The 121,896-nt window shown below is 43.0% G+C and overlaps 2 protein-coding genes across 2 annotated transcripts; one reads left to right on the plus strand and one right to left on the minus strand.

Moving 5' to 3' along the window:
* Positions 1–77,877: 77,877 nt before the first annotated feature.
* Positions 77,878–81,717, minus strand: gba3 (glucosidase, beta, acid 3). The gene is made up of 5 exons (XM_083992823.1): positions 81,606–81,717; positions 80,835–81,059; positions 79,907–80,706; positions 79,286–79,409; positions 77,878–78,106 (listed from the first exon to the last, which is right to left on the minus strand). Exons 1-5 carry the CDS (start codon positions 81,658–81,660, stop codon positions 77,904–77,906), a joined length of 1,407 nt encoding a protein of 468 aa, XP_083848949.1. The 5' UTR covers positions 81,661–81,717; the 3' UTR covers positions 77,878–77,903.
* A 1,587-nt stretch (positions 81,718–83,304) lies between these two features.
* Positions 83,305–117,042, plus strand: adgra3 (adhesion G protein-coupled receptor A3). Its single transcript, XM_083993474.1, has 19 exons — positions 83,305–84,339; positions 92,228–92,299; positions 97,680–97,751; positions 103,100–103,171; positions 103,263–103,334; positions 103,602–103,762; positions 104,378–104,591; positions 105,000–105,164; positions 105,727–105,928; positions 106,061–106,210; positions 106,737–106,895; positions 106,992–107,141; positions 109,091–109,298; positions 109,477–109,685; positions 110,833–110,957; positions 111,306–111,429; positions 112,031–112,176; positions 114,421–114,516; positions 115,220–117,042. Exons 1-19 carry the CDS (start codon positions 84,128–84,130, stop codon positions 116,736–116,738), a joined length of 4,128 nt encoding a protein of 1,375 aa, XP_083849600.1. The 5' UTR covers positions 83,305–84,127; the 3' UTR covers positions 116,739–117,042.
* Positions 117,043–121,896: the final 4,854 nt, after the last annotated feature.

The raw sequence follows: 121,896 nt of genomic DNA on the forward strand, positions 1-121,896 counted from the left end.
AGTTTTGTTTTTATCCACAGATTAAATTAGCAAAATAAAACACTTTAATTTGTTTCATCCTTTATGCTAAGCTAATCATCTCTTGGCTCCAACTCCATGCGTAACAGACGGGTACCATGTGAAGCCTGGTATCTGGTGAGTTTAGAGTTAATAACTGAACTCAATATGGCACAAATGTACTGTGTGGTGGCTCAGGGGTGTGTGTGTTTGAGTCTGTGTCTTACTTTCTCTCCTCATAGTGTTATCTCTCTACTGCTGTAACAGTGTGAGATGTTCAAAAACACTAATGGGCAACTCATGCCAACCACATTTCACAGCTGATTCCCCCCCCCCCCCCCTCTGCAACATACTGAGCGAAGCAGTTGTCAAGGTGCAGCAACTGTGACGTTCTGATCTGGAAAGTGCATGTACAAGTGCGTCAGAGTTGAGAAATGGCACAAAAAGCAAAACTGCCTGCATCAGGATACATGACTACCCACAATGATGTGCTGTGATGATGCTGGTGTGTGGGTTTACATACAACACAATAGAGTGCTCTGATGGGCGTCTTATGCTGCCAGCGTGCATCGCCCTAGTCATCTGTGATGATGTATCTTTCTGACATGTGGATGAAGTAAACCGAAAGTAACTGTAAATATACTGCACAGTTGCAGCCGTTGACGCAAATGGCTTTTGCATTTGCAAAAAAAAAAAAAAAAAAAAAATAGAAGTGAGATCATCAATTATCCCTGGGTCATGGGGTCAGAGCAGCCTCGAGGCACTGTACTTTCCTCTGGAGAGATGCCTTCAATTGGTGTTTTAAAGCTCTCAGGCAGCAAACAGACCACAATCTTCTCTGGGCGGAGAACATGTTCAACGCATTCTGTGATTTTTTTTTCTTCTTAAAAGGACAAAAAACGAGGAGTGTGGCACATGTCTGATGGACAGATGAGTTACTGTAGATTTCTCTTCACTGACCTCACATTTTTTATTTCATCGAAACCAACACTTTCTGAGTCATAAATTGCAAATGATGCTTGAATGGCATGCAGTGGCGTTTCTAGCACAAACATTTTCCAACTGTGCAGTTCTTTAGGCTTCATACATGTGCCCTGCCCTTCACCCTTCCCTTCACTCACCTTCTGCCTCTATTGTTTACTAGTTGCTATTCGCTTGCAATTAAATATTGATAGAGGTCAGTAGCAGAGAAAAGTCACCCCATCTCAATTTTTAATGTATAATATAGTACTGCAAATGGTGTTCCCTCTACTTTAATGCTTTCGAAGGCAAATACGTCCCTACACCGGCCCCATTGGTTCAAGATCCAGTTTATAAATGTGTTCCCCTCAGGTCCACTGAAAGCCACGCCGCAGCTTCATATGTAGTGAACCATGCCACAAGTGAATTAGAAATAGACTCAAACCCCCTTCAAAAATCGAAGAGAGTCAACATATTTCCTCTGTGCATCCTAAGTGGCCTTTTGGAGAAAGTAATAACCTTGAATAATCTTTAAAAAGAATGAGGGTTAAAAAAAAACTGGAGTGTGGCTCAGAAAGTCAGGTTGTGTTGGTGAAGTAGCTACTAAGTGTCAAAGAAGCCATGAGTGAGATATTGAGTCCATCTCATTTATGTTTAATACACACATGGATGAGGAGTCAAATTGGAGATGTGGGGGTCAGTTTAGGCAGGTCACTGAGCATTGGAGGCTGAAAGAAAAAACCATGAAAAGAGAGACAGAGCGTGTGCATGTTTACTATACGTGTGCATGCATGTGTGAGTAAACAGGTTTGTGGGTTCATCTGCTCTCCTCTCAAGTGCATTTTTCTTTACAATCCTCTGTCCATGTGCACCAATGTTGGCCAAATAACCAAAATATGTCTTTTTTTTCCTTCAAGATCATGTGACAGTGGTCCAGTGCATCTGTGAAGGGTCTATATCTCTGTGTTTATTCATTTATTTCTTGCCGCTTCTCTCTCTCTATCCTCGGGCATGGCCTCGTTTATTTTGCTGCCCCCTTGGTGAGGCAGCAATGGCTCCTTGAGGGTGTCGGTCGCCAGCACTTTAACAGATGAGTGTATCTGGAATGAGCTGTGGAGCCAGGGCTGCTCCTGTGGCTTAACCATTTTAATTCACCAGTGCCTCCTCCTCGCACATATGGCGACACGTGCAAACACACATGCTCCAACATTCTAACATTTTAAAGGTACTCAACCCAGACAATCATTTTTTTTAGTCTGATTATATTCAGAATTGACGCATTTTTACGTGCCAGTACTTTTAAGAATTATTTTAATGTATTATCTACACATGAGAATTATAGTATAGTTAAGGTTGGGAAAGATTATGCTTATGGTATTTAACCGAAAGTTAATGTATAGTTAAGTTTAGGAAACAAAAACACACCCAGCTGCTTGATTTAAGACCATAGTAATTTTTAAGGAGCTATTTTTAGGTTTCGCTGTTGCAAGTTTAACATGATCAGTTTTTAATTTCCAGCAAGTAGGTTCAACATCAAACTTCACTTTAAGTGATAGTCTCCTTTAAGCCTGCACAATATCAGCAAAATGTCCGATGGGCGATGACACTGTTCAGTATTGCAATGGCGATATGACTTGCCATAAATAAGCAAATATTCATGTGTGCATATTAACCATTCAGTTTCTGTCTCTCTCCGAAAATGACTCAATAAGCTGTAGTACATACACCAGGCCTGTAGTGGCGCTGTAACACTGCCACACTAATACACCAAAAACAGAGAAGACGAGTGGAAAGCTTGCACCGTACGCTTTAAACAAACTCCAAACATAATAAGTTGACTTAACACGAGAAGTCGTGCCAGAACAATGCTGATCGAAATCCGATGTTGTTGTTGTTACGTCACATCAAGCGGTGTAGCTTAGGTTACAGGTATGAGGTGTATGAGTGTGAAGGAACGGCGCCTGTAAATTCAACTTAGTTATCGCATTTCAGACAACTTTTTGCAATGTGTTAATCATGCATATTGCTATCGCTATGATGATGAAAATAAGATTAAAGGAATAGTTCAACATTTTGGCAAATTGGCCCATTGCCATAATCGCTATAGTCATAGCAGTAGGTTTGTTACCTTTATTTGTCCTTGTAAGCTATTTTTACAACGACGGTGTGCAGCCGCGAGCTGCTCAGAGCTACGCTACGGAGGCTAGTGGGATTTCTTGGTTTCCCTCATCAAATACACAATCCAACAACTCCAAAACGCTCTGGTGGACAAGTTGTGACCTGCACATTCACCACGCTATGAGATAATAACACAACGTTACGAGACGGAGCCATTTTTTAGGTAAATACAAAGACTACTTGATGAAAAACTGTCCCTGAAGGCAACGCTCATCAGCGGTTTTGCATGAATTTCCCTCTAAAACAACTCTGTCTGGTAACGTTCTGTTATTATCTCATAGCATGGTGAATGTGCAGCTCACAACTTGTCCACGACAGCGTTTTGGAGTTGTTGGATTGTGTATTTGATGAGTTTGATGAGGGAAACCAAGAAATCCCATGAGCCTCCGTAGCGTAGCTCTGAGCAGCTCGCGGCTCTGCTCCGCCGTTCTAAAAATAGCTTGCGCCGACAATTAAAAGTAACAAATCTGCTGTTATGACCATAGCGATTATGGCAATGGGCCAATTTGCCAAAATGTTGAACTATCCCTTTAATCGGCCAGCCCTAATCTCCATCATTGAAAAGTAGCACCAATATTAACTATTGTCTTTTCTTTGCTGAAGATGCTCACCAGCTAGCCCGTCTCATCACTTCCTGATCTCTGTAGCCTTCAGTCTGCCCTGCATGAAGATGTAGCATTACTCAGATAGTGAATTTTAACCTTGTCTTGGAAACACATCAAGCACCGTAGCACCACCTGATCGAAGTAACCATGTTTGTCGGCAGAGAAAACTAACAAACAAATATCCCCTTCATGGTCTGGCAGCTATCCTTTGTTAATGTTAAAGAAAGATTGTGTTTGTGGTTAATAAAAAGGGGAATGATTATTTCAGCCCAGTGGAGGTGCACAGGCTCTAATCACCATCCCCTTACAATCAGTCCACTTAGTACTCTCTGCGTTCACCATGAACATTGGTATTGGATGCAAATCATGGACTACAGAATTGTCCAGTGTGAATGTAATTCCTCGGGTGCTGGCCTGAGACATTCAGCATACAAACCTGGATGAATACAGCACACCCAGAGACACCCAGTCCATTACCCTCTGTGTCTCTCCCTGCGTGAACTTGGTCTTACCTTTTGAAAGCCTCTCCATGGCAGGAAGAGTATCAATGTGAAAAGATCATCAAGGGGACCACGGTCTCCTGTGGCTTTCTGAAGGCAATTCCACCACTGCTTATTTTAGACACAGCTTGCCTCTACAGCACTAGGCCGGGTCACTTTACATGCAGGACCAAGCCATGAAACTCTATCCAGCACTCATGAAATAAGAATGCAGTTAAGTGAATTGACGGTCTCTTGCTTCTTTTGCCTGAAAGTGGCCTTTCTGAGGGTTAGTGATTCTGCCCTCGGAGAAAGCACTTGACATGGCGCACTGTAGTGTTAAACACAACAGCGTCATTGGGAGTCCTTATACAGTACAAGGGTCATAACACAGCACCAGTGCAATATGAGCGTTTATTCTTGGATCATGCATGCTTCAATACAACACAGAGGTTTTTTCTTACAAACCTGCAGAGGCAGAGCAACATCTAGGAAATAGATGGTGTAACTTCCTCCACCATGTCTTCTGTTTTGTTGTCTCTAATGACAGAAGAGCAAGTGTTTCAGTGCACTTAGAGCATTAGATTTAGAGTCGGAGACGCGGGGCATGGAGCAAGGTAATGCCAACTGATCGTTAAAATGGCTTATTTTGTATCATGGTTAAGAAGTTACTTAATCTGTTAAATTGACACTTGATGAGCTCTCTCCTAATCTGCTGCTAAATGCTTCATTAACCGGGAAAGACGGCACAATGCAAAACAAGCTGATGAGCATTGCCAATGAAGTGAGAGAATCTGTTTTTGTTGTTTTCCTACAAAAACAACATAATGTGATAAAAGGTTTAAGCCAATGGAACAAACCCCTGGATTTGGAACTGCAGGGAAATCATGTAATGCTCTAAGATTTGAGTCTGTGTGTTGTGAATTAAACAAAGGGCCGCAATGAAAGATGACAAGAAAATGAAGAAAGAACAACTGGAATAGTTAGACACTCCCCATTTCAACCATCTCTCGTGAGAAAATAGAATAGGAAAAAACAACCTCTATTTCTATCTATTGGACCAGCCAAAGGCACATCAACTATTTTCTCTCCTCTCTCCCCATTGTCACTGAAAGCAATCATTTTAGAATTGATTTTCATGGCTCAGAGAGAAATAATGGGAATTCTTTCTAATGTAGAAATGTATGTGTTCCTTTTGGTTAACCAGAATGGACCATATTTCAAGCTTGTCAGTTAGAGGAGTAAAAATACCTCTCATCTTTAGCTCAACTTTTTCTCTCCTCTTATTCCCACTGTCTAAAGTGACAACTCATCATCTCTAAAAATCAATCATATAATTCTATATTCTTCAGGCTTCTGAAGTGATGGAAGAAGTTTGGGTCTTTCTAACACTCTTCGGGTCTACATTTGTCTATGTTTTGAGGAGATAAAATGGCATGCCAGTCGGCAAATCATTCTTCATGGTGTCGACAGGGAGTGGGGAATGACAATTGCCTTAACATGCCCCAGTTAGCACTCTCTGTACATTTTCATTCATCCCCGCTCTCTCTCTCTCTCACCGTCTTGTTGCTATGGGGCTAAAAGGAAATCTACATGTCCATCCATGGCACCCACTGACACCCCACTGTCCAACTTGAAAAGCTCACTTCCACATGTCCTGTTCCATTCTCCAGGGTTTTTGTACCAGCCTCTTTCACCCACTATGGCTCATGAAGACAGTCGGTCCAAAAGCAGCAGCTCCTCTCCCTTGGATGAGCCCAAATCCATTTACCAAGGGTTTATCCATCAGCAGCTGTCGAGTGTGTAACACCCTGCCCAGGTGCCATTACTGTACCATTACATACCAGATTCCCCCAGTTTATTACCACTATAGGAGCGTGTCAGCTATTATTAATGATAGCTCAACCCCTGCCGATGAAAGAGACTATTGATTGACAGAGGAGGTGAGGAGGTTGGGGATTGCCCAGACATTACCTGTATGTTTTTTTTTCTGTATTTTAAGATACTGTAGCTCTTCAGCAGCATTCTGCAAACTGGGACAAAGTGTACTCTATAATGTACAAAGTTGCTGCTATTTCAAAAGTAGATTTGCTGCTGAGATTCAGGTCAGCAAAAGCTAACTCACTGCTCCTTGCATCTCGGAAAAATAAGACTTTATAGATGTGGAAACAGATTGGAAAAGCCATTCTAGTGGAACTGTAAAAGTGGTGACTTTGATCAGATATGTACATAGACACTGAGCAAGCAGCCGGTCATTTAATCTGTTGCCGTGACAGTACGCAATCAACTGCTAATGGTCATTTTAAAGGGTCATTCTAGCGATTTAGTATTGACCTTCCATAAAGTTGGCAGATTTACAAGAGACAGATTTTAAAAACAATTGCCGGAGGCCAAGCTGCTGAGGCTGAACTATCCCAACTTTTTTTTTTTTATCTCAGCTGTGGGCCAAGCCACAAAACACTATCACCCACATTTGCCATTGTGCAAATCACCAGTGCACTTTCTGCCAATCTCTCGATGTCATCAAGGTGATCTGATATCATCAGATCTTTTTTTAACATTTACTGTTGTGTACATGTTTATGCTAATGCTACATTTTGATCATTGTCAATCTAAAACCAAAGAGGGAGATAACGAGTGTTTGAAATGACACCGAGCTGCTATGACACTTGCACAATAAACAACCAAGATGTCAAAAGCAATTAGTGTTGGATATGATGTGAGAGGAGGGGAAAAACTCATCCCAACTCATAAGCCTTTTCATCAGTGCCATGCTTTGTTAAATTATCATCAGACAGTGTCAGGAGCAATCTGCAAGTGGCCACTCCCGAATCCTGATGGGGGAAAAAGGTCTATTGCTCCTCATGTTGACCAACGGAATATCAATGAGTGCTTAACTACCCAAAGTGGATGAAAGAGAGAAAGTGAGTGAATGAGGCACAGAGATGAGCAAAGCAAATACCCAGGAGGTTTCTATAGAGCGTTTGCATTTCCTTTTTCCTGACTGAGGAGAGAGATGACTGAAAAAGTAAACAGACTTTGTCTCGCAGCAGGAAGAGAAGTTTAGTGACAACCCCGGCCTTTATCTGACAAGCAGCGCGTGAAAAAAATCCTTTTCGATAAGGAATAGAGGTAGTTATTAAATTGTAAAAGTGGGAGAAAAGCATTGCGCTGAGGACAGCAAAGAGGGAAAAGTACCATTTCTCCATTAAAAGGACACAAGAGATGGAGAATGTGCCGTTTCTATTCCTGTTGTCTCCATTTTCCCTGTTTGGTGTTGTGGAGGATCAATGATAGTGCACAGCGTAACCTGGCAAGGTTATTTCCTCAGTATTACTGTCTTATCAAACTGAGTGAAAACTTGTTGGTTCTGTCTGCAAGCTCAGCCAAGCGCTGGGCTCACGAATGCTGACGACTGTGATTACTCGTCTGTCGAGAGGTCATCTCGCAACACAGGGAACATTTGGTCCTTGAATAGAAGACATCTTTTGCAGGCCAAATTGTCGCCAGCGACAAACAGAGGAGAAAAACAGAAATATTACTCTGTCATACCACTGCCATTAAATTTCTTTTCAGAGGTTTTTTTTAAACAGCAGCATAGACATGAACAGAACAGATTAGTGAGCAACCCACTTAGCTATTTTCACAGTCAAAAGTAACTGTGCATTCAATTTAAAAACTGAAACTTGCCTGTTGACAGTTTTTTAAGAAAAGTTTTTAAGTGACATAAACAAATCCATCCAGTTAAAAGGAGAGTCAGAGATAGAAATGGGACTTTTATCAAATTAGAATCTAGGGAACTATAAACCCCAAGGATTTTAAATGGAGCTTTGATAACACAATAGATGGAAAATGATGCTTTACCTTTTTCATGAGGGCTATTGGATCATATGGATACAAATAAATTATATACTGGGCTAAAATTAATTAAACATATAGTGCGACATACATGAGTGGAGAAATGGGCACTTAATGTATGGACATATAAATTATCATATGGTTTGCATTCGAATTACTGAAGATGGAAAGGTCCACACTGTTTGAGTATGTGTGTATATATGCATTTGTTTAATGCATAAGAATGTGTGCACATTGGTGTGTGCCATCAGGGTAAGCATGGTGAAAAGTGCTTGCTCAGTTGAAGCCATCAATTAGAATGATATTTAAGTTCATCTCCTTATATTTGATCACAGAACAGCGTTTTGTGCTACAAAGGATTTCACGGCTCTGTGCATTCATCAGTTTATTGTTGCAGCAGGTTCCTGGTTTACATGCAGTTGGACCCTTCTCTTTTTGAGGGTTTGCACATGAGCACAGAGGATAATACTGAGGATCTTTGTTGGGTCACTAGCTGCAGCCACTGTGCTTATCTAACTTCTTTGACTCAGCTCCTACTGTTCTGAAATAATCTCATCTCAGCTCTGTTTGCCTATCTGCAAAAGTCACTGCACGCCACTGATGTATAAATTCTATATACAACATGGATACATTCATTGAATTGTGAGACAATACCTTTCTGAACAAGTTTGTCAGTCTTCTGTGAGTTGCATCCTTTAACCCTGTCCTCTGGAAATGGTGTTTATATGCTACAAATGTGCTTTGCCCAATAGATTTTGAGAGGAAATGTAATTGCAGCCTAAATTATATCCTCTGGCAATGTTTTTTCCTGGTGTCAGTTGTGTTGAGTCCCGTGTGTGGTTAGGCTGAGGCAACAAAAGCAAAGATCGTGGTCTCGGTTAAACGTTAAATACACTAAATACCTCCTGTCTCATGCTTTAATACACCGTGGACTTCTTTTTATTAAACCCAGCGTGCCCTTTTCTTTAACCTTAACCTGTGATGTTACTGTCTAAACCAGCCATAAAAGACTTTAATAATCTGTCATCATTCAAGTGGATATTGTACTCGAGGACTGGATACTGTGGGAAAACACTAGAGAAAATGTTTTGCAGTTACGTTCAGTCTTGGCTGATACCTTATGTTATACTATACTGTGGATTTAAAGGGATAGTTCACCCAAAATTCACATTTCACTCATTATTTACTCGCCCTCATGTCGACTAAGAGCTGTGAGAATTTTCAGAGTCCTCCGTTCCTTCTCTGAGTTACGGGGGGGTCCACGCAGCAGTATTTGTCCATATAATGGTTGTCAATGGATACCAACTTTCTTCGTCCAAAAAGACACACCAAAAAACATCCAAATCCCTCCATACTGCTCATCTGTAATGTCCCTCTTGTATTGAAGCCCGGACATGAGAAATTGTTCTGCCGGTCAGTGCAAATCACGCGAGATTTGCACCGACACAGGAAGAGCAGTGAACCGAGACACTGGGAGCTTCCGCTACAAACAAGCTTAAAATATAGACTTATTTAATTTTTTTCAGAACAATTTCTCATGTCTCACAGCTCTTAGTCGACATGAGGGTTAGTAGATAATGAGTGAAATTTGAATTTTGGGTGAACTATCCCTTTAAGGAAACATCAATAACCTGTTGGAGACAACATTGACATATTGTATGAACACATCTCCATGTGAATTGTGTCAATAAGCTGCATCATGTGACCTGTACAGACAAAGTGCATGAAGGTGCACACAGCTACATGTGTCCATACTATTATGTACATGCTAAGTATAGCCTATATGCATTATGTAGGGACTTGATCCTTTTTGTCTTAACTGACAGACACAGAGGCTATGAGGAGTAGGACATTTTATATGTATGTATATATATATATATATATATATATATATATATATATATATATATATATATATATATATATATATATATATATATATATATATATATATATATATATATATATGACTGTACCCACTGGTTTACAAGAGCTAATGTAATAGAATGAGCAAGTACAAAGATAAATGTCTGCACTGCATCAATCTCCGTTCGAGTGACGTGCAGGCCAAGTACAAGATCTCAGTTCTTTAAAAAGCATTGCTCTTCGATTATTGAAAATGAATGCAGCAGTGAATGCCAAGAGGTGCCGGGGGTTTGGCTGCTGTGCTGACATGGAGTGCTACTATCGCTCTCCACTGGGGTTGTGTTGGGGCTTCCTGTAGTATTACTTAAACATACATCTCTGCCCTGACAGGCTTTTTGTTGTGCCAAGGCCTCCTTGCGGGAATATGCCTGTAGCCTGATCTGAATTTCAAATCGGAATCAATTATTCATTTATGACTAATGCTGACTAATTGTGGCCTTTTTTCTCCTTCATAGTAGAAACGTGTAAAAGGATGAGAAAAGAATCAGCATTGGATTTCTGTAAGCACAAAGGCACCGCCACTGACTTTAGCTGCTGTCTCTCTGTGCGTTGTTTGTCTCGGCTCGACCTGCATTACTGATTCGCCTCATCATGGAGTAGGTCTCGTGTTGTGGTGCTTTGTTCCTGACAGCCAGCCTTCATTTGAATCTAACTCTCATGTTCATCAGCTGATCTCAAGTCCTGACATTTTCCTCAGAAAGTAGAACAGATGTTTTACTAATGGCCTGTCATTCAGCAGTTGGCTTTTAAGACATCAGCTTCCCATTGAGGTAAATGCCACCCATTGTGCTCGGCTTTTTTTCGAAGGTTTCCTGTCTCTCTCTCAAACACACACACACATCCCATTGCACTGTAAACTATATGAAAGTCAAAGACATTGTGTAGCTGATCCAATTCATACTGGTAGCCATTTTGAGATTCACTTGTTCATCAGACAGGAGCACATTAGTTTCATATTTGCTAATTCTGGATATGACCATAATGGCTTCTTCAAGGTGTTTTCATATAAATAGATTCAGTCAGTATTTTTGTTTGTGGCGATTAAGTTTCTAAATGTGCCAGTGATTCAAAAACTTCAAGCTGTTGAGTGGAGTCATTTCAAGTGTGTGTGTGTGTGTGTGTGTCATTTAAAATGCTGGAGTCACATTTGAACTGCATGACAGATGTTTGAACGGCATGCTCCTGCCCGAATGGAGAGATTAAAGCAGTTGTGTTTGGAGGAGTGCCATTCAAGACCCAGTTGGGATGCATTAACTGGAGTTAATCTGTAAAAGTATGTGAAATGAATACAACTGGATGCAATGAGTTGATATCCAAGTGTTCCAATAATTAAACTTTTGACTGCCTCCACATTAGTAGTCCTCTGTCACACACCTATGGAATCATTTCAAACAAATCCCACAGCAGGGCGAGGCATCAAATCAACAGCTTGTGATTGCACAAGGTGGGACAAGTGATGAACCGAGCCTCCTCTACTACTGATATTTGTTCTTTATGTGTTTACTTAATTTCTTACCTTTCAGGAAGCTGTAAGTATGTTGACAGCGTCGGTAAACAGATGGCAGGAGGAGATACGGAGAGACGTTCCAACACGTTGGGATGGGGGACTGGGAATCGGGGGCCGTGTTGGTGAGGGGGCACAGGTGTTGTGCAGAGGGAATAGAGGGCGAGGCTCTGTGGAGCGCAGCCATTACTTCATAGCTAATGAGGAACGAGGTGGCCATCTCCCTGTGGCATGTGTGCCCCGTGTGGATGGAAGCGTGGGCCGTGTAAGGTAATGGCAGAGCAGGGCCGTGGCCTTAGGCAGTCCCGTCGTGCTCTTGTGGTCACAGCCCAAGAAGCAAGCATATCGGAGAGAAACATAAAAAGGGAGCAAGTTCCTGTCTGCAACAATGAACGACCTTTTTCTTTGATGTGCTCTGTAGAAATGGATGACTTAGTAACTGGGTACAGTCCTCAGCTGACAACTTGAGCCTGCCCTTCAGAATGTACTGGTCAAAGAATGTGGACATAGGCTACTATTTCCACCTACCTTTTTTTATTTGCATTTTCAAAAATTGCGAATAAATACTTGGATGGAAATGCCGGAAATTCGGAATAAGCCAGTAAATGGGCATAAAAGTTTTTACGCTTTGGGGGGGGGGGGGGATTTGTCAGCGTATCGATAAAAGGAAAATGCGACTTTTTGTTATGGAAACAGATTATGCAAATTGAGCCAGAGTTTGTGGGTGAAGTGCTGCTGGACTTCACCCAGCGACGTTCAAACAAATGGACAACAACGCGGTGTCCCAGCTCTTGTCTCTGCACACCGCAACACGAACACACTCCGTAACCCATAATCTTTTGTTCATGACGGTTAAGACTACACAAACACACACGCCGTAACATCGTATATGTTATGTAACGTTATCCACCGCTCCATTTATTGATTTTTCGCCGGCTTCATTGTAAACAGATGCACATGGGCGAGAGGAGCATAACCAAAACAGCAGTTCCCTACTGTCTTTCTGTGTAAATATCTCATGTTACAACATGAAAACCTGCGGCTTACATTCAAGTACTATTATAGTAGTAAATTGTCCATGATGTTGAGTGTCAGCTGTCGGCTGAGTGTCAACTGTTGTCATGGATACATTCACGCTCTCTTATGGCGTAATCTTACGGCGCACTCCTCCTCTCCTAATAATCACATAACAATAACGAATGGAAACGGGCATAAATTCGCATTTGTTCTTTGCGCATTTTCACAAAATTTGCTCTTAGATTTGATACATTTGGATGGAAACCCAGTTACATTCTGCATGTCTGAAGGTATACGGAATGTGTGTGTGTGTTTGTGTGTGTGTGTGGTTGCATGCAGCCTGCGTGCGTCAAACAGCTCTATTTGAGGTGGCAGGCACAGGTGCGCTAACGGCATGGCAGGCTCCAGCAGGTTATTGGCCGACAGATGGAGCGGAAGGCGGGGTGTGCTGGGGGTACAGGGGCGACGTTAGGCTGGAGGGGGTGGGGGTTGGAGGAGTTGGAGGAGAGGAGAGGAGAGGAGAGGAGGGGGGCGCGGCCACTGTTGGGTGGGGATCTGCCAGGAGTGGCAACTGGCACCGTCTGCATACAGTCTGCACGACCCGAGCTTTGTCACATCCAATAAAAACCTGCTCTGGCTGTCAGAGACGGGAAACAAACAAAGCTAAATACATTTCCACTGATTGAAGAGTACCTGATTAACAGGTTCAGACTCTGGAGTTTTACTATTTTATGAGTCGTATGTCTAATTTATTCTGCTGAAATAAAAAAAAAGCTATAAAATTGTGGGTAAAAATCTGCGATATGATATGAAAGATGTGTTAAAGACGGACGGAGGCAGACTTTTAGCTTAGTAATTACCAGTGGCTTCACTGACAGTGTTATGCATGGGTAGCAATGTTAGCACCCCGGGTTGACAATTAATCACACCTTTACCAATCATTGCAGTGTCAGCTGGGTGAGTCACAAAATTCTGCAATCTGACAGTATTGTACCTTCAAATGAAATAAAAAAATATGATCATTAATATTAATACAGGAAATAGTAGGAATAGGGTGTGGGAAAACAGGGATGTCGGAGGTTGGACAAATCAGCTCTTATCGAGTTTAATACTATGGCCCCTCTGTAGGGCTCATATTTTCCATTAATCTGCACCGCATGAATACTAATAGCCTCGGTGGCTTAATGGCCCTGCCCAAATCCCTGTATTTGATTTCCACTTCTCAAAGTGACCTTTTCCCCATGCTAATGGGCTTACCTGTGCTAGATCATGTTGGAGCATGAGAAGGGATGGGTCGACTTTACCGATTCAGCTCATTCCGTTTAAAGAAGACATCCACATTTTTTCGCCTGACAGTCAGGTGATCAGACAGACAAACACATACACACACGGACACGCAAAAACCCAAGGTTTGACACTGAGTCACCCAGAGCTCCACCTTTTCATCTCATTTAGCAGTATATTATGAAAAGCCAGGAAGCAGCCAAGTCATAATGACCTGCTATATTCCATTTCTGGCAAGCTGGCCAGGAAAGACATTGGGTAGCTTTCATTCCCTTAGTTGGAAATTATCACCTTGTCAGGAAAGGTTTCAGTTCATTTCAAGTTTGAGGTTTGCAAGCAAAACAAATATTTCAAAAAAGACCTATAATTAATCCTTAATTGTTTTTTAGCCCAGGAACGATTTTAATTTTCAGAAAGGTTTGGTCATGATAATAACATAATAAATCCTCTTTTCTTGTTACATTTTTTTTTGTTTACCAGCTTTTCTTTATGGTCCCTTTGCAGACTGCACAAGACAAGATTTTTATCTGATGATATATGTTGGCTCAGGGCTTCCCACTGCCAGCTCTGATGGACACTGTTTATCGTTTTGGGTTTAATAAATAGCTCACGTTGTGTCCTACTTTATTTCTTGTTGTGTTTGTGTTGTGCCACTGATATAGCTGTGTTCTTTGCATATTCAGTTAGTTGATTTATCTGTGTAACATGCAAACAGACACGCCACGCCTTACAAGGTTATGCGCAAACAAGCTCTAGATGCACTTTACCAAGCTAATTAATTCTTCTCTTCCCATTTTCCTCTAACCAGAGCTACTACATGCTATACATTGAATTAGCAGCTTGCACTTTTGACCCACATTATAACTGATACAGTAGCTACCGTCCTTTGTCAATACAAGATCATGAGGAGCATTGATATTGTGTGTTGCAAAATTATAGATACACTGAGCTATCATTCACTCAGCAATTATGAAATATTTATTGATTGATGAAATCAATGTATATTATTAAAATGTTGATATTAGACCTCATTCATATTGCTCATTGTGGTACAAAATAACCATATATACAGTAAGTCAGTCACTGTATCCTCTTAGCCTGAGAAACAATAAAACTGCCTCCCGGTCAATACTGATGTGGGATGGATGGGATTATCCCCAGATGAGGGTTGGCAGTTAGTGGTTGGAAGGAGGACAGAGAGGGGGGGGGGGGGGGGGGGTTGGGGGACCCTGAGATGAAGCAAACAGAGCTCTCGGGGTCCTGATAAGATTGGACAGGTCAGCTCCAGTTGGGTGCTGGGGTGAAAGCCCAGGGGAAGAGGCCTGTCCACCATTGATGGGTGTTTGTTCAGAGTTTTAACATGGACTTTAGTGAACACTGACGGAAACGGCTACACACACACAGGCACACAGACACGCACTCAGGTGTCTCAGCGGAATTGAGCACCAAACAAAGAGCTGAACCGGTGCGAGCCTTTTAAAGAGGCAGCAGACGGAAATTTAGATGTCATTATATTCAGTTTTGACAAGAATATACCTTTTAAGTTTTACATAAAAGTAACTCGACACAAGTGAGACTGATGTTTCCCCCTGCATCAAAGTCTCTAGTTCGCCCTTGTCAGTCTTTTGCCACAGTGTTGCCAAAGAGACAAGATACATGTCGCCCTTAATTTCAGTTCTGAGTGTTTTAAGATGATAATAGAACTCAAAAATTCAAAGAGGAGCTTCTCAAGTCTGAAGTATTTCTTTTCAAGAATTGTTTCTAACGGCAGTCATATCCCAGTCACCCCCTCCCTTTGATAAATATAAGTTCTGGCCTGATAATTTGTCAGAAATCCCCAAAGTCCAACCAATGCTTGAATGATTCCCAACAATTTTTGACCATTTTCCCTCCATCCAACCTACTTTGACCCTGTTCACCTGTCTTGGAGCTGTGGGACTTGAAGACATCTGCCATCAGGAACCTAGTCTTGGTCCCCCCCTCCCGTTTCCCGTTGTCACATTGCAGAGCTGTGCAGGTGTCAGGACCCCAGGGCTCTGTCAGTGACAGAGCTATGCGAGCCCCTGCAGTCCCCATAGGCTTCAATGCGGGTGACAGGGGTCAAAAATCTCCCAGTGTACCACTATCCTCCTCTCTAAATGGATCGCCTTTAGGGTCTCTCAAGGGATCCTTCATTTCCTTGCCTGGTAATAGAATGTAAGTAGGAAGGTGGATGGATGGGCTACGCCATTGTCAGGATGGGATGTGGCGTATTTATGATGCTAGTAGAAAATCACGGCCCTTTACAATCCAGCTATCATCTCAAGATCCCTGCATTTATGTGTAGGATGCAATGGGATGTAAAGATATATGACCCAGTCAAACAGATTTGCTCATTCAATATTAAAGCATTTTTCTCCGTTATTGTGCCTTGTACAAATCAGATGATATCCAAGTCCTTACAGAGGTACAGTAGTGTCCTATAGGAATGAGCTTGTGTGTGTTCTTGTGCATATCTGTGATTTTCTGTATTTAAATCCAGCATCAAAACCTCAGTGCAGACTCCATGGATTTTGCCACTGTTATCGTGTCCTATACACTTTTATTTTGAGAGAGAGATTTACTCCCAAGGCAACACAGAATCCAGAATCACTTCTGTCACAATTTCTCTGTCTCCTTTAAAGCGGTTTTGAGTCTTTACCTCATTTGATGCTGGCCCAGGTGCTACAACAGGAACATCATGTGGCTTTTATTATTGCCAACAGAAAGCTAACATTTGTTGTTGATATCCTGGAGACAAATCTGAGATGAGAGATGAACAATATCTTGTGGGGGGGGACTCTGCACGGCAAGAGTATTGTGACCGGGGGATGGTGATGACAGTGGACAGTGAGGTAGCATTGTGTGTGGTTATGCTTGTATGTTTACTATCAGCTGACCACTGTTGGTTAAGTCCACTCAGTTTGAAGACTTACAATCTGTCACCTTTGACAGCAGCCAGCATCATGGCTGTACAGTAGGTTTGTATGGGTGTAGTTTAGTTAAAAGTGCACCCTGTTGCATGCACCAAATAGTGATATCACTCATCTTTGAGTACATCAGAACGGGAGCGTACCTATGTTCCCCAGGTCCTATGTTCCCAGTTTTTCTAAAAAAGGGTCCTATCTTCCCCGCTGTTGCTGGTCGATGGACTCTCTCTACTTATCTGGACTCTCTATCTATCTGGCCTGTCTAACCTCTACCTGGTCTTTTTTACTAAACTTAACCAACTCCTTTCTACATTGCCTAAACCTAACCAATGGGACAATTACAGTTCTCGCTCAAAGTCACAACTCAACTCTCATTCAGAAATAGGCAAAAATCTGCAAAGTCACAACTGCACTTCCAGGTATGGGACCAAAAATTGCATGTTCCCCAGGGCCTTTTGGAAAAAAGTGGGGAACATAGGACCCTTTTTCTGAAAAAGGGTTCCATGTTCCCCGGTCCCATACAAAGTGGGGAACATAGGACCTGGGGAACATAGGGATGATCCCCATCAGAACATTAGTGCGTCTTCTGGAGGATCAGCAACACTGAGCCTTTCAGAGACTGTTATACCAGTCTTAAAATTTTCTTAAAAGTCTGATTCATTCAAAGTTGTGTATTTTTTAAGGTATGGTTCCATATTATAAAGGTTGGCTGGTTGCCAAGTTGAATCTTTGTTCAATTTGTTTTCATAATCATTATTTTTTTCATTTGAGCATGGGGCAGACAGGGTAGCCTAATTAACAAGTCTGGCTTATCTTCTCGGTAGACCCATTTCAAGGAGATTGTATTTGTGTTTTGTGCAGATTGTATACAGGACAAAGTAGACAAGCTAACGGGAAAATTAGCATACTGATGCCTGTGTCTGTCTCTGTCTCCCAGGTGACCCTTGCCTCCCAGGTCACAGCAGTCTCTTGAGTTTCAGGAAACTCAAGGGAGCTTCCTTTAGGAGTAAAGCAGTAATCTTGGTAATGAGGAAGGATCCACATATGATGTGACGTTTGCATGTTTTTTGTTGAATATCGTGATGATTTGCGTGAGTTGTGGATCTGTCAAGCTGGTGTATCACTTTAAGGATCAGGCGTCTACATGACAACAGTCTTGTAATGCTATGCAATTGGCAAAAGAAGCTGTCAAGAGGACAATTCTGTCTCACCTTGTCACCAGACGTCAGATCAGCCCAGGACTACATCTATTGTGAAGGCTCAGCCTCAGGCACAGAGCAGGGTCACTGCCCCCTCTAACCTGACCAGCAGAGCCCTCAGGCCTACACCCATCATCATCTTCATCAACTCGTCTTGCTGATTTTCTCCCCATCTTTCTCTTTTTGTCTCTTCCTCCTCTCACTGCATTTCTCAATCTATCTGTCCTTCCTTCTGCATACCCTACTTTTTCTTCTCTTTCATGTTGCCCCCCCAACACACACCCACCTCTCACTCGCACTTTCTCCCCTCCAAGGCCAGTCTTCATCACAGCCCCTTTCACAACCCACTCATCCATAGGCCCCATCCATCACCATCATGCAGAAAGGAGAGAGAGAGAGAGAGAGAGAGAGAGAGAGAGAGAGAGAGAGGGAGGGGAGCAGACATATGAGCAAAGACAAGAGAAAAGGAGAAAAAGAGACACACAAGAATCCACAAAGGCGAGAAGTCAGTTGTTAGCATCAGACAGAACGACGCTCTGAGTGGGGGAATAAATGGAGATGCACGGGAGGAGATGACAGAGAGGGGATGTGAAACTGGGACACCAGGTGAAAAGGGTATAGAGAGGCAAAGACGCACTTTTGCTAAGGTAAAAATAAAAATCGGAGGAATGCCGATTAGAATTTGTTGTTTTAAAACGGTCATCTCTGTTGCATAAGGTTCCAAGTTTGTAAAATGAATAAATGGTTTGAGCAGATCGGGAAAAAACCCACCACCTATACTGTGAAAGATTTTGACTTCTATATTTTTGCTTTGTCTCCTTGTTTGTGCCCGAGGCTGTGACCTTTTGACAGGGTGCTCGCTCTTTTGTCGAACGCGCCATAGGCAAGGCTAGCAAGAGCCAGCCCCGACACCATGAGTGATAAAGACGTTACACTCACTGGCAGACATTTTTTGAAAGCGATACGATTATTTTAAAGCACTCCTACCTTGAGAGACAAAAATGCAACAAAGTTGGTCGATGGGCAAGAAAGAACGGGGGGAAAAAAAATGTCTGGGAAGGAAGAGCTGCTGGGTTGAAGTGGAATCAAAGCCCACCAATGGGTCCCAGCACCGTCCTGCAGCTACGCCCGGAGGCCCAGCTGACAGTGTCTATATCCGTCAGTCAGAAAATAATGGGCTTTAGAAATCGACCCCTGCGCCTCGAAACCTCGATCAGCAGAAATGGAATTCATACAATCTGACAAAAATTGATCAGTAATAGAGTAGTCAGCCTTGATTTGAATTTGAATCTGAGCGTAGTTGGTGCTGCATGTTACACCCCTCGTCATGCATTGGTGCTTTGTTGTAATATTTTCCGTGTAACATGCATATTACAGGTCTCGGTGTGTATGTTAGGGAGGAATTATTCTACCTTATGATATGGCTTAAATCTTCATGCCAGGACCCATATGTTCAAATCATGGTGTCATAAAAATATGTCAATAATGCAAAGCAGTCTTGATGACGTGATGAATTACAGCGTAGCCGGTGTGTGAATTAAAAATGCCATATGCCTTTTAATGTGTGGCGCTCTCTCTCTATGTTGTGTATCTCTTTTTTCATTTTTTTTTTTTTTGGTGTGTGTCTTTCTGTTTTCAATCTCTTCTTCTTTTCAGCACCACAAATATAATTAATGGCAGAGCGCAAGGAAGCATGTTACTGGTTTATGGATTTTTGATGGTAATCTTCTGGATTAATTATGTGATATATGTGCCTTGTTAAGGTAATCGGGCTCGGGTAAATACAATGCATGAACTTTGATAGCGAACTGGCAGGCGTTTCTCCCCTGCCTCCCTAAATCAATTTGCGCCGTTCCCCGAGTCATTCCTGCATCGCTTCACACAGAGATACTGCCAGGTATGAAGGTTGCACGTTTACTGAAATGGCCAAAAGAGGGTCAAATGATTACAGTGATTACAATGATAATAGCATGGTGAAAACCGTGCAATCACTCATCAGCTGTATTATAATAGACACCTCGCACACCAGTATGTTTAGATGCATTTATACTGTAAACTCACAGTTTCATCAACATGGAAATTGGATCCAGGGGTGGGATAGATATCATGCACGTGTGGAACAGCCAATTCATTTGGATGAAAATGGGCTGGAGTGTGTGTGCGTGTGTGTATTTGTGTGTGTGTGTGTGTGTGTGTACATGCATGCATATTTGCATATGTGTATGTAAGCTCACAGATGAGTACACAAATGGCATCTGTGTGTTTCTGCCTGTGAGGTAAGCTGATATGTAATGGGAGGCGAGCAAGCTGGCAGGGATAGTAAAGAATGCATGGGGACCGTGGACACCCACCCAGCAACCGGCAGACAGTCAATCTTCCTCGCCGCATCACTGAAAATGCCACTCAGCTACCAAGGTTGTTTAGCAAGTAAACAAGCCTCTGGCCACCATGCATCCAAAGGCGTATATTTCCCAAGGAATAATGGCCAGGCAGAGGGGGAGAAGGTGAATCGGGCTCCGCCAGCATCCTGACGGTCTCCCACATAGCTAGCTGATAGGTTTCGCCCATCTTTTTCACACATTTCTCACACCTACACACACACACACACAGACACCGACTCATCTCCACACACAGGTCATGGTGAGGAGGAAAAGCAGGGAGATATTTTTTGATTCCTCCCTTCCTCCAGGGTCCCTGTTGACAGCTTTGATTTGAGTGCTGTGGTGGCAAAGGTACTCCCAGGGCCTCATCTGTACTAGTAAATCTCCAAACCTCACGTGTATGTATGTGTGTGCATGTGTGTGTGTGAGTAGCATTTAACTGTGTGACTGAACATGTGTGTTTATGGTTTTGCGTCTCAGTTGTCTGGCAGCTTTTGGTCTGAATAGTCTTTGTCTGCCTCCTCCTGATATGATCTCGAAGAATAAAATGAGAAACTCATCAGTGACTCTGCATCTGCGTTTTATGGGATGCAGTCACATGTTCACACATATGCAGATTTCTCAGCATTTGCACAGACCTCGTGATAAAAAATGATTTACTCCTTTCCTTTTAACCAAATTAAGCAAGGACAAAAGTGACACAGTTACACATCCTGATCTAATAGCAACACGGTGACGTAGATACACAAAATGGATTGAACTGACAAAATCTATTTAGGCCAAAACAAGCCGGTGCTGATGACTGAACATGGCTGCACAGTCTTTCTCAGCTGGTTACGACAAGCCCATAAATAAATCCTGGTAGAGTTACAACCAACATGGACATTTATAAATGGAGCCATGTTGTTTTGTTTTGTTTAAATATAATCTCCTTTGATTTGACTTAAATGTAGTGCTTTAATAAAGAGATAATATTTTACACTGTATTTTTAAGTGTCTCAATGGGATGGCTGTATTTTATTTTTAAAAAGTAGTTCCATCTCATTTTAAGTAACACATTAGATTTTTGTTATTTGCTGCAGTTTTCTTTAACTCCAATAACCTTAACACACTGCAGTTTGACTGTAAACACAACAACTTCACATGCAAGAAGCAAACTTTTCGTGCAAGAATGTTCCTAAACCCACAACCCGAGCAGAACAGGCAGGTCATTTTCTCTGTTGCATGCTTTTTTCTGCAGTGTTCCCTGCCAGACAGCAACATTGTTAGCAATGAACCATGTTTCTCTCCCTTGTTCTTTCTCTCTCTCTTTGGTCTGGTAGTCAGTTATTGGGACTTCTGGGGTTGAAAACGGTCTCTGCCCAGACACACATACACACACACACAAACACGCACACACATACTAGAAGTATCCACTGCCCCAGCGGAGCTCAAGGCCATTCACACAGCCACTGGGCGTGCTAGAGACTCCGATATGGCCTAGTGGTGCGAGCCACACGTGGCTTGCACCATTGTCCCATATTAATACACTATCGACCCACCCAGACATGCTTTGTCAATGGAAGGTGCCGCCACACCACATTTTCTTTGGGCCGTATTGACGCGGGGGCACCAGAGGAAGGCAGTAATGGATACATGGTCCGCAATAAGAACCTCAGCCAAGCTTGGGGAGCAGACGAAGAGGGTATTTTTTGTTTTTTTTTCACATCCCATAATCTTCGAGCTGCTCAAGGGTACTATAGAAAGCATCCGTGCAGTCCTGTTTCTCAGGCCAGAAGACACAGCCTGGGATTCCACAGAGGTTTAGGGTTGCTATCTCAGTTTCTGGGCATGATGGATTATTTCTTGTGTCTCCTCCTCCTGTCGCCAGCCATGCATCTCCGCCGCCATAGCGATTTGGCAAATATGAATGTATATGTTTATATTTATGGGTTCAGATATAAAAAATGAATAGGGGTGAGAGGAGGTTTATCTCAGCACTTTGCCGTCCCCCGACGCCTCCTCTATCTGTAAATATCTCTAGGCAGCCATGTCAGGGATTTATGTGAAGGTGACAATGCCAGAACTGGCCGTCCAACTGTTTCACTCAGCTCCATATTAGAGTTGAGTGGAAATAAATGAGACAGATAACGCACAAATTCTGAAAAGAATGCAGAAGAGGAGGACATATGCATAAACCATTTCATCCTGATTTATGCAAATCAAATATTATATCAAATCTATGATGTATTATCATCACAACTGTCAGAGATTCACCATTAAAACTCCACTGGATTTAAAGATAATGTAGAAGTGAAAGTGATTGACTTAATAATAACAAGTTTTTGACTTACTTGTTGTAAAGTGTTTTTCACTACACCCACATCTTGCATGTACTGTGTTTACAACGTAAAAGCAGAGAAATTCATTCATCATGAATTATTAATTATGATATTATCCCCATCCATTACATGCAGCATCTGCAGTTCTTGATTCTAGGATTAGTAGTGGCTAGTCAACGTCAAATCAACCACTAATGTGTGAATGTGGTATGAATGAATAATGGTTTCTGTATAGCGCTTTGGGTGCCATGAAAAAGGGCTACAGTATATAAATCCAAGCCATTATTTTGACTAAATTCTATCAGCACTATGAAGCCTTTTAGCCTTTAGCCTTTTAGTCTTATTGTTTCACTTTTGCAGGAGCCTTTGTACACAAACTTGTCAGCACCACATGTAGACAGACAGGGTAGCAAGACAGAAGACATTTGGGTAACACTTTATTTGACGCCTATCTCTATAACGCATTATAACCATACTTATAATGAGTTATAATGCAGTTATAGCACTGTATAGTTATAAACACTCATAAATGATCATAATGCTTTATAACAATAATCATAACACACTATAAAGCATTTTATCATGACTTATAAGGTCTGGTATTATAATACGTTATAATTGTTAGTAACTCGCTGACAATGTCCACATCGATAATGCATTATACATATAGTTATAATGTGTTATAATTGTCATATAAACGTGTATAACTATCATTATAAACACTCATAAATTATCATAAGACTTTATAACAATAAGCATAACACATTATAGAGCATTTATTTTATAATGCCTTATAAGGTCAGTATGCATTATGTAATTTAGTAATTATTATTACTGCATTATAACTCATTATAAGCATGGTTATAATGGGTTATAGAGATAGGCGTCAAATAAAGTGTTACCGAAATTTGTTAAGACCCAAACAGAGGAATGATTATGTAATTTAGGATTATGTAATTTAGAAATCATTATTACTGCATTATAACTCATTATTCAGGGCTTAATTTGTGCCGGATCCTGCCGGAACAAGATCCGGCACCTCGCCGAGTGGATCCGGGACCTCCTCTGTCAATCAAATAGGCCTACGTGCAGTGGCGGCCTTAGACATCTGGGGGCCCGTTTCAATATTTCATATGAGGCCCTACCCTGTTAAACAAAATTATTTGCCAGCTATGTGCCCATGTGTCGCTGATGCTTTAAACCCTGAAAGGACGCAGTAACGCACTATCCATGCATCCCAGGTACGCACAACACATTAAGTGTTAAAATCACTATCAGGGCAAGAAACCAGGACTTCGCAGAAAAAACGAGGACTGAAGTTGGTTTTCATCAAAAAGCAAAATCATTATGTAGCCTACATTTTCAGACAAACTACAGGCTTTAACAATATTCTGAATTTAAATTGGCAACAAAAGTAATGAGAGCAAAGTGCTCCGCGTTATTTCAGCACCACGGACAAGGAAAGGACGAGACATGCGGACAGACAGACGTCTACAGGCGCTGATCCTGTCGGTGCTGCGGTGCTGGAGCAGCAGACAGACAGCTGTCTCCTTCATTATTACAATCTGTAAATAAGCTGCCAATAATATCACATTTTAGTTGTGCTCTCGCTGTGTTTTATTTCTCTGTTAAGTTAGGACGTACTCATAGATCGCCTGTTTGGAGGCATTTTAACCCGAGGAAAAAAAGGAAAGAGGAGGAAAGTGATTGACAGACGTCAATCATCAGGTTACGCAACTGGGCGCACGTCAGGAGAAAAGCAGGAAAAACAAACACTAAGAGAAAAGGAATAATACTGGGAGAAGGAAAACGAGGGTCTATTGATAGTTTGCGGGCCGTTTTCAAAGGTAAGCCTACGTTGTTATTGATATTTCCTGCCGTATTATTAATTAGGAGCGATTAGTGTGCAAAGAGAGAGGCCACTTTGGCATTTCTTATTACAAGTGTAACAAGGACCTGTAAGTACACCAAAATACACTATGTATTTACAATGTAAGTACATGTTATTACATAGCCTACGGTTACATAGGTAATAATTAATTAGGTAGATACACAGGAACAAGGACCCCTTAAAATAAAGTGTTACCTTGCATTTTTATAATCTTTGTTCAAGTCTTTATTTTATATACCAAAGGTTTATTGCATTTTTATAATCTTTGTTCACGTCTTTATTCTATATAAGCAACAGTTTATTGCATTTTTATAATCTTTGTTCACGTCTTTATTCTAGCAACAGTTTATTGCATTTTTATAATCTTTGTTCAATGTAGGTCAGAAGGAGGGTCTATTGCCTTTTGTCTTTATATAAGCACAGTATTGCCTTTTTAGTCTATTGTCTTTTTGTTTTATTCAATAGTTCACACTGAAGATTAAATGCATTTTAACAAAAAACATGGTTGCTCATTTCAACTTCTTCAAAAAATAAGTTATTTTTCCTTAAATAGCCTAATAGCCGGTATTCAGTTATCTATACGAACAATTAAAAGCCGGCCGGGTCAAAACAAACAAACAAACAAACAAAACTCTTCCAACTTTGTGGACTGTCTGTGAAGACTGACGGGAGTGAAGCCGACCTCATCCTCTGCCTGCCGGTGGGACAAATTGCACTGTCGGATCTGGGTCTCCGTGTCCGGAACCCGTTCGGGATGACTTGAATGGTGCTGAAGCGCTATGGCGCAACGGACACAGAGACCCAGGTCGGACAGCGCAGCCAGGGGAACAGCACATGAGGAAGATGATGAACTCAGATAAAAGCCATAGCGACGTGAGCTCTTATACCTCTGAATTTCTTTCAGGTGTGTTAAAAGTCATTTAAGCGCCGTTACGCACGCCGCACGTGTCGCCTCCTTTGCGCTCCTCCCCTCTGTCCCCCCCCCCCTCCGGAACAGCACCCTCTCAGTGTTCCGGGACCTACACATGGACAAATTAAGCACTGAGTATGGTTATAATGCGTTATAGAGGTAGGCGTCAAATAAAGTGTTACCGACATTTGTTAAGACCAAAACAGAGGAAACAAAGGGAAATGAATGCTGGTCACGTGGTCAGAAAAAATGCTTCCAGATAAATGTTCATTTTCCTCTGTTTCTTCAGGAAGAATTAGCCAACTATGATATTCTATTATATATTCAGCACCACAGCCTTCATGAGATGGAAAAGTTGGCTGTTGTCTTCTCTGCTCATTCTTCTAATCCCAAGCGGGATTTTGTTATTGTTGTTGTTTTTCACAGAGTAGCAGTGTGACTCATTTGCTAGTTGCAACCAGCCTGGATGTGGTACGGTGGGCGTTTCTGGAGCATTTCCATTTTTACTTTGGTGACGTCTTCGGTGTCGGGGTTTACCAACCTCAGGTGAAACACAGAAAGAGAAATGAGAACAGCAGCCGAGCAGGTCAACATGCATCTCTGAGAGACATGCACCCATGTTTCCCCACAGTTACAAGTATCAGGAAATTGCTTAATGCATACACAAGCAGAGAGGCTGGACATGTCTGCTCAGCGTATGACAGTCCCTCAGTGTTACACTTTGTCCAGCAGCACGCTGATGAGGAGAGGTCAGCCTACCGGGACAGGACTCTCTAACCAAGTCCAGGTCTTTGGGGATGCGGGGTGATGTCGCACGAGAGCTGACCTTAAAGCTTTAGGTGGCACGCGTTCTTGCCCCTGCTTTTGCTGCTGCTGGATCACTAGATGGATGGATGGGTGAACAGATAGAGGGACACAGCGGAAAGAGCTGACAATTTCATTTCCCATCTGCCACGTTAGTGCAGCATCAGCAAGCGAATCATTCCCTAACCTATTTTGGTCTGTATTCCAACTTTTTTTCCCCCTCCTTTCTGCTGGATATCTCCCATATCAGCATGTTTGAATCAGTGTAAACAGAGGTGAGGTAGGTTTTTGAGACTGGGCAGGTGGCGTTTAGCCCCGATGCAGCATCACCCACCAGACCTTTCTCTTAAGCTGAGAGGCCTGATGAGTCAGCGTGAGGGATGTGAGGCGTTGGAGTGAGAGGTCTGGCTTATCGGGGTGTCAGCCAGCAGCTGGAGCCTCCATGCTGTGAGAGATCCTCACTGGCATCAGGGAAAAGGATTGGCTTCATTATAACAACCTAGGATTGGGTGACATCACTGGTTCAGCTGATAAACCAGCTGAGACCAACTGTGGAGATGTGATAAATATAACAACTCTGGAGTAAAAGGGAACTCTTTAAAGATTGCAGGAGGGGGGTGGAAGGCGTGAAATGTGAAATTTTGTCTTCACCATGCAAAGCAGTCACGAGGAAGCAGGCTATGTGCAGTTTAGTCCAAAAAAGAATGGGGTATTTCTGGTTGTGCACCTATACCAGGAGGACGCAGCTCCTAGCAGAAACCTTCCTTTCTCACAAACCAAAATGAATCCAATCACTTTAATGCAAGAATTTCCGGCACCGAAGCATCATTACCGTAAAGGCAGATTGATACACTGTCCAGGCAAAATGGTGGAGATACAAGGGGAATAAAGTCACACAAACAGACAGCTCATTAATTTCCCCCCCGCCTGTGCTCGGGCCTAGCGACCTGAGTTTTTCACGCGGCGCGAGGAAATTTACTGCTTTGACAGACTAACCAAGCGCGCTCCTCCTAATTTGTATCAGCTCAGATTTGTTTTTGTTTTGGCGTCATCTTTATTTTTTATTGCAAATTACAGAGTGCCCCGAGTAATCTGGTGGGTCCGCTGAATGCTAATGAGCTTCGCATAGGACTTGCTGTTCTGGGAATACGAGTCGGATGTTTATGATTATTGGAACTTTTCCTCTCAGTCAATGTTTTCTTCTCTCTTTTTTTTCTATCTCTCCCCCTCCTCCTCCTCCTCCTCCTCCTCCTCTTCTCTGATGAGCTTCCCGATCATCATAAATCTTGAGCCAGTAGTGTCCCCCGAGCAGAGCTACTCATCTTGTAATCTACTGTACCTCCCATGCAACCAGTTTTTAGTGTAAAAGAGGGGGAATGCTTCTATTGTGAGTGTCAAGGAAAGGTCAGGATATTTTCCGTGGAAACATAAATCTGCCACAGAAATAGCAAAAGGAAATTAAATATATGTTGCTGTACAATAGAGTTGACTGGAGCTAAATAACAATCTACTGTGTTTTTACAGCGCTGCCAGGTTGTAGTGGAAGCTATTGGCAAGCTGTGGGTTGAAACTCCTCTTCATCTCAATGGTGTTTCATAGATGGAACTTTTTCTATGTACCACCTCAAATGTCAAAGCCTTCCCCAGGACAACTCTCCTACATGCACCTATACGCACAGTCACACAGACAGCGCTGGAGCTACTGATATATTTTTTTTAATGTAATTAAATCATTAGACCAGTTTTAAGTGGTGAGGACTAATCAAATGATTCCAAAAACTTGTCAAGGTTATATGGACAGATGCAAGACTAAATTAAATTTCACACTGTGGCTGCTTGAAGGAAGATTGAAAAGCAGTAAATAGAGTTCACCTCACATGCAGCTGCTATAATCTTCTCGGTTAATGCCTGAAAGAAATGTGTCACAGCTCTGTTTGGCTCCTTCTCTAACATTGTTCATCTTTTCTTATATGAAAATTGAATGAATGAGAATGTTTTTTTTCTGTATATAGCATGCAGAGTGTATGTCTTTACCTCTCAGATGATTGGATGTATCCACGATCCAATCCAAGGGGATCCAGGGGAGACCGGGGATGGTTGTAACATTTTTTGTCTCAGCTCATATAACTTGCATAGTGTTCATGTTAGGGCTCTCAAATTTTGACACAGAACACCCTCATTTGTCCACTACAAGTAGCAGTGCCTTGAACTTCTTAAACTGTATCACAGAATTCACTATTTGATGTCAAATGTAAGGAGTGCCAGTGCCACTGTTACAACCTACCCGGGGTAGGTTGTAACACAACCTGGGGTAAATTGTAACAGTGAGATTAAAAACTAAAACTGAGACCAAACCAAAAAATATGGATCTATGTAAGTTTATTGTGCATGTTCCAACACTAAAGCATCTTCCTGTGGTTCAGTATGAACAAAAAAACCCCATCACTGATGGCTACATAAGCAGTGACAGTGGTGTGGATCCTAACATTAGAAAGCGGTCTTTAAGAACATATTCTGATAATACCATTGAAGGGTGTGTATGAATGGAAACCTTCAGCAGGAAGTCAGAAGCAGCTACTGTAATAATCTGGGTAAAATTCCAGGAAAGATGGTGACACTTAATGACACTTAATAAAACAACAAAGATAAAAGGTGTAACAACCATCCCCACCCCTGTCAGTCATTGTTTGACCAGCTGTACCAGCATGGTGGTTTGATATAAACATTGATGAAATGACTCACATTTTACCTAAGAACCTGCTCTTTCATCTTATACAAGTTACCTAATTCAAACGCCAACGGTATCGGCACTAGTCAGAACTTGGATTTGGTCTAAAAGATTAGTTTCTGACCTAAAAAAATGTTTTTGGGCTGTAAAACCTACACACTTCTTCATAGAGCCATTCAAATTCATATGCAATATCAGTGAGGGAGTGATAACACATGATATTGATCACATCACTCTAATGTTATACCTTGTTGATAAAAGTGATGCTGTTACAACCATCCCTTTGTTACAACCATCCCCGGTCTCCCCTAATGCAGATTCTCCTGTAAATGTAAATGTAAAATAAAAAATTCATTTCATAATCTGATCATTATGATTCGATATTGATTAGCTTGAATTTGAGTTGTTTTTACTTTTGTATGAATCGTGCAACCACACCAACAGCAAACAAGGCCAGTGATGTACAAAGGTAATATTAAACATTGCCATATGGTTGATGCAGGTAGCATTTGCTAATGCTAACTTGGTCTCCTTAGTCCAGTCACTTACTGTTAATTAAATGTGGTTCCAACAGCTTACTTGCATATTTGAACACTGCTTGATGGTAACTGAAGTACCTATAAAGTATGTGCAGTAGGTCATGTGGCAAACCAGCTGTGGAGGAGCTCAGGATTCACATCTAGAGAAAGAAAGATTGGTTGGTGACAACTATGTCAGTTTATGGCTGGGATCTCTGATTGTGTATCAGTACGTCAGTGTATGACTAATGTTGTACATTACTTTACATTAATTGGCTGAAGGCTTCTGGTTAATAAGACAAATTAGGTAAGGGATGCTTTTAAATCTAAACATTATGATCATGTTTGCATCAAACATAATATTTAATGGGTGAACTATAACAAAGCTGGTTCTGTAATCTGCCTGTTGGTGACAATGTACAGGTTGTAGCCCTTGGAAACCTGCTTTCACCTGGCAGCCTAATCAGAGCAGATCAGGCCAGATCATAAAACTTAAATAGTCGGGAGCTGATGTGACATTTTTGCAAATTACTAAGTTCGCTTGGCTTCCCCTCCCAGGAATAGCCCTTTTTATGGAGGACATTTTGACATGTCACAGTCATAAAAACACAGCTCTCAGTTAGTTGCTTTAATTTCAGGATACTAGTCTAGTACACGTCGGCTCCCTGTCATGGGACACAAGAATATAACAGAGCCATCGGCTGTGGAAGAGCCTGGTCTATCCAGCATGGGGAAAAGGAGCACACGCAGCATGAGAGCCCAGTTTTCCCACTGGTTTGGAGATTTTCCAAATTGTATCAATCTTCCCACCCCCACACAGCAGTATTGTAAATACAGTACAAAAACTTTGTCTCACCTCCTTGACTTTTTGGATGTTTTTTCCTCTCTTTTTTCCTTTTCTTTACTTTATCCAGAAAGGTATAGGCATGAGACTTAAATTCAAATCCACCCTGCGGCTTGTCATAGCCAATAATACCGTATTTGTTGTGTTCACACAGTGAGAAAAGGCCTCGCTTATCACACATTAGGTGACAGGTGAACGCGAAGCAGGTGACACAGGTTTCAGATTAGTCTGTGAGATTAGCCGTTTCTGAAATGTTAATCTGTGGAAAAACAAACAAAGAGTGGCACAGTTCGTCATGTGGGCGAGGAATCACGCTGCAGGTTGGTTTGAATGAGACACTGAAGCCCTGCTGCTGTTTTACATTACAGGCATGCATGTACGTATGTGTGATTTTTGGGTATGTGTCATTGCACTCGCACACGTCATTAGTATGCATAAGAATGTGACTGATGACTTTCATTAACGGGAGTGAACAAGGATTAGGCCCCCTCCAGTGTTGCCTGCTTTCACCTTTACTTTACTCTAATGATTTTCCCCCGACATCCTTTCCTCAAGGTTGACCCTGTCACTCCACTGGACAACACTTTCTTTCTTTCTTTCTTTCTTTCTTTCTTTCTTTCTTTCTTTCTTTCTTTCTTTCTTTCTTTCTTTCACCTACATAAACACGCAGCTTTCTTAACTCTTGCACATACACCATGCATATACATACAGCACGCACCCAAATAAGGCATAGTGTGCGTGTGCATGTGTGTGCGTGCGTGTGTGTGTTTTGTTAGGTAAATAAAGCCCGGCTCCTTTTATTATCAATGAAGCATAACCAAATCAATTTATAAACAGCCTTATCTGCTCACAGGACCGGCAGTAGCCCAGGAGCGATTAACTCCAACAGCCGTTAACTCTTTGCATACAAAACTACCATCGCTAAGCTATTTAAGCGATAGGGTAAGGTGGGATGGAGTGGAGGGGATGAGGACTGAACTTCATTTGTCCTCTCAAGTCTATGTGCATACGTGTGCATGTGTGTGTGTGCGTGTTTGTGTAAGTGTGTGTGTGATTGTTAAAGGGGAAAACACTGTTCCCTATGACGGCATGTAGGTAAATGCACAGAGGTATATGCAGAGGGGAGAGGAAGAGTGAGCCGGCGTGGGGGAGGGGAGGGGTGAGGGGCGGAGGGGTGAGGGTGGGGGAGTGAATTTCGACATGTCATTTCTGAAATTGAGTTTTGATAACTGACAATTTGTTCAGCTAGTGAAATGTCAAGAGTCCAAAAAGATTGATGAAGTGCATAATAGATGTCTCAGATTGACTCTCCGCTGTGGGCTTGAGTCCCACGCACGTATCAGACCACCGAAACGATACAGAAATGAGATCTCACACACACACGCACGCACATACGTTGACAAAGACACGCACACAAACACGCACACAAACAGATACACACACACTTGACGGCTGGAGAGCACCTCTGATATGGAAAACTGGTCCACGTCAATTTAGCTGGGGTAGATGTGATTTCTGCCTGAACATGGAAGTGTCATTCAAATGATGGTGGCCACTGACTGAGGGCTTGTACATTTATTAGGTAGCTGAGCTGTCGTAATGGTCTGGTGTGGCAATATATGGAATCACATTAAGGTGAGCTGTTTTTTTCAGATTAACACTAATATGGCCTACATAGTGTTGCTGGACGCAAACATTGACTGGCCACTTGGAAACTTGTACCACTGCTATTCTACTATTTTTTTATTCTAGACACTCACTTTACACTGCACAAGTCAGAGCTCTGGGATTATCACAGTTTTTTCAGCCAAAAACAGCCATCAGATGAGTTTTCTGACTGACAGTACACAGACTGTGTGTGTGTAGTGTGTCTGCGTGCTGCATGTGTGACAGCTCAGACAAGACTGATCTCCAGACTTCCAGGAACTCTTTTAGTTGGTCTTATTTCCCCTGCTTTTAGCTGCTGCTTCCAATATGTACATAATGAAGCTGGGACACAGAACTAATGCTATCCACATTATTACGCCAATTTCTTTGCTGTTTCCTGCCTGTTTGCCCACATTTTGTGTCATTCTGCAGCATTTGTGAGTATTCTTGCAACACATTAACCAAAAGTAGGGTACATACAGTCTCTTACTCTGGCAAGAGGGAGTGTATCTCTCATGGCAACATTCTGGATAAATGTAGAAGAGACCAGTGATTGAGCAAAACTGCTAACTTGTTAATCAAAAGTATAAATAAAAAGGATCAAAGTAGTACGGTTCTCAGAGCCAAATTTCTCAATATAGTGTGTTCAGAAAGTCAGAATTGCAGTTGACAGTCTTGGCTTTATTTTGTTGGACTGATGGTGAAGCCATTATGTTTAGAAGTCTCCCATGCAGAATGTGAAGGTAGCTGAAGTTGCATTTTATTGAGCAGATAATGAAATGATTTCCATTTGGCTAAAACGAAGGCACGACAAATCTTTGAATTGAACTTGTGTATCAGCAGATAAACAGACAATGTGAATGGATTCTGTTTTTTTTTTACTGTATATTTTCACTTATTCTAACTCAAAAGTATTTATCGACTGAATGTAGCTTCTATGCAGTGTCAAAAAAATCATTTTTTTCAAGTGGGAGTTGCACCATTGAATGAAGAGAAGAGTGGAGGTCAGAGGGCTACAGCCTGACTCAACCATTAGCCTGAGTGGGATGATGAGCCACTTCTTCATTATTTTGGTGAAATACTTTGGATGGAGAAAGCTTAGCCAACTAAAACAGAGACTTTAACTGAGATCTATTCAGTCAGTTTCATAGTCGTTGTAGATTTTCCTCTTGTTAATTAAGCCTGGGGTTTTAAGAAATGCCAATAAATCTGCTGACTTTTTTCTTTCTTTTTTTGCAGTGCTCAGGATTGTAATATCATTGGCTCTAGTGTAATTTGTTGCCCATGGCCACACATTCTGCACCCAACACCCATTTTTTTTTTTCTGTCGGTGTTTATGATGACAAGCAGACATCATGTTGAAAGCCTCTCGTGCTCATAAACGGATGCATTATATCATGTGTTGGGGGTGCTGGCCTTGTAATGATAAACATAAATTAGACTGCATAGGATGAGCGTCGGCGGTGGAGTGGCTTCCCTGATCTCTCAACACATTTATCCCTTTCATCAGCAGCATATTCCTCGACGATCCACTTCTGATAATTAAGGTAGACACTCAGCGACTCTTAGAGCTTTGTGACATTCGCCTGTAGGTGGACCACATGAATCTAGCGAGGGGGCAGAGATGTGCAGTGGGAGGCTTCCCCGGCGTAAAAGATGAAGCAAGCTGAACATCCCCGAGCTCACGGGGAAAGAGCCAAGACATTTCTCTTCTGTATTTGTCTAGCTCAAGGGTGTGACTCACAAAGGTCACACGTGTCATTAAAATTAAGGCATCAATAGATGAGATATTTTCACAAAGGTGACACGCTCCCATTCCAGCGTAATTAGCCTCATTTTTATAGCGAGCAGGTCACTTAAAAGTCAATTCCAATGATCACGCCAATGAATCTTTACACCAGGTGATATAAACCTGTTATGCTCCGGGTACGAATCCCTTGTGCACAACATGGTCAGCCTCAGCAATAGCTCACTTTAGGAAGAGGTCCAACTTTTGCTGTTATCTTTGGGTGTCCTCTGCGAGTTGTGTGGATGCAGCGCTCCAATAAGCCTTAAGGGATATTGGGAGCCATCCAGAAAATATATCTGACATAACAAAGGCGTTTTGAAGAGCAAAAGCAAACTGCCTTGACGACATTGAAGACATAACTTTATTTAGCGCACTTTTAATTAGTTATCGAGTCATAAAAGATGCACACATTTCCTTAGCTGTCGCAAATGTATCGTGGGACACCTCGTCAGGATTTACCTGCCTCTGCATTTAATGTCCTCATTATTCCTGTAATCAGTTAAGACAAAGTCCTTCAGTCCTTGGCAGAGATGGCAATATATCAGTTAAATGATTTTCATAACAACTTAAATGATAGTGAGGGAACATTCATTTGTTTTGGTGAGGATCCAGTATGGGTGCATCATATGCGCATGTGGGCGCTGCACCAGCTCCCCTGCAGTCATTGTGACTGTTTTTTAAAGTCTGTCATTTCCAAACTAAGTTCTGCTCAGAGCAAGACATCAAAGTTGAATTTTATCTGATTTGCACAGATTAAGCAGTTCAAACTTTGGAGATACAGTGCCAGGCTATTTGATGATCTATGACAGTGGCTCCCAATCTGTTTTGCTTATGACCCCTGAAGGATTAGCTCTATAGTTTTTGGGAAATGTGCTTATTTGTAGTCAGTTCCTAGAGTCTCTGCTTCTTGCCTGGCAACATCACGGACTCCAGGAAGTTTCTGCACCCAGCCAAGAAATCGTCTGGCACACAACACCCCCCCTATAAAACCACAATATGACACTTTAACACTTTGGCTTTCCAACATAAAAATAGGAGATACGGTATTAATTCAGTATCAGATGGTCTGCATATAGTACCTTTATTTCTTTAGTGATGGGAAAATAAATTCACACACACACACACAAAGGCGGAGCTGCCATAAAGTAGCTGGCCTGTCCATCACAGCACCCTGGGACTAGACACATAACATGTGCATGGAGGAGCTGGAGCTCAAACAGCCACCCTGTAATAGGCAGATGATCCACACCTGCACCAGTTAGTCAGCTTTAGGCTTTTTGTTTCTTTTTGGACCAGGCCACGGTAGATTTTCAATTCATTTCATAATTTTATGTACCAGAATTTAGAATTTCTCATTTCCTTCTCTGGTAATCAGGTTTGGGTTCCCAGGTTGAGAACCGCTGAGCTGTGATATTATTTACTGATGTGAATCAAATGAAAATGTTTTCTATGAGGTGCAGTATGAATAGTATTACCAACAACACCTATTCTATTCACATCGGTGATGGTTTAACAAGTATTTCCTTTACTGGATAAAATAGACTACACATTACACAAGTTTTCCCTTTGGTTAGAATTTTTTACAGCAAGCATTGAAGCTCCTTGTAAGGCCTCAGTGTAGCCCCTCGATTTGTTCCACTGTATGCAGAGTGTATCTCCTGCGTAAACACACTATTAGAGTTTAGAGCAGAGGAGCTTGTGCAGCTCCTCTTATCTGCCAAGGATGCCTCTGATGGCTCCTGATTGAAATGCCAGCTCTCAAGTTCTGTGCTCAGCCACACGTGTAAACGCCGCAACAGAATGTAACTTATTCCCTCAAAGCGCTTGTTTTTTCTCTCCCCAGGCAACTAGAGATTAGTTAGTTCAAATTCTGGACGGGTGCTTTTTGAAGAAAGCCGTTTTCGGGAAGATGCGCGTGAAAAATTGGCAAGCAAGCATTAATATGTATAATTAATTTTGTTGTTATCCACATATTTGAGCAACGGAAAGGAGAGGCGCAGACTGAATTCGGAGCCTGTGTTCACAGAAACCCAGGGACAGCATGTGGATCATTTTTAACATTTACATTCCAATTCAATTTGCTCAACTGCAATTATCTGGCTCCCCTTCTTGGTGGAGATTAATTCAGTTTCCTTGTTGTTCATTTCTAAGTTTAATAACATAACCCAAAGGTATTTCATTTTTCAGTGAACACAGAAAATTTCGTGAGCCTTCTCTGCAGTTATTTTAGTCCCCTTGTAGATTTCAAATTTTGCATTCCCCATAAATGAATATATTATAAATACTCCCTCGGAGATTATCAGTGTTTTCACGTCTCGGCCAGCAGCCAGAACTTGACAAGATAATCAGCCTCTGTAAGCAGGAAGAAATGATGTTCTCGCACTTCATCATCTCAGTTCTTTAAGCGCACATGTACACAAACATACGTGCAGCATGACTCCAAACAGAGAAAACACTCAGAAGAGGGGGGAAATCAGACCACAAATTACCAGCAACAAATAGTGCATCTGCTCTGGTCCTTTCAATCAGGATCAATTTGACACCTGCTCGTTGCTCCGCGTTACCACCAGGAATTCTCCGAGATGCACACGGACCGTTTCCAGGTGTCGCCGTTTGTCACATAGGTGGCTGGAAGCGCGTCGGGGTCGCCGGCCCCTTCTCTGCTACCCCCTCATCAGGATAATTAAGCTTTCTCAGCCTGCTGCACACAAATGGGGAATTTCGCCAGCCCCACCAAGTTGTAGAGATAGTCTGCAAATTGCCTCTGATTCGCCACCTGATTGTGCTATGATTATGTTGTCACTGGATGCTGTGATTATGATGGCCCATAATTGCTGGTGTGCATTAGCTGCTGCACAACGCCCACCGATCTCTCCGTCTACCTGTCTATGTATCTATCGACCTCCTCTTTGACAATGAGTCGCTTTTTTTTTTCCTCCTCGGTGTCATCGCTCTGTCTCAGTTTCTTTCTTTTCTTTCTCTAATTCAGACATACACAATTCCAGTTGTTAAACACCACAATGATCTTTGATGCAGGGATGTTGTTTTAATCTGATGCAATTTGGAAATGGCACTTCCCACAGCACTTGAGGTCTACAGCTGATGTCTGTGTCTTTTGCACAGAGCATAAAATGAATGTTTTTACACATTTTCAAAATTTGATGAAACCACTTAACAGTCATTTAAGAATATATTTGTTGATTAGTATTGAGGCTCCAACAACAGCACCTGAGAAAATGGAACTAAAACGCCGCCTCATCCTCTGACACCTGGTTTATTTAATGATTCAGCCGAGGTGTGTGTTGTAGGGATGAGATGGTGATGGGGGTATTGTTTTACAAGATGTACAAACACACTTGTCCAACATGCATGCATACAAAGTGTCTCCTCATGGCACAGGATTCTCATTTTCATGAATGGCGTGAAGTCACCTGCGGCAAGCCAGCAGAATGTGCCACATCTTGGAGCTGGGATGGGAACGCCGTGTGCTCGGGTGGTGAGACAGGGAAGTGTTTATTTGGGCTTGTTGGACTGACGGTGGTGTCCCCTGTCAAAGCCACGCTTCAGCTGTCAGCATCTGAACAAATGGGGACTAATTTGCATCTCATTAATCCCCTCCCATCTCCTCTTGAAGAATTCTACCTCTCTCTCCCCCCCGTCGTCCTCTCCCCCCTCCCCCTCTCCCCTCGTCGTTTAATACCGCGTTTACTGTCTTAAGCCAAGCTCATTAAAGGACCCCACTTTCCTAGAAGTCCAGAATCACTCCAACTGTTCTCTCTGAATGACTGATAGACATGCGTTTTCACTCTTTTCAGGTCTGGAGTGCTTGATTAAAAAGGCATGACTTAGACCCTTGATGAGCATATGGATTAAAAGCGCTCGGTGATTGCCTGGCCATTCCCCCTACTCTAATTGAAAGCCTAATGTGCACCCACCACATATTAATTAAAACCAGAGGTTATAGGCCCTTGGGGCTTCACCATTTAGGTCTCTCATTAAAAATTAATAACCTCAGTTAATTATTATTATCGTGTTGTGAATCACGTCAGCAAATAAATACGACAATGGGGCTGTCTTACTCTGAAGCGCCTCAGTAGAAGGAGTGTTCGGTGGGAGGGGTAACGCACAGACGGAGCCGGGTCTGGACTGACAACGACCAGTGTATCTTACCTTGTTCCTCCACACTGGTCACAATGCATTTGGCTTGTAATCAATGATCAATGACACAAACTACAAGATGAATTGGGAAGGCAATCCGGGGTGGAGTGTAGAAAAGTCGACTTTAATCCACAGTGTCCTGAATCTGGCACTGCTGTGTGCTGGAAAAATGCAGTCATGTAAGAGGTTTTGGAGACAATAGAGGAAAACAACTTTTCAGATACTTGTCCTGCATGCAGAACACGATGCCGAGGTTTTCTGCATCATAGCATCAAGGCCTCATAAAAATACTTACTTACTGTTTTACACTCCTCACTGTTTTGTACTCGGTGTAGCAACAGTGTAAGTATGTTGTGCAAATCACACATTTGGTGTCAGAACATCAGTGAGTAACTACTTCCAGCTTCCACTTGTTTGTATAGACTCATTCAATAGAGTGCATGTAGTAATAAGTGAAAAAAGCCAACATTCATCATGGTCCAGTGTGACATACAGTAGCAGCCATCCCAGAACACAACCGCAACACGACTGCGTCTTTCAGAAGACATGCTCCAAACATCTCAGGGCCGCAACTTAGAGATTCTTCAGTTGCCACGACTGCATTGTAATTCTGAGAACCAGCTGAGTTAGATCGATTTTCCCATATCACTGAGCATTGATATTTTATTAATGTAGACTCTGGATTTATGTTGGACCCAGCCCTCTTTTTTTTTTAATTCTGTGGGAATTGTATTGGATCTTGGTGGAAAAAGTCTCTTTTCACCCCAGTTCTTTTATTCCCTGCCACCTGAGCGTAACCAATGGCAAGGCGCCTAGATGATTTCCATGCATATATATTTGATTAATGACATGCCAGCATTACTGTCAAGTCCAATGCCATTCAGCACTGCCAGCTACAAAAGAGTGCTATCACCTTGTAACAGATAATAGAACAGAGGAAAAGAAGGAAGCTGTTGTGCTTCATATAGCGATTTCTGCATTGTTTTTTTTAGTTGTTAATTTCCCCTTTGAAGTGAGTAATGATCACCGTACTTCACCATATTATTATCATCATACCTGTCAGCCTTTTTGCAGCCTAAGATGTTCAGAGTGAGCAAACACAAAGCATCTGTTTACATTGTTTTTGTCTGGAGATCAAAGACGCTTCTGACTGCAAACAAGTTCAGCAGATGACTCAAGGTGCCAAATGTTTCCTCAACATCAGATGGCTTCTCCTTGCAATCCATATTGCATTCTTGGCCAAACCTCCCAAACACCATCACAAGTATTTCCCCCGAGGGTCCTCCCCTCCCCATTCATAGTCGAGAAACATCCCCCGGCCAAGATGCACCACATGAAGTTAAATGATTTTGAAGAATTCCAATCATAACATCGGAGTTTTGTGCAACGGCAATCCAAGAAACAAGATAGAAGAATGGGCAGGGCCGGGAGGGGCAGGGAAAGGGAGGAAAAAAACCAGGATATGATGGAAGGAATCTAGAAGACGATACAAATGATGGCACAAAGGCGGAGCTGCTGTTGGATTCCTCATAAGAATTATTCAAGTAGAAATGGCACCTGGCCTGGGGGAAATCAGCGCTGCCTTCAGCCGGATTACTCCTGGCACAATCTGGACACAGTCTTGTTTGATGTCCCCCACCCATCCGTCTTGTATGTAGTCTTTTATCTCACTCTAAAGTAATATAGTCTTCACTGCAATTCAATAATGGCCCAGCCGAGCCTGTCAGGCTGCGTTTGCCCGTTATCTCACAAAGGCCTGTCCACTCCAGCAACAAGCCACCCGATATTTGTGTGTGTGTATGTGTGTGTGTGTGTGTGTGTCTCTGTGTGTGTGTAAGTGATTTCATCCCCAAGGGAGGGACTTCATGCTTGTGTGTGTGCGTGTGTGTGTGTGTGTTTGCGTGTATGAAAGCGAGAGAGAGAGAGAGAAAAAGGGAGACGGGAAGAGAGATGCCGAATCAATTGATGTGTGTCTGCACCATGTGGCAGACAGAGGGGGAAGTGGGGAGACAGACGGTCTATTTATCCCTCAGTGTGTTTGTATGTGTGTTTTGACCGGTTATCCTACTTGAGATCTAAATTAAGAAATAGCGCGGTTGATGGGGCAGATGCTGTGGCCGGCACCTGTGTATGTGCATGCGTGTATGTGTGTGTGACTGTGTGTGTGTGTCTGTCAGCTTGTCCCGGCACAAGTGAAGGGTTTTAACTCATTTCCTAATTGGATGAAAGGGGGCAGCTATGGCCCAGTCTGACCCAGCCTGACCTTTGCAGCAGGACAGTGGGAACCACAGTCATTTACCCACAGAGTTACAGCATCACTGATGCGTTCAAGTTCCCGCTGCTGGAATGGGGACAAGAAAGGGTCAGCTGTTTTGCATATACTCCAAATTGGAATGAATGCTGGATAGAAAGTGACTGACTGAGGACTTGAAGGAGCTCGTTGTGCAGACTGATAGGAAAGGATGTGCAGTTACACAAGACAGATGGAGGCGCGGATTGATGGATAAATCATAAACACACCAAATGCACGGATGGCTACATAGTGCTACATCTCTGCATAATGTCCGGGGCTATTTTCAGTTCATGTCGGGCTGTAAATGCATCTGCATAAGCAAGCCGCTTTCATTTACCTCGCAGTCACGGGACATCATGTCCCACAGCTCATTCAGTGCATGCTAATATATGGCTACACAGGCCTCCCCATCATAATCACCCATAACACTAAAATGAGACGCATGACAGTAAATAGCAGTCAAGCCTTACAAAGACTATTTGGCATGGGAATGATTTTTGTTGCTAGCAAACACTTCAGATGCCAATAAATCAGACAGATTTTTTTGATATATTAAGCCGCTTTTTTTATTGTCATGCCTCAGTGCAGTCTGTGCATGCAAATAAAGAGATATATTTACTGTACATATGGACAGGAGGAGAGAGACAGAGTGAGAAAGAGAGGGATGCTGCTCCAGGAGTCAGATTGAAAATTGTGAGTGATTTGTTTTTTCAATCAAAAAAGAGAATTTGATTTAAGAGCTGCAAGTGAGCAAAGCACTTTTTTTTTGCTATGCATAACCAAGCAAGTAACAACTCGATGAACATGAACAGTGTTTCTCAGTCGTGTTCTCTGCAATTTATTATGACTCTATCACGGCATCCTCATGCACACTGCACACCCCGACTACCAGAACCTAACAGCTTTATTTGTCATACGGATGGTCAATTTAGTCCAAGTCTCCCGCTGCCTTAATGTTATCTCCTAAAACATGTCAGCATTATTATACATGCTGAACACGGAGCGGCCATATGTGCACAGTGTGACACGTGTGGCGAGGGTTTGCACCTAGAACACGTCGGTGCTAGCATCTGCATGGAGGAACGCGACGGAAACACCCCGCTGATGCAGGGGGCTCTGAGGGGTCAGATAGACTTAATTGCACTGAGGGAACATGTGTGCTAGTCCAAGCTGGTGGAGCTGCTCCGTGAGGGGGGCCGGCCATCTGCCACCCTATACCTCTAAAGCCTAAGGACCAATGTGGGTTTAGTAAAGGAGACGGCAGCACTGTAAAAGGACACTATTTCAGGACATGGCTGATCCACAGCAGTGCCCACGCAGGCAACGAGGAATATCACTTTCTCGATCCAAGTGAGTTTTACAAACATCCACCTGCATACGTTGTGTACTTAAATATAATTTTAGGCATTTGCCCATTTCATTTTTGTGACTAAGAAAGTCTGTAGGCTTGATTTCTTTGGAAAAGGGCCAATATTACTTTGTCTATCCTCTGGGTCCAATGTTTATTTGGGTCAAAGCTGTTTTTTTATTCATTCTAAACAAACTTTGGGAGTATTAGTCAATGGTTCGGGAGGTTTTGATGCAACTGAAATCATTATTACAGAGGTCTCCCTCCTCCAAAACAAACGGAGCAGGGGATTAAAGCAGGTTAAAACACAGAATAAAGCAGTTTTCATTCCAGGGGGGGCTCCAAGCGACCGTTTGTTCAGCTCGTTTCTCTGATAACTTATGATCCAGAGATTCAGGAAGTTTTTACTGGCAGCCTAATTATCTGCAGTGTCCTCTCCGAGGCAAATGGACCAGATGATTTAAACAGGTCGAAATGCAGAATAAAGGAGTTGAAAATCGGTGTTTGTTGGACACAGGAGGGGCCTGAAGCCCAGTGGCCACAAACACTTGCAAAGTTTGTTTCTCTGATGACATCCGATGATGAAAATCCTTCATCCAGGTAAAAACGACCAAGGTGTAAAAAAAAGTGCAACATAGAATGTTGCTTAAAACTGACAAATGACACACTGACGCATGTACAAATGATGCAACGTCAATGACAGGCAACCACACGTAACTATTACCATGCTTAAAATCACAGATTTTAAAAATAATGCAACACAAAAAAATATCTAACACAGGCATTTGTCATTTTTAGACATAATAAATGTGGAAGCATTGCAGGTTGTTCTGTCTAAATAATCACTTTCTTTATTTGAGATAACTTCTGTTAATAGGGCAACAGGATACTCTTGGTCTCACAAGGGCACAGAAACTAAAATAACCGTCAACAAACTAAAGATAACAGTTCTGGACATGAGCAGACACAGCTATGTGGGCTGATAATAAGAGGTGCAACTTGCCAAGTGCCAATGCCACCATTGCCTGTGAAAGCTCGCATTCTGACTGCTTGTCTTTGTATCTATTTTTACTCTGCACCCTATTCATTAAGGCTGATGACTGATAGGCTACTTTGTTGGCAGCCAGCATCCATAGCGTGATGCAATGACCTTGGGTCTGAACCAGGGAGACTGGCTTCTAAATAAAGAGCAAGTTGCCACTGAGTCAAAGTGTGTGTTCAACAGGCCCCAGAAGCAACAGTATTTAAGCCGCGGTGACACACGGATCAAGCACATGAACACTTTCCAGGTGTTCACGTGGAGGCGATGGCATGCGTGATTGATGCCAGTTAGACCGCTTTGACTTTAAAAACTCACCAAAGTGCTGATGTAGCACTGTTGTTAGTACATACAAACAGTAAAACTGCCACGCAAATGACTCCCTCAGCATCAGCAAGCTCGCTGCATACAGCTAAGCATTTTATAAATGTCTTCACTCAAGTCATTAGAGGAAAAGGAAGCAGGGGTATACATGTTCGACTAATTTTAGACTGTTCCTCCCAGATGACCAAAAACAACATATGTCGTTGTCGTGGCAGGAATTATGACTCTGTCTGTTGTGTCAGAAGCAAAGGAGGAAGTGTTGTCGCATTGTTATATAACCGCAAAGTCTTAAGAGGAAGGTGTATGACATGTTTGGGTGGCTCGAGTTATTATTAGACTGCGCTATGACCATGATTGTTCCCAAATCTTAACCAAGAAGGTGTTTCAGCCCGAACAGTGACCTCCACTTAACTCGGTTGTTTTTGTACCTATAAGCTCAGCCAAATGTTAACCATAGCTGTGGGAGATCAGAAGTAGCTTCTATTCTTGCAACAGTGTTTTATAGCGGTTTTAGACGGCGATGACAAATGATGTTATCTCGCGTCAGATTAGAAAATGCCAGGGGGGGCGGTTCAGATTTCTGTCTTTGAATTTGGAGGATTTGTTGACTAATTCAACAGGCTGGCAACTATTCTTCTTCAGTTGCCATAATATCCCATAATACCATAACCAGGCCATGGTATTTAGAGGGAGGGAAAGCAAACACACACACACATAGAACAAACACACACAGTCAGAAATGTACTTATCTGTGAAATTATACAAATCTATCTTCAATATAGAATTTGGTAACACTTTATTTGATGCCTATCTCTATAATGCATTATAACCATAGTTATAATGAGTTAAAATGCAGTTATAGCACTGTATAACTATAGTTATAAACACTCATAAATGATCATAATGCTTTATAACAATAATCATATATGATTGATTATATATGTGTGTTATAACACACTATAAAGCATTTTATCATGATTTATAAGATCAGATATTATAATACGTTATAAATGTTAGTAACTCGCTGACAATCATTTATGATTGTTTATAACTATAGTTATACAGTGTTATAACTGCATTATAACGCATTATAAGTATGATTATAATGTGAGATAGGCGTCAAATAAAGTGTTACCTAGAAGTCTTTTGGAAAGCAACAGCATCATGCTATAGAGTCTACCTGTTGTTTGGTCCACCTGCCTGGTAATCTACCAGAGAAGTGGTAATAAGTCAGAAATAGGTAATTAGATTTATTAGATTGCATTAGATTTTAAATAAGTGTCTCTCTCCTTCTCCGTCGTACAGTGTTTACACCAGCCACAGTAATCTGGAATACTCTATCTGGTTGTAATCACATCTTGCTTTTAAATCTTCTCAACTCCAATTATACTTTGTCCTGACTTGTCTTTGTGAACTTTCTTTTTTGTGATTTTTATGTCTAGTAATCGGGTACAAAATCCTGCACGACTGCACACAATGGACTCGGAGAGGGAGGGAGTGTTAACCAACGGGACCCTTGGTGTTAATGTCTGTTTTGAACTGGGAGGCCAGACTCAGGAATGAAGGCCTTCACTCATATCACATCACTGCCCTCGCTCTTCTCCATTTCCACTCATATTTCCCTGACGGTCCATAAAGAGACAGCCATTTGAGAGCGTGCATTGATTTCTGGGCATATCTGGTGATAAAATGCGCTTCTCTGCCCGCAGCTCCTTTAACTACCCAATTTGAAGGCCCCTGATTTGGCAGGGCCATGCAGGAACTGTAAATAGAGCTGTGAATCAGAAGGGAGTAGGCAGGAAGTGAGGACAGCGTCTTTATTAAAGACACATAAAGACAGTCAGGGCACAGATCAAGAGGGTTCCCCTTATAGATTCCAAGCTCTGCCTCTGTTGGAGGAAAGATCAAATGTCCACAGGAAGACAAAGACAGGGTAATAGACTTTCATGTAGCACTCATGCACTTACCTTTTTCCAAGAACTGCAAATACTTTGAAGATTTCTTCAATATAAATAAAAGTTTGCCGTTTCTGTTGAAAATTTGCCCTTCATCTTTTGTTTGCTTCGAAGCCCTGCCATGTTGAAGGCAGCCTTATTTTACTCCCTTATTGAGCTGCAGATGAGAAAAAAAAGGGTGTTAGTTGAAAAACACTCTGGAGCCTGCGTCCCTCTCTGGCCATTAATGAAGCATTGTCCCGGTCGCGCCACTTTATCATGATCTATGAATCTCTGATTTTGATGCAATAGAAAACCAATCACTTGCAGCGAGTCTCCAGGCAAAGCATTACTCATCATGTCTTTGACACCACCCTTAGAATTGGGTCATTCTTTTAAATTAAAAGCACTCATTTGTAAATATACACTTGGAGACAAAAAAGACACACTCTGGTCTTATTTTGATGTATGAAAGAGTAAAGCAACAGTGCTCAGGTGAATTAATGCCTGGCCACTACGCCGCTGCACTCGCATACTGCACCTGTGCATTGGAACTGAAAGGTGGATGCAGATGATTGAGCACTTTTGCTTGAATCTGGCATTTGTACATTTGTATTCCTTATTAGGATTATTTCTCTGAGCCACTGCATCCTCTTCACCACGTCAAAACAAACATTAATGGGCGAGTGCTGCCAGTTGCCAATAAGATGCCGATATATCCTCCCTCTTCATTTTTCTTTATCTTATTTTTCATTAAGCCTCTCTTCTCAACATTATGCAGGTACATATCTTTGTTCTCAGCTGGAGAGGCTCAAGTCAAGAAACTTAATCTCTGTTGCTCAATAGAGAGCTTCTGTCATCTTATGGGGTCTGACGGTTATTGAGCACCTGGGGTGTATTCAATAAAACTAAAGTTTGTTCCTGCTTTAGTTCAATAAAGGAGCACTCCGTATCAATTTGTCCGCGAGATGTATGTCTCGCGTAACTGGCGGTGAATTGCCAAATGCTAGGAAGCAAGGATGTCTTATCTTATCTACAAGATAAATGCATTTTTTGTTATATTATTATTATATTATATTTATTTTTTATGCGAAGATGAAGTTGAACTGGAAGAACTTTTACATTAGTTAAATGGTCAGCAAAGATTTGTTGGGGCTGGGTTTTTAGAGAAGAACCCCAGCAGCCCTACAACCCAGACCCTCAACAGTTAACAATGATTTTTACACTGCAAAAACTCAAAATCTTACCAAGAATATTTGTCTTATTTCTAGTCAAAATGTCATTTCTAGTCAAAACAAATCTCATTCTACTTAAAATAAGACTCATCACATAAAAAGTGGCTTGTTTTTAGACACTTTTTACAGCAGATTTTCACTTGAAATAAGTAGAAGAATCTGACAGTGGATCAAGTTTTTCTTTCTTATTACAAGCACAAAAAACTTGCTTTCACTGGCTGATTTTTCTACTTATTTCAAGTGAAAATTAGTTTGAAACAAATGAAAATGATCTAAAAACAAGTTCATTGTTAGGTGATGAATCTTATTTTGAGTGAAAAGAGTTTAGTTTTGACTAGAAATGAGACAAATATTCTTGGAAAGATTTTGAGTTTTTGCAGTGTAAAGGTTGAGTGTTTATCCTGAAGTTTACTTCTGCAGATTCACTGTTACTTGGTGGCTTTTTGTTGTCAACAGCACTCAAAACTCCATCGAAACTCTGTCATCCGAGCTGTCATTTATCTCTCAGTATCTGGTCCAATGCATCTTGACGCCCAGTTCTGCAGCTTATCCATAGTCCCAGACCCAATGAAGGACTAATCTGGTTATTTCTTCCCGATCGATGTGGCTGCCCTCCTTGGCACACCTATCATTACAGCTGTCTCACTGAGAGAGAGGAAAAGCAGCGAAAACCTCGGGAGCAGCGTGCAGGGTCTCCATGCCAGTGAGCTTGGCAAGTGTTTTTAAAGCGGCCACAAGTTCAGTCTCGTCTGAGCTTTTTGTGGCGGCGGGGTGAGCCAACAGTCACCACGCAGTCACAATAAGAAAGCTCTCACACTCAGCTGTGGAAAGGGGAAGGAGAAAAAAAAGGCAATTTCTTTCTTCCCGCAGACAATTTTTTCCACACTGGCCAAGGTACTGCTGAGTCCAATAGGGCTGCTCCTGGATAGCTGCAAGTGAGTGGAACAGTCATATTTGTAGGGCTCATTATTGGCATGGGGTGGCGGGAATGACCGTTGGAGTAGAGATGGGGAAGCAGAGAGAGGACAGCGGAGGCAGACGTGCACGGTTGTACCACCGTACAGTAGCCTATACGAGGGGAGTTGGGGAGTTAGCGGCGGAATGCTAATCGGCCTCTGGGGCGCTGAGCCGCAGCAAATCAACTCCTCAGAGCGGATCACGGCCCGGGCTGACATTAAACCCCCTCCCCCTTCAAACACACATTTTCATCTCACCACTCACAAAGGGGAGAGGAAGTGAGGAAGGATAGAAGGAAGCGGTGAGAGGAGGCGAGTCTCAGAAAATGAGTGTGAGGATCCGAAGAGAGAGTTAAAGGGATAGTTCACCCAAAATTGAAATTTCACTCGTTATCTACTCCCCCTCATGTGGACTAAGGGCTGGGAGAAGTTTCAGAGTCCTCCGTGGCTTCTCTGAGTTACAGGGGGTCTCGGCATAGCAGTGCATGTCCATATAACGGTTGCAAATGGATACCAACTGTCTTTGTAACAAAAAGACACACCAAAAAACATCCAAATACCTCCATGCTGCTCGTATGTAATGTCCGTCTGGTATTGAAGCCCCGAAATGCGAAATTGTCCCGAAAAAAATTAAATAAGTCTATATTTCAAGCTTGTTTGTAGCGGAAGCTTCTCGAAGCTCCTCTTCCCAGTTCGTCAAATTTGGACGAACCAGGGTCTGTCCTCTTCCCAGTTCGTCCAAATTTGACGAACCGGGAAGAGGAGCTTCGAGAAGCTTCCGCTACAAAACAAGCTTGATATGGACATGTTATACGGACATGCACTGCTACGCCGAGACCCCCTGTAACTCAGAGAAGCCACGGAGGACTCTGAAACTTCTCCCAGCCCCCACATGAGGGTGAGTAGATAATGAGTGAAATTTCAATTTTGGGTGAACTATCCCTTTAACAGAGGAAGAATAAGTTAAAAGAGACATGCAGAAAAAAGGCAAACCGGGAGGGATTAAGGAGGGGAAAGTTAGTTGTGAAAAACTTTTTGGACATCTTTCCAATCGCCTATTACAGCCCAATTGACTGTTCACTAAGCCCTGCAACCTTTTGTTACTGTTGCTCCTCCTGCCAAGCCTGTAGGGCCCAGACGCCGTTTACAGTGATACCTGTGGCAGATTTACCACTCTGAATCTTAAAAGATTTTCTTTTAAAACAATGGATCCTTGATATCAGACAAAGATTCACAAGGATTCACGTTTCATTTCAAGCAAACATTGTACTTGTGGGTGTTAGACACCTGGGATTAAAGCTGCATGAACACCTGGGAATGAAGAAACAGCACTGTTCTTGTATCACAGTGTGGAGTTAGTCTTAGTGTTATAATTATGAGAACAGAACAGCAGTCTGCATTTTAACATCCCACTGTTTAGCTGCTCAGCTTACACAGGCAAGAGTTTAGGTTTACTCCTGTATTGATTCCGGACCTATTTGTGCTTGTATGTTTAGTTTTGTGGAGTATTATTCTCACTACAGCATTTAACACCACTTAAACACATGCAGGAGGCTTGATAGGCCTGCTGTGCCAAGTTATGGAGATAATGGTCAATTACCTCATGGGGATTTCTTCATAATTGTTACAAACCTTGTCTGCAATTCCTTTTTTTTCCCTTCAAGACAGAGGAAAATTAGTGAGAGAAAGAGAAGAAAGGACAAAGGAATAAAACCAGTGGGTTAAGGATTAGATCCAAAGTTGGTGGGAACACAAGTGGATTTTCATTTTTAAAATCATTTGAACATCTGAACGTCCCTGTTTCCAAATTGAATCCATTGTTATCTTGATCAAATCAATCGTTTGATGTTAAATCCTCAGCGGGACAACTTTGAATTCTCCGAACGTCCACCATCACTCGTCCTCGTCTCGTAGCTGACGTGTGTGTGTGTGTGTGTGTGTGGGAAGGTGAGGCCTGTCAAAACGCCCACATCCCTGTGACTGAGCTGATTTGGAGATAACATGACGGCTTGATCAATTAGAGTGATTGCAGCGCTTTGTGTTTTTGTTCGCCGCGACCCTGTCCACCTATGAAAGCACCTGGTGTCGGAAGGGTAGGAACGCACACACACATACATACACACACACACATGCACACAGTCGCCAGCAATCAAAGACAATGACACACAAACAAATTACTTTGCTCCGCTCTGTTCTTTTAGGAGACGTGCTTGCATCAGCATGCTGAGCCCACAGCATCCCTCCTCACCTGGGAGCGGTGTCGGACCACTGAGGTGTGGTAAGATACTACACGCTCCGGGGCGCCCATGACCTTTGAGTTATGGCCGTCAGAAACTGCATGTGCGTGTGTGTTTGTGTGGGGGGAGAGGGACAAAGGGGGCAGAAAGACGATGAGAGGAACAGACGGTGTGTGTGTGTGTGTGTGTGTGCTGTTGTGATTCCACTGACAGTGTAATATTGCAAATGACTTTTTCCTCTAACTAGCATGAGAATCAGTTTTTGTTTATAGCTGCTGCTACAGTACGACTGCCCTTATACCTGCGCCGAGGCTCTGTGCCCTTTCCTGAACCATAATCATATTCGTACACCGTGTACCGTTCCCATTTACATCCCGGCCCCTCCGAGGAATACCAATTGCGGTGGTGGCTGAGCATCTCTTTGTTGCGTTCAAGTACTTTAAAAGTGGGGTTACTTTAAGAACCGCGACATAAGGACATCATTATATTCAGCGTTGCAAAAAGTCTCTTATCGGAAATAACATTGTACTTATCATTGTACTCATCAAGTTAATTGCTGTGACCTGGGAACAAGGGAACATTGCAAAAAAAAAAAAATCCAATCACATGATCCTCGTCAGCAGTTTGCCCACTATCACACTGAATTACTTATTTTTCCGCAGTTGTTGGTGTAATGAGGGCGTTGCTGCTGACGTCTCCTCAACACTGGCTTCTAGTTTAAAGACTTATAAAACGCTCAGGGGGGTTAATCTGCTAAACTGTGATGATTCCCCTGTTTTTTTTGTTTTTTTTTCCTGCATTTGAGTTGAATGTGGGGTTGCAACTGAAATGATCCTTTCAGTCCCTCGGCAGAGATGAATCATTGTGAAATAGTTCTGTGTGTTTTCTGTGCATCTTTATCTCGTGCTCCTTTGACACCTGGAATTAAAAAAAAAAATTCAACCTGGAGAAAATCTTTCCAAAGTCTTGTGTTTGTTGTGAGCATACAAACAAGGTAAATACATTTCCTCTCCACAGCGTCATCAGTGTGAGTACTCTACAAACACTTTGATATTTTTCTCCTTTTTGGTATTAAAAGGCTGGATGTTGTAAGGCTCCACAGGCTCCCTGGAAATACTTTATGTTTTGTTACTCCCACGCACACAAGAGCAGCGACCGTCTCCCATAAGATGGAGAGCAATCTGATATCTCAGCAAGCCCGCTTCATTTAAAATATGGTAAAGCTCTCTGCTTTGCTTCTGAGGGATGCTCTCTGTCTCGCGCGTGTGTTTGTGTGTTTGTGTGCACCTCCGACTCAGGGATGATGCATAGACTCTGACACTTTGACAGATGAACAGATTTAGAGTGCTCGCAGGACCCGGCCTGTTCAATATAGGCAGGAGCGAGAGTGTGAGTATGTTAGTGTGTTTGTGTGTGTGTGTGTGTGTGTGACTGCTTGTTTATGTGACCCCGGCTAAGATTTGCTAAATGTACAGTTCATGCCGCTTTTATTTCTGCTCATTGATACATGAAGTTGTGTAATGGGTAGGGATGTATGGTTGTGTCACTAACGTTTACTGCTCTGGCTCAGCTGAAGGAAACGTGTTTGTGGTGAAGCGCGAAGCTGTCTGCAAGCTGCTGGAGCATGTGCAGGTGATAACCCCCCATCATTACAACCATGATGACCAAACTCACACCCAATCATTTCTCTCATCTTCATTTTGGCCTGGCACTAGCCTTGTTTTCTCATCAGATTTCCTGCAGCACTTTTCCACCATAGTCAGATTTACAGGAATTTAGGAACTTTAATTCAAGGAATCCAGAAATCCACATCTCATAATCCCAAATATTCTTCATTCTTCTTGCAGACACAATTTGGAATACCACTGGAAAAACATGAATTAATGACGTATTCTCAGTGGGAAATGCAGATGTATTAAGGTTGTTATCAGTGTGTCAAACCAAAGTCTGAAAAGTCACGTTTTGTCTGACCATGTCTTCGTCAAACTGCAGCCTCAGACTTGCCTGGCTACAGACTCGCAAATCCTACTGAAGGTGACACAATGGGCTCGGCACACACTCATACACACATGCACCAAAAGAATAATAATAAAAAAAATAAATGAAAAAAAAAAAGCTCTTGCATCAGTGAGTCGTCATCCCGACTTTTCTCCCCTGGCTATCGTGCTCCAATCCCCGTGCCCTCATCCGGACACAATGTTCTTCTGTCGAAAACTGCCGAACACAGACAAAACGCTCACTTTGTCTGCCTAAGCAAATAATTACTCCGATTAATTAGCCATGCTGTGGATTGCTGGAGGCAAACACTGGATTTAAAGGAGCTAAAACACAGCAGAAAATAGCTGTAACATCACCACTGGAGGGTGCTGCTCCAGTGACCTTCTCTGACAAGGCCTGTGAAGCTGGATGATGTATAGGATGAGCTGCATTTAGACATGAGGCACTTTACATTCTCTTTCATGCGACTTGTTGCCTGCTCTGCTTCTGAGCAGGGCTCATGTCAGCCATTTGATTTGAATAAATCGGATTACAGCACATACGTATATTATATATTAATTTCTTTCTTTTTTGCTATGCATGTGAAGCACAGTTTAATAGATATTTTCCCTTTTATCCTGTCAGCTGCTACTGGAACCAAGGTTGATCTTGCATCCAGCTGTACAGTACCATCAGCTGTACAGATGTCATTAAAATAAGACGTTGCCTGTCTTATTGAACCTGAACTGAACCTTGTGTCTATCAGCTCATTGCTTTGGTTTTGGAGCCTATAACTTACTTAGTTCAGTCATTCATTCAGCTAAATAAAGCCCTGCAACATAATAGTAAGATACTGTGGACAGCGTTCGCAACTCGTCACTAAATGTAGCTGAGTTTAACAACCAAAGAGATCAAATGAGAGTGAATTGGATGCACCGATTGTGAAATTCTGGGCCAATACGATACCGATGTTTACATTAACAACTTGGCCGATGGCCGATGCTGGTACCAATGTTTTTTTCTCCATTGTTTATTCCTGGAAACCAAGAAATCTTCATTGCTCCCACACAACTGACATTTTTGCTCACTTGACTTTAACAAATTGAACGTGGCTTCTCCTCCGAGGCAGATAAACATCGGCTACTGTCATCAGTATTTTCCGATGGCCAATGTCGGTCAACGAGGTGAAAATCGGCCAATCCTGATGTTGAGGTGATGCATCGGTGCATCCCTCGCAAATACTAAACTTACATTTACCTGTGATTACAAATGAATGCTATGTAAATGTTTAACTTTACCAGCGTCTCTGCCGTATCAACTTCATGGTGATAATAGTGTGTGTCAGTGTTGTTTGTGCAGCTTGTTGCAATGCTGCGAGTGGACAAAAAGATCATCACAAAGATGAAATGTATTGTGTTTTTATGATAGCTACTCCCAGTTTCAGTTGAAATGTATTCAGGATGCATCATCCTGTCCAATGGGACTACTTAGGTTATTTACCCCATAGATTTGTGGCATGAAAAGACACTATTTTCTGGTTTATCTCCACCATTACCATTCCATATCTTCTTTAATTTAACAACTTGCAAGCTGGCCATTTGCAACTACTTTACTATATTATGCATACATCTGCAGGAGATGTGTGTGTAGCATCTGAATCATGAACAGTTGTGTGTACAGTTTTTGTATGCTCACTTGTTCTGTGCGGAAGAAGTTAGGACTCTAATCTCCCCCATTCTTTTTACCTGCCCTTGTGGTTTTTCCGCCGCCGTCTGGCACCATTACCCACTGAGTGACTAATGAGTCTTACAAATGTGTATTATTTGCATCAAAAGACGGGGACAGATTTCAGTGGCGCAACGCACCAATACATTTGCAATGAGAGGCAGTTACAGGTTGGGCCTGTTGATCTGCCAACAGAGAGAATGGGGTGGAGCGGGGGTAGTGAGGAAAGGAAGAAAAGTGATATTTGTTCTGCGCAGCACCAATCATTTATATAAGAAAGTTTTCTCCCCACACTGTGCACTGAATGCTATTGTGTGCATATTGATCTTCTGCCTGCTTTGTTGTAGTCTGTTTACAGAATAGCAGGATATGGATCTGCATGCTCAAAATGTATATTTTGCTGCTTATTCATCTTGCATCTGCTTGCGACTGTATGTACACAACCTTCATTTACATTCACATATTAGCTCAGCGCTCACAGGCACCCCTCCTTCTTTTCTTTCCACTCACATTGTATCCAAGATCACAGGGATCTGGATTCATTCATGATCCAGCGTTCAGTCTTAACATTTACTATCTATATTTTGCATCAACTACTGACCCCAAAAATTGCTGCATTGAGGTGAATTGGGACACTAACAACAGAACCGTCACTACAAAAAGATGATTTTCTTTCAAATGACTTGAGGCAGGATCTTTGAGACTGAAAACAACCACTCCCCCTAGTGGATCTTGTGGAGATATCAGCCTGTTTTACCAGCCTGGGAGGTACAGTAGTTTGTACCCAATGTATGTCCACACATGCTTTACAATATGAAGTGAATGGCTCTTTAATCATCCTAAATGTACACATACATGTGTGCAACAGAGACATGAAGAGGTCAAAGTGTTTCTGTATCTCCTTTGTGCCAACTTTTGTCCCTTAAGCCAGTTTTCACTTGTTGTGTGCCTGTGTGTGCACATACATGGAGCGGGTCGACACTCATTTCAGCACAGAAATTCCCTGCAAATGATATTTTCTACTTATTGTGTGTGAAGAATAGGACGACGGTCCCATTTGAGCAAGTGAGTGCAGTAATTTCATTTCTATTTTCAAATGAGTTTTCTCTTGTTTCATTTTGCATCATTTCTAAGTGCTTTGCTGCTGCTTCATTTTCCTATTATTGTTAACTAATATGGCTTAGTCATTTCCACATGTAATATGTTGCATCTTCTCCGCTCACATTCATTTCGGTACAGTCTCTGATTGACCAGGAGCAATCAAAATTTCATCTGTTTCTTTTATTGAAGTGCTGATAGTTCGGACTTCCAATATACAATACTCCCTGGATAGTTATGGCCTGCCTTTAATATGTCAATTATTTTGATGGTGGACACACATGGCTGGACCCGTCCTCCTGTGGGGTCAAAATATTTGATGAAATCAAATATGTGGGGGTCCAATGGGAACACATCACCTTCTTGGTGCCACACCATGGGTGGTTGGTTAATGTAACCAAATATATTCACTACAGCGAGATGCTTGGCAACACTCGCCATGGTTGTGGCAAAGGTAATTTAGAGCTCTAACAGGTATGACAGAGCAAGGAGTGTATGTGTGTGTATGTGTGTACTGCTACAGGTAAGGTTACTCATATAATGCCATGAGGCAACATCTGGATTTGTATAGGTCACACATTACATAGAATCACAGCACAGCTGTCCATTTCTCCTATCTTGTTTTGGATCTGTGATTAGAAGACAGACAGCCCTGACATGACAGACTGAAATCTAGCTCATGACTGGCTCTCCAGGTTCAGATTGGCCCAGTGGGGCAAAGCAAGGATAGAATTACTCTCTCAGCCCATGTGAAGGGACCTTGTGAAAGTAGATAAGGCCAACCCAACACCAATCCTCGTCCTCTGTCCCTTTCCTTCCCCCCTCCTCTCAATCCATAGATGGAGCGCTTCTTACACCCGCAGGAAGCAGCAGAGGCCGTCTCGATAGCATCCGCCATCTATTTTATTTTTTCTTATTCTTATTTTTCAATTTGGTGGCTGGGGAAAGGTCAGGATTAGTTATCGACGTGGCTGTGTCTAAGCCAGAGACAGAACCACAGCCACTGCCGTGGGTCCCCTAAAGCCATTTTCCTGTGTCCCAGCAGTGGCCTAATCTGTGTGTAAGTGCATGTGCGCATGATTGCGAAAGCACCTGTGTTATATGTGCATTAGCGTGTGCACTCCAAATGTGTAGTTGTGTATATACTTAAGGGAGAATAAATACTTTGTGGCTTTGAGTGTACGTACATTTGCATGTGCGTGCATGTGTATATATTTTGCCCTACATTATGTTTCTTGGAGGATAAGCCCTCACATTGTGCTCGATGTATATGCATGCCCGCACCGAGTTGTATTTGCACAGAAATTGAGGAAAGCCGCCCGGCATCTCACTAAGCATTCCCAATGAATTTCCATTCAAGTGCTCCTCAAATGCTGTTGTGTACAATTTCAATCGGCCTGTCGGCTCACTGGCTGGCTTTAGTCTGTGGCAGAGTCTAGTCCACCATACTGATTGCAATCCCGCCTTCCTGTAGCTTCCTACTTTTCTTCTACCATCTCCCATCCATTCCCAAACCAGCGGTGATTCCCACTGTGAGAGGATGCTGTCTCGCAGTCCCAGACCTGTGAAATGATGATAGAGGACCACGAGCGTCTTAGCCATCAGTCTTTATCGCTCCCTTTAGCCCTCCCCCTCTTCTTCCACCACCACCAACGCCTCCCATATGCTAGACTGAGCTCTGGTTGTGGTCACTGACGGTGACGGATGTTCCCGGTCAGACAGGGCTGGAGGACCCCCCCAAAGTCATCTCAGCCCCGGCCTCAACCTGCTGGCCAGGTCCCCTAGCAAGGCCTCTACAGGTCAGAGGTCACAGACTGATGGAAGGAACGGTTACTCAGAGTCAGACAGGTGGAAGAGGAAGTAAAGTTTACTAAAACCTTCTTCAGTGCTCTCAACAGGCTTTGTTTCCTCTGTGTGCCTCTTCTCTAGCAGAGTTTAAGCTGCTGGAGTGGTGCGATTTGTTTCATGTCATCAATTTATTTTGAGTAGTGCATTGCATTATTTAGATGATGCTTATCGCACCCTCAAAATCACTATCTTGTCGAGACTGGCACAGAATAGCATCCGTATCTCTTGTGCTCATCAAGGCATCTCATTTATTAACCAAAAGGAATTCTGAGGAGAGGGTGATATGCTAGAATGATTAGATGCTCAAAAATTTGATGCTATCTGTCAGCAATTGGTTTTCCTTCATCTCTCTGTAGCTGCTAGATCTTTAAAAGACATTAGCCACATACTGTAAGAAATAAATCAAACGAATGGATTAGCAGAGCTAAATAGTTGTCAGGAGCCTCACAAGGCCTTATGAAGACAGATCTGCCTCTTATAGAGGCAATCAGGTATGGAACTTATCATAACAGAAATTAGGAGTGAGACCCATTTTTTATTCCACAACCCAAGGCTATATTTCCATAAAAACTAATGGCCAGGTATATTATTCAGCTATACTGACTTATGTGCTGGCTCCCCTGTATTTTAAATATACATATAAAGAAATATATATATAATGTTAAAATTGCCAAGATTAATGTGGTGCTGCATTTTGAGATAAGGTGGAGCAGGGTAATATGAACAGTATGTCATTAATGTGCAATGCCCTTCGCACCTCTTGGCACAGGAAAAGAGAGAGCACTGGGAGATGAGAGATGGGAATGGGAGTCTGTGTTTATTCTCTCGTACTAAGAGGAACATCACTCTATGTACAGATATACATTTCAAAACAGCTGCGTTCCCCCTGCCTCTGATCAGCTGTGTGTATCCACCGTGGTCCGTCCCGGGTATACAAGACACGTGTTTCCAATTTAGTGTGTCATCCCCTCACTGAAATGTTAGCCCGCTGCTGTTATGCTCTTATGTAGGGTAATGGTTCAGTTAGGATGACTCACAGCGGCCCTTTGGTTCATCTCAGGACAAGCTACTAACGAGCTGAAGGACTGTTGATTACAAATTTAGACCTTTCACTGCAAGGGACCTTTTACTTTCATAACCCCTGGTGATAACAACACTGTGCTCACTGACTTCAACCTTAATATTATCATCTATTTATTTTTATTTGTGCATGTGCTAGTGTGTGTTTGTGTATTGTTGCAGGACAGTGTGTTTATCAGAATGTTCAAATGCTGAAAACAGTGTATGTTACTATGATATCACAGAAGAAGCATCATGAGCAACATAAGCAGTCCATGCCATTCCACCTGATACCTATAGGGAACCAGTGACAGTCTCATATCAACAGATCCAGACATGGATCTTGCTGGGGCAGAGGTATCTATACTTACTGTTTTGATACATCTTCTTATTGCCAATCTTGGTCAGCTAACCATCTTGACCTGCTCTGTTCCTTCACTTGTGATTTTCTCTTTTCACTTTTGTGGGGGAAAACATGTCAAACAAAATTTTTGTATGTAAGCAATCCAAGCACTTGATTTTAGCTGTATCTGACAGTGGAATACATTTACAGCTCTTCACATTGTGCATAATGACCTCTGGCTGGAAAGAGGGAGAGGTGAACAGTGCACAAACATCCTGATTCATATCGCAGCCTATACATGTAACTCTAGCCCAGGTGTCCTTTTCCTCCATCTGGCCATGCATCTGTAACAGGAAGACAGTTGGACACGCTTCCTCTACATTTCCTAAACCCCATACGCTGCCACTGAACACTGTGATGATTGTTTTTGAGAGTTAAACTGCAAAAGGACAGTTGGCATGTGAAAATGTCATCACTGTAAAACTCTACCCACACGGAAATGGGAATGCGGGGGGAGGAAGAGGGGCTCAGCAAGCCAAAAGGCCATTAAAATCTGCGATCATTTATTTCCACTCCCTCGTCTAATCCATCTCTCGGGGGAATGGTTCTGTCCTTATCCACCCAAGGCTACCAATCTATTCTCCTGTCTGTCTCCATGCATCAGAATGAACCTGTGAAACAGTCAGACATGCTCTCTTTCTTTTTTACACCTTTCTCTTCCTCTGTCTCTCGCTGGTTCGACTCCCCCTCTCTGATTTGTCTGATTTCCCCCCTCTGTCTCTGATTGCCCCCGTTGCCTCTCTGTTCTCAACTTTCCTCTCCCCCAGCGCCTCTTCTTCCCTCCATCGCTTCCTCCTCTCCATTTCACTGTGTCAGAAACGTCTACATGAATCCAATTCAAATCATATCCAGAAAAGAGGGAGCAACAACAAGACTTTGTCAATGGCAATTTAATCCATGGTGAGCAAGGTGTACGTAATGCTGTGCATGTTCCAGGAAGCTGTCTGATTACATTTGGATTTGTGCAGATCTGGTTGCTGCTCACTTGTAGGGAGAGGAAAAATTATACAAAAAGAGACAGCCAACTCGTTTGTCACAATGTACTTTAATTTATCTGAGATTTTTTTTCCGAGTGGAATGTTTATTCAACTTTTGATGGATTTGTTTTGCTTATAAAACAGGTGTACTTGTATGTGTGTGTGTGTGGAGGGGGGAGGGGGATTCCCTCCCTCCCTAACCTTGTATTTTGGGATGATAAGAATGAGGGGTCTGAAGCATGCAGCTCATCATTCACTGCCTCACTAGTCATGAAAAGCCAGAGAATAAAAGTAGTGCCTCAAACCAAGGTCCAATCCCCCATCAGGCCAGATCCCCAAGGTTAGCCACACCATTGCGCTGTCACGTCAAGAAATAAAAAACTCCTGTCCGCCTCCCCACCCGACACAAACGTCTTTCGCTAATGGCCGCCACAAAGTCCCACTAAACATTGAGTGAATATTTATAGACCATTAATAACCTATGTGTAAACCGCTAGTGTCACCATCCGGGTGAAGCAGATGATGGGGAATCATGGTCAGGGCATTAATACTGGCTAAGACTTCCCCAAAGGTAGATAAATGGGCCGCAGTATCTCGGACTCATGCACACATGGGATTGGCTGCCAGGAATCCCAGACGGAGAGGTCCGTGATCTGAGCCCGTCCAAATTTCAGCAACATAATTGGTGTAATCGTGTGATGAATTGCAGCCATTTAGCTTTTTTTTCACTATCTGCAAGCTTCAGCAATTTTCCTTATAAAGGTATATCCCGCCGAGTTCATCAGTGGAGTTGGGAGAAGACGGGGGCGATGTTAAACATGTACAATTGGGCAAGTAATTAGATTAATAAGGGCTAAATGAGTACCAGGCCAGGGACTGAAACCCAAAATCCCTCATCCTTTGAGAGTCTGGAGTGAAACACATTATAGTATCTGTTCAAAGTTTAAATGGAGCCTGAAAAAAGTTTCAACGCTGTGCTTCCTCCGCTCGTTTCTCCCCCCTCCACCCACCCGAAAGCCTTGAATTCCCCCCCTGCTCATCTCTCTGTTCACCAGACTAAGAAGGAGATGTTCAGCAGAAGTAATAATGAAGCAAAACTGGCGACGCTATGTGAGGAGGGGGGGAAGGAATTAGATAAGAAGAGCCCCTCTAGGATTACTTAACTCTATTCAATCTCATGGCTGCACAAGTTTCATGTCAGATTTCCTTTGATTCAGATAGTTACAATATCGTATAGATTCCTTTCGTACCTGAAGCTGGTATTGATTAAAATGCATGGACCCAACTCTGCTGAATTTACAAACTCACTCAACTATGAGAGGGAGAAAGGGAAAACCGAGGGAGGCTCCAGAATATTCCTCTCTGTGCAAAAGGACAAGGTAGTTATGAACAATATGAACAAGACAAAGGGAGCAGCTGGCTCCGAGACACAGCAGTGCTAATGATGCTCAAAGCAATAGTGTTAATATGTGATATAAAATATGTCAACCATGTTCACCAAATATGAATAGCTTGTTAAGACTCTGTGCTTCTCTAATGTCGTACCAAATTAAAGCACAACTGGGGCTGATGGGAAGACAGCCGTCTGGATGATGATGGCTCTCAGTGAAAAGTCAAGGGATCATTGAAGTTATTACACTTCATCCTGAGAGAAGCATGAAATTTGGCGCCAAAATTTCTTACAGCAAACTATCCAATAGCTGTCAGTTCTCTCACAAATAATAATTGTCAGTCTCATGGTCCCACGGAGGAAAATTCAGGGATATCACCCAAGTCATTAAGATTCATTGTAACCAGAACCATAAATGTCGGCACAAAATTTAGCACCAGTCCATTTAGTAGATGTTGAGATTCTTCACAAGATAGATGACTTTGACTTGGTGGTGGTGATGCTATACAAAAAAGTTAAACAATCACTGAAGTCATTGTGATTCTTCCTCTGGGGATTATGAATGTCTGTACAACATTTCATGGCAGTCAGACCAATAACTGTTGATATATTTTAGTTTGGACAAAAGTAGTGGACCAACGTATCGACACTGGCCTCCCCAGAGTAATGTGGCTATCACAGCTAAATGAGGCGTGAGATTTGGGATATCATTTCCATCCTTCACACACTTTGTATTTATTGTTTAGTTTGTTGTTTGGTTTTGTGTGCTGATTTCACTCCATCCCCACTCACAAGATAAAAAATAAAGAATGAAGCTTTGTTCTTTTAAATAAATGTTAATCAAATGCTACCACTCCCATTACGGCTGATGTTCTTCCATCCTCAGGTTTGTCAACATGACTGACAGCAGCTCTTCTGATCAGGCTGATTCAGAAAGCTTGCTACTGAATTAGCTGAACTATCATTATATCACCAAAGGTGGGAGTGTGATGAACCTTTTCACCTCCATTAAACCTGAAAATTGGTTATAGAGCCTTTTATCCTCCAAACATCATAACTTTGCTGGAACTTTTTGTAGCAGAGAAGAGGATTTTTATAACGCTCTATATATTTTATATGGATCACGCATTTTAATTTCAGTTATTTCTACACTCCTGATTTGATGGCGCAAGTAGAAATTGGGGTTATACTGTGGTCACATATATGAGCACAGCATGAATTATCTTTTGAAGATATATATATATATATTTAGTTCCGCCCCCGCTAGAAGGCTGCTTCTGTCCTATAGTGGAGAAAGAGTACAATAGGACAAATAGGGTTTTAGCAGGCTTTAGAAACATGAAAGTATTGTAGGAGGGCCACGGCTCCTTGGGGGTCCCGGATTTCCTTCAGGAATGCAAAACAATATAGCGCAGGCGTGTGTGTGTGTGGAGTGGAATGGAGTGGGGTGGGGTGGAGTTGGGGGGTGCTATCATCAAAGGCGCCTCATACTTCAGCTCGTTTCCCTTCGTTTTCCTTCTTCTTCTTCTCTGACCTGACATGGATTAATTACAGCCCTGTAAAATTTACACCCTGCTGGAACTGTGGCAGAGAATAAAGAATGGTTGAAATGTGAGCCCAGTGACAGGGCGTTAGAACGCTGAATTGCTTTGTGCAGCACGTGCCGCACCTCAATAGCCTTCACAGGGAGCGTGTTTACAAGGCCCCGACTCAGAGGTGAACTCCCAGGCCTTAAAGTGACAAAATGCCCTCGCTTTAGATCAAGACATCCACAATGTTTAATGGACTACACACACAGGATCTGTTTCATTTTTGTCTTTTCACAAGCTGCGACTCGATCATATCAGCCCTTATCTAGAAATTACAGCATGTCTCTCGGCGTGTGTCACTGCTATAATAAAGCACGGCTCCTTTTTGAAATCCAACAGGGGAGCGACATTCCATGTTGTAACAGACCCGGATGAGAGCATGCAAAATCTCTGTGTATAGAACATGCCCTGTGAGGCTTATTGGGGAGGTGGCATTAGCAGACACCTCAGACAGAGCCGGCCCGGCGCTGCCAAGGAGGTGTCAGCAACAACTGGCAAAGCCGGCGCCCTGCCAGCCCGCATGGCCGCCCGGCCTATGAATGGTGCCTTTGTCAAAGGTGGCAGTGAGGACACTTGAGAGGGTCGCAATTAACACCACCTAAAATTAGAACACATGACCCCTGTGCATCTGGCCTAGATAAAAGCTTTCCTCCGCTTTCCTTCTTCTTTTTTTTTATTCTGAATACATTATTGTTTAAGACATTTTTGAAAACCCAATCATTTTGACAGGGTCGTGCACAGAACTGTGTATTGCGGGGGCAACCACATGTCAGAGGCCACAGGGCGAGGGGCCCAGGCGGTCACCGGGTCCACTCAGGTTAACTGGGTGGGAGCTATAGCCAGACAAGGGGAGCCATCTTGGCTCAAAGTGACCAGCCGATCAATGCACTAAAAGGCAGAGCCAAAGGTCAGGCTGCTCAGTGGCAGCTCAGGGATTCAGTGTGACAGCCACCAGCATGGTGGGGAGCCACCACCTTCATGTGACCACACACTATATATTTAGACCACAGCCATGACTGTTAACAGATCACTACACGTGTGTTTTAAAAAAAGGTTCTAAAACGTGTTGGACAAGTGTGCTACCAAACTGGTTTTATGTATTTTCTTTCATGCAATAAGATGCTGATAATATTTGATATTTCAACAAATATATTTTATTTTCAAATAGGACCAACATTGGTGACTAATGGCTTCTCCATCCTGGTATATCTAAATAATAAACTGAGGAAAGTATTACCAGTTGTTCACAGCAAGGATGCGTGAAAGCAACAAATTGACTGTATTCTGTAATGTTCATCTCCCACAAAGGCTCCATTGGCTCAAGGATAGAGCTGTTGATATATTGGTCTGGACACCTGCTTTGAATACCACTTCTGTTGAGTGGCATACTTGGCACAGCGAACCCAAGGCCGCAGCTTTTACAGCGGTCAACCAACAAAGGAACGTCCTGTCCACAAGACCTGAACCATAAGTCTCAGTTGTGTTTGGCATGTTTAGCTTTAATCTCATACGTTGTGAATCATCTTACTGAATCGCCTTCCTATTTCTTCCACCTGGTGCACCACTCAGCCTGAGCATGATGATCTCAAGATTTTCAGTTGTTATTTTAATGTTTGCACTGTTTGCTCTGTTTTCTTACTGTCGTTTTTCCACATCTATTCTATTTTATCACTGATGCTCTCTAAACTCTGTACCCACCTATATGCAGCACTTTGGTCGACTGCTGTCGTTTTAAATGTGCCTTAGAAATAAATCCTGACTTGACTTGACTATTTTCACTTCCACCCACCGTGTCTCTTACATATCCCTGCATTTCCTTTCTCGCCATCATTTCTTCCCTTATATTCCTCCTTTAGCAGACTATAATATCAAACTGTCTCACAAATCCTACTGAATTATAGACTTTCTGAGGGGTGTGTTGGTGTGTTAGGCAGCAAGACGCAGTTATAGCAGGAAATAAACAAGATGCCCACCAAATTGAAAAGAGGGGAGTTCCCCCGCTGTGCATTCAAATTGGTCGGCACAATTTGACAGGCCACTGTCGAGCACGTCTGTGGGATTAGAAGGCCTGGAGATGCAGTTTATTTGTGTCCGCCCGCTCACAGTATATCTTCACTTTTGTGCAGAGCTTATCATCCCCTTCCTCAACTATTGCTGTCATCCTACTCCGCTATTAGTGGCTGCAGAACTTCTGTCAGGAAGCACTGACCCTGAAGTCATTGCTGCTTTTGATGTGATCCTTCTCTGTCATTGTTGGTTCAAACAATCAAAGTTGGGGATATATCCCAGAGATTATCCACACAGCTTGACAGCCACTCGGTTAAGTTGCATAATGTTAAAATGTGTAGTGTGGATCTGTGTTTTAGTTTTCCAGTAACATAATCTTATAAATGCCTTCACCTTGCTTGTATTTTTCTTGGACATGTGTCTCCAGTAATCAGCATTATAATAAGTTTGTTGTTTGTTGTGTATCTTTTCTCCCAAAACCAGTTAATAGTCATGAAAAGCATCAAAAAGCATTACTCTCACACAATCTTCTCCTCCTTCTTCCAGCTGTGAATAGTGCTGCACAAACACACAATCACCCCTCCTCCTCCATGCAGCCTCCGTTTTCCACGGGATCGCTGGACGCCAAACAGGCAAGAAAAATGACCAGCATGCTCTCCTTACTCCCCTGAGAAGTGAGTCCTACACAGAGGGATGTGGCTATTACTTATCATCATCAAAAAGTGCTTGTTTGGTGATAATAAGGGCCTGGGATAGAAATCTCAGCTAAAGGGAGGGAGGGGACTACCTGAAGTAGCAACGGAGGAATCCTTCCTCTGCTTAGCCAAGCATTTTTTTTCATTTTTTTTTTGCCTCTGTAAAACGGTGGGCCTGCTCTAAGACCCAGCTTAGCCCAGAAATAGAGGAAGATAGGAAAAACTGTTATTAGCCATGGTTAGAAGGACGGAATAAGATAAAGAATAACAGACAACAACTTGAAATGTGCTTACTGTGCAAGAGAGAATCGCCAGGGAATATGGAGAGAGGGTATAATAAAGCATTAGGTTGTAGAGCCTTGTTTTTATCTAATATTTGCGTGTCTGCTTTGATAAACAGGAAATATTGCTTATACGTAATATTGCTTCTGACAGAAAAGCTGTCAATTTGTGGAGCGCACCTGAAGGACTTAGAATAAAAGGCTTTTGAGTGAACAAGCTTTATTGTGTATTGTATCCGTGTGTACTCCAGTATTCAACCTGAGGCATGGGCATGGTGCTAATAGCAACACTGAGCCCAAAGGGAAAGTAACAGCACATAAATTTCCATCTACATCTTTTTTCTTTTTTACAGTGGGTCAGGAGGACCGTGCCCCCTGGGGGAAGCAGGAGAGCTCACAATTCAACATGAAACATAACTCATGTCATGCAACGTGGGGAGAAAGTTCATGCAATACATAAATTTGGGGTCATATGTTACAGTTCCAGCAGGGGTCACACTCGATAATGGCCCAATTGCGATGCAGGGGCTAGCGGGCCTTATCTGTAAAAGTTCTCAACAGCCCAGCGCACGGCTCCTGGCCCGCCTCTGCAAGCAGCGCACGTTCCTTGTTTGTTTTATCTATCGCCATTCAGCTATTTGAGTTTGACACTAGGTTCATGACCACTTCAATTCACCTCCTGGTATCTGATGATTCCGTCGCTCACACTCCTCTAATGTATTCTGAAGAGAGAGGAGATACGTGTTGGAGAAAAGGCACACGTCCCATCTGATTACAAGGTCCTCTCTGACGAATCCTGCCGCAATGGACATCTGGACTGTATCAAAAGGTGCTTTCCTTCGCACCAGTGAGATTAATCAGAAGAGGACTTTATTGTTAACACAAACAGTCAAGGCAGAACCCAAATAATTATTCACTGCGGTTATTCACTCTTTAATTTTTTGGCAAACTTCGTCAGCAGTGTCCTTTTTTAGGCTTTTTATAACGTTACGGTAAATTATAGGTGAAGGGGTGGGACTGGGAATTTTTAAAAAAGACAGACTTCCCTTTAAAAAGCTGAATAGAAGAGAGGAAAATCAAGAAGGAAAGAGACTCTTTGGTTTGCGCTGACAGAAATACTTAACCTGCCACAAGCGTTTCTCCATTTTGTGCAAGTTTCTCCAGTGGTCACAAGCAGTAAAGCGATACCTGCGGGACAGAGGGGAGAGAGAGGAAGAAAAATTGAGAGAATGAAATAAATATCTATTTAAAAATAGCCTCTCAGCATGGCAAGGAGAGATTTGAAGATATTATCCTCAAAGGCTGCTGTGAGTGAGGCTGGGAGAAGGGAAGGCTGTCTACAGTGAAATATGAAGGGCACATACGCCCTGACAGCCTATGGCTTTTCCTGATACTGCCAACACCAACCCACTGGAGTGATCCATAGACTCTTTGTGGAGACTTGTGATATAAATGCTGAGGGCTAGATGTTGAAGATCCTCAGCTCGCTGCCGCCCAGCCCTCCCTCGTCATCCGTCGCCATCGCATTGCTCGCCGCATGGGGAGAATTTGTTATGTTCCCTCTCGTACGCCTGCCTCAGAAACATCAGGACGTCGGACAGGGGGCAAGTCGACTGACTTGTCCTTGTCCCTTTTCAATTTGACAAGGCAAGCAGCCTTGGGGACTTTCCAGTCTATTTTCAAATTGACCATTTATAATCAGTTTTCTAAAGGAGAAAGAGAAGGGGTGGAGGAGTCGCGCCGGCCCTGTGTTGCTGTGGAAGGTATAGAGCTGGGGGTTGGGAGATGATAATACAACAGCATGTTGTCAGATGTGTCAGCAGGTAAGATGAATGAAGAATAGGGAGTGGGTGCATAAAAGGGAATGCACGGCAGGGAATTGACCTCTATTCAAAAAAGAAGAGGAGGGAGAAAAAAAGGGAAAGAAATCTATATCTTCAAGCAAATAAACATATACAGCCTCTCTTTGAAATATGCACCACCTCTCCATGAACCCAAATCAGAGGGAAAAGTTGTGCTGGCAGTGGCTAAAACCTTCCAGAGAGAAGAGAGAGACACCCGTTGTCCATTTTTTGACGCCGGTGTGGCTGCATATATCAGCGCCTGCAAGGTCAGGCCGACTCGGGCGTGGCAAGCGTGGCGAGGGCCCCAGCCCGGGAGGCGTTACAGCATTCTGTCACACTGCTTGCTCCACCGCCACCACACGATGACATTTCCACAAGATGGCTCTTCTGAATTATGCGGCCCAGCGGAAGGGTAAGAAGGGAAAGGGGGGAAAAAAAGCTCATTTTCTGGGTGTCTGCATCCGACCTGAAACCACCACTTGTTTTCATCAGCGCCTTTTGCCACTTATGCAAAACGATGTGCAGGGTAATAGGGGAACAATCAAGCTGGCCCACTGCTCCTGTTCTCCATACCACAGCCACTTCTCTCTCTTTGGGGTGGAACGACATGTGTCACCTCCACACTGGCCCCCATCCTCCCTAAATTAATCCCAATTTGGCCATCAAGCGCGGGGCCATCCAAAGGGGCAGGCGGCAAGTAATTGACATTCTCAGGTGCATGAGTTTTGTTTATGTAGTAACGCTGAGCCAAGGCCTTTCACCGTGGATGACAGCGGACCCCGTCTGCATACACCACTTGATTTGGGAGCCCTGCATGAGTGACTGCTCAGCAGCCCGTGGCCCTGTGGCATTTCAGCAGAGGACATTTCAGTAAAGATCGCCTCAGGTGTCAAACGGCTTGGAAGGTGCACACGGCAGCTGGAGGTCGTTTGTCCAAGGCATTGATTCCACCGTGACCCCATCGCTCTCTCTAGCTATTGATCCATCCCCCAAGACCCCTATACATTGCCCATGCCACACTGGGGAATTGGAGCTCAGGCGTCAAAGTGGCCTACCCGTAAAGGAAAGAATGGCAAATTTTCAATAGGACGTCACACATCACTATATGAAATAGGCATTCTGCCGGCCACTTACCTCTGAGGTCATTCCAACGATACGCCGAGTCCATTTTGGTTATTGGGATTCCATGAATGTGGGGAGTGGGGAGTTTATAAACATGAGAGCATGCTGGGTGTAGGGAATGACCGTAAGTCATTACAGATGGGGGTTCTCTGTGTGTGCATGCATGTTCGTGTGTGTGTGTCTGTGTGGAAGTGGGGTTGCTGGCACTCGTACATGGAATACCCTTTCCTAAATGCTTTCCTAGGCAGATCTCCCATGCCTTTTAGCATGTCACCCAGGGCCATGAATCACCATTACGGCACCTACATTTTTACCTGGGCACCTCTGAGGCTTTTTCATTAGGGTAAAAGGGACCCCAGGCAAGCATGGGCAGGGTTGTGGAGGGGGTTGGCTGTGTTTGTGAAAGGGAGGGTCAGGGATTTGGGTTGGGTGGGTTAATTACAATAACAATAGGGGCGGCCAAAAAAAAAAAGGAAGAAAAAAAACCCGCCATGGCAAGGCTGAGCTGCTCTCATTTGTTTCAATAAGGTAAATTGATTCCTATGTCCTCTGGTGCCATTTGCATCGCATCCATTTAGTGCGCACCTCTCGTCCCGCTCTCCTCCCACCCGCCGCCACCTCCTCCTCCCCCTCCATTCACTTCACGTGCAGAGGGCAAGACAACATCAATGAGGACGCATTGATCTTTCCAGACAGCAGACGCATAAGAGCGCTCGGACGTACATCCACACATATTCATACATTCATACATCCACCTGTGCATGGACGTGCATAAAGGTACATGCATGCACATGTGGAACATATGTGTCTACTAATGAAGAGATTCATTCAAGGCTTCCTCGGTTCTCTTCAAACTACGTGATAAATACCTGACAGACTGGTCTGAATCAACGGGAAAGAGTTGAGCTCTTGCCCCTGGCTCATTCCTTTTTTTTTGTTCCATTTGGAATTATGGAAATATTTTATTGAGACGGACTATAAAACAACAATAAGTTAGAAATACAACAGGCCAGGTGGATTTCATTGAAATAACGCTGTAATGATGCAGGTTGAACTGATCAAAGTTAGTGTGGTGTTTGAATCTATAACTAAAGTCTCCCCCACTACGACAGTGAACTTTAGAGCATTTTCTGGACTTTTTGTTTGCTTGATGAGCATCACTTGTTTTTCTTTTGCTGTCCGAGTCTCATTAGTATGACTGGAGCGAAGGCTCTTGTTTGTTTGTTTTTTATTTATTTTTTTATATTTCTACTTCACATTCCCCTCCTGCAACTCATCAATGCCATCTCCGTTCACAGTGCCAACCTGCAAAATCTAACTTAGTTTTCATTGTGATGCAGCCCATGAGGCACCTGATCCATCTCGCCTACGCTGCTGTGCCCAACAGAGATGGACAGAGTAATCGACCCCAGTACTTGAGTAAGAGTACAAATACTACTGGTCAACATTTACTCCATTACAAGTAAAAGTAGCTCAGTCGACATGTTACTCGAGTAAGAGTAAAAAAGTACTTGCTTTTAAAGGTACTTACGTATCCAAAAGTACATGCTTTTAAATGTACTTTAAGTAAGAGTAAGAGTAAATTTCTTATTTTTCACATCAATGAATTACTATAATTTTTTCTAAATGAATTTAAGGACCTTTTAACTCTTGTTTCTGAGAATTAAAGCAGAAGTAAGCGGAATATTTGTGTTAATATAAGTCTTAAATAGTTCTATCTTCCGACAGCAATCACTTCTATAGAGTGTTTGGTCCGAAACACGGGTCTGTCAGTCACTCTGCTCTGCTGTAAGCCGAGGAGAAAACTTTCCTTGTATCCTACAACCTTTATCCAGTGAGGAGAGAGAACGGCATAAAGGGGCGGTCCTCTCTGTGTGTGCAGCCAAGGGATGCACGTGAATGTGGTGACGTAGGGACGAGGGCGGGGACTGCTAACTCCATCTGCTGACAGGAAGTTAGCCAAAACCACCGGATCACTTACTTCTGCTTTAACTCTTTGAAACCACCTGCACTGATGTGCTGCTTTTAGTGGTTAGCGTTTCCTTCTTTGACAAACACAGCTTGTGTTCAATAGTATTTTAGAAAAGAAAAAAAAAGAGCAGACCTGAAAGTAACAAGTACTTTTCAGCCTTCCTAGAAATTAACTCGAGTAAAAGTAAAAATATTTGTCTTGGAAATGTATTCAAGTAAGAGTATAAGTACCAAAGAAATCTAATACTCAAGTGTGAAGTATTTTAATAACTATGTCTCTTTCTGATGTCTTGAGTGTTTGTGATGTGTGAGAGGGTGTATTATGCACATGTGTATGGATGTTTAGAACGCTATGTAAATTGATAATTCTTACCTTGGTTTACTTTACTTTATTAATCCCTCTGAAGGGAAATTGATTGTCACTCTGTACGTACAACATCCAACACACAATACTACAACATGACAAGCATTGACAACTCAGGCAGTACAACAAGTGCAATACAATGCATTACTTAGCATAGCACACAACAGAAAACAACAATAATCAACAACAATGTTCATTAAAAAACTTCACTGCACCAGGTACAAAATACCTCCTGACCTTACTATTGTTCTTATTCACCTGCCCAGGGACTACGGATGAAAAGTAGCTAATAAGCTAAATCCGGTACAAGGCATCTCTTCTCATTTCGAGACTAATGTTATTTTGTACATTGTCCCTGATACAAATAAACTTATTAAACTAAACGGTAACACTTTAGTTTAAGGGGTCCTTGTTCCTGTGTATCTACCTAATTAATTACAGTGTAATTACCTATGTAACCGTATGTAATAACATGTACTTACATTGTAAATACATAGTGTGTTTTGTTACACTTGTAATAAGAAATGCCAAAGTGGCCTCTCTCTTTGCACAAGCATTTCTTATTACAAGTGTAACAAGGACCTGTAAGTACACGAAAACACACTATGTATTTACAATGTAAGTACATGTTATTACATACGGTTACATAGGTAATTACACTGTAATTAATTAGGTAGATACACAGGAACAAGGACCCCTTAAAATAAAGTGTTACCAACTAAACTAAACTAAGTAAAGTACAAATCCTCTGGATATGTACTTAAGTACAGTACTCAAGTAAATTTACTCTGTTACTGTCCACCACTGGTGCCCAATAGCTGCTGTATTGCTCAGAGGCACGGTCAGTGAATGCAGCACTGGCCGATGGCCTCTAACCCAGCCCTAAGTCAGGGTGGTATCCATCTCAACTTCCTCACTACCTGCCTGCCAGCCTGCCTGTCTGCCACAACCCCCCTCCTCCCCCTCTCCCCCCTTCCCTTTGGTACAACACACTGTCTGGTGCTAACACTTACACACTCCCATCATCAGTCACCGTCAGGGCAGATAGCGGCGGCCGTCAGGCAGATGAGTGACGAGTGGGCCTGCTACCTGAGCGCCTGCATGACAATGGGCCTGTGGGCTGAGATAGAGAGACAAAAGCTGCAAGCCCGCCACACACAAGCCTAACACAACACACCAGCTGATCTTTATTGTCTGCCGTACAATTAGCCGTCAGCCAGCGACATGTAAAGATGCGCTACACAATGCTCCCAACCTAGTAACACGTAATTGAATACCGTGCTTAAGTGGATCAACGCGAGTCAGCTCTGGAAAAAAACTTTTCACCTGCCATAATTACAGCAATGTTCTGACACTAGGTTTGATCACACAAGCAGAGAAGTCAAAATACTGTCTGCGTTGATCCAAACCAGTTACAATCAAGCTAATGCACGTCCATATAACAGGGAACAAAAAGAAGCGGCATAATGATTATGCATCTAATCCAGTCATTATTGCAGTTTCAGCATAACAGCGTTCAACACCTCCTTCAAGATGACAACACTCCAGAAGGCTTACTCCCCAGTTAATACCATAACTTAAAATATATATTACAGAGCTGCTAAAGTTATCACAACCACCTCCTTGAATCAGCAATAAGCAAATCCCATTAAATCCCCTTTAATTGGGCCTCATTCAGGCAAATCCTGACTGCTTGTGAACAATATAAAAATATAGATTCTAATGACTTCAGGGAGGTGGAAAGACTTTGCATGTTAGACTCATCAATAGCTTTTTCCTCTATTTCCTGACACACTCGTGCATGCTGCAAATGTGGGATGGTTACAGGCCAGGAGAGTGCACTCGCCTCCTGAAGCTCCATTTGCAGGTTTACACAAGCAGACATTGTTCCCAGGCTTGCTTGCATTTGACTCCCCGGAACACACAGGCGCAGTCGCTCAGACGTACGCTCCCGAGTAGCTATGCCACAAGATTTATAACAGTAAAAGTCTCCCCAAAAGACATTGAAACGCACCAACCATTTCACGAGCAGCCTTGAACTCTGGCTGATCTGCTATTTGTTACCTCGAGCACTTGGCAAAACAAAAACGGCTATAGCCCAAACACTTGAAAGGGTTTATTGCTCATGTTGCCCACAAGTTCAGTGCTGTCTGGCTGAAACAAACCCTCGCAGTTAAGCTTGCTAGACAACAAACCGAGAATACCTTGATCCAATTAGAAACACAGGCTTATTTGCTCAAGTATAAATACTTAAATTGGTAACACCAGCAGGTAATTATTAAAGTCCCCCAAGCTGCCCCCTGCAGAATGCTTGTGTTGCATCTAGAAAAAGAGTGAGCACAACAATTGAGTTACAGGTTTGGGCACCAAAGGATGCTGATTATGGTAATCCAACAATGCCAAAGCTCTATTGTATGTCACAGACTTTTGTTACAAACTCATGACCTTATTAACCTTCCTAATCCTCAACTGGGTACTCATGATAAGGGGCTTACAAGCACACAAGCATGCACATGCACCCAAACACACTCACTTTGATGCCTGGCAAACACTTTGGAAGCCATATCCACCTGATTTATCCTGCACACCTGAGGTTCTGTGCATAATATCAGCACAGGCCCTTGAGTCATCCGACACAATTAAACGCTCTCCCTTAGATCAACAGCGAAAAGAAAGAAAGTGGATGGCGGCGTTTGGAGCAGAGGGCCCTCCCAGTGTGGGCACATGAGAAAGCAGGTCTGATTGGTATTAAGTGGTGAGATTAAAAAGCCATCTCATAGGTCAGGTCAGCTGGTGTTCATTTGAATGCATTACCAGGGTCCGAGGCCAGATAATTCTCTCATTAGCGCCACTCAAACCCTGAGTGACAACACGGGTGAGAAGGGAGCATGTCGTACAACACTTAGAGTTAATTAGTCCGCGCGCACTGTTGCTCTGCGCCCCATGCGTCCGCTCTCTCCTCTTCCTCTTGAAATGGCTTGAACTTAAAGCGGCTGCAGTTAATCAAAGATGAGCTGTGGGGTTTTCCAAAGGAATCACTTGTTTCAGGAAATACCTGAAATACCTTCTTTCTTTTTTTTTCAAAGTCCAAAAAAAAAAGGTGCTCTTTCATAACGTGCTGTTAATGATGTGGGATTCTCTTTCACTGCACTACCATTTGTTCGTTTTCTTATTTTGACCACTTGAGCCTTATTTTTTATTGATTTGCCCATCTGTTTTTTTTTTCAATACTTGTACAAACCAGAGTAGAGATCCGGGAACATATCGAGAGAGCTTCAGTTAAGTTTGAATGGGGAAAGAAACGTGAGCAGTCAGACTGTAAACAAGATGAGATGTTATCTAATCCAGGATTATCCAAAGTAGAAGTAAACTAATTTGGTAAACACACTCTCCCCGTATCACAGCTGCAAATGTCTTTAGCTTGTGTTAGCTAAACTGTCGAAGCGGCAAATCACAGCAGAGGTTGTGGAGCAGTTCAATGTGTGATTAAGAACCAATTCACCTCTCAAATGGATGATCCACTTCAGTCCAAAATCAGTGTGGCAGTCAGACATGACAGGAAGTGATGTCGAAAAACGGACAACAAGGCTGAAAAAGTTATTCACCTAGTTGTCTGTTTTGTTGCTGTGCAAGGTTGTTGCTTATGATTAGGTGATATTTAGGAAATAATCCCTCATTGCATGAAAACTGTTGATGCATAAGTATGCTGTTTTTGTAAAGTGCGATGGATCTTTACAGCAGGTGGTTTGGCTCAACACCATTTCGGTAACCCAGGTCTTAATAGTTTTGTGTTTCCAGCGCCGTCACAGTACGCACATAACTGGAATAGTGCCTGAAATCTGTGATTGAAGGAGGACATTGAAGGCCAAGGGAAATGTGGAATGAAGCCTCTGCAGCAAGTTGCCCCCTGTATTTCTTTCATTATTTTCAGACAGATAAGACCCACAGGTAACCCATTTTCTCTCTCTAAAGTTTCAGAGGAGATTTAGAGAAGATGGATTTTTCCATTCTTTCTTTGTTGATGACATTGTGTTTGCATATTGGGAGCATAAGGTTATATCCACATCATTAGTCTCTCTGCTTGGATCCAGGCCTGATAACTACACCGCCATCGCAGTTATATTCACTCCGGTTCTAAAGGTTCCATAAATTGTCTCTCTCCCTTTCTCGCTTATGTTCACTCACACTCCTACCACGGTTCCCATGAGACACCGCGCTTGGCTCATTGGCCACCACACACACGCACACGGAGGGGGGTTCTCTCTCACCACCACCGCTGGGCTTACCCACCACCCACCACACCAGCACACAGAGCCTGAATACCAATCTCTGCGTGTGCCCCCTCCCCATCCCCGCCCCCAACCGAGCGCACAGGGTTAGCTGAATATTCTAGGAGCTTTCAATTTTTCAGACGGGTCTGCGAACTCCCTCCCATCACGTGGCGCCATCACACTCAAGGGAGTTAGATTTTCAACAGTCGTTAGCAGGGTCATCTGCAGTCCCTCAGGGAGGGACTTAAAATAAAAGATTTGAATTGCCTTTCTCTCTTTTTTATTCTCTTTTCGTCTCCCCGCTTTAGTTCTCTGTGTGGGTCTGTCATAATTCCACTTCCTGTCTTCCAGGCCTAGCAGTATTCATCCCTCTCAATCTCGTCTCCGCCGCCAAATTCATCAATCAAAGACGAGGTCTTCCAAAGTGCTTTTTATAACTCTGATGTCACGCTTCTTATGCCACTGTCAAAAGTGGTGACAGAGCTTCAAACCGCTGGTTGTGCCACGGTAAGGCGTTTATCCACTTGTATAACGCACTGTAGTGCTCATACAGGATCAAATATGGGATGTGAGGAAAATGGCTTCCAGCTGAAAGAGAAAGAGAAGGAGGGGGTTGTGAGGAAGACGGAGGGGGAAAAATGAGAAAACATTTCTTCTTCTAACTCTTTTGCACTAATATGAATTCCCAGTGAAATGTCTCTCGAAGTAGGTCAATGGGATTTAGAAAGTTTGTGGTGTTTTTTTTTCTCTCTCCCTCTCTCTCTCTCTCTCCTCATACTCTCTTGTCAATGGAAAATGAGCAATGCGATTAGGAGAGGGGAAGATGATGAGTTAGAGAGAGTGAGTAAAAAAGAGCGAGCCAAAGAAAGGGAACGACAGAAGACAGGCTGATGGTGGTTTGGGCCTCTCGCGGGTCCCTCACCAGCTGACTGAGAGACCCAGACAAAGAGCCAGAGTGAGAGGAAGGGGAAGAGAAAGATTTGTATCTGCGCTCTAGAGGCAGGGAGTGGCTGATGTCTCTTCATCTTGATATTGAAGCAACAATCTAATTATACTATTTCTCCAGGGAATATGCATGTGAGGGTAATCAGTAGATAGAAAAAGGTAATTATTTGCCACAAGTCGTACCCTTTGCACCTGTAAGCACTGCGCCGATACCCGAGATTGTGATTTCCCTATAATTCAGGATGAAGATAGTTTATTAGCAGCTAAATTATTTAGTTAATTTATATTAAGTAAATGAATTTCCTAGTTATTGAATATTTCATAGTGGCTGTCAAAATATAATGAGTTAAGTTTGGTCAAATACAAATGGGCCCCTCTTGGTAATTTGCCACAATGTTCCTCGGGGTAAATCTCCGCCAGTGAATGTGATTGAATGTTACAATTAAACGTACTAATTCATTGTCAAAAGCAACTTATCTATACACATGATATATTTGGCGCTTAATTGGAAAGCACATTTAGAAATGGTTTCTTCTATGACTTTCTACATCACAGCCCAATCAGAATAAATTCTGCCCGCTGTAATGAATTGCAGTTGAATATTCGTAGTTGGGCTATTAAAGAGACTGCAAGAGTGAATTATTTAAATGCTAATTAATGTTTTAAGCTTTCCAACCTGCAATAGGCACATATTATTCCTCGGTTCCCCACAAATGGCTAATTTCAACATTCCCTAAGTGCAGAGTAACTTCTTGCTCATATTTCATTCAATCAATTCAGCAGCAGTGGTGCTTCTTTCACCCATGCAGCTACCTCGAGCCAGTGTTAGAGGAAGATGGAATCCATCAATACTGGGAGACAGTTGGTGGAATTACTAATCAACTCTTAGCTGGGAATTCAGTTGCCCATAGGCAGCACTGATGAATCATGGGAAACATGCTTTCAAACCAGCTTCAGTTCAGATTTTTTGCCACAGGTAAAGCAGTTTTTGCTTTCCATGAACAACATGCTTGATTTGAATGCCTTTTCCTTTTTTGCACACATCTCTGACAAGTTGCATGTTACATCTCTTACTATTGACTGGAATTGAATTGTGTTTTTCACTCAGTCGCTGTGATTCTGCAGAGATTTAAAGACCACCGGCGCTCTCTGACAAAGCCACAGATATTAGATGAACTTCATTAGCGTCGAAATAGTGCGAGATGTGGTTCAACTTTGTGTTCAAAGGAGCCGGCAAAGAAGTTCTAATGTGAGCGGCGGTGGCATTATTCATGCTTTCACAATAGCTTGTTATTCATCATAAGACAAAGGAGAATCTCACTCGGCTTGACATAGATGGAGGAGGGCCACAAGGGTATTATTCACATCTGTTGAAAACAGTATGCACAGCCAACTGGATGTCACGATACACCATGCTTATTAATGCATACAAAGTCTCCCAACACAGAATATAAATCACATTTTCCTTCACATCAGAGCATAAATATTAATTGTGTTAAATCTATGATGTATTGTGGTTAGGGAGTCGCTTTAGTTGTTTATTGTTACACCAACAGTATGCATTTTATTAATCAAAGCAGCACATCATGTAAAGTGCAGTACAGTGTATAAAGTGAGCTGTTGGATTCAAAAAGTGTGGTTCCATCTGATACCACAAGGTGGCACTGTAGGCTCACAAACCTGTCCTCAGCCCCTGGCTCACATTCTGTTAACTGATATTGAATTAATTTCATTAAACGTGATGCCATTAGAAAGTATGATATTGTAGTTGACAGTTTCTATCAGTCACATGCACACGCTAATTCTAAGGCCTGATGATCTATAGCATCTACAGCTCTATAGGCTGAGTGCATCATGCAGAATTCAGTATAAATAATCGTGCACGAACGCACGCAATCAGCAGAAGACCTCTAGGAGACTTTTCGTCTTGTTCCCTCTCCTCTCTCTTAAAGTGGAGAGTTTGCACAGCTGTCCGGGGGAACACAAATGGCATTCCACTCTCTTCCTGTGGCAGGACATCTGTTGCTTTCAGCTGGCATCCCTTCTGAGTCTACTGAAGTGTGCCTCATGCAGCCTGGCAGCATTATAATAACTCAGCTGACTATTGCATTTCATCTAATGATGGGTCCTTACTGGTGTGACAGGTGAGCTGTTTTGTGCTCAAATGACAAAAAAATAAAGGCTGACCAAATGTTCCGTGATACTGTGATGTGATTTGATTTTCCGCGGTCTATCAAACAACTGAATCGATGCTAAACAAACCACAGCATTTTACTTAACCTTATGTGACACTCTTTGATCAGAACCTTAATCCCAAATAAAGAGGAGCTGCCTTAACCCTTAAGCCTGCATCACTACATCTGCAAACTTCCAGTCAACCTGAAAGCTCCAGCGTGCTCATGCTACCATGCACAGCTGCAGATATACAGCCGCCGCTCACTGCAGGAGGGAAGATGAGATCTTTGATAGCCTGCCAGAACATGTAGCTTAGGTGTAGATGCAAACCTTTATGGAGTCGTGTGACAATGCTATGATACACAATGCCACAGGCGTCAAAATAACTATTTAGCACTGACAAACAGTGTTTTTTTGCATGCTTCTTCTGCAGCCCAGTCTTCCAGCTGCCTCGGTCCTCTGCCCTCTCTCCATAAAGCTCCTTGTGCACATTGCCAGGGAATTGGACAGAATATAATACTAACTTACATTGCAGTGAATCACCTGCCCATGTTCTTACATCCTCTGCTGAAGTCAGATTTGCTATAAAGACCTTCCACTAAGCTTGGTGGTTTGACTGCTCCCTGACCATTTTCTGAAATGAAAAGTGCTGAAAAGGCCATGATTGTGCTCTAAATTTTGGATGTAAAAGTGAATAGGAGCAGGTGCTTGGCTGGTTAGTTGAGCTGCACTGACTCATCTAATTTATATGAACAAGTGTGAAAGAAAGCAGCAATGCAGAACGTGCTGGTTTATCGTGAATGTATTTTTTGTTTAAAGGCAGTAAAACTTTTTTTTTTACTCTTCAGTCATTATGCATCAGCTGCTTTCTTGTGCTTCATGATCATCTTTGCGTACTCCTGTCCACTCAGGTACATGGTTCGAGTCAGGTTTGCATCAGAGAAGTCCACGTGAAACAATCCAAAACGAACACTGAATCCATCGGCCCATTCGAAGTTGTCCAACAGTGACCATGCAAAATATCCGCGGACATTGGCCCCATCTTCTTCAATGGCTGTACAACAACACAAAGTTACAACATGATGAGATACTGTCATCTTGTGCATGAAATAGAAAAAGAAGCAAGAACCCTATTTCTAAAACCCACGCCACGCTTTGATGGCGATAAATATCTAACTTAACCATGACTGCTAACATAACAAGTGACAAGATCAGCATCATAAAGTAGGCCTATTCTAAAAACATATCCACTGAGAGCACCATGGTAACTCATGCATTAACCCTCTCTATGACTTTAATGGATAAAGGCGGCATCTTCTAACATTTCCTTTGGCAATTAAAATATTATTTTTTCTTCTTCTTTAGCATGTTAACACATCACATTTAGAAAAGTACAGGTTCAAGTAATACATTATTAGTAATAAATAAAATAATTGGTCAAATTCTGCTGCAAACTGGGCTGGCCCACTTTAACCCTGTCATCACCTTTCCATATCCCTGGTAATAAAAAACACAGACTGGCCAGATGGTGGCGCCAAAATAAACAACTTTACATTTGGGGCAACTCCTCAATAGGAAGGCTTAACATTAAAGCCAATATTCATTTATGATATTGTTCATTACATGTAAATCATTGCAGTTTCCCCTTTTTTGAATTTAAAGCAGTACATGCATACAAAATTCAAAATTCTGATTGGTGTCCATAGTCCACCAGTAATGTTTCTGTCATAGGTAAGTGAGACTAAACTGAATATTTTTTAACATTAAAGTGAAGATGGTGTGGAAGTTTTCTAATCTACTCATTCAAGTGTATTGTTATGAAGTCTGGGTTTTGTACATCATAAAATATCAGAGTATATTGGTGCACTGGACTCAGCCTCAGGCTGTCTTGGAAAGTGAAGTAAAATGGAAAAGTGCTTGAAGCAACAGAAACCAGTATTTGCATATCATATTTGTGAGAGGCTGCTGGACCATCCAAATTGCCCCCTGATTGCAAGAGGGCTGATGATGTCTCAAAGCACCTTTGGTCCTGCTAAATACTTGTATTACAGGAGCAATTTGTCAGCCAGTATTGGCATTAGTAGATACTAGACTGACACTAAAATGTAACAGAGAATCTCTCCAAAATGCAGAATTAAAATAATTTCCCCCCGGCCTTAGCTCTACTAGTGTGTGCTAATGGGTATTTGCTTATTTCATTGCATTTCTCCAGTAGAGAATTACCAGCCTTTACCTTTAGCCACCTCAAGGATGGTGTCTTTGTAAAACTCTCTGCGCTGAGCATCATCAATCTGCAGCGGCCCAATCTGAGAGAAGCCATTCTCTGTGATGTAGATTGCTGGGTTGTTGAAAGTGTCCTGGAAAGTCATGGGGCAAATATTATTGTCAAACAAGGCATCACAGCTGTCAGACATTCCAGGGAGAGACAGATTGGTCTACAGTGTGCCGTTTAGCTGCATTTCAACGGTGCCAAGCTCAAACTAATGGCCTGTGACAAGTCACAACAGCAGGAAATTGCTCGTTTGCAAACACTTTTCAGCAAAGTAACTGTTTCATTCAATGTGACAGCACTAATGAAGCATCAGTGTGTTTCTGGAGGTGTTAAAAGGAGATTACTGCATACAAAATCAATAGTAAGACACTAAACAAATGTCAGAGTGTTCTCCTCGTTTGGTTAAAGGCGATTTGTCTTCTCGGTCAATTCAGTTTGATGCTAAAAGAGAAAAGAAAAATGACTTCACATTTCAACTGCATGAACGTACAGTCAAACTATAGGATGTGTTTAAGCCTTGTTTGAGGGACTTTTTAGTGACGTTAACTGGCTCTGAGATAAATGTTTTAGTAGAAGTTTCACCTTAATGTATTTAAGAAGTTTCCTCAAGCCGCAGGGGACTACAGCCAGCCAAGACACCCCACAGATGGGCCAGGAAGGATCCAAAACTTCCTCCACATCTCGGTCGGTCTTCATACACATCTGTCCACATCCTCCTCCGGGCTTGACTTTGCGGGATGTGTAATAGTTCAATGCAAAGAAGTCAGCTGTGCCCAAAATGGCAGGTTCATCCTTTGAGAACCTCGGCAGTCTTGAGCTGCCGGTACATCCCAGCTTTTTGCTTTGGGCTTCGATAGCGGATCTCATTATTTCTGGATAATCTCCAGTGACAAACACAGGCCAGGCAAACCACCCAAGAGTAAATGCGAGGTCACGCTCCGCAGCAGCAATGTCCTCCTTGCAATCTGGCCTCAACGGCTCGAACCAATCACTGTTGAGGGCCAGGGACACCGCACCCTTTTGATATGACCTGAAGACAGAGTCGTAGCTGTGCCAGGCCATGGCGTGGCCACGCAGCATATTATGGCCTACCTGGTAAGCAGTGATCCCCGGTTCTTTCAACCCCGGAGCGTGGATGCCATCCTCGTGGCCCAGTTTGGCGCACACTTGCGGCTCGTTGATAGTGATCCAAAGTTTGACCCGGTCTCCAAATGTTTGGAAACAACATTTGGCATAGCTGTCAAAGTGGGTCGCCAAAGCTGGTGATTTCCAGCCACCCTGGTCTTGGAGAGCTTGTGGCAAGTCAAAATGGTAAAGTGTGACCATAGGTGTAACATTGCATGCCAGCAAGTCATCAATCACCTTGTTGTAGTACTGTACACCTGTTGAACAGTTAGGCAGCACTGTTGTTAATTGGTGATGTGGTAAAACAACACAGGAATTGTCTAACAAGCTTGTTTTATTGTGTTATTCTGGATCCAGCATGGCTCTGACAGGAATATGGAAATACCTTTTTGATTGACATGACGTGTGGTCCCATCAGGCAGGAGGCGGGCCCAGGAGAGAGACAGGCGATAGTGCGTTAGTCCAAGCCGCTGGATACACTCCAGGTCTTTGTCCCACAGCTCGTAGCTGTTACAGGCTACATCTCCGTTCTGCTCCTTAAACACTCTGCCTTTCTCATGACAAAACGTGTCCCAGATACTCGGTCCCTTGCCATCTGCCTGCCAGCCACCTCAACACACACACACACACACAAAAGTTGTTTCATTTCATAAAAGAAGGGATGGTGTTGACTTAAAGAAAATCACTGTAATGTTTCTGCTGGGACTTTTATTAATTTGAGTCTCCTGAAGGCTCATACTCCAATAATCTAATATTACATTCAATGTTTTACTTTATCTTTTTTGTGTCTTGTCTTACAGTAGCCTATGGTGACTTGTTCAACTTGTGCAGACTTAAAGTTATAACAATATAGTAATAATGGTCTGTTGGCCTGTTAGTTAAAACTGACATTCAGGCTATGCAGGGTCTAGTTTGAGAAAATCACTGCTTTGTGTCTGAGTCTTTGTTTGAACTATCTAGCTACATGGAGTGGGCACAACACCATGTGCAGTTTAGTGCCATGTAATATCAGTACAACCACAGCTGATGTTATCTCCAGATTGCATGGACAATGCAATGGCTATTGGCAAAAACACTCATGACAAATGGAAAACAGTTCTGAAACGAGTAATTGATCACAAAATCACTCATTCTTCAACACAAGTCATTATCTTACCTTCTATTTGATAGGCTGCGGTTCCTGCTCCCCACGCAAAGTCGCATGGGAACATGTTTTCGCAGAACTTACGTCTAAACACGTTTTTGTATCTGAATAAAACCTTGTTCCAAAAAAGTCATACATTTAGTTTCAACTGCTCCTCCTCACGCATGGATATCCTACAACTACAACCAGGAACCAAAGAGGAACTACTCCGAGATGTGACGTTTACGTACACGAATGCCACCTCAGAAATAGTAATACCGTTGCTAACGGAGACGCATTAATGCAATATTTGTGTGATTGCTAGATATTCAGTGTAGCCATACATGCTAAGGATGAATAATAATCAGTTGCAATCGCTTGAATTACAGGGCTCAGTCCCTTGACTGTCTTTGAAAGTTATGACTACGACTCTACCGTGGAGCACTTGAAAGCAACACATTAACAATCCTGCGTGATGACGTCTCCGTGAGTTTGTGGACGTCAAATTTTTTCCCCAATCTGTACAACTTTTTTCTCAAATCTGCATTTCATAGAAAGCTCGCGCCACCGCTGATTAGGGCCAAATCTTTTTGAGTGACTTGGGCTATTTGTTAGTGGAATAGCCTATGTGAAAATAAAAACTGTTTCAAATGAATACAGCTTAACCACTTATAACAAGTAGGCCTAGGCCAAGCCTTGTGAATTTCAGCCAGGTGTTCTCAAAATGTAGCATAAACACAGGGAGTACATATGCTGACAGCTGGAAATGTATACAATAACTAAGTTCAGTGAATTCAGACTAATATTCCTAAATTTCACCTGTGAATGATTTCTAATACAGTAGCTTTGGCCTTCAGCATAGCTATGCCCCCCTGGATTCACTGTGAGAGGAAGATCTCTGAATATCACAGTAGCTGCTTACTGCATTACAACAATGTAACATCCTGGGAGGACAAAAGAGGTTAAAGGTTGATCGTCAATGAACGTCAAGCCTCACAGATCCTGAAAGCAAATAAAGACTAGTGGGGGTGAAAGCATTTAGCCCAAAGGCATAACTTCCCTGGCCTGTGATCACTTCAAAGCCATTCTTAGGTCCAGTTTTCTATAGAATGAAGTGACTCACTCAACCTGATCATAACACAGAAAATGGAGTGGAAGAGTAAACAAATTTTCCTCATGTGGAAAGAGAATTTTTGCTCCTCAGGTTTGCTCCTCTTGTGACCTCATTCTTCATGGCTATTGTATTGTAAACTCATTTAACCTTGTTTAGGAGCAACCAAACAGAAAAGACAAGAGGCGGAAGAATTCCTACACTGTAGTACAAATAGTCTATCTAATACAAATAGGTAACGCCTATTGTTTATTTCAATGAAAGCCCTGTTTGTACAAAGGACTATTCTTCACATAAAATAGCATTATTCTGGACATTATTATAGGCTATAGCCTATCTCACTGTGAAATAACGGTAGTGGAGTGAAACAGACTATTTTGCTTCCAAAACTCAATAAAAATCAGAGTTACCACAAATTGAAAGTAGGGCCTGCTAAAGTTTTAAAATATAGACAACTAAATACAAACCTGCAGTATGTGTCCTAACAGCTTCCACCACTGCAGCCTGGAGACTATTGCAACTCAACGGATGGCAATGCCGCTGCTCGTGGTTTTTATTCTGAAATCCAGACCGGAAGTGGTTTGAATTCCTGTAGACTTGACAATAGTGGAGCCCGGGGCAGGACCATGGGAAGAGGACTTCTCAATGGACACAGAACTAGTTTTGAAAACTTTCCAAAGACACCGGGGAACTAAAAGAGAAACAACAACGACTTGGGATACTTTTCTTTGAGTGGTGTCGAGTTTTTCACGTTGCTTTTTCCGGCATTTTTTTTACAGCACACTTTGAGCTGTAGAGGTGTTTTTGTACTTTGGTATTTTTTTCGAGTTATTTCCTGTTGCTGCCTAGAAAAACAGGGAATGGGAAGTTTACTGGCTCGCGTTTGTTTCAGTACATAGTCCAGTCCAGTGGTTGGAATTGAAAGTATGTGTTGTGATAAAAAGCTTGGTCGCGTCCCCCGAAGTGAATGCTGATAACCTGGGATGACTGCAGCCGCCTCCCGTGGAAAAGACAACACTGGGACTCGGACCCACGCTATGGCCAACAAAGAAAACCTCTCAACAACCGGGCAAGTGGTTTAATAACGAGCGAAATTACTCAGCATTTTACATTTTGGTGGATTAGAAGGAGTTGGAGGAAGTGAACACCACGCCACAATGGGAAGGGAATTATAAATGAGTCGTTTGGCAAACAAAGGAGGATACCTCTGTGGGACTGAATGCCGCCGAGCGAAGGGAAAGCCCTGCGAGAAATGGAGGAGGAAGGCTCACTGGAACCAAACAAGATACTGGCAAAGGTCGCATTTTTGTCTGGCTTTCGGGTCCCATTTTTATAACACAGCTACTTAGCCTAAGTATCAGCCACGTATCTGTTGAAAAAAAGAAAAGAAAAAAATCTTCCCCCTTTACCCATGCTGCGAGGGTTTTTTAGTGGCGTGTGAAAAATGAGGGTGGATGTGTTGCAGTTGCTTGTGGTTTTGCTGCCGAGTGTCGGGCTCGGCGGTGGCTCGGTGCTGGTGGGATCATCTGATTGCAAATCATATGATGAACGCTCGAAAAGCGCCGGGAAGTCGGCCGACAAGAAAGTGGTGTGCAGCAACATGGAGCTCCATCAGGTGTTACCCCCGGACTCCTTCCCCAACAGGACAGTCACACTGTGAGTAGCCCACACACACACACACACACACACACACACACACACACACACACACACACACACACACACACACACACACACACACAGGCGCCTTTTACATTATTTTCATACGACACATCCTATCACACAAAACTTCCACCACTATTTCAACCTTTGTGTTGATAGCAGAATGTGAACTACATCCCCCAGACTCCCCCTTGTCTCTACTTCTAAATAGTTTATCAGGAGACCCAACAAGGACTTTACCTAAAGCATCTTTTATCTCGTGTTTAATTCTTCTAAATACACAGCTTACCTTGATTATTGACTGAATGAATGTGAGCTTCACTTCCACGCATACTTTTAGTGGAAAATTCCCCTATCAGAAAATATTCCCAAAGATAAATATGGCATGACAAGTGCCAGTGGCACACCAGACAGAGCTATATTAGTGCGTGCTCCATGTCAGCCATGCATCATGCTTTCACAGCTGCATACTGTAATAGTGTACATGTAAACCCCATGTAACACTAACTGCCTGTCTTCCTGCAGTGTTGTGATTCATAACACAGGAAGACGCCTCTCTTACCGTATCTCCAAGGCAATATAATGGATGTAAGGGCTCATTGCCTGTGATGCTTCTTTCTTTCTTTTTTTTTTTCCTGGCTGCAATGCACACCATCTGATGGAGTTGCATCCAGTTTCGGTAGCAACGTTATTGACAACACACTTGAGTGAGCCTCTCCAGCTGCCAGCCAGGAGTATTAATACAGTTGTAAGTCGGTGTGTGGCCACATCCACAACCCAAAAGAAGGAAAACACACACGCATGCAGACGCAAGTGGTTGAGCAGATTTAGATTTCTCTCGCAAACCTTTTTGTGAACTCATGAATTGGGGCAATTAAATGTTAATCTACATGGCTGACACTTCCCTATTGTTGTGTTAAGATACTTTCAAGTCGTACCTCATGTAAATTTAAGAGTTGTTTTTGGATCTTGCGCTCAACACAAGACAAAACCCCTTTTTATGAGGACAAAACTAGTTAAAAAGTCAGAAATTCAAAGCTGCGTGTTCAGAGCACTTGTGCTTTGTGGTGGTGTTGAGTGATGGAGGAAATATGAGAATACTAGGGCAGGGTGCAGGAGTAGAAAGCAAATAATAGACAGGGAGGGAAAGAAAAGGAGAGGATTTGCTGGTAAGTTACAAGTGATAAGACCACTGCAGTGAGTTTGCATGTTTGAACCTGTTTACCACAAACCACAGGTACATTACTTAGAAGCAAACTTTTGTGGATGTAATATTTTTAAAATCTTCTTTCCAGTCATGTGGTAATATCAGTAGAGTGTGAAAGTAACAGAGATTTGAAACTAGCTTGAGTCAGGTTATCCTTAAGTCCGCAGTTATGTTTATGTATTCTATATTGAGGGAATTTTAGACACAAACATGTTGAACATGTCGCTGCAAGGATGGCTTGAGCCTTGAGTTTGTATTTTATCAATTACTGACACAAAAACCTCCAAATGGGTCAGCGTGGTGAAGCCGAACACCTGGCAACCACTCCATGAGTGTTGAAGCCTAAGAGACCTGTCAGTAAAACAAACTATATGCCTCTTAGAGCTTGAACATCCCATCAATTTCCTCTTTGCTGACCTCCACATTGTTTTTGTACGCAGGAGGACTGACCTGTACTTACCTCTTAAGACACTGCTTGTATTCAGGATCTGACACACATAAATCTAAGTCACTGGCAGATTTGAAGACATCTATAGAGTCGACCGCATTAACACAAAATAAAAGAATGTGAACCGTGTTGAATTACTTGGCTCTAGCTAATATCATGTCTCTGAATTAATAATCATCCAGCACTGAAGTAATGAGCTGGTGAGAGGTTCTACTTTGTAAAAACACATGAAACATTCAAATTTGAATTTCATTTTTTTCAGTAATGCTTTTTTTTCTCCCACTCTGATCTCTAATACAACCGTCCTCTTTATGGTATTAATAATCTGTCCTCTTAGATGTCTCTAGAATTTGAAATATGCTGATCTCTTTTAGTTATGGTCTAGTTGGCGTTCGGGATGTCTGTATGTTTTCAGTGAGCCTGGAGTCAGTCATGTCGCTCCGACAGTGATGGATTGGAGGTTGAGCCGTGTTCCTCATGATTTAGCATTGAGCTTAAGCTCTGTAATGTGGAGGATAGTCTCCGAAGAAGAAGAAGAAAGATGTAATTAGAGAGCACAGTCGGCAAACAGTGCGACTACAGGGAATTCCTTCCAGTCTCTGCTTTGGCATTTCTGGACACTTGTTTCTCATCTGTTGCTGGAAAACAACAAAACCATCTCCTTAAAGGGGAAGTTTCTTCAAAATTCAGTGTAGACAAGAGTAGCAGTCTAACAACTTACGGTATGTCCACTGTGAGATTTGTAGGTGTTGATTTATGACCTGTAAACGCAGCAAGCCCCCTCAGAAGGTGTGGTGGTCCTACTTTATGGCTCTCTCACTGCCTTGTTGTGGGGTTGACCATCGCTGGACAGAGCCGCTCTGCACTGCACGGAACTTTATATGGAATGAAATGTGATCTAGCATCTAAATGTTTGTGGATGTTTATTGCTTAATAACTAGTCCTCTGGCTTCCTGTGGTAATGTTCACAGAATATGTTAAACACGCAGACTTCTCCTTTAAGACTCTAAAACATGACAAAATGACTCAGTGGAAGTCTCCCTGGGCTTTTTTTCAGGTTAATGTTATTTCACTTCTTTCAATATGCAAGTTTTCCAATTTGTGTGTTGACACGCCTTGTTGTGTCTGCTAATTATAAGGCCTTGCCAGAAACAGCGGTGGAAGCTAGGTGTGATTAGAGACCTATTCCATTTATCATACCCCCCCCCCCCCCCTTTTTTTTTTTTGTACTTCAGATTTCCCCCGTTTCCTCTTCAGGGGTCGACTAACAAATTAAAAATTTAACCCAGGCTTTTCAGAGAACACCGAGCACACTTGTTTGAGCATTTCCTCAACTGCTGCGGTGAACTCATTGAACGAGAGGGGTAATTGGTTTGACTGCATGCCAGAATTTTTTTTTTTTTTACCCCAGATACTGTCACATGATGGCTTTCAGTGTTGCCTTATCTTTTATTTTAACCATGCTCCATATGCAGTTTCCCACTTAAGAAGACCATTATTATACCAAATGTGAGTGACTGCTGGTGCTAGATTAGAAGTTTGAATGCGTGTAGTTATTCGGCGTAGGTCTGTCCTGAATGCTTCTCTGTAGAGAAAAACATGAGTGATGCATTCCCTGCATTTGTGCTCTCCAAATGATACCACATGCCTAAGTAATCCGAGAGGAAATGACACAAATGTGTTTACAGCTGGCCTATCCTCCCATGTCAGTGAAGGCCCCCTGAAATACAAGGGGGTTGAATTTAACTCCCTACTCCACCGACGGATAAATCAGGTTGGTTGAGTCGACATTTTGCATTTATTCCCGTGCACCTGTTTAAGTTTCATCCGACATCCCCACACGGATGGGGAAAACTGCCTATTTTTATGCGTTCTGTGCTCAGCGGGCTCATATTTCTTCACAGGGCTTGTTTAGTGTAATCAGGCCTCCATTCACAGGAGCACCTGGGTTGGACAGTGCAAATAAGCACACCTGGTTTTTGAGCTGCACAGCGCAGCGTCAGGATTAATGTCAGGAAGAAAGCAGGGATTTCCTCCCTTGCTGCGGGAAAAGCGTGCTGAGTTTGATGACACGTCAGAGCGCAGTAAAACGTCTTGTTTTACAGCAGCGCGAACTGGGAGTTAGAGTTACATCCTCGCGCCGGCTTCCCTGAGACCTCAACCGTCTCGGAGTTGTGGAGCAGTCGAAAGTTTGCATTAAAACAGACGCACCGCCGGTCCCTCTTGTCAATCGCTGCGTGTGTTTACCCAGCATTTAAAAAAAGTTACCACACCATGCTGGGGGCCTTTGAAGTGCTTGTGTAACTGAAACACAGGTGCCTGCTGTCATGCGTGTCCTGAGAGGATTTGTTTTGCCAGTGGTCCAAAGAGGTGCTCCTGTGTTTTTGTTTTTTTTCATAGTAGGATTGCGGTGTTTGCCGAAGAAAGCAAACTCCCAAAAGCAAAGCACTGACAGCTGCACATTTAGTCAGTTCACAGCCTTTAATTTTGCAGGTCTGTTGAGCTTTGACTTTGCCAGGTTGCACAAAGTCTCAGTTAATACCAGACAAGCAATTCACTTGAGTCCGTAGACATGAGCTCATGCTGTTGTGATACCTTCTGGTCTATGTTGATTTTATGACTTGTCTCTTTTTATCCGAGGGGTTTGCATGGTGGGAGCCGTCGTCCATCCGGCCAGAGAGCTATAAGGTGAATACCTCACTCTAATGGCTTGGCCCGTCGGATGGTGAAAGAGGATATTGCAAAGCCTGTGACTTGTATGACCCCTTTTAGTTTCCCCAAATGCAAGTGAATTCCTTTAAAGGACTTCACATTACCTCAGTGACATATAAAACAAAAAGTCCTTGCAAAAGCTTTTTCCTATCCCTTGGTGCTCATTCTTGTATATAGATTCAAATACTGCAGACAAATCTTCATACTACTCATTTGTGGCACACAAAAGCACCAGATAACTGCAAGAATCACCTTGGCAAGTTGCAACCCCCTCCGCCACTGACTCATTTCCCCTTCCCACCTGAGCCGAGGCCCACTTTTCCATCCACTGTAGTCGGAGGAAGCCACAGAAGGGATTTTATGAGCTCCACTGCAGCCTGAAACCTATTTGAAAACCTGTTGAAGAGTTACAGCTCTCCGCTCCTGGGAGTTCTTTGTCTGAAAGCCTCCTGAGCGTAAAGAAAGTGTTGAGAGAGCACCATTTAGCTTTGTTCTTAAAATGTCTCTGTGCCCGAGTGTGTAGTGGCTGGTGGTGTTTTTATTTTTTTATTTTTTTGGGGGCCCTCTTTGGATAATGCGCCCGCAGCCAGAGGCGTATGCTTTCAAAGGTGTATTTTCTTAAGCGAAAAAGAACTCCGGACTACCTTCAGCAGTGTCATGTTTACTCAGTTTGAAGGCATATTGAAAAATCTAGGCCAGTGCATTTTATATTACTCAGTGTAGAAATTCCGGTTTCAGAGACAGCTCTTCCATAAATGTCATCGAGATTTATAGCATCTGTATCAGGAGACAGGATGTGAGATTCAGTCGTATCCCCCTGCAGCTTGTTCTTGGCCTGAACTCAAGCAGGTCTTATCTATGCATCAAGATAAGGGGAGTCTCCCCCCTCCTGCATCGTTTGAGGCCTTGCCCAAAGAAATTCCACAGCCGATTCCCCAGTCTGGAGACCTCAGGCCGCCATCCAGAGACAGACGCTAAGGAAGCAGACGGGCTAGCTCCAGACGTCCTGAGGGCAGCAGACATGCTGGTGGTTATACGGCCATGATCTCCATGCAGATTTGCGGTTTGCTTTACGTGAATTGGTTGCATAGAAAGCTGTGGTATTGCTTCGTCAACGATGCAAGAGTGTAAAGAAGACGTTTTTTGCAGCCGTAGCAGTTTCCAACTCGCCGAGGTCAGACTGCTGTCACGAGCGAGAGGAGGGGAGGATGAGGGTGGTGAAATAGGGCACAGCATGCAAAGAAGGGAGGACACGGAAAGAGGGCAAGATAAGGGCTTCACAGATTCATTTTAACAACCTGTTGAGTCACGAGGCTAGAAATGTGAATTTAATGCAGCCAGATCTGAGTGATTCTTAAGACATGTTGTTTAAAATTCATTATTTACCCTGTAAACCCAATTATACAACTTTCCATGATGATGAAAGGCCGGCCTCTGCGCTTCGCTGCAGCCTCAAATAACCTGGTGTCAATAATGATGAGCACGTACTTGTGACCACTCCACGTCTTTGCTATTACATTTTTTTCCTATTAGGCAGATGTTGTTAAGACTTTCCATACTTTGATGTCACGACATTACATAACGTAGCTGTGAGCCTGCCCCCTCTGTGCCCCCGTCAAATGGCTCACTCCCTGTGCTGCAAGGAAAGCTTGTTATCAGTCAGATATAAGTGTTGCCTCTTTATCTGCATTTGAATGTAAAAAAAAAGAAGTCACTGCCTTAATTTCAACCATGTCAGCTCCAACATATTAGGACCTACCTCAGATTGGTACATTGTGCCACATAAGGTGTTTTTGTCCATCCCTTATGTTCTGTTGATTGTTGACCACATTCCTGAATTCACAGAGCCCTCATGGTAAATGCATCCATTCGGTATGCCAGATATTCTGCAGTATAAATGAGACTATCGTGACCACGCTCTTGGAACGCATAACATTTCTGCCTATATCATCAGTGATGGAGTTTGCAGCCTCGCACATCGCTGCTGCATTTTAACATCTGCCGCTTCAGCATCCAGAAGGCTGCAAAACACCCAACGTGGACGCAGGAACTTTTTGTTTGTGTGCGCTCTCTCTCTCTCTCTTTCTCTCTCCTCTTCTTCGTCTCTCGCTGAGCGGCAGCGAGCCAAGCAGCAAATCTCCAATGAATCTCTTCTGTCCAACCCTGTAATAAAACAACCCCTCAACACCCCATAATGACTCCAATCTGGCCTTAGATTGTGGGTGCCACTAGCATGTATGTCACCCGCCACATCCCCTCCCTGCTGGCCAGAAACATGCTCAACCACAACTCCCTGCTTGGGTTTTTTTTTTATTTTTTAACAGCACTATTGATTTCCCAGATCCTTTGAGAGCAGTTTAGGAGCGAAGTCTTGAACTCTAAGGGACATGGGCACACAAAGTGGAGCTTTACTGTGCAGTTTTGTATGCAGTTGAATCAGCTTGTGCTATGCACCAGGAATAAACTGGATCATAAAATCTGCTTTATAACCCATGGAGGAAGCAATCAAGAATTCACACATGGACTTGAAGGTTTTCTCAGCTCTCTTTTATTTCTGCGGTGATAAAGTTTAAAATGATGACACATTTTCTCATCTAACATTATGTGTACTTGTTTGTATTGAGAGGCATTGTACATCGGGTTATTTTCTTAGTATTTGGAGATGTTTTCTCACAATGTGCGAATTTGTTGCCTCATATTATACAGCTGTAAATGTGATGCATAACTTATCCTTCAACAAAACACCCAGAGAAGGCTCCTTTTAGTTATGTAACTGTGATCAAAGATTTGGTTGGAGTGATTTGATGCCGGTCCGTGGCCCCGTGACCTTGCGTTTGATCAAACGCTTGGATTTCTCATTATTAAAATAATGTGACGGCCATGAGAAATAATCTCGAGTGAGTCACTGCTGCTCCAGATCAAAATACGATGTGTGTTTAGCTGTTGAAGTCGGAGAGGCTTCATAACACTTTATCTCATTTTGGCTACCTGTCTCAAGAGTGCTCAGATGATAGCCATTTTAACATGAAAGAAAAAGCCTGGCCGCGTTTCAAGTTGTTTTTCTTCTGATCTTTTCCTGGCAGCAGCGTAGCATTCTGTGACTGGGGGCTTAAGTGTGGCTGGAGGACAAAGAGTGAGACTTAATAGTGTTATCTGTCAACAAGTAGCAGTGTGGCACCATTTCACTTGTTGCTGGAAAAGACACTAGATCCTTTTGAATCCACCTTCACGATTTAATTAACGCACATTCCTCGCTGATGTTTTCAACACTGTGGCTTGTATTTTTATTTTTTTTTCTATCATAAAAGTCTTGTTTATTCAGACATTTAACGTGGGACTCTATTGAATTTGTCATGGTGTGAAAAGCTACCGGAAAATATTAAATACTTAACGTGAAAACTGTTGAGCAGTTGCACACTGTACAAACATTAATAAAACAATTCAATTTTTGATACAAAATACCTTGTCCTTTTTTATTGTTGCTTGGTATTTACTTTTTTTTTCTCTCTCCACAGAATTTTAAACAACAATAAGATTCAAGAGCTCATAAATGGATCCTTCTTTGGATTGTTTACATTGGAAAAATTGTAAGTATTTGTCGTCTCTTCCTCGTGAGTATAAATGCAATCATGCCTGAACCTTCTATTTGCACATTCTAAAGGGATAGTTCAACATTTTGGCAAATTGGTCTGCGAGCTGCTCAGTTGTGACCTGCACATTCACCACGCTATGAGATAATAACGGAACGTTACGAGGGAAACCAAGAAATCCCATTAGCCTCCATAGCGTAGCTCTGACCAGCTCGCGGCTCTGCTCCGCCATTCTAAAAATAGCTTGCACCGACAAATAAAGGTAACGAACCTACTGCTGTGACAAAAGGGATTATGGCAATGGGCCAATTTGCCAAAATGTTGAACTATCCCTTTAAAGTAAATTTTGGTATTTTGTGGTTGAAATCAGCACTTGGATCAGAATTTACACCTAAATAAAAGAAACCATCAGATCTTTAAAAAGTCTTCCATCTTGGAAAGTCGATGTATAGGTTTGTAAGTAGTCATGAAAAATCACCAATGGGCTTTATGTCCCAGTCAAATACCTTCACTATATTTCACGTTATATTCCCCAGTGCATTAGCATGAGCCATCCATCACTCTACAAGTGAAGCTTTGGCTTGTGGAGCAGGAGGTTTGTAAAACACACTTTGGCTTAGTGCCAATGGAACATCCAGGTCACAGAAAATGAGAAGGCATCCACGCAGCACTTAGCCTCAGTCAAGAATATCAGTCCACGGTGGAGGACTGGAGATCGTACTAGAAAAGGCTAATTATAGGCACGGCCCCCGGGCTTGGTCGGTGTCTGCCTGGTGACATGCTCTCGACGTACAGCTGCTTGGGTATTCTGGGGATGGAGCCCACTTTTCTCTCGCTGAGTGTAAAACATAAGACAACCTGATTGCTTCTCCAGGGTTTCAGCAGTGCTGGTATTTAAAGTGTGGAAAGTCTCTGCACTCTGTCAGCAGAAACTGCGAAGAAGGAATTAAGTTCTACAGAGCGAAGACATTTATTGGTGTGTGTGCGCACATATGTTCTCTGGGGTTCCTTAAACAATGGAGAGATGCTGATCGTGCCATGTGACTCTGCCTTTTGGAGATGAGATTGTCATCACCCGTGTTTCCTTCCTGCAGAGAGTTCAGGAAAATGGCCTTGGGCCTGCACATATGGGCCACGGGTGATTTATCACTCTGGAATGGCTTCATGCAGATAAAATAACCAGACCATTAATGGCTGTGCTTTTACCCAAGGCTACAATAACACATGACTGCATTGATATGGAATTCTAAGGGCATGTTTCCCCTGTCATTCTTCTCGGTCTGGGGGAAAAGACCAGAAATCGAGGCAGCGTGTGAGGCCATAATGGCTACATGTTGTTGAGCCTTGTGGTGTGAGTTCTGCAAGAAGATTTAGGCTCAAATGTTGATAACTGATCAGAAATGCCCACCGAATGTATTGATTATTACACATTCCGCAATATATGTTTTTAGCAAACCGCCCCTGACTTGCACTCTTAAGTCAGTTTCGGCCTACAGCTTTGTTAGACTTGCGTGATAAACGCAGCATGTGACTCTCCAGCTTTTACATGCTTGTAAAGTTAGATTTTGCACACCACTCGTATAAAGCTCTTGCTGTATTTACTCCTTTTTTTCTTACTCTGTTCATAACTTGTTGTGTGAAATTCTCCTGCATGACTTTTCTTGAGTTGACTCCCACATTGATGAGACTAGATAGGGCTGGATTGTTTATGGGCTTGCAAGAAAAGTCCCTGTGGGCTCAGATGTTAGTTTTTAGAGCTGAGGCCTACAGGATAAAGAAAAAAACACCCTGTCTGTGTGCTGAATGTGTTAAAAGAGAGCTTTGATCCTTCTCTACCAAGAAAAGCCTTGAAGGCATTCATGTGCCTTTTCTGTGAATGGCCAGTTGATTTGGCTGTAAACTCTGTTCTGCCTGTTGTTGCATCAATCCACGGGCAAGTTTACCTCCAAAAGCAGCTCCCATTGTGCCTCGCGCAGACCCCGCCCCGCTCCCATCCACCACTGAAGCGAGGTTGCTAGATGGCTTGCTTGCTTTTGTCATTGTAATGAGGCCAAGCCAAGGCCAGAGGTGTCAACAGTACCCTTCCCACACACACACACACACACACATATACATTCTGCATGCTGAATCCTCTCCCTCTCTGAAATGTTCCTCTTCCCTCCCTCTCACCTTCAGTCACACACACTCCCCTTCTTTTCTCCTCAAACTCTGGAAAAGGAAAAAAAAAATGCTGCATGAGTCTGTTTGAATGCACCGAGGCTCTCCATCTTCAACCCCCCCTTCCCTCGGCCTTCACAGCTTTGCTTTTTTTTTTTTTTTTTACCTCACCCACAAAGAAACTCTGCCTCATTTGGCCTGCCTATATGCAGCCGTGAAGACTGAGACAGCAGCTGGCTGTGAGCGCCAGAAAAGGGGGGTAGAGAATCGATTACGCCTATCTGGCACTCTGCGTGAAATGGCAAAGTAACTGTGGAGACCGCTGTGTTTTGTTTGGGGCAAAAGGTGTCCCTGCTTGGAAATAAGCCACACAGAATCCCCCATTATCACTCTCCTCATAGAAATGGGAGCCAAGCTAGGCGGCGGTCAACATGCTAATTCCTTGCTAAATCCGCTGCTGTGGAGGAATGCTCATTGTGGCGAGCGGCGCGCGGATAATGGCTCCAGTGTGTGGTGTTTTCTGAAGAACTGATTGTTGTCTATTCATGAATGGCACAATGCACGTGGAAGTAAGGTGTGTAAGCAAGTTATTCACAAATATAAAGCAAGTTTTAAGTGGACATCGCTATAGTGCTCCGACCTATGGGAGGCTTCACTTTACTTAACCAGTGGGATTAAAGGGACAATCTTGTTTTTACAAATGAGAAGTTGAAATCATGACTGTCCTATAGAGCAAAGGTGTATAACCTGGTCAGTAAGTTCTGTCTTTGTCCCGTCAACTAAATAATAAGGATAAAGTTGTTTTTTTATTATGTCAGGAGGGAAAATTGTGGTAATTTTGAAGTCTTATGCTGTAACTGCCTCCTGTTCCATCCAAAAGTTACATAGTCTCTGAGAAGATCTTTTTTTTTTATGGGATTTCAAGGGTGTAATTTTTATTAATACAAAGCCATCCATCATTCTGTTCATCTGGAGGCTTGTTTAATGTTACCAGTCTCTCTCTCTTCCCTGTGGGAATGTCAGTCTCACGCCAGGAAAGTCCATATATATATTAAACCCTGCAGAAAATGATCCCGAACTTGGGTGGAGGAGTTCAATTAAAACCTTCTTCCACGTTGCGTGCGTTTTTTAATTTTAACATGAACAACACCTTTCTGGAAGAGGAGTATGTGTGTGCCCCCTAAAAATGGCAGCAGCTGCAAAACCGCCCTTTAGTGTGGCGCCAGTTCAAGAACAGCTCTGGAACAGACCGGGAAATATTCAGCCAGCTATTTCAATTCGAGCATTCTGAGAAAACCTGGCATTTTTTTCCCCCGCCTCCCCTCTGCAAATAGATTTAAAGGTGCCAGGTCATGTGTGGTCAGTGGTCTTTTGGATTCTGAAGAGCAGTTATGGATGGTTAAGCATGGACCGCTTCCCATATATTATTCACGAGTAGTTTTGTTGTCAGTTGTAGTGGGGAGTCTGGACAGCTTTTTTTTTAATGTTTACTGAAAGACCACCAGCAGATATCACACAGTAACCATGCTCCTTTAAAAATGAGTTCAAGATGCTGTAAACATCCTTGTTGAAATGGAAACCTAAACAACAAAAGTTTGTTTCCCTTTTTCATTTTTTTTCATTTAGAATAAACGCAGTTCTCACGTTTGGTGAACAACATAAGTGGGAGCGATGATCTGTAACCAACCAACCAATGCCAGCGTTCTTTTGTTTCCACGTTACAAGGCTGGTTCTGTGGCTTGCACATGTGACCGCTGAGTCAACCAGCGGTGGAGAGCTTTTCTCTTGACTCATCACTCCACTCCTGCTGAACTTGGACACAGGAGACGGCTGCTTATTGTGTCTGCATCCTGCTTTATTTCAACTGTAGCAAGCAAAGTATATACACTGGAATAAAGCTGCTGGAACAACAAGCAAATTAGTAGACTCAACTTGTGTGTGTGTGTGTGTGCGTGTGCGTGTGTGTGTATGTGTGAGTGTGTCTAATAGGGCTGGGACGATATGCTTTTCTCCCAATTCGATTCTTCTATGATTTTTTTGGATGGCGATTCGATTCAAATTGCGATTCTACGATATTGCCGATTTTCTCGATTTTTAGTTTTTAACATTTATCTGCACACAAATACTGTAGAAGCCTATAAATGAACATACTCCATTATAAAGTGAACTTAAACCCTTTTCAAAACCTGTACTCTCTGTATGTAAAAAAGGCTAACTAATGCACATTGCACAATATTTAAAAAAAAAAAAAAAAAAAAAATCAATTAAAAAGAAAAAATCGATTTAAAAATTGTCAAAAAAGATATTGCGATATTTATGTGAATCGATTTTTTTCTCCCACCCCTAGTGTCTAACACACAATGGCTCTTACTGGTTATGAGGGTCGAGTGGAGTTGGGAGAAGTCCTGCCTCCTCATTTCTCTCTCACCACTCCTCCATGAACTCTTTCTAGTTTACATCAAAAGCTTTATAACAAGCAATAGATGTTTTTGTCTATGACTTATCTGTGGCCACCTGCCCCTCCCTCCCTCAGATGACAGCTCCTTGACATCAAACGCTCCCAGTTACCCAGAGGCCCTTTGTGTGGGTTCAGGTGGCGACCGGGAAGCCTCCTGAACCTCCACTGTAATAAGTGACTAGGCAGTGCCAGCGCAGGTGAGCGCTGCAGGAATTCTGTGACCGCAAGCCTTTGAACCGGTGGGAGGAGTGAGTGTGTGTGTGTGCGCGTGTCTGTGCACGCTTCTCCCTTTGTGTGTATATGTGTGTGAGAGAGATTCTCCTCTGAGGGTCAGGTTGTCAGTGACAGCAGCTATGTAGTAATGATGGGTGGGTGGATGTTTTCATAGGACAAAAAAAATGTGCAAGACCACTCGCCTGTGTTTTAACCTGGTTTGTGTGTCAGTCATCTGTTATCATTGTGTTACAGATGAGCTCAGCAGAGAAAAATGGCTCAGGCCTCAATCTGTCTGAATCTATTCCAATACGTAATGAACTGGAATCTCATTCTGTTACTACTGTTTTGTCAGGAAATAGTAAAAAAAAAAAAAAATCTGATCATATGCCCAGGGAGCGATGATGGGAAGTGAACAAGAGAAGATATTTTTCCTTCAGAGGATTACTCAAATGATTAATTGATCAGCAAAATTGCTGCCGTTTCACCATTTTATCCTGTTTTTAAATTGTTTATGTGATCTACAATTCTTTGTTTTTATCCTCACAGGGACCTGCGGAGTAACATGATCAGTCGGATTGAACCAGGCGCCTTCCTTGGATTGCCAGCACTAAAAAGACTGTGAGTAGTGTTGGAGCTTGTGCAGCTTCACTGTCTCTTTTAGTGTGGTTTTGTGTGTGTGTGCGTACACTTCTCACATTCAGCTCCTCTGGGATTTCACTGAGGTGTTTTTTTTATTTCTTATTATTCCAACCAGAAGCTCTAAATTCCAGCTTTTTTTTTTTTTTTTTTGGTTGGAGTACTCACTTTAATTTAATTTGCCATGTGAGAATAGTTTTTTTTTTTTTATGAAAACTGTGTCTGAAGAGATGAAGTTTGTTCAGTGCCTCTTCTGTTAACCTCGTGATTGTCGTTTTGGAAAGTGGTTAAAGCCATTTTCCTTTTGGTATTTTAAAGTGGGAGGAACTGTTGTGGAGTCCTTCAACAGCTTTCGCAAATCCCACAGTTCAGCAGTCAACGTCGTACCTGTGCTGTGCTGTGCTGGCGGCATGTGCTGTTGATTATTGCTTAATAGTTTAGTATATTGTCTAAGGCAGCTGTTGCTTTTCTATCTATGAAATGTGCAGTGCGTGATCTAGCAGATCTAGTGTGTATCCAGTGTCCATAAGGGAGCATGGTCAAGCAGCAGGCTATTTCTACTGCCATGTTTGGTCTGGCCTTCTGCCAGAAACCACTGCAGACACCATGAGGCCTTATATACTTTCACACGCTTGGAAAAAGCTGTGTGAAGAGGGGGAGATGTAAGTGTGTGCGTGTGTGTGTGTGTGTGTGTGTGTGTGTGTGGTGTATCCATGAATATCATCTGAGGATAATTTCGATTTGTAGAGAATACATAAAGCAAGAGTCCATCTGGGAGATGCGGTGTGTGAGTGTGGGAGGTCAGAGACTGCGTTTGTCGAAGTGTATATTTGTGTGTTTCCCTTTGTGCATGTGCGTGTGTATGTGCGTGAGAGAGAGAGAGAGAGAGAGAGAGAGAGAGAGAGAGAGCAGGAACACAGCATGAATTGGAATCATCCGACAGTGCCCAGTCGCTGCCAACACAAACTTGAGCTTGGCTGCTGCTGTGGAGCAGCAAGAGCGAGACAGGAAGGCAGTCAGCTCTTTGGCTCAGCCTCGGCCTCACCCCCCCACCCACTCCCCCTCTCTCCTCGATGCATATTCATGCCACACGCAGATGGATCCGTGCCTGCCTATATGTCCTCGGCATATTAAAACTTCACCCCACACACACACGCTATTCATAAAGACTTTCCGTATCACCGCACAGCGATCTGCAACTTTCTCGTGGTAATGCTTGTTCCAGAGCGCAGTTTGGTTTAGCCCGAGGGTAACAAAGTGTAATTGGCCCCCACCGCCCATCTCGGCTAATTTCAAAGGGTAGTTGTCACTCACTCGACTGTGAAAGGGAGGGGAGCGCAGAGGAGAGAAGACGAGCAAAGGAGACGATGAGGCAGTGCTGGACGCTGGGAATGTAAACATAGAAGCCCTTCATCAAGCCCTGGCATCTGCAGCAACACATCCACCCCATTTTCTCCCCCCGGTTTTTCAAAATAAAGATCACATAAAAGAGGCTCACCAGTTGAAAAAGATATCTTCAGTACCTTCTTTTAAACCATACCTTTATCTTTGACACTATTTTGGTCAGTTTAATTTCCCTCCTCTCCTCAGCACTGTGTCCTTCTCAGGTGCTATTCAGACCTTACATGTGATGGGAGTGACTTCTGCAGCCGTCTTACGGTTGAAGAAGTTTGGACAATACGGGTTCTATACAACAGAATGTAGAATTAGATTGCTCTTGTATCGATGCATCTTAAGTAGAGGGTGCATCCTGGAAGTTAACTTTGTAAATCCATTACTGCCTCAGCAAAACTGGAGCTGATAAACATTTACACAGAGGACTAATACAAATACTGACTTCAGCTGGAAATTCTGCTCTATTTAGATTTAAGTGCAACTTGATCCAAAACATTTACACCACATGTAAATATTCTGGACATATTGTGGCACCAAAAAGGCTCTGCTCTGAGAGGCCGAGGGACTCAGCAAAACAGCCAGAGATGTACTTGTAATGAGCTCACCTTTAAAGGGATAGTTCAACATTTTTGGTAAATTGGCCCATTGCCGTAATCCCTATAGTCATAGCAGTAGGTTCGTTACCTTTAATTGTCGGTGCAAGCTATTTTTAGAACGGCGGAGCAGAGCCGTGAGCTGCTCAGAGCTACGCTACAGAGGCTCATGGGATTTCTTGGTTTCCCTCATCAAACTCATCAAATACACAATCCAACAACTCCACAACACTCTGGTGGACAAGTTGTGACCTGCACATTCACCACGCTATGAGATAATAACGGGACGTTACCAGACAGAGTTGTTTTAGAAAGTAAATGCAGAGACTGCTTGATGAAAAACTGCTCCCGACGGGAACGCACATCAGCGGTTTTGCATGAATTTCCCTCTAAAACAACTCTGTCTGGTAACGTTCTGTTATTATCTCATAGCGGTGGTGAATGTGCAGGTCACAACTTGTCCACCAGAGCGTTTTGGAGTTGTTGGATTGTGTATTTGATGAGTTAGATGAGGGAAACCAAGAAATCCCATGAGCCTCCATAGCGTAGCTCTGAGCAGCTTGCGGCTCTGCTCCACCGTTCTAAAAACAGCTTGCACCGACAATTAAAGTTAACGAACCTACTGCTATGACTATGGGATTATGGAAATGTGCCAAAATGTTGAACTATCCCTTTAAATTTTCAACATTTTAATTTCAATGGTAAATTATAATATAATATAATAAACATGTGTATGCAGCAAATTCTTAAATCTAGGTCTTCAGAAAAAAACTCCCATTTGCCCCATTTACAAAAGACATCTGATCCAGCTGCAGTCACCTGGTCCCAGTTTTCTGGGTTTTCGTTGCACTATTGGTTACACCTTCAGGGGAGAGGCCAGTATTTCCCTCACCTCACTGTACACACACACACTAGTTCCATCCAGTTTGAGATGTACTAATACATTACAAACACCCCCAGTCTCTCACACTGTATGGATTCCTCGGGCCCCAGCCCTCTTTACTCCGCATTCCGCCAACAGCTGAACAGTCCCTGCTCGCGCCTAATCACATTGGGGCTATTTTTGCTCCTCGTATCATCCACGACAACTGAAGCGCTGCAGTAAAGCTGGCCCTCTGTGTTGTTAATTTGCGACATGCCTGCAGCTCAAAGACGTGTTTGAGATTAGTCTCTGGTATGGAATATTAGGCGACGAGGAAGATCAGATGGAAAGTGGGAGACTTCGGTCGAGAAATGAGTTCAACAAAAAAACCCAACAAATTTAATGTTTTAAATATATAAAGATTCTCAACACAGTAAAAGTGAATGAAAGTAATAACAATATCTTAAGTCCCTGGATGTGGTTGTAAGTCTAGTATTAGAATCCAGGCGATAAAGTGAGAAGCAAAGTATGCCTTTAGCTAGGGAACCCCCTTCCCCTCCCTCCCCTCCCTCCATCCCCTGTTCACTCTTCCTGTGTTATCCTTCCCCTGACACACAATGCTCACTAAAATTGGCAAGCCTGCAAAAGGCGGCTTTTTTCTCCTCTTCCAAGTGGAACTAATAACCTCACACAGTAAATTCCCCAGCTGGTACCTTAAGGAGCGACACCAATAATTATAGAAATGCTTGGATGTTAGCATATGCCTGACAGTGATTTTCCAGGTAGAACTTTGTGTCGGTATCACGTTCCTCGAGCACCCCAGGATACAGTTTAGCTGCTGGTTTGAGGTGAAGATCCGCCTCTTCTCTCAGAGCTCTTGTTTCTTTTTTTTCAATGATTGGATCATTCACACAGGGATATGTGTTTCAGAGCAACCTCCAAGGTGCCTTGTGAGTCGCTATGACTGGTTGCTTTGTATCAATCTGTATTTTAACTATAAGATATTGTAATTATCGTCTGACTGTGTTGGAAGGCCTTGTTGTTTTGCTTCACTCACACTGCCCTCATCACCCTTGTTTTCAGCTGCAGCGAAAAGAAAAAAAAAGTTCCACTAAAACCACCATTGGTGACCTGCCCAGTACAAAACGTCAGGCAGACAAAGATAGCAACTACCTTTTGAAAACATTTAGCAGCCCAGTTATTTCCTTCAGGAGTTGGTGGAGACCAAAAACAAAGATGAAAGGAGAGAGGATATTGAATTCAGAATCGAATCCCCTCACCGGGCTGTCAGAGACAGGACTCCACTTGAATGCCAATATGACTCCATGTCTGCTGGGTGTGTGTAAGCGGGGCAACTGTTCACTGACATGTACTCCACAACAACTTAATAAGGTTGGAGCACGTCAATGTTGTATTTCCAGCTTGATCTGCTGCCCCGAAGTGTCGAAAAAATCTTCTGCTTTCAATCAAAGAGACTAACATTAAAAGAGGTTTCTGTTTAGGATACATATATTTAACATTAGGGTAATAATAACTACCTTAATGTTTTGTACATTTCTCTGCAGTTAGGAAAGGATGGAAGGAGATAAAAGATATTATGCTGTTTTTTTGTTTTTTTCGGCAAACTTATTTCTGGGTTCAACATGAAACTGGCTATTAACCCAACCCTTCGGTTCGCGGTTATTAAAATAGAGCAGTGTCTGCAGCTCATTTGGTTTAACTGAGCTGCTAGCATTTAAACCAATGATGGTCCCTTTTTGTGGATTGTTGCATTTGAATGACATTTATAGGTCAGAAGAGACTCTGTGAAAACATTTTTACAATTTTAAATAAATGAACTTATTGTGGGATCAAAACTTTTTCTGCCCGTGGGCTTTGTATCAGAGGATGCTGGACTCTGGTCCTCCAGCGAATGGCTCTTTCGCTGCAGACCTTTCACAGCATGTTTGCACACCGGGCGTAATTCACACAGCGTAGATGGTCTTTTCCATGTGAGGTCCTTTTGTCAGGCGTCGGGAGTCTCAGACACGTTTATCTGATGTTTGCCAGAGACATCATGTCAGGTCACATCCAGAGGAGAAACACACACTTTTGACGTGTTTGACGTTGATCACAGGTGATTAATCACCTCCCAGGGTGTTCGTCGGCCTTTGATGTGGAACTCTCCCCCGAGGCCCACACAGACACGATCTAAAATCACCTCTGAAATTGTAAACCTGTCAGCTGAATATTTGGGCTCCTTGCCTCAACCTGCTTCTGGTGAACTTGACTGAAAAAAAATGTCTCTGCAATACAAACATTGTTTCCATTTTTCTCTTTATATGATGTGATTTTATGTGGCTTATCGCAACATCTAAACATTTCCTGACTTAATGTAACTGGCTAATTGCTGGTGTTTTACACATTAAAGCTGCCATGTTGTGTTGTTTCTGAAATGTGGAAGAAATAAAACCAGAGCTTTTTTTTCTGTGTGTTTTCAGAGACTTATCCAACAACAGCATCGGCTGTCTGAACATAGACATCTTCAAAGGCCTCACCAGTCTGATCAGACTGTAAGTCATTAGTATATTTCAAAATCTTTTTTTTTGTTTTGCAATAGGCTTTCTTTTATTTTTTTCATTAATTGATTTTTATTTTTTGCAGAAACCTGTCAGGGAACATGTTCTCTTCGTTGGCTCAGGGGACCTTTGACAGTTTGGTGTCTCTGAAGTTACTGTAAGTATCATAAGGAGCCATTTAGTTGCTGTTTACTAAAATCACATGCAGGCCCTCAATGTGATTGTGACGTCTGCACATCTACCATGGACCCATAATGCAATTAAAAACTATATTGCCATAAAATACGTCATAAACATAAAATAAGTCATAAAATATGACAGAATAATTATGGTCTTCCATCAAGCCAATAGCTTTTTGCCACGTGACTCGATAATTGTTAGTGCTCCATCGCTCAACTCTGTGTGTTTCCATCCATCCACGCAGGGAGTTTCAGACACCTTACCTGCTGTGTGACTGCAACCTGCTGTGGCTGCTGCGCTGGATCAAAGACAAGAACATCGCAGTCAAGAACACCAAGTGCTCCTATCCACAGTCTCTTCAGGGTCAGCTCATGACCTCCGTCAGGCCCGAGCTCCTCACCTGTGGTAGGGACACACACACACAGATACAGTATACATATGCACACATGCATATATAGTCTCACCACAGCTTGAAGATATCACCCTGGAACAGATTCATTCATCATTTTAGTGACTCTATCCAATATGTCTTCTGTCCAGTCTCAGACGGTAAAAGGTTGAAATAATTCATGTTGAGTAGTTCCACAGATTGCCATGTCAAAATCTTGCACTGTCTCTTTAATTTCTCAGTTTTGGTATCAGTTAGACTGGTGTCTTGGGACCAGGGGTTTGTGCAATGACATGACTGATAAGAGAAGGGTTGTGGCCTGCACTGCTGCCTTTGTTTGTACTTGCTCATGTCTTATCAGTTTGGCACTCAACACAGTGAGGAATTATGAAATACACTGCATAGATCTAGCAAGAGCCAGCGGCCTGACATGAATGGCAAATAGCACTTAAGGATTCAGGACATTGTTTAAGCTTCACTGTGTGTCCAGAAAGGGCCACGTCTGAAACCAAGTGGCATTGCATCCAGAATAAATTGGGTTGAAAATGATTAGAGAGCAATATGGAACAAATGAATGACTTTTCTGTAAGAAATGACTGACTTGTTTTCTAAATGACGTCTGGCGTCCACAGATGCTCCTCTCGAGCTGCCCTCTTTCCAGCTCACTCCGTCCCAGCGTCAGGTGGTCTTCCAGGGGGACAGCCTGCCGTTCCAGTGCCAGGCCTCCTTCGTGGCCGAGGACATGCAGGTGCTGTGGTACCAGAACGGCCGCATTGTCAAGCCCGACGCTGCCCAGGGCATCTTCATAGAAAAGCGCATGGTGCAAAACTGCTCCCTGATCGCCAGGTATGATGATATTCATGTCAAACTCTCACTGGCATTGTATGGGGAAATGACTTGAAGCAGTGGCATGTTTGTAACATTGTTTATTTTCATAAGAAAATCTTCAACTTTATTTTCCAGCTTTATATCTTTTTATTTAATAATTATACATATGCGTACACTCACATATACTGAAATTGGTAACACAATACTCACAATAATAATAATGATGCTAATAATAATAATAGTGATATTATAGTAGTAATAATAGTTTGTGATACAAACAGATAAAAAAAAAAATAATAATAATAAAGAATAATAGTAATAAAATAGAAAAAACTTAAAATAAAAAACATTTCCAGCTTTATCTCAACCACCATCAGGCTGGAAGTTGTGCATAGCATCTCAAGTGTTCTCTTCTCGTTTCTCCAGCGCGTTGACCATCTCCAACATCCAGCCTGGTTTCACTGGGAACTGGGAGTGCCGCATCTGGACAAGCAGGGGCAACACCACCCGGACTGTCCACATTGTGGTATTGGAGAGTTCCGCCAAGTACTGTGCGCCTGAACGCATCTCCAACAACAAGGGAGAGTTCAGGTCAGTGTACGCGCACACAAAGCCAGACACTGCTACTCAATTAACACCGAGAACTGAGGTAACCCTCTCTGATGTAAGAGCCTGAATATCACATCAGATTGGATTTTGACTTCTCCACCACAAATCATTATGCAATTAAAGAACTTCAAGCAGGCTACCCACAGCTTCAGTCATTCCACATTGTTTCAATTTGGCCTAGATGTCTTATTGAGCAAAAGGTTTGGTCAGGAACAATATGTGCTTTTAATTAGTTCATTTGACTCTGTTATCTTCCAAATTGAACACAAGTGTGTAGATGGATCCATTCTCTCAAAGTGCCAGGTATAAAACAGTATAATTAAAGCATTGCATGTTTCCTTGCTGTCATGTCAAGCACTGTGGCCCCCTCTTGTGGTTAAACATATATATGACTTCATGATTTAAGCCATAGTTAATACATTTTCTGTGTTGTGAGTGATGTTACAAACATTGTGGCTCACGTTGCGTAAAGAAATGAAAATATTTCATGACTGAGTTAATCAGGAATGTGAACGGCGAGACTGATTTGATTGGCTCCTTTCAGGTGGCCACGCACCCTGGCAGGCATCAAAGCCTTCCTCCCGTGCAACAGACTGCCGTCAAGCGCAGGAAGCTACTCGGGGAGCTCCGGTGAAGAGCAGCGGGCGTGGCGCCTCTGTGACCGAGACGGGCTGTGGGCGGAGGACGACTACTCCCGCTGCCAGTTCCAGAAAGATGTCACCAGATTTCTCTTTGTCATCAACCAGGTCTGTATCTGGCTGCTCGGTCTGTCATTTCCTGACCCGAAAATGTATTATTATATCTCTTTTACCTTCTCTATGAGAGTTTCCTTTACTCCTGATTTCACTCTTATTTTTCTCCACATCTCCCTGCTGTAGATGCCTTTAAACGAGAGCAGTGTGGTCCCCATGGCTCGGCGCCTGTTGGTCTACACCGTCGACGCTGCCAACTTCTCCGACAAGATGGACATCATCTTCGTGGCGGAGATGATCGAGAAGTTTAGCAAGTTTGTGGAGAAGTGTAAAGAGGTGAGCACTGCAGTAAAAACACAAGTGACAGAACAAGGCCCACGTCGAAGGCAGATCATGACGTGCTTATTCGGCGTATTACCCCGTCCAAGGACAAACAGATTAATGCTCAACAGCTGTTTGTTGACATGTTGTTTAATGAGAGAGGATGTCTCATCATGACTTTAGGCACAGCTGTAGGCCGACGCACTCAAACAAATCAAAGGAAAAGGAGTTTCTTGTTGTCGAGTTCCATGTTGTAAATGCTGTGGGAAAGCACAAATGGGATTATGAAGCATATTAAAGGCTAGCCGGATGACACCATGCTTGAAATGTGTTTCCAATAGTCATTTAACTACAACAAGGGGCCATGTCAGGCATCTCCCTCAAGCATGTATTTAGTGCTGCTTGATACAAACAAGATGCTGGTAGAGAACAGTCACATTTCTCATGTTCCCACTTAAATCATTTGGAGTATGTCAAATTGTTTTGCTGCTGAGTCAATATTTGCATTTTTTTTTTAACATATGTCTGTGTTTTTCCACAGCTCGGCGAGGTGATGGTGAGCGTGGTGAGCAACTTGATGCTGGCTGACGAGAGGGTGCTGTGGATGGCTCAGCGGGAAGCCACGGCCTGCTCCCGCATCATCGGCTGCCTCCAGAAGATCGCCGTCTACCGCCTGGCAACAGCACAAGCCTTCTCCCTGGTTTGTCCTGTTAACCATAGTCCGTCACCTTAAAGTTACATATTTTTGTTTCATGAGGATTTTACATCATATTTTGCTGTAACCGTTGCCTTCCAGACGTCCCCCAACGTGGCCCTGGAGGCCCACACTGTCCGGGCCAGCGACTGGAACGGCATGACCTGCATGTTGTTCCAGAGGCCCAGCCAGGACCGCCAGCTCACCTTCAAATGCAACACCACCAGCTCCTTCTCCAGCATCCTTCACAAGGTCGGCTGCTGCCAGAGATAATCACTATTTGTTCACTCTGTCGTTAGGGCAACATTAAGTGTGGGGTTTGGATTTGATTTTGTTATGTTAGTACATAAAACCAAATCTCAGTTGCTTAACATTACAACACCGAACCCCTGAGAAGAAATGACAAAACTCTGAAAATAGGCACGGCAAGGCAGCTTTATTTATATAGCGCATTTCATACCAAGGGGCAACCCAGTGTGCATAAATACATACATAAAAACAAAACATTCAACTGTAAGAAGTGTAAACGGAAACAATAACATAGAAAACATAACATTTTTAAAAGTTAAGATAAAATTGTAAAAGTTTTAAACATTAAACACAATTAAAAGCAAGAAAAATTAATAAAAGAAAGTACAAGAAAAATAGAGAAAATTAAATAAAAATAAATATAGTGCATAAAATATGAGTTTGCAGCATGAAACATTGATTTGTATTAAAGCAGAAGTAAGTGATCCGGTGGTTTTGGCTAACTTCCTGTCAGTGGATGGAGTTAGCAGTCCCCGCCCTCGTCCCTACGTCACCACATTCACACGCATCCCTTGGCTGCACACACAGAGAGGACCGCCCCTTTATGCCGTTCTCTCTCCTCATTGGATAAAGGTTGTAGGTAGGGTTGCACGGTATACCGGTACTAGATTGGTACCGGGGTACTAACGCATTTAAAACGGTACCATACTGCGCTTAGATGGGACCGGTACTTTCATTCTGCGCCGCCAGCAGCGGTGACGTCGCCGCGAAGTCGCCGCATTGTAATTTGAGCCGCGAGGAGCGAGAGAGCGAGTCACAAACGAAGCAAGGTGCTTTTTATCATTACCGTTACAGCGCCACCTGTCCATGTGCCTGTGTTTGTGTGTGTGTCTGTGTGTGTGCGCCGCGCACGAGAGAGAGACGGCCGCCACAGCCTCGTTAATAAGTTTTGTTTTTACCGCGGATCACCACTGGCTGCATGCTCTCTCTGTCTCTCTCTCTCTCTCTCTGTGAGTGAGTGAGCACGGCGAAGCAGCGCTACGCAGAGATGAATTAACGGAACGATATTGCGTTGATGGGGGTGGGGGGAACAGAATCAATTTGGTCTACATATGGGAAACAATAGGTGTGTGTGTGTTTGAGTAACATGAACGTTTGTGTTTCATTCTATAAACTACTGATAACAATTTCTCCCAAAAATTACAACTGGTCAAAATAACAAAAAAGATGCAGTGTTTTCAGACCTCAAATAATGCAAAGAAAACAAGTTGATGTTCATTTTTAAACAGACATTTTTTAATTTAGGAAGAGTTCAGATTAATATAGATGGAATGTTAATCCTGCAGCAGCAGTAACTGTTTACTGATTTCCTGTTTTATGGTCCAAACTTTTTCTATTAAAATAAAGCCAATAATGACATTTTTTGTGTTCTCTTTTTATGTGGAAAAGTACCGAAAAGTACCGAAAAGTATCGAAAAACATGTTGGTACCGATACCGGTACCAAAATGTTGGTATCGTGACAACACTAGTTGTAGGATACAAGGAAAGTTTTCTCCTCGGCTTACAGCAGAGCAGAGTGACTGACAGACCTGTGTTTCAGACCAAACACTCTATAGAAGTGATTGCTGTCGGAAGATAGAACTATTTAAGACTTATATTAACACAAACATTCCACTTACTTCTGCTTTAAAACAATTAAGATGACTTGCAGTGCAAATCAAAGATTAAGATTTAAAGTTCTTTAAAAGAGCTCAGCCATCAGCTCCTTCTCCAGCAAGGTCAGCTGCTGCCAGAGATAATCACTACTTGTTCACAACATTAAGTGTGGGGTTTGGATTTGTTTTGAATAAACAAAATCTCAGTTGCTCAACATTACAAAACACCCGAACCCCTGAGAAGAAATGACAAAACTCTGATGATACAAACTAATATGTTTGGTTTCACTTTGCAGAGCACCATCGTAGAGGCCTCCCTGCAGCTTCCTCAGTCTCTCTTTACCCAGCCTGCAGTCTCTGGGCAGCCAGAGGACACAGTCTACAAGCTCCACCTACTGGGCTTCCGCAATGGCAAGTTTTTCCCCTCCACTGGCAACTCCTCCCAACTGGCTGATGGGGGGAAGAGGAGGAGTGTGGCCACCCCCGTCATCATGGCCAAGATAGGTGAGTCATAATGTTTTGGAATCGTCATAAATGTTTCATTTTCTTGAGACAGTCTAAATCTGGAAATATTCACATGAAGCAGCCAAAACTTGACAGCATGAGAGGAACCAAATAGTCTTGCAGCTAAATTAACATTGTTTATTCTGACATCCGTGTGTGTGTGTGTGTTGTGGATCAGACGGCATAAACCTACATGTCCTGCGGACGCCCGTTAACATCACCCTGCGGCGGTTTGCCCGTGGCTCGGATGCTGTCTCCGCCTGCTGGAACCTCAGTCTGGTGGGGGGTCAGGGAGGATGGCAGAGCGACGGCTGCCGCATCCTGGGTCACCATGACAACTTCACCACTATATCCTGCAACTCCCTCGGCAACTATGGCCTCCTCATGGTAGGACATTTGATTGGACCAATTCTCCATATCAGTGTTGGGCACGTTACTTTATAGTTTTTAGTTACTTTACCCAAAAAGTAACTGAGTTAGTAACTGAATTACTACATCATTAAAGGGATAGTAGCATTTTTTTAAAGTGGGGTTGTATGATCTACAAATAGCCCCTAAGTACTTTAATTGCAGTAGCAGACTCTCTGCACTCCTCCCGTTAGCAACGCCAGCCCATAGCCCTGCCCAGAGATTTACAACATACAGTGTTGTGAACAGACCCAAAGAAACGGCCTATTTTCGTGGCCTAAAAGAGGTTTTACCTGGAAAAAAAAAACACAGTTCCATTGTTTGCTATAATATAATTTTTTCCAGCCCTTCAAAGTGCAGGAAAAACACAGTTTTTATTTGGACCGAAACCAACTGCTGGTCGGCGGGTGCTAACCCTGGGCTGAGGGTGAGTTGTTTAGGTCCAAATAAAAACTGTCTTTTTCCTGCACTTTGAAGGGCGAAAATAGGCCATTTCTTTGGGTCTGTTCACAACACTGTATGTTGTAAATCTCTGGGCAGGGCTATGGGCTGGCGTTGCTAACGGGAGGAGTGCAGAGAGTCTTCTACTGCAATTAAAGTACTTAGGGGCTATTTGTAGATCATACAACCCCACTTTAAAAAAATGCTACTATCCCTTTAAAGTAACTAATTATCACCAGGAAAAGTGACTATTGCGTTACTTACTTACTTGGACTTGCCCCAACCATAACCCTCACCCCCCATTTCTCTGGAACTAACCAACACGTTATTTTGTTACGCTGTTATTCCCATCACTGCTCCTTATTGTCATGTGTTTACTAGAATGTTGGGAAGTGGCAAAGCAGCAGTGAGGGTGGCCTTTATAAATGTAAATCTTGATAACAGCTTATACTCCTTTTTGACATTTTTTTTTATATATGTAGTACTTAAAGGGCTCTGAAAATAATCAGCTGCCACCTTCACTTATCCACCCTCCCAGCATCCATTAAACTGTCAATGAAAGTGTTGGTTGCCTTGCTCCTGGCACTTTGTAGTGTCTATAATCAGTATAATTCATAGGTTTTGACGTATATCGATGTTCAATGATATTACATAACCCGTGGACTTCTCCTCATCTCCCTTGCAGGACCTCAGCAGCATTGAGTATTTTTCTCCCAGTATCCAGCCCCTGCACCCAGTCATCTACGCCACTACTATAATACTCCTCCTCTGTCTGCTCACCATCATTATTAGCTACATCTACCATCACAGGTAAGACCCTTCACCTGCTGTTGTATTTATGTTTTGCTGGGTATGCATATTCACCTATAAGTAGGATTATTATTATTATCTTACAAACCCCCCTTTTTACTCTTTGTTTAGTTCCAAATATTAATGTAAGTAGGATATAATGTTGTTTAGAATTTAAGCAAACATCTCTAATCAGATTTATAACTGAAAACAGCTTTAAAATATTTGGATTTTACAAGATTCATAATAATGATATAACAGAAAGACTGTGATTATATGAAGAAAATTGTGATACTGTAACATCTGGATACACAGAACCAAAACCTGTCTGTGTTAATCCTGGATGTATTGTATGTCCTCAACTTTCAGGTCTGTCTGTGTGAGCCGCAAGTTTTGGCACATGTTGGTCAACCTCTGCTTCCACATCTCCCTCACCTGTGGGGTCTTCGTTGGGGGCATCAATCAGATACGCTACGCAAGCGTCTGCCAAGCAGTGAGTATACACCACCCGCACACACCCAGCATCCCGGGCTGTGTGTGTCCTCCCCCTTCCAGACTTAATCGTCAGCAGTCAAAAAATGAACAAGTGCTTCGGATGTTTTCAAGGGAAAAAAGTTGAAAACGTTGCCTGTGGCGAAGTTCGTTCCACTCATAAAACTGGCGGAAGCACAGTAAAAGATACACAGAAAGATACAGTAGATCATTTCCATGGCTGGAGGCAATCCTGCACCCCCCCTCATGGTGTGTGGTGCATTGAGACACATTCATTTTTCATTCCACAAAGTACCTGAATGATTTTTTTTTTTTTTTTGCAGAGAACTTTTTGTTTATTTATTTAATCCCCTCTGGCATGAAGCAATATCTTATAATGTGATTTTTCAGCTCAGACTGATGATGACATTCTCGGTCAGAAATTGCTTAAGGATCATAATGCCATTTAAAATCCCTCCTATCTACTGCATTCCAGCATTTTTATTTTAACTGGTGAAACCATAAAACACAACAGGAGCATTTAATCATTCTTACAGAGGATCAAGATTACATTTCATTTACTTCAGTAAATGTCACCCACATAATGGTGCAATCTCTTCTAGGTGGGCATCCTGCTGCACTACTCTACCCTGGCTACAGCTCTGTGGGTGGGCGTGACGGCGCGAAACATCTACAAGCAGGTGACGCGCAAGGCCAAGCGCTACGAAGAGCTGGACGAGCCTCCGCCGCCACCACGGCCTATGTTGAGGTATGACATCACCACTCTTAAAATCCAACAGAGAGGTCGGTGGAAACAAAACTACTGTTATGTTTGTAACACTTTCAACTGATGACTGGTTTCTAAAAACTCAACTGTGCTGCTCCGACCCCATGTAAAACATCAATAAACGTAAACTGTTTGTAGTGTTCCCATATTAAAGGGATAGTTCAACATTTTGGCAAATTGGCCCATTGCCATAATCCCTATAGTCATAGCAATAGGTTGGTCACCTTTAATTGTCGGTGCAAGCTATTTTTAGAAAGGCGGAGCGGCAGGCTGCTCAGAGCTACGCTACAGAGGCTCATTTCTTGGTTTCCCTCATCAAACTCATCAAATACTAGGGGTGCACCGAATGGCATTTTTTTGGCCGAAGCCGAATACCGAATAAAATCAAAACGCTTGGCCGAATAACCGAATAATACCGAATACTGAAAGTGGTTATAAAGTTTTTAAATAAAATGTTTTTTTTAACTTAATTTTCAAAGAAAGTAAATGTTTATTGACTATTCTGACAGTTTTTGAATATTCCAGTTGCCGTTGCTCATCAAAAAAACCCAAGTGTCTTTTAAAACAGTGGTTCCTAACCTTTCTTGGTCAGATTTTTTTTTAATTCATCAATTAGGCTGCTAGACATTTCAGGCGACCTCATTTGAATTTCAGGCGACCCCACATAGGGTCCCGACCCCAAGGTTGGGAAACTCTGTTTTAAAAGACGTCGGCCACGGACGGAGTTGGCGACATGCTGCTGGGACGAGGAACTTTGGTTTTAACTGCTGCAGCCGTCTCTCCCTTTCGTAGCCTACTCAGCATGTTGTTGTTTGGTTTTTAAATGATTAATTAAAAGGCGCGTTCCTACAGGAACGGTCCCCTCATCACTCAGTCCTCTCAGTGGCCGTGTCTCCGCTGCAGACAGGACGCACCGGCACCGGGCTCTTGGAGCGACGTGCAACAGTGCGCGTGGTCGCTGTGCAGCTTTCCCCCCACTGCTCTTGTTGCTGTTGTTTTTCCAGCAGTAGGAGTCACCTACTAATAAAGCTCCATTGGGTTTAAGCTGCCGTTTCCATCGTCGCGCGATCGCGTATTTATCAGACTTTTTTTTTTTTTTTTTAATATTCGGCCTTGCTTTGCGCTCATTCCACCGAAGGCCGAATGTTGCTTTTTTTGCAATATTCGGCCGAATATATTCGGTTACCGAATAATCGGTGCACCCCTATCAAATACACAATCCAACAACTCCAAAACGCTCTGATAGACAAGTTGTGACCTTCACATTCACCACGCTATGAGACGAAAACGGAACGTTAACAGACAGAGTTGTTTTTAGAGGGAAAGTCATGCAAAACCGCTGATGCGAGTTGCCTTCAGGGACAGTTTTTCAGCAAGCAGACTCTGTATTTACCTCAAACGGCTCAGTTTCATAACGTTCCATTATTATCTCATAGCGTGGTGAATGTGCAGGTCACAACTTGTCCAAGAAAGCGTTTTGGAGTTGTTGGATTGTGTATTTGATGAGTTTGATGAGGGAAACCAAGAAATCCCATTAGCCTCCGTAGCGTAGCTCTAAGCAGCCTGCCGCTCTGCTCCGCTGTTCTAAAAATAGCTTGCACCAACAATTAAAGGTAACGAACCTACTCCTAAAACTATAGGGATTATGGCAATGGGCCAATTTTCCAAAATGTTGAACTATCCCTTTAACTACATTTGCCTTGGATCTAGTGTTGTTAATTACAGCTATGTTAGTCTTCACTTGTTTTTGTATATGACTTGTTCTATTTTACACCTCCATCAAGTGAACAAACCCAACAGCAGAACTGAATTTACACTGTAATTATACATTATTATATATCCTGCTGTAGGTTAGTTTAATTAAAGCTGTCTGACTCCAGCATGTCCCACCATTTGTAATGCCACCTTACAGCACACTGCACCTCTCCTCCTAAAAAAGAATTGAGATGCTTTTGACATAATCAGGAGGTGTGTGATCCACTTTCTCCACATACGAGACACCTATCTTTATTTTTACCAGCAAGTAGGACAGAGCAGACCACATTTGTAATCTTACGAGCAGCCGTGTGTGTGTGTGTGTGTGTTGGCGCAACAGCCACATGGTGTCAGTGTTAGGGCCTCAAACACCATTGGACCTCTGTGTCCAGTCTGCACTCACTTGTTACCCTGCAGAACAGAAAGACTAAAGCACAACCACTTCTCTGTGCTTTTTTTTTCCCCTGACAGGTTCTATTTAATCGGCGGAGGGATACCCATCATCGTCTGTGGGATCACTGCAGCAGCTAACATCAAAAACTACGGAAGCAGGACCAATGCGGCGTAGTAAGTCGGCCCCCCGTATAGGAACGCAATTAAATCTCCTCTTGCTCACGCTGCGCCGCTGGAAATGCTGTGTCATTTTGTCAGGACAATAGCATTTAATAAGGAAGCATCCGAGCCCATGAGATCCTTTACATAGTGCCCTCAGGGAGGATCGGTTTAGTGATCGGCCAGACTGTGTTGCTTTAGTAAATAATGGATATTTTTTATGAGGGTAGGAAAAGTTTATTCCCTGAAGTTCTGATTATGGAGGCCTATTAATGGTATGTGCATCCAAGCAACAAGCAACTGCTGCCAGTTTAGAGCAAGCGCCCCCACCCCACCCCCTCTACAGTGGCAGCTGTTTAGATTGTGCAATGTGGCTGACTAATTGAGAAATCTGGACCCGTATCTGTCTCAAGTCTTTGGAGTTTAATTAATTTCTCGCAAGCAAGACGAATCCAGCCTGTGTTATTAAATGCAATGGGACAGCTACTGTACAAACTAGACGCCAAAGTTTTTCAGAGTCGTTTCAAGTTTGTAAAGTAAAATAATGATGGCGACGGATTAGGATGAGGAGAAGAAGTATTGCTTTAATGAGAACTGTTGACATTTTATCTATTTAAATATGCAATAGAATTCCAAGTTACTACTAAATAAGGATTTTGGTATAATCTGTTTTCCGACTGTATGTGAAGCCTGATTGTTCCTCTCTATCTCGTCCCAGTTGCTGGATGGCGTGGGAGCCCAGCATCGGGGCTTTTTACGGCCCAGTTGGATTCATCATCTTCGTGGACTGCATGTACTTCCTCAGCATCCTGCTCCAGTTGCGGCGCCACCCCGAGCGCCGTTACGAGCTCAAGGAGCCGAGCGAGGAGCAGCAGCATCTGGCCTCAGCCGGCGCCGAGGCCGGGCCAGATGGTCCCCGCAGCCACTGCCATCCCTTCACCCTGCAGCTGCAGCCTCACGAGGCCTCGTCCTCCTTAATGTCGGCCCCCCACGCGCTGCCCCTGTCGGCCCTGGAGAACGAGCACACGTTCTCCGCCCAGCTGATGGGCGCGGCGGGGGCATTGGGGCTGTACGCAGCCCTCTGGGTGTTTGGCGCCATGGCCGTATCGCAAGATCACCCCTACGACCTGGCTTTCACCTGCCTGTTCGGGGTGGCCGCGCTGGCGCTGGGGGCCTTCATGGTGGCGCATCACTGTGTCAACAGACAGGATATGAGACGCTATTGGTCCCAGGCTTGTTGTTCTGGGAGGCGAGCCTACTCGGCACAGGAGGACGTCCTTCTGCCTCAGCCAGACGTGGCGGTAACATCCACAGCAGGATCCGCTAATAAGGCAGATGGGGAGTCAACAAAGTGTGACCACAGCAGCGTGGACTCTTCTTACACAAACAAGAGCGCCCCGAGCGTGCGCAACTCCACCCACGGCAGCAAGCTAACCAATCTGCACGCAGAGGCCGCTCAGTGCAAGACCCCGTCGGCGCCGGCGACGGCCAACGGCGCGGCCGTTCTGGACAACAGCCTGACTGAGCATTCACTAGACAATGAAATTAAAATGCACGTAGCACCGGTGGAGGTGCAGTTCCGCCCAATGAACAACATCAACAACCCGACGGCCGCCCCGAACGGACAGGCCAGCAGGCATCACAAAAACAGAGCGCGAGCGCACCGGGCCAGCCGTCTGACCGTGCTGCGGGAGTACGCCTACGACGTGCCCACCAGCGTGGAGGGCAGTGTGCAGGGCGCCCCCCACAGGCGCCACCACCATTACGACTTGGCGGCGCGGAACAGCCGGCGGGCGGCCTACATGGCCTACAGGGAGCGGCATCAGAGCCAGCTGCAGCAGGACAGCAGTGACAGCGCCAGCCTGCCGCGCCGCCCCCGCCACGCTGACAAAGGAGGAGGCGGAGGAGGCGGAGGAGGCGGAGGAGGCGGAGGAGGCGGAGGAGGCGGAGGAGGCGGTGGTGGTGGCGGCACCTTAGGGAACGGGAAGCTGGTGACTGTAGAGCCGGAGCGAGTCCCTGCCACCGCAGCGTCAGGCTCAGGTAAAGAGTCCGGCCCTGTTCCTGTCCAGCCGCCCGGCAGCACAGAACTAGAGAGCCAACCTAAGTCATATGGGCTCAACCTTGACACTCAAAACGGCGGCACACTCAAAGAGAACGGGCAGGCTGTGCCTTTAATCAGCACGGAGAGTGCAGTCAGTATAAAGACCGGCTTGTGGAAACATGAAACTACTGTGTAGCGACAGTTTCCGTCCCAAAGACTGCATCATATGCCTCATGTCTTTAAACTGTGAAATGTCTTTTTTTTTTTTTTTTTTTTTTGATTGTACATTTCTTTCTTGGAAAAAGATTCCTTTGAAAATAATTATTGGAAAATAACTAGCCACATTTTTTTGCCACTGAATTGTCTTTGTAGATATGTTTTTGTAAATGGTCTATTTTTATAACTTTTAGTCCAACTCTTTTATTCCATTTGAGAGTTCTGTAAATGAAACTGCATGGTCTGAGCTGTGGCCCTGTACATACCCTTACCTTGGGGCTTCTCCCCCCTCCCAGTTTTCTAGTTTGTCCCAACAATAATAAAACAAAAGTTCCATTTACCTAATTAAAAGTTTTTATTCTTGTGATAACACCCACAGTCTCTTCTCTTGGGTCTCTGCAGCCAGTGCAAAGGTGAGTCAGAGCTGTTGTGTTTCCAAGAATTATTCTTGCTGACAATATATGACAAGCTGGTAATTGGGTTTTTCACTGACCTTCAGGTGGCCTCGGGTTCCTTTCTCCACAGCGGAGCAGCACTTTAATTGCAACTGACTGTGGCTTTGGGCTCTGTAGGTGTTTTCTCGCTGCCTGCTGGCAGATTTGATGAGTGCACTGTATATTCTGGGCTCCCGCTGACTTGATGCCCAGGCTGGTGATTGACAGCTGACTCACAGGGCAAGTGAAGCTGTCATGAGAAGAAAGGATAATGAGAGGAGTGTATCTCCTTCCTCCTCTACCTCGTTCCGTTCCGTCTGCTCTACAGCCGACAGCTGGAACTGGAGTCCCACTCACAGCTTGACATCGCTGTTGGGGAGAGAGAGAATATAACAGACAAAGTATGATTTGACTGCCGAGTACTCTGGAGATGGATTAGTATCACTTTTTGCTGAGTGAATGCCATGTATCTTACTTTGTGGTTGGTGCCAACAGCCACAGACAGTTCTAGTCTGACATTGTGAGTAAGTAAAGATTTATTTATGTCACACCTCTCAAAACAAAACAGCACAAAGGGCTTCACACTTAAAAGGCATCAAACAGTACAACCCACCTCTCATCACAGAGAATATTATATCAGGCAGTAAGCAAACACAATGATGCAAACCTAATAGTGAAGGAAAATGAGTGACAGTGAATGTAAATGGGTCTTGGTAAGTTTTGAAAGATGCCATATGTCTTGGATGATGTAACAGCTGAGGTAAAGTCGGACAAAGTTTTGGTGTAACTGCAGCAAATCCAGTGAGTTCACCTTGTTGAGCTCTGTTCTGAACTCCACCGGTGGCCGACGGAGCGGAGGGGAGACAGACACTGCAGTACTCACTGTCCTTTGTCTCTGTAGGGAGACGGGCTGCAGCACTTTGAACCATGTGTAGATGTTACAGCTCCATCTACTGTAGTCAGGTAAGAGAGTGAAGAAGGTGTGATGACAAAAAAGCAGGAACTGTGGGGCTTTTGATGGCTATTCTTAGCATCTCTGAAAAGTAGAGCTATAAGTTAAATTAGATTTACTAAAACATCAAATGAAAATGATCAATGGAAACAGGGCCGGTTCTAGGCAGGCATATATGAGGGGGCAGTCAGAAATGTGAAGGGGGCATCATGTGAACACATCATGCTCCAGCACTTTTTTTCTCCATGCTTATAGTAATTTTATTGAATTGGGTTGTGGTCAACCCCAACCTGGAGAAGCAGATTGCACTTTGTCAGGCCTCTACCTTCAGACCTGTCCAACTAGGGGCCAGGGGGGCCAACCAGGGTCTTAGAGCCCAAATTACTGTTGTTACTGTTGCAATGCAAAGAGCCACATTATATGGGGGGTTAGGGGTGCATGAAGATGCACTGCAAACCCAGAGGGGGTGAAAAAGGTGAGTATTCTAAACCCCTGTAGGGGGGAATTTTTGTGATTTTAAAATGTGAGTGAAGCATTCTGGTGTACTCTGAGAAGGGGGTGGGGGGGGGGGGGGGGTATACTATGGTCAAGATTTACAAAACTGAAAGGTAGTCAGTAGGTGGATTTTTGTGCTACTGCAGATAATTTTGTCAACTTGTAATATACACATTTTTTGAGTATATTAAAATGTGCTTTCTCAACTTCTAAAATTTGGATTTGAGGGGGCAAGACATTTATTTGAGGGGCAGTGCCCCTGCGTAGAGCCGGCCCTGAATGGAAACATCCTGATAGAAAATGAAATGGGTCCACATTTAGGAAGTGGTTTAGTGCTTTACTGAATAAGATAAGAACAGCCTGGTGTAAGTGATGACATCTTTACAGCGTGCCATGAACGCACCACCTTGAAGGTTACACTGAAACACTCAACACTTCAAATTTGATCAGTTCTTGTCGCCCTCCGATCATCCCAGTCACAGACAGCACAGACTCCAAAACGCTCTAATTTTTCATTAATGGCATATTAATAAAACGCATATTTCACTCAGGCAAAGATATATTGCCAAGCCGTCTTGGATGTGACAAATTATAATAAGACTTTTGAATTATGTAGAGAGCAGTTATGCCTTGATTAGTGGCAGCCTCCTCCGATTCCCTTGAGGCATGAAAGAGTGATCTTCAAATAATCGCCAAGGTTCTTCAGCGCTGCCATCTGTTATAAAGTTCATCTGAGGTTGTCAGCGGAGGCAGGGATGGCAATCGGAAGATGTTTGTGCTGTGAGAGTGGAGGAGGAAAAAAAAAAAGCTCATCAAGGCAAATAAACTGATAGTATCAGTGCTCTAAGATCACAGGGACACCTTGGGCAGAAATCGATAATAAATTAAGATAAAACAAATTAAGTCATTTAGATCTTTTCTTAGTCTCACTCAGGTGTCTTGAGGTCAGATCACATATCTCAGAAATAATAAGTCAGAGATGAGGAGAGTCATATTGAAGCACCTAAAGCATCGGCTGCTGATAAAGGTCTATTTTCAGACACAGCGATGATCCCTCCGCGATGCCACTCTGCGTGCTCTGTGGCGCATATCTCGAGCACGATTCCCCACCAGGAGGCCCAGCGACGACCGACATCACACATCTGACGTGTTGTTTACATTTTCCAATCACTGGTTGTGGCGCCTGGAGGAAGCATCTGGCTCTGTTGTGGAAACTTGCCACTGGAATGAAGATTGATGCTTTGGAGAAAGTGAAGCCATCTGACTGCGCTGATTGTAATTAGGTGGCTCTCTGGCTGTCCAGGGGAACCAAAAAATACTTTTTTACCTGCAAGTGTGCTAATCACCATCCCTACCCCTCCCCCACCCCCAAAAACCCCTCCCAGGCCTGACATATAGATGAAAGCATAATTAGCATCCAGGGTTTTGTGATGATCGCTGTCACTGTCAAGCAGCTGTCTGCAGAGATAATGGGTGAAGTAAGTTATGTAGTTTATATGGACTTTATTCAAATAAAAATTCACATTAGCATGCACGTTGTGTCAAGTCAGGGCTTTTTTTTAAATGTTTGCATTTATACACTTATAAATTCAGCAAACAGTTACATAATCCTGCACAAGATTCTTTCTGAGACATGCTTCACGCTCATGAAGGCACAACTGACAATTGCCCTTCATTTTACAAGGCAATGCTGACATTAATATTAATTGCAAATTTTTTTTTCACCAGAAAATGTTCATACTTGATGAATATGATATTTGAGTATAATTTTCTCCAGAATGGTTGAGTCACATTCTTGCTGCTTCGAGCCTATAAAGCATGAGGCTGTGTGCAAATGAGCTTTTTGCAATGCTGATGGTGCTGAAAAGCATTTATGTGTTTGTGTTTTTAAGTGAAAGTGAAAAGCATCCGAAATGCCCACATTTTAGAGAAAGAGAATAGGAGGTTTCAAAGTGTCAACTCGGCCGTCAGTTGGTGTTTTCAAGGGTCCAACACTTCACAGATTTTTGGATCCAAGTTTGAATTTTTCACTTCACATTCTCAGGGTCAAAGCTGATGGCCACATCAAAGCCTTGTTCTGGGGCCGTGTCTTTAATATGGATTATCAAATGCTCTCTGACTTCAGCCTTTTCCCCTGTACTTCTCTTTTATTTTCTCTCAACTGCACTCGGGTCATACATTTCACAGACATCTCAAACACAAAACCAGATAGAATTAGAGCGTGTTGCCGTCCTCAGTAACATTACATGAATGTGTTCTTGTTGTTGTGGCTTGGTGACACTCAGTCCTGAGTCTGCATTAGATGAATGTGTTACCTTTTTGTCTTCTTTCACTCAAACCCATCATGTGTTTTAAGGTTCCTGGCGGAGCATAAGTGCCATCTTAATTCACGGTTATGCACATCAAGAATATGCCTGTCATTGGTTGCACTGTAATTTGCTCTATATAGTTTTCACCTTATGATTAACTCCTTTTTTTATATGGTCTGCCAAAGAATTAAGTATTATAACTAGAAGTGTTTGATGAAGATATCATGTTCAGTTTTAAGCTGTATGTTTGAAAGAATCAAAGTGATGGAATTATAACACAGCGCCTTGGGCACCATCACATAGATTTCCTAAATTGAGATGAGCGTGCACTTCAATTACATGGTGGAATAATCTATTAATTGTCTGAAAGAGTAAAAACTAACTTCCACATATAATACACTTAGATGTGTTGCTATTTTTAACACTTGTACTTAATTTTCCCTCCCTATAATTATTAGGAAAAATGAGGTTCCACCACTTTCCAATGCTATTTTCCATCCTTTTTCACACTGATGTCACATAATAATGACATCAAGCCATCTGCAGCGCACTCATCCCCCCGTGTGCTGGCGGACCTGTGCTCTCATTAATGCCCTCACATTGTCATCCATCTACCTATGCCAGTCTGTCTGGGCAGGTTCTGGCTGCACCTTTCAGTCCAGGTGCTCTGTTATTTATAGGTGCTCAAAAACAGTATCAGTCATTGTTCACGGTGACAGTCGCAGACAGTAGCCCTCTCTCAAACACAACACAACACACACACACACACACACACACACACACACACACACACACACACACACACACACACACACACACACACACACACACACACACACACACACACACACACACACACATATCTCGGGAGTTGAGGGTTGTCTATTGGAATGCATTTGTCTTGTCTGTGCACTGTTGGAATGAGGTTTCAAGTACACACAAGTGAAC

This window comes from Trachurus trachurus (assembly GCF_905171665.1).
Source record: "Trachurus trachurus genome assembly, chromosome: 18".
In the NCBI taxonomy this organism is placed as follows: domain Eukaryota; kingdom Metazoa; phylum Chordata; class Actinopteri; order Carangiformes; family Carangidae; genus Trachurus; species Trachurus trachurus.

Bases quoted from the DNA above. Each gene is read 5' to 3' on its own strand.
- gba3 (XM_083992823.1), bottom strand. From the start codon at position 81,660: ATGTTCCCATGCGACTTTGCGTGGGGAGCAGGAACCGCAGCCTATCAA. The intron at 81,060-81,605 runs GTAAGATAATGA...GTGTGTGTTGAG, and splicing joins CGCAGCCTATCAAATAGAAG to GTGGCTGGCAGGCAGATGGC. The intron at 79,410-79,906 runs GTGAAACTTCTA...ATGACTTTCCAG, and splicing joins AACTTCTTAAATACATTAAG to GACACTTTCAACAACCCAGC.
- adgra3 (XM_083993474.1), top strand. From the start codon at position 84,128: ATGAGGGTGGATGTGTTGCAGTTGCTTGTGGTTTTGCTGCCGAGTGTC. The intron at 92,300-97,679 runs GTAAGTATTTGT...TTATCCTCACAG, and splicing joins TTGTTTACATTGGAAAAATT to GGACCTGCGGAGTAACATGA. The intron at 109,686-110,832 runs GTAGGACATTTG...TCTCCCTTGCAG, and splicing joins GCAACTATGGCCTCCTCATG to GACCTCAGCAGCATTGAGTA.